Source organism: Saccoglossus kowalevskii, chromosome 10 (assembly GCF_978046115.1).
Source record: "Saccoglossus kowalevskii chromosome 10, keSacKowa6.1, whole genome shotgun sequence".
Taxonomy (NCBI): domain Eukaryota; kingdom Metazoa; phylum Hemichordata; class Enteropneusta; family Harrimaniidae; genus Saccoglossus; species Saccoglossus kowalevskii.
Genome location: NC_140650.1, coordinates 5,176,637 through 5,320,815, shown reverse-complemented (window position 1 = coordinate 5,320,815; position 144,179 = coordinate 5,176,637).

Genomic DNA, 144,179 nt, shown 5'->3' with positions numbered 1-144,179 from the left:
TTCACTGTATCACCACATCAATCACCCATGTCATTCACTGTATCACCACATCAATCACCAATATCATTCACTTTATCACCACATCAATCACCCATGACTCTCACTTTATGACCACATCAACCACCCATGTCATTCACTGTATCACCACATCAACCGCCCATGTAATTCACTGTATCACCACATCAATCACCCATGACATTCACTGTATCACCACATCAACCACCCATGACATTCACTGTATCACCACATCAACCACCCATGTCATTCACTGTATCACCACATCAATCACCCATGTCATTCACTTTATCACCACATCAATCACCCATGACTCTCACTGTATGACCACATCAACCACCCATGTCATTCACTGTATCACCACATCAACCACCCATGTAATTCACTGTATCACCACATCAACCACCCATCTCATTTACTGTATCACCACATCAATCACCCATGACATTCACTGTATCACCACATCAACCACCCATGCACATCAACCACACATGACATTCATTGTATCACCACATAAATCATCCATGTCATTCACTGTAATACCACTTGTACTACCCATGTCATTCACTATATCACCACATCAATCACCCATGTCATTCACTGTATCGCCACATCAACCACCCATGTCATTCACAGTATCACCACATCAACCACCCATGTCATTCACTTTATCACCACATCAACCGCCCATGTCATTCACTGTATCACCACATCAATCACCCATGTCATTCACTTTATCACCACATCAATCACCCATGACGCTCACTGTATGACCACATCAACCACCCATGTCATTCACTGTATCACCACATCAACCACCCATGTAATTCACTGTATCACCACATCAATCACCCATGACATTCACTGTATCACCACATCAACCACCCATGTCATTCACTGTATCACCACATCAATCACCCATGACATTCACTGTATCACCACATCAACCACCCATGCACATCAACCACCTATGACATTCACTGTATCACCACATCAATCACCCATGTCATTTACTGTAATACCACATCTACTACCCATGTCATTCACTATGTCACCACATCAATCACCCATGTCATTCACTGTATCGCCACATCAACCACCCATGTCATTCACTGTATCACCACATCAACCACCCATGTCATTCACTTTATCACCACATCAACCGCCCATGTCATTCACTGTATCACCACATCAATCACCCATGTCATTCACTGTATCACCACATCAATCACCAATGACATTCACTATATCACCACATCAATCACATATGTCATTCACGCTAGCGCCACATCAACTATCCATGTCATTCACTGTATCACGACATCAACCACCCATGTCATTCAATTTATCACCACATCAATCACCCATGTCATTCACTGTATCGCCACATCAACCACCCATGTAATTTACTGTATCACCACATCAACCACCCATGCACAGCAACCACCCATGACATTCACTGTATCACCACATCAATCACTCATGACATTCACTGTATCACCACATCAACCACCCATGTCATTCACTGTATGACCACATCAATCACCCGTGACATTCACTTTATCACCACATCAATCACCCATGTCATTCACTTTATCACCACATCAATCACCCATGACTCTCACTGTATGACCACATCAACCACCCATGTCATTCACTGTATCACCACATCAACCACCCATGTAATTCACTGTATCACCACATCAATCACCCATGACATTCACTGTATCACCACATCAACCACCCATGTCATTCACTGTATCACCACATCAATCACCCATGACATTCACTGTATCACCACATCAACCACCCATGCACATCAACCACCCATGACATTCACTGTATCACCACATCAATCACCCATGTCATTCACTGTAATACCACATCCACTACCCATGTCTTTCACTATATCACCACATCAATCACCCATGTCATTCACTGTATCGCCACATCAACCACCCATGTCATTCACTGTATCACCACATCAACCACCCATGTCATTCACTTTATCACCACATCAACCGCCCATGTCATTCACTGTATCACCACATCAATCACCCATGTCATTCACTGTATCACCACATCAATCACCAATGACATTCACTATATCACCACATCAATCACATATGTCATTCACGGTATCGCCACATCAACTATCCATGTCATTCACTGTATCACGACATCAACCACCCATGTCATTCAATTTATCACCACATCAACCACCCATGTCATTCACTGTTTCACAACATCAATCACTCATGACATTCACTTTACACCACATCAACCACCCATGACATTCTCTGTACCACCACATCAATCACCCATTTCATTCACTGTATCGCCACATCAACCACCCATGTAATTTACTGTATCACCACATCAACCACCCATGCACAGCAACCACCCATGACATTCACTGTATCACCACATCAATCACTCATGACATTCACTGTATCACCACATCAACCACCCATGTCATTCACTGTATCACCACATCAATCACCCGTGACATTCACTGTATCACCTCATCAACCACCCATGCCATTCACTGTATCACCACATCAATCACCCATGACATTCTCTGTATCACCACATAAATCACTCATGTCATTCTCTGTATCGCCACATCAACCTCCCATGTAATTTACTGTATCGCCACATCAATCACTGATGTCATTCACTGTATCACCACATCAATCACCCATGTTATTCACTCTATCACCACATCAATCACTCATGACATTCACTGTATCACCACATCAACCACCCATGTCATTCACTGTATCACCACATCAATCACCCGTGACATTCACTGTATCACCTCATCAACCACCCATGCCATTCACTGTATCACCACATCAACCACCCATGTCATTCACTGTTTCACAACATCAATCACTCATGACATTCACTGTACACCACATCAACCACCCATGACATTCTCTGTACCACCACATCAATCACCCATTTCATTCACTGTATCGCCACATCAACCACCCATGTAATTTACTGTATCACCACATCAACCACCCATGCACAGCAACCACCCATGACATTCACTGTATCACCACATCAATCACTCATGACATTCACTGTATCACCACATCAACCACCCATGTCATTCACTGTATCACCACATCAATCACCCGTGACATTCACTGTATCACCTCATCAACCACCCATGCCATTCACTGTATCACCACATCAATCACCCATGACATTCTCTGTATCACCACATAAATCACTCATGTCATTCTCTGTATCGCCACATCAACCTCCCATGTAATTTACTGTATCGCCACATCAATCACTGATGTCATTCACTGTATCACCACATCAATCACCCATGTTATTCACTCTATCACCACATCAATCACCCATGACATTCACTGTATCACCACATCAACCACCCATGTCATTCACTGTATCACCACATCAATCACCCATGACATTCACTGTATCACCACATCAACCACCCATGCACATCAACCACCCATGACATTCACTGTATCACCACATCAATCACCCATGTCATTCACTGTAATACCACATCCACTACCCATGTCTTTCACTATATCACCACATCAATCACCCATGTCATTCACTGTATCGCCACATCAACCACCCATGTCATTCACTGTATCACCACATCAACCACCCATGTCATTCACTTTATCACCACATCAACCGCCCATGTCATTCACTGTATCACCACATCAATCACCCATGTCATTCACTGTATCACCACATCAATCACCAATGACATTCACTATATCACCACATCAATCACATATGTCATTCACGGTATCGCCACATCAACTATCCATGTCATTCACTGTATCACGACATCAACCACCCATGTCATTCAATTTATCACCACATCAACCACCCATGTCATTCACTGTTTCACAACATCAATCACTCATGACATTCACTGTACACCACATCAACCACCCATGACATTCTCTGTACCACCACATCAATCACCCATTTCATTCACTGTATCGCCACATCAACCACCCATGTAATTTACTGTATCACCACATCAACCACCCATGCACAGCAACCACCCATGACATTCACTGTATCACCACATCAATCACTCATGACATTCACTGTATCACCACATCAACCACCCATGTCATTCACTGTATCACCACATCAATCACCCGTGACATTCACTGTATCACCTCATCAACCACCCATGCCATTCACTGTATCACCACATCAATCACCCATGACATTCTCTGTATCACCACATAAATCACTCATGTCATTCTCTGTATCGCCACATCAACCTCCCATGTAATTTACTGTATCGCCACATCAATCACTGATGTCATTCACTGTATCACCACATCAATCACCCATGTTATTCACTCTATCACCACATCAATCACCCATGACATTCACTATATCACCACATCAACCACCCATTCTTTCACTGTATCGCCACATCAATCACCCATTTCATTCCCTGTATCACCACATCAATCACCCATGCTATTCACTCTATCACCACATCAATCACCCATGACTTTCACTGTATGACCACATCAACCATCAATGTCATTCACTGTATCACCACATCAACCACCCATGTCATTCACTGTATCACCACATCAATCACCCTTGACATTCACTGTATCACCACATCAACCACCCATGTCATTCACTGTATCACCACATCAATCACCCATGACATTCACTGCATCACCACATCAACCACCCATGCACATCAACCACCCATGACATTCACTGTATCACCACATCAATCACCCATGTCATTCACTGTAATACCACATCTACTACCCATGTCATTCACTATATCACCACATCAATCACCCATGTCATTCACTGTATCGCCACATCAACCACCCATGTAATTTACTGCATCGCCACATCAAGCACCCATGTCATTCACTGTATCATCACATCAATCACCCATGTCATTCACTGTATCACCACATCAACCACCCATGTCATTCACTTTATCACCACATCAACCGCCCATGTCATTCACTGTATCACCACATCAATCACCCATGACATTCACTGCATCACCACATCAACCACCCCTGTCATTCACTGTATCACCACATCAATCACCCATGACATTCACTGTATCACATTATCAATCACCCATAACATTCACTGTATCACCACATCAACCACCCATGACATCACTGTATCACCACATCACCACCCATGTCAATCATTGTATCACCACATCAATCACCCATGACATTCACTTTATCACCACATCAACCACCCATGTCATTCACTGTATCACCACATCAAGAACCATGACATTCACTGTATCACCAAATCAATCACCCATGACATTCACTGTATCACCACATCAACCACCCATGTCATTCACTGTATCACCACATCAACCACCCATGCACATCAACCACCCATTACATTCACTGTATCACCTCACCAATCACCCATGTCATTCACTGTAATACCACATCTACTACGCATGTCATTCACTATATCACCACATCAATCACCCATGTCATTCACTGTATCGCCACATCAACCACCCATGCACATCAACCACCCATGACATTTACTGTATCACCACATCAACCACCCATGTCATTCACTGTATCACCACATCAATCACCCATGACATTCACTGTATCACCACATCAATCACCAATGACATTCACTGTATCACCACATCAATCACCCATGACATTCACTGTATCACCACATCAAACACCCATGTCATTTACTGTATCGCCACATCAACCACCCTTGACATTCACTGTATCACCACATAAACCAATCATGTCATTCACTGTATCACCACATCAATCACCCATGGCATTCACTGCATCACCACATCAACCACCCCTGTCATTGACTGTATCACCACATCAATCACCCATGACATTCACTGTATCACATTATCAATCACCCATGACATTCACTGTATCACCACATCAACCACCCATGACATTCACTGTATCACCACATCAACCACCCATGACATTTACTGTATCACCACATCAACCTCCCATGTCATTCACTGTATCACCACATCAATCACCCATGACATTCACTGTATCACCACATCAACCGCTCATATCATTCACTGTATCACCACATCAATCACACATGACATTCACTGCATCACCACATCAATCACCCATGTCATTCACTTTATCACCACATCAACCACCCATGACATTCACTGTATCACCACAACAACCACTCAGACATTCACTGTATCACCACATCAATCACCCATATCATTCACTGTATCACCACATCAACCACCCATGTCATTCACTGTATCACCACATCAATCACCCATGTCATTCACTGTAATACCACATCTACTACCCATGTCATTCACTATATCACCACATCAATCACCCATGTCATTCACTGTATCGCCACATCAACCACCCATGTAATTTACTGCATCGCCACATCAAGCACCCATGTCATTCACTGTATCATCACATCAATCACCCATGTCATTCACTGTATCACCACATCAATCACCCATGTCTTTCACTGTATCACCACATCAACCACCCATGTCATTCACTGTATCACCACATCATTCACCCATGTCATTCACTGTATCACCACATCAACCACCCATGTCATTCACTGTATCACCATATCAATCACCCAAGTCATTCACTGTATCACCATATCAACCACCCATGACGTTCACCGTAGCACCACATCAACCAACCATGACATTCACAGTATCACCACATCAATCACCATGACATTCACTGTATCACCACATCAATCACCCATGACATTCACTGTATCACCACATCAATCACCAATGACATTTACTGTATCACCACATCAATCACCCATTACATTCACTGTATCACCACATCAAACACCCATGTCATTTACTGTATCGCCACATCTACCACCCATGACATTCACTGTATCACCACATAAACCAATCATGTCATTCACTGTATCACCACATCAATCACCCATGACATTCACTGTATCACCACATCAACCACCCATGGCATTCACTGTATCACCACATCAACCACCCATGACATTCACTGTATCACCACACCAACCAACCATGACATTTACTGTATCACCACATCAACCACCCATGTCATTCACTGTATCACCACATCAATCACCCATGACATTCACTGTATCACCACATCAACCGCTCATATCATTCACTGTATCACCACATCAATCACACATGACATTCACTGCATCACCACATCAATCACCCATGTCATTCACTTTATCACCACATCAACCACCCATGACATTCACTGTATCACCACAACAACCACTCAGACATTCACTGTATCACCACATCAATCTCCCATGTCATTCACTGTATCACCACATCAATCACCCATGTCATTCACTGTAATACCACATCTACTACCCATGTCATTCACTATATCACCACATCAATCACCCATGTAATTCACTGTATCGCCACATCACCCACCCATGTAATTTACTGCATCGCCACATCAAGCACCCATGTCATTCACTGTATCATCACATCAATCACCCATGTCATTCACAGTATCACCACATCAACCACCCATGTCATTCACTTTATCACCACATCAACCGCCCATGTCATTCACTGTATCACCACATCAATCACCCATGTCATTCACTGTATCACCACATCAATCACCAATGTCATTCACTTTATCACCACATCAATCACCCATGACTCTCACTGTATGACCACATCAACCACCCATGTCATTCACTGTATCACCACATCAACCACCCATGTAATTCACTGTATCACCACATCAATCACCCATGACATTCACTGTATCACCACATCAACCACCCATGCACATCAACCACCCATTACATTCACTGTATCACCACACCAATCACCCATGTCATTCACTGTATCACCCCATCAACCACCCATGTCATTCACTGTATCACCACATCAATCACCCAAGTCATTCACTGTATCACCATATCAACCACCCATGACGTTCACCGTAGCACCACATCAACCAACCATGACATTCACAGTATCACCACATCAATCACCATGACATTCACTGTATCACCACATCAATCACCCATGACATTCACTGTATCACCACATCAATCACCAATGACATTTACTGTATCACCACATCAATCACCCATGACATTCACTGTATCACCACATCAAACACCCATGTCATTTACTGTATCGCCACATCAACCACCCATGACATTCACTGTATCACCACATAAACCAATCATGTCATTCACTGTATCACCACATCAATCACCCATGACATTCACTGTATCACCACATCAACCACCCATGGCATTCACTGTATCACCACATCAACCACCCATGACATTCACTGTATCACCACATCAACCACCCATGACATTTACTGTATCACCACATCAACCAGCCATGTCATTCACTGTATCACCACATCAATCACCCATGACATTCACTGTATCACCACATCAACCACCCATGGCATTCACTGTATCACCACATCAACCACCCATGACATTCACTGTATCAACACATCAACCACCCATGACATTTACTGTATCACCACATCAACCACCCATGTCATTCACTGTATCACCACATCAACCACCCATGTCATTCACTGTATCACCACATCAATCACCCATGTCATTCACTGTAATACCACATCTACTACCCATGTCATTCACTATATCACCACATCAATCACCCATGTAATTCACTGTATCGCCACATCACCCACCCATGTAATTTACTGCATCGCCACATCAAGCACCCATGTCATTCACTGTATCATCACATCAATCACCCATGTCATTCACTGTATCACCACATCAATCACCAATGTCATTCACTTTATCACCACATCAATCACCCATGACTCTCACTGTATGACCATATCAACCACCCATGTCATTCACTGTATCACCACATCAACCACCCATGTAATTCACTGTATCACCACATCAATCACCCATGACATTCACTATATCACCACATCAACCACCCATGCACATCAACCACCCATTACATTCACTGTATCACCACACCAATCACCCATGTCATTCACTGTAATACCACATCTACTACGCATGTCATTCACTATATCACCACATCAATCACCCATGTCATTCACTGTATCGCCACATCAACCACCCATGCACATCAACCACCCATGACATTTACTGTATCACCACATCAACCACCCATGTCATTCACTGTATCACCACATCAATCACCCATGACATTCACTGTATCACCACATCAATCACCAATGACATTCACTGTATCACCACATCAATCACCCATGACATTCACTGTATCACCACATCAAACACCCATGTCATTTACTGTATCGCCACATCAACCACCCTTGACATTCACTGTATCACCACATAAACCAATCATGTCATTCACTGTATCACCACATCAATCACCCATGACATTCACTGTATCACCACATCAACCACCCATGGCATTCACTGTATCACCACATCAACCACCCATGACATTCACTGTATCACCACATCAACCACCCATGACATTTACTGTATCACCACATCAACCACCCATGTCATTCACTGTATCACCACATCAATCACCCATGACATTCACTGTATCACCACATCAACCGCTCATATCATTCACTGTATCACCACATCAATCACACATGACATTCACTGCATCACCACATCAATCACCCATGTCATTCACTTTATCACCACATCAACCACCAATGACATTCACTGTATCACCACAACAACCACTCAGACATTCACTGTATCACCACATCAATCACCCATATCATTCACTGTATCACCACATCAACCACCCATGTCATTCACTGTATCACCACATCAATCACCCATGTCATTCACTGTAATACCACATCTACTACCCATGTCATTCACTATATCACCACATCAATCACCCATGTCATTCACTGTATCGCCACATCAACCACCCATGTAATTTACTGCATCGCCACATCAAGCACCCATGTCATTCACTGTATCATCACATCAATCACCCATGTCATTCACTGTATCACCACATCAATCACCCATGTCTTTCACTGTATCACCACATCAACCACCCATGTCATTCACTGTATCACCACATCAATCTCCCATGTCATTCACTGTATCACCACATCAACCACCCATGTCATTCACTGTATCACCACATCAATCACCCAAGTCATTCACTGTATCACCATATCAACCACCCATGACGTTCACCGTAGCACCACATCAACCAACCATGACATTCACAGTATCACCACATCAATCACCATGACATTCACTGTATCACCACATCAATCACCCATGACATTCACTGTATCACCTCATCAATCACCAATGACATTTACTGTATCACCACATCAATCACCCATGACATTCACTGTATCACCACATCAAACACCCATGTCATTTACTGTATCGCCACATCAACCACCCATGACATTCACTGTATCACCACATAAACCAATCATGTCATTCACTGTATCACCACATCAATCACCCATGACATTCACTGTATCACCACATCAACCACCCATGGCATTCACTGTATCACCACATCAACCACCCATGACATTCACTGTATCACCACATCAACCACCCATGACATTTACTGTATCACCACATCAACCACCCATGTCATTCACTGTATCACCACATCAATCACCCATGACATTCACTGTATCACCACATCAACCGCTCATATCATTCACTGTATCACCACATCAATCACACATGACATTCACTGCATCACCACATCAATCACCCATGTCATTCACTTTATCACCACATCAACCACCCATGACATTCACTGTATCACCACAACAACCACTCAGACATTCACTGTATCACCACATCAATCACCCATGTCATTCACTGTATCACCACATCAACCACCCATATCATTCACTGTATCACCACATCAATCACCCATGTCATTCACTGTAATACCACATCTACTACCCATGTCATTCACTATATCACCACATCAATCACCCATGTAATTCACTGTATCGCCACATCACCCACCCATGTAATTTACTGCATCGCCACATCAAGCACCCATGTCATTCACTGTATCATCACATCAATCACCCATGTCATTCACTGTATCACCACATCAATCACCCATGTCTTTCACTGTACCACCACATCAACCACCCATGTCATTCACTGTATCACCACATCAATCACCCATGTCATTCACTGTATCACCACATCAACCACCCATGTCATTCACTGTATCACAACATCAATCACCCAAGTCATTCACTGTATCACCATATCAACCACCCATGACGTTCACCGTAGCACCACATCAACCAACCATGACATTCACAGTATCACCACATCAATCACCATGACATTCACTGTATCACCACATCAATCACCCATGACATTCACTGTATCACCACATCAATCACCAATGACATTTACTGTATCACCACATCAATCACCCATGACATTCACTGTATCACCAGATCAAACACCCATGTCATTTACTGTATCGCCACATCAACCACACATGACATTCACTGTATCACCACATAAACCAATCATGTCATTCACTGTATCACCACATCAATCACCCATGACATTCCCTGTATCACCACATCAACCACCCATGGCATTCACTGTATCACCACATCAACCACCCATGACATTCACTGTATCACCACATCAACCACCCATGACATTTACTGTATCACCACATCAACCACCCATGTCATTCACTGTATCACCACATCAATCACCCATGACATTCACTGTATCACCACATCAACCGCTCATATCATTCACTGTATCACCACATCAATCACACATGACATTCACTGCATCACCACATCAATCACCCATGTCATTCACTTTATCACCACATCAACCACCCATGACATTCACTGTATCACCACAACAACCACTCAGACATTCACTGTATCACCACATCAATCACCCATGTCATTCACTGTATCACCACATCAACCACCCATGTCATTCACTGTATCACCACATCAATCACCCTTGTCATTCACTGTAATACCACATCTACTACCCATGTCATTCACTATATCACCACATCAATCACCCATGTAATTCACTGTATCGCCACATCACCCACCCATGTAATTTACTGCATCGCCACATCAAGCACCCATGTCATTCACTGTATCATCACATCAATCACCCATGTCATTCACTGTATCACCACATCAACCACTCATGTCATTCACTTTATCACCACATCAACCGCCCATGTCATTCACTGTATCACCACATCAATCACCCATGTCATTCACTGTATCACCACATCAATCACCAATGTCATTCACTTTATCACCACATCAATCACCCATGACTCTCACCGTATGACCACATCAACCACCCATGTCATTCACTGTATCACCACATCAACCACCCATGTAATTCACTGTATCACCACATCAATCACCCATGACATTCACTGTATCACCACATCAACCACCCATGACATTCACTGTATCACCACATCAATCACCCATGTCATTCACTGTATCACCACATCAATCACCCTTGTCATTCACTTTATCACCACATCAATCACCCATGACTCTCACTGTATGACCACATCAACCACCCATGTCATTCACTGTATCACCACATCAACCACCCATGTAATTCACTGTATCACCACATCAATCACCCATGACATTCACTGTATCACCACATCAACCACCCATCTCATTTACTGTATCACCACATCAATCACCCATGACATTCACTGTATCACCACATCAACCACCCATGCACATCAACCACCCATGACATTCACTGTATCACCACATCAACCACCCATGCACATCAACCACACATGACATTCATTGTATCACCACATAAATCACCCATGTCATTCACTGTAATACCACATCTACTACCCATGTCATTCACTATATCACCACATCAATCACCCATGACATTCACTGTATCACCACATCAATCACCAATGACATTCACTGTATCACCACATCAATCACCCATGACATTCACTGTATCACCACATCAAACACCTATGTCATTTACTGTATCGCCACATCAACCACCCATGACATTCACTGTATCACCACATAAACCAATCATGTCATTCACTGTATCACCACATCAATCACCCATGACATTCACTGTATCACCACATCAACCACCCATGGCATTCACTGTATCACCACATCAACCACCCATGACATTCACTGTATCACCACATCAACCACCCATGACATTTACTGTATCACCACATCAACCACCCATGTCATTCACTGTATCACCACATCAATCACCCATGACATTCACTGTATCACCACATCAACCGCTCATATCATTCACTGTAACACCACATCCATCACACATGACATTCACTGCATCACCACATCAATCACCCATGTCATTCACTTTATCACCACATCAACCACCCATGACATTCACTGTATCACCACAACAACCACTCAGACATTCACTGTATCACCACATCAATCACCCATGTCATTCACTGTATCACCACATCAACCACCCATGTCATTCACTGTATCACCACATCAACCACCCATGTCATTCACTGTATCACCACATCAATCACCCATGTCATTCACTGTAATACCACATCTACTACCCATGTCATTCACTATATCACCACATCAATCACCCATGTAATTCACTGTATCGCCACATCACCGACCCATGTAATTTACTGCATCGCCACATAAAGTACCCATGTCATTCACTGTATCATCACATCAATCACCCATGTCATTCACTGTATCACCACATCAACCACCCATGTCATTCACTTCATCACCACATCAACCGCCCATGTCATTCACTGTATCACCACATCAATCACCCATGTCATTCACTGTATCACCACATCAATCACCAATGTCATTCACTTTATCACCACATCAATCACCCATGACTCTCACTGTATGACCACATCAACCACCCATGTCATTCACTGTATCACCACATCAACCACCCATGTCATTCACTGTATCACCACATCAATCACCCTTGACATTCACTGTATCACCACATCAACCACCCATGTCATTCACTGTATCACCACATCAATCACCCATGACATTCACTTTATCACCACATCAACCACCCATGCACATCAACCACCCATGACATTCACTGTATCACCACATCAATCACCCATGTCATTTACTGTAATACCACATCTACTACCCATGTCATTCACTATATCACCACATCAATCACCCATGACATTCACTGTATCACCACATCAACCACCCACACACATCAACCACCCATTACATTCACTGTATCACCACACCAATCACCCATGTCATTCAATGTAATACCACATCTACTACCCATGTCATTCACTATATCACCACATCAATCACCCATGTCATTCACTGTATCGCCACATCAACCACCCATGCACAACAACCACCCATGACATTTACTGTATCACCACATCAACCACCCATGTCATTCACTATATCACCACATCAATCACCCATGACATTCACTGTATCACCACATCAAACACCCATGTCATTTACTGTATCGCCACATCAACCACCCATGACATTCACTGTATCACCACATAAAGCAATCATGTCATTCACTGTATCACCACATCAATCACCATGACATTCACTGTATCACCACATCAACCACCCATGGCATTCACTGTATCACCACATCAACCACCCATGACATTCACTGTATCACCACATCAACCACCCATGACATTTACTGTATCACCACATCAACCACCCATGTCATTCACTGTATCACCACATCAATCACCCATGACATTCACTGTATCACCACATCAACCGCTCATATCATTCACTGTATCACCACATCAATCACACATGACATTCACTGCATCACCACATCAATCACCCATGTCATTCACTTTATCACCACATCAACCACCCATGACATTCACTGTATCACCACAACAACCACTCAGACATTCACTGTATCACCACATCAATCACCCATGTCATTCACTGTATCACCACATCAACCACCCATGTCATTCACTGTATCACCACATCAATCACCCATGTCATTCACTGTAATACCACATCTGCTACCCATGTCATTCACTATATCACCACATCAATCACCCATGTCATTCACTGTATCGCCACATCAACCACCCATGTAATTTACTGCATCGCCACATCAAGCACCCATGTCATTCACTGTATCATCACATCAATCACCCATGTCATTCACTGTATCACCACATCAATCACCCATGTCTTTCACTGTATCACCACATCAACCACCCATGTCATTCACTGTATCACCACATCAATCACCCATGTCATTCACTGTATCACCACATCAACCACCCATGTCATTCACTGTATCACCACATCAATCACCCATGACATTCACTGTATCACCACATCAAACACCCATGTCATTTACTGTATCGCCACATCAACCACCCATGACATTCACTGTATCACCACATAAACCAATCATGTCATTCACTGTATCACCACATCAATCACCCATGACATTCACTGTATCACCACATCAACCACCCATGGCATTCACTGTATCACCACATCAACCACCCATGACATTCACTGTATCACCACATCAACCACCCATGACATTTACTGTATCACCACATCAACCGCTCATATCATTCACTGTATCACCACATCAATCACACATGACATTCACTGCATCACCACATCAATCACCCATGTCATTCACTTTATCACCACATCAACCACCCATGACATTCACTGTATCACCACAACAACCACTCAGACATTCACTGTATCACCACATCAATCACCCATGTCATTCACTGTATCACCACATCAACCACCCATGTCATTCACTGTATCACCACATCAATCACCCATGACATTCACTGTATCACCACATCAACCACCCATGCACATCAACCACCCATGACATTCACTGTATCACCACATCAATCACCCATGTCATTCACTGTAATACCACATCTACTACCCATGTCATTCACTATATCACCACATCAATCACCCATGACATTCACTGTATCACCACATCAACCACCCATACACATCAACCACCCATTACATTCACTGTATCACCACACCAATCACCCATGTCATTCAATGTAATACCACATCTACTACCCATGTCATTCACTATATCACCACATCAATCACCCATGTCATTCACTGTATCGCCACATCAACCACCCATGCACATCAACCACCCATGACATTCACTGTATCACCACATCAACCACCCATGTCATTCACTGTATCACCACATCAATCACCCATGACATTCACTGTATCGCCACATCAACCACCCATGACATTCACTGTATCACCACATAAACCAATCATGTCATTCACTGTATCACCACATCAATCACCATGACATTCACTGTATCACCACATCAGCCACCCATGGCATTCACTGTATCACCACATCAACCACCCATGACATTCACTGTATCACCACATCAACCACCCATGACATTTACTGTATCACCACATCAACCACCCATGTCATTCACTGTATCACCACATCAATCACCCATGACATTCACTGTATCACCACATCAACCGCTCATATCATTCACTGTATCACCACATCAATCACACATGACATTCACTGCATCACCACATCAATCACCCATGTCATTCACTTTATCACCACATCAACCACCCATGACATTCACTGTATCACCACAACAACCACTCAGACATTCACTGTATCACCACATCAATCACCCATGTCATTCACTGTATCACCACATCAACCACCCATGTCAGTCACTGTATCACCACATCAATCACCCATGTCATTCACTGTAATACCACATATACTACCCATGTCATTCACTATATCACCACATCAATCACCCATGTCATTCACTGTATCGCCACATCAACCACCCATGTAATTTACTGCATCGCCACATCAAGCACCCATGTCATTCACTGTATCATCACATCAATCACCCATGTCATTCACTGTATCACCACATCAATCACCCATGTCTTTCACTGTATCACCACATCAACCACCCATGTCATTCACTGTATCACCACATCAATCACCCATGTCATTCACTGTATCACCACATCAACCACCCATGTCATTCACTGTATCACCACATCAATCACCCAAGTCATTCACTGTATCACCATATCAACCACCCATGACGTTCACCGTAGCACCACATCAACCAACCATGACATTCACAGTATCACCACATCAATCACCATGACATTCACTGTATCACCACATCAATCACCCATGTCATACACTGTATCTCCACATCAATCACCCATGACATTCACTGTATCACCACATCAATCACCCATGACATTCACTGTATCACCACATCAATCACCAATGACATTCACTGTATCACCACATCAATCACCCATGACATTCACTGTATCACCACATCAAACACCCATGTCATTTACTGTATCGCCACATCAACCACCCATGACATTCACTGTATCACCACATAAACCAATCATGTCATTCACTGTATCACCACATAAACCAATCATGTCATTCACTGTATCACCACATCAATCACCCATGACATTCACTGTATCACCACATCAACCACCCATGGCATTCACTGTATCACCACATCAACCACCCATGACATTCACTGTATCACCACATCAACCACCCATGACATTTACTGTATCACCACATCAACCGCTCATATCATTCACTGTATCACCACATCAATCACACATGACATTCACTGCATCACCACATCAATCACCCATGTCATGCACTTTATCACCAGATCAACCACCCATGACATTCACTGTATCACCACAACAACCACTCAGACATTCACTGTATCACCACATCAATCACCCATGTCATTCACTGTATCACCACATCAACCACCCATGTCATTCACTGTATCACCACATCAATCACCCATGTCATTCACTGTAATACCACGTCTACTACCCATGTCATTCACTATATCACCACATCAATCACCCATGTCATTCACTGTGTCGCCACATCAACCACCCATGTAATTTACTGCATCGCCACATCAAGCACCCATGTCATTCACTGTATCATCACATCAATCACCCATGTCATTCACTGTATCACCACATCAACCACCCATGTCATTCACTTTATCACCACATCAACCGCCCATGTCATTCACTGTATCACCACATCAATCACCCATGTCATTCACTGTATCACCACATCAATCACCAATGTCATTCACTTTATCACCACATCAATCACCCATGACTCTCACTGTATGACCACATCAACCACCCTTGTCATTCACTGTATCACCACATCAACCACCCATGTAATTCACTGTATCACCACATCAATCACCCATGACATTCACTGTATCACCACATCAACCACCCATGACATTCACTGTATCACCACATCAACCACCCATGTTATTCACTGTATCACCACATCAATCACCCATGTCATTCACTTTATCACCACATCAATCACCCATGACTCTCACTGTATGACCACATCAACCACCCATGTCATTCACTGTATCACCACATCAACCACCCAAGTAATTCACTGTATCACCACATCAATCACCCATGACATTCACTGTATCACCACATCAACCACCCATCTCATTTACTGTATCACCACATCAATCACCCATGACATTCACTGTATCACCACATCAACCACCCATGCACATCAACCACACATGACATTCATTGTATCACCACATAAATCACCCATGTCATTCACTGTAATACCACATCTACTACCCATGTCATTCACTATATCACCACATCAATCACCCATGTCATTCACTGTATCGCCACATCAACCACCCATGTCATTCACTGTATCACCACATCAACCACCCATGTCATTCACTTTATCACCACATCAACCGCCCATGTCATTCACTGTATCACCACATCAATCACCCATGACATTCACTGTATCACCACATCAATCACCAATGACATTCACTGTATCACCACATCAATCACCCATGACATTCACTGTATCACCACATCAAACACCCATGTCATTTACTGTGTCGCCACATCAACCACCCATGACATTCACTGTGTCACCACATAAACCAATCATGTCATTCACTGTATCACCACATCAATCACCCATGACATTCACTGTATCACCACATCAACCACCCATGGCATTCACTGTATCACCACATCAACCACCCTTGACATTCACTGTATCACCACATCAACCACCCATGACATTTACTGTATCACCACATCAACCGCTTATATCATTCACTGTATCACCACATCAATCACACATGACATTCACTGCATCACCACATCAATCACCCATGTCATTCACTTTATCACCACATCAACCACCCATGACATTCACTGTATCACCACAACAACCACTCAGACATTCACTGTATCACCACATCAATCACCCATGTCATTCACTGTATCACCACATCAACCACCCATGTCATTCACTGTATCACCACATCAATCACCCATGTCATTCACTGTATCGCCACATCAACCACCCATGTAATTTGATGCATCGCCACATCAAGCACCCATGTCATTCACTGTATCATCACATCAATCACCCATGTCATTCACTGTATCACCACATCAACCACCCATGTCATTCACTTTATCACCACATCAACCGCCCATGTCATTCACTGTATCACCACATCAATCACGCATGTCATTCACTGTATCACCACATCAATCACCAATGTCATTCACTTTATCACCACATCAATCACCCATGACTCTCACTGTATGACCACATCAACCACCCATGTCATTCACTGTATCACCACATCAACCACCCATGTAATTCACTGTATCACCACATCAATCACCCAAGACATTCACTGTATCACCACATCAACCACCCATGACATTCGCTGTATCACCACATCAACCACCCATGTCATTCACTGTATCACCACATCAATCACCCATGTCATTCACTTTATCACCACATCAATCACCAATGACTCTCACTGTATGACCACATCAACCACCCATGTCATTCACTGTATCACCACATCAACCACCCATGTAATTCACTGTATCACCACATCAAACACCCATGTCATTTACTGTATCGCCACATCAACCACCCATGACATTCACTGTATCACCACATAAACCAATCATGTCATTCACTGTATCACCACATCAATCACCCATGACATTCACTGTATCACCACATCAACCACCCATGGCATTCACTGTATCACCACATCAACCACCCATGACATTCACTGTATCACCACATCAACCACCCATGACATTTACTGTATCTCCACATCAACCGCTCATATCATTCACTGTATCACCACATCAATCACACATGACATTCACTGCATCACCACATCAATCACCCATGTCATTTACTTTATCACCACATCAACCACCCATGACATTCACTGTATCACCACAACAACCACTCAGACATTCACTGTATCACCACATCAATCACCCATGTCATTCACTGTATCACCACATCAACCACCCATGTCATTCACTGTATCACCACATCAATCACCCATGTCATTCACTGTAATACCACATCTACTACCCATGTCATTCACTATATCACCACATCAATCACCCATGTCATTCACTGTATCGCCACATCAACCACCCATGTAATTTACTGCATCGCCACATCAAGCACCCATGTCATTCACTGTATCATCACATCAATCACCCATGTCATTCACTGTATCACCACATCAACCACCCATGTCATTCACTTTATCACCACATCAACCGCACATGTTATTCACTGTATCACCACATCAATCACCCATGTCATTCACTGTATCACCACATCAATCACCAATGTCATTCACTTTATCACCACATCAATCACCCATGACTCTCACTGTATGACCACATCAACCACCCATGTCATTCACTGTATCACCACATCAACCACCCATGTAATTCACTGTATCACCACATCAATCACCCATGACATTCACTGTATCACCACATCAACCACCCATGACATTCACTGTATCACCACATCAACCACCCATGTTATTCACTGTATCACCACATCAATCACCCATGTCATTCACTTTATCACCACATCAATCACCCATGACTCTCACTGTATGACCACATCAACCACCCATGTCATTCACTGTATCACCACATCAACCACCCATGTAATTCACTGTATCACCACATCAATCACCCATGACATTCACTGTATCACCACATTAACCACCCATCTCATTTACTGTATCACCACATCAATCACCCATGACATTCACTGTATCACCACATCAACCACCCATGCACATCAACCACACATGACATTCATTGTATCACCACATAAATCACCCATGTCATTCACTGTAATACCACATCTACTACCCATGTCATTCACTATATCACCACATCAATCACCCATGTCATTCACTGTATCGCCACATCAACCACCCATGTCATTCACTGTATCACCACATCAACCACCCATGTCATTCACTTTATCACCACATCAACCGCCCATGTCATTCACTGTATCACCACATCAATCACCCATGACATTCACTGTATCACCACATCAATCACCAATGACATTCACTGTATCACCACATCAATCACCCATGACATTCCCTGTATCACCACATCAAACACCCATGTCATTTACTGTATCGCCACATCAACCACCCATGACATTCACTGTATCACCACATAAACCAATCATGTCATTCACTGTATCACCACATCAATCACCCATGACATTCACTGTATCACCACATCAACCACCCATGGCATTCACTGTATCACCACATCAACCACCCATTACATTCACTGTATCACCACATCAACCACCCATGACATTTACTGTATCACCACATCAACCGCTCATATCATTCACTGTATCACCACATCAATCACACATGACATTCACTGCATCACCACATCAACCACCCATGTAATTTACTGCATCGCCACATCAAGCACCCATGTCATTCACTGTATCATCACATCAATCACCCATGTCATTCACTGTATCACCACATCAATCACCCATGTCTTTCACTGTATCACCACATCAACCACCCATGTCATTCACTGTATCACCACATCAATCACCCATGTCATTCACTGTATCACCACATCAACCACCCATGTCATTCACTGTATCACCACATCAATCACCCAAGTCATTCACTGTATCACCATATCAACCACCCATGACGTTCACCGTAGCACCACATCAACCAACCATGACATTCACAGTATCACCACATCAATCACCATGACATTCACTGTATCACCACATCAATCACCCATGTCATACACTGTATCTCCACATCAATCACCCATGACATTCACTGTATCACCACATCAATCACCCATGACATTCACTGTATCACCACATCAATCACCAATGACATTCACTGTATCACCACATCAATCACCCATGACATTCACTGTATCACCACATCAAACACCCATGTCATTTACTGTATCGCCACATCAACCACCCATGACATTCACTGTATCACCACATAAACCAATCATGTCATTCACTGTATCACCACATAAACCAATCATGTCATTCACTGTATCACCACATCAATCACCCATGACATTCACTGTATCACCACATCAACCACCCATGGCATTCACTGTATCACCACATCAACCACCCATGACATTCACTGTATCACCACATCAACCACCCATGACATTTACTGTATCACCACATCAACCGCTCATATCATTCACTGTATCACCACATCAATCACACATGACATTCACTGCATCACCACATCAATCACCCATGTCATGCACTTTATCACCAGATCAACCACCCATGACATTCACTGTATCACCACAACAACCACTCAGACATTCACTGTATCACCACATCAATCACCCATGTCATTCACTGTATCACCACATCAACCACCCATGTCATTCACTGTATCACCACATCAATCACCCATGTCATTCACTGTAATACCACGTCTACTACCCATGTCATTCACTATATCACCACATCAATCACCCATGTCATTCACTGTGTCGCCACATCAACCACCCATGTAATTTACTGCATCGCCACATCAAGCACCCATGTCATTCACTGTATCATCACATCAATCACCCATGTCATTCACTGTATCACCACATCAACCACCCATGTCATTCACTTTATCACCACATCAACCGCCCATGTCATTCACTGTATCACCACATCAATCACCCATGTCATTCACTGTATCACCACATCAATCACCAATGTCATTCACTGTATCACCACATCAACCACCCATGACATTCACTGTATCACCACATCAACCACCCATGACATTTACTGTATCACCACATCAACCGCTCATATCATTCACTGTATCACCACATCAATCACACATGACATTCACTGCATCACCACATCAATCACCCATGTCATGCACTTTATCACCAGATCAACCACCCATGACATTCACTGTATCACCACAACAACCACTCAGACATTCACTGTATCACCACATCAATCACCCATGTCATTCACTGTATCACCACATCAACCACCCATGTCATTCACTGTATCACCACATCAATCACCCATGTCATTCACTGTAATACCACGTCTACTACCCATGTCATTCACTATATCACCACATCAATCACCCATGTCATTCACTGTGTCGCCACATCAACCACCCATGTAATTTACTGCATCGCCACATCAAGCACCCATGTCATTCACTGTATCATCACATCAATCACCCATGTCATTCACTGTATCACCACATCAACCACCCATGTCATTCACTTTATCACCACATCAACCGCCCATGTCATTCACTGTATCACCACATCAATCACCCATGTCATTCACTGTATCACCACATCAATCACCAATGTCATTCACTGTATCACCACATCAACCACCCATGACATTCACTGTATCACCACATCAACCACCCATGTTATTCACTGTATCACCACATCAATCACCCATGTCATTCACTTTATCACCACATCAATCACCCATGACTCTCACTGTATGACCACATCAACCACCCATGTCATTCACTGTATCACCACATCAACCACCCAAGTAATTCACTGTATCACCACATCAATCACCCATGACATTCACTGTATCACCACATCAACCACCCATCTCATTTACTGTATCACCACATCAATCACCCATGACATTCACTGTATCACCACATCAACCACCCATGCACATCAACCACACATGACATTCATTGTATCACCACATAAATCACCCATGTCATTCACTGTAATACCACATATACTACCCATGTCATTCACTATATCACCACATCAATCACCCATGTCATTCACTGTATCGCCACATCAACCACCCATGTCATTCACTGTATCACCACATCAACCACCCATGTCATTCACTTTATCACCACATCAACCGCCCATGTCATTCACTGTATCACCACATCAATCACCCATGACATTCACTGTATCACCACATCAATCACCAATGACATTCACTGTATCACCACATCAATCACCCATGACATTCACTGTATCACCACATCAAACACCCATGTCATTTACTGTGTCGCCACATCAACCACCCATGACATTCACTGTGTCACCACATAAACCAATCATGTCATTCACTGTATCACCACATCAATCACCCATGACATTCACTGTATCACCACATCAACCACCCATGGCATTCACTGTATCACCACATCAACCACCCTTGACATTCACTGTATCACCACATCAACCACCCATGACATTTACTGTATCACCACATCAACCGCTTATATCATTCACTGTATCACCACATCAATCACACATGACATTCACTGCATCACCACATCAATCACCCATGTCATTCACTTTATCACCACATCAACCACCCATGACATTCACTGTATCACCACAACAACCACTCAGACATTCACTGTATCACCACATCAATCACCCATGTCATTCACTGTATCACCACATCAACCACCCATGTCATTCACTGTATCACCACATCAATCACCCATGTCATTCACTGTATCGCCACATCAACCACCCATGTAATTTGATGCATCGCCACATCAAGCACCCATGTCATTCACTGTATCATCACATCAATCACCCATGTCATTCACTGTATCACCACATCAACCACCCATGTCATTCACTTTATCACCACATCAACCGCCCATGTCATTCACTGTATCACCACATCAATCACGCATGTCATTCACTGTATCACCACATCAATCACCAATGTCATTCACTTTATCACCACATCAATCACCCATGACTCTCACTGTATGACCACATCAACCACCCATGTCATTCACTGTATCACCACATCAACCACCCATGTAATTCACTGTATCACCACATCAATCACCCAAGACATTCACTGTATCACCACATCAACCACCCATGACATTCGCTGTATCACCACATCAACCACCCATGTCATTCACTGTATCACCACATCAATCACCCATGTCATTCACTTTATCACCACATCAATCACCCATGACTCTCACTGTATGACCACATCAACCACCCATGTCATTCACTGTATCACCACATCAACCACCCATGTAATTCACTGTATCACCACATCAAACACCCATGTCATTTACTGTATCGCCACATCAAACACCCAAGACATTCACTGTATCACCACATAAACCAATCATGTCATTCACTGTATCACCACATCAATCACCCATGACATTCACTGTATCACCACATCAACCACCCATGGCATTCACTGTATCACCACATCAACCACCCATGACATTCACTGTATCACCACATCAACCACCCATGACATTTACTGTATCTCCACATCAACCGCTCATATCATTCACTGTATCACCACATCAATCACACATGACATTCACTGCATCACCACATCAATCACCCATGTCATTTACTTTATCACCACATCAACCACCCATGACATTCACTGTATCACCACAACAACCACTCAGACATTCACTGTATCACCACATCAATCACCCATGTCATTCACTGTATCACCACATCAACCACCCATGTCATTCACTGTATCACCACATCAATCACCCATGTCATTCACTGTAATACCACATCTACTACCCATGTCATTCACTATATCACCACATCAATCACCCATGTCATTCACTGTATCGCCACATCAACCACCCATGTAATTTACTGCATCGCCACATCAAGCACCCATGTCATTCACTGTATCATCACATCAATCACCCATGTCATTCACTGTATCACCACATCAACCACCCATGTCATTCACTTTATCACCACATCAACCGCACATGTTATTCACTGTATCACCACATCAATCACCCATGTCATTCACTGTATCACCACATCAATCACCAATGTCATTCACTTTATCACCACATCAATCACCCATGACTCTCACTGTATGACCACATCAACCACCCATGTCATTCACTGTATCACCACATCAACCACCCATGTAATTCACTGTATCACCACATCAATCACCCATGACATTCACTGTATCACCACATCAACCACCCATGACATTCACTGTATCACCACATCAACCACCCATGTTATTCACTGTATCACCACATCAATCACCCATGTCATTCACTTTATCACCACATCAATCACCCATGACTCTCACTGTATGACCACATCAACCACCCATGTCATTCACTGTATCACCACATCAACCACCCATGTAATTCACTGTATCACCACATCAATCACCCATGACATTCACTGTATCACCACATTAACCACCCATCTCATTTACTGTATCACCACATCAATCACCCATGACATTCACTGTATCACCACATCAACCACCCATGCACATCAACCACACATGACATTCATTGTATCACCACATAAATCACCCATGTCATTCACTGTAATACCACATCTACTACCCATGTCATTCACTATATCACCACATCAATCACCCATGTCATTCACTGTATCGCCACATCAACCACCCATGTCATTCACTGTATCACCACATCAACCACCCATGTCATTCACTTTATCACCACATCAACCGCCCATGTCATTCACTGTATCACCACATCAATCACCCATGACATTCACTGTATCACCACATCAATCACCAATGACATTCACTGTATCACCACATCAATCACCCATGACATTCCCTGTATCACCACATCAAACACCCATGTCATTTACTGTATCGCCACATCAACCACCCATGACATTCACTGTATCACCACATAAACCAATCATGTCATTCACTGTATCACCACATCAATCACCCATGACATTCACTGTATCACCACATCAACCACCCATGGCATTCACTGTATCACCACATCAACCACCCATTACATTCACTGTATCACCACATCAACCACCCATGACATTTACTGTATCACCACATCAACCGCTCATATCATTCACTGTATCACCACATCAATCACACATGACATTCACTGCATCACCACATCAATAACCCATGTCATTCACTTTATCACCACATCAACCACCCATGACATTCACTGTATCACCACAACAACCACTCAGACATTCACTGTATCACCACATCAATCACCCATGTCAGTCACTGTATCACCACATCAACCACCCATGTCATTCACTGTATCACCACATCAATCACCCATGTCATTCACTGTATCGCCACATCAACCACCCATGTAATTTACTGCATCGCCACATCAAGCACCCATATCATTCACTGTATCATCACATCAATCACCCATGTCATTCACTGTATCACCACATCAACCACCCATGTCATTCACTTTATCACCACATCAACCGCCCATGTCATTCACTGTATCACCACATCAATCACCCATGTCATTCACTGTATCACCACATCAATCACCAATGTCATTCACTTTATCACCACATCAATCACCCATGACTGTCACTGTATGACCACATCAACCACCCATGTCATTCACTGTATCACCACATCAACCACACATGTAATTCACTGTATCACCACATCAATCACCCATGACATTCACTGTATCACCACATCAACCACCCATGACATTCACTGTATCACCACATCAACCACCCATGTCATTCACTGTATCACCACATCAATCACCCATGTCATTCACTTTATCACCACATCAATCACCCATGACTCTCACTGTATGACCACATCAACCACCCATGTCATTCACTGTATCACCACATCAACCACCCATGTAATTCACTGTATCACCACATCAATCACCATGACATTCACTGTATCACCACATCAACCACCCATCTCATTTACTGTATCACCACATCAATCACCCATGACATTCACTGTATCACCACATCAACCACCCATGCACATCAACCACACATGACATTCATTGTATCACCACATAAATCACCCATGTCATTCACTGTAATACCACATCTACTACCCATGTCATTCACTATATCACCACATCAATCACCCATGTCATTCACTGTATCGCCACATCAACCACCCATGTCATTCACTGTATCACCACATCAACCACCCATGTAATTCACTGTATCACCACATCAATCACCCATGACATTCACTGTATCACCACATCAACCACCCATGACATTCACTGTATCACCACATCAACCACCCATGTCATTCACTGTATCACCACATCAATCACCCATGTCATTCACTTTATCACCACATAAATCACCCATGACTCTCACTGTATGACCACATCAACCACCCATGTCACTCACTGTATCACCACATCAACCACCCATGTAATTCACTGTATCACCACATCAATCACCCATGACATTCACTGTATCACCACATCAACCACCCATCTCATTTACTGTATCACCACATCAATCACCAATGACATTCACTGTATCACCACATCAACCACCCATGCACATCAACCACACATGACATTCATTGTATCACCACATAAATCACATATGTCATTCACTGTATGGCCACATCAACTATCCATGTCATTCACTGTATCACGACATCAACCACCCATGTCATTCACTGTATCACAACATCAATCACTCGTGACATTCACTGTACACCACATCAACCACCCATGACATTCTCTGTACCAACACATCAATCACCCATGTCATTCACTGTATCGCCACATCAACCACCCATGTAATTTACTGTATCACCACATCAACCACCCATGCACAGCAACCGCCCATGTCATTCACTGTATCACCACATCAATCACCCATGTCATTCACTGTATCACCACATCAATCACCAATGACATTCACTATATCACCACATCAATCACATATGTCATTCACTGTATCGCCACATCAACTATCCATGTCATTCACTGTATCACGACATCAACCACCCATGTCATTCAATTTATCACCACATCAACCACCCATGTCATTCACTGTATCACAACATCAATCACTCGTGACATTCACTGTACACCACATCAACCACCCATGACATTCTCTGTACCAACACATCAATCACCCATGTCATTCACTGTATCGCCACATCAACCACCCATGTAATTTACTGTATCGCCACATCAACCACCCATGTAATTTACTGTATCGCCACATCAACCACCCATGTAATTTACTGTATCACCACATCAACCACCCATGCACAGCAACCACCCATGACATTCACTGTATCACCACATCAATCACTCATGACATTCACTGTATCACCACATCAACCACCCACGTCATTCACTGTATCACCACATCAACCACCCATGTCATTCACTGTATCACCACATCAATCACCATGTCATTCACTCTATCACCACATCAATCACCCATGACATTGACTATATCACCACATCAACCACCCATGTCATTCACTGTATCACCACATCAATCACCCAAGTCATTCACTGTATCACCATATCAACCACCCATGTAATTTACTGCATCGCCACATCAACCACCCATGTAATTTACTGCATCGCCACATCAAGCACCCATGTCATTCACTGTATCATCACATCAATCACCCATGTCATTCACTGTATCACCACATCAACCACCCATGTCATTCACTTTATCACCACATCAACCGCCCATGTCATTCACTGTATCACCACATCAATCACCCATGTCATTCACTGTATCACCACATCAATCACCAATGTCATTCACTTTATCACCACATCAATCACCCATGACTGTCACTGTATGACCACATCAACCACCCATGTCATTCACTGTATCACCACATCAACCACCCATGTAATTCACTGTATCACCACATCAATCACCCATGACATTCACTGTATCACCACATCAACCACCCATGACATTCACTGTATCACCACATCAACCACCCATGTCATTCACTGTATCACCCCATCAATCACCCATGTCATTCACTTTATCACCACATCAATCACCCATGACTCTCACTGTATGACCACATCAACCACCCATGTCATTCACTGTATCACCACATCAACCACCCATGTAATTCACTGTATCACCACATCAATCACCCATGACATTCACTGTATCACCACATCAACCACCCATCTCATTTACTGTATCACCACATCAATCACCCATGACATTCACTGTATCACCACATCAACCACCCATGCACATCAACCACACATGACATTCATTGTATCACCACATAAATCACCCATGTCATTCACTGTAATACCACATCTACTACCCATGTCATTCACTATATCACCACATCAATCACCCATGTCATTCACTGTATCGCCACATCAACCACCCATGTCATTCACTGTATCACCACATCAACCACCCATGTAATTCACTGTATCAACACATCAATCACCCATGACATTCACTGTATCACCTCATCAACCACCCATGACATTCACTGTATCACCACATCAACCACCCATGTCATTCACTGTATCACCACATCAATCACCCATGTCATTCACTTTATCACCACATCAATCACCCATGACTCTCACTGTATGACCACATCAACCACCCATGTCACTCACTGTATCACCACATCAACCACCCATGTAATTCACTGTATCACCACATCAATCACCCATGACATTCACTGTATCACCACATCAACCACCCATCTCATTTACTGTATCACCACATCAATCACCCATGACATTCACTGTATCACCACATCAACCACCCATGCACATCAACCACACATGACATTCATTGTATCACCACATAAATCACATATGTCATTCACTGTATCGCCACATCAACTATCCATGTCATTCACTGTATCACGACATCAACCACCCATGTCATTCACTGTATCACAACATCAATCACTCGTGACATTCACTGTACACCACATCAACCACCCATGACATTCTCTGTACCAACACATCAATCACCCATGTCATTCACTGTATCGCCACATCAACCACCCATGTAATTTACTGTATCACCACATCAACCACCCATGCACAGCAACCGCCCATGTCATTCACTGTATCACCACATCAATCACCCATGTCATTCACTGTATCACCACATCAATCACCAATGACATTCACTATATCACCACATCAATCACATATGTCATTCACTGTATCGCCACATCAACTATCCATGTCATTCACTGTATCACGACATCAACCACCCATGTCATTCAATTTATCACCACATCAACCACCCATGTCATTCACTGTATCACAACATCAATCACTCGTGACATTCACTGTACACCACATCAACCACCCATGACATTCTCTGTACCAACACATCAATCACCCATGTCATTCACTGTATCGCCACATCAACCACCCATGTAATTTACTGTATCGCCACATCAACCACCCATGTAATTTACTGTATCGCCACATCAACCACCCATGTAATTTACTGTATCACCACATCAACCACCCATGCACAGCAACCACCCATGACATTCACTGTATCACCACATCAATCACTCATGACATTCACTGTATCACCACATCAACCACCCACGTCATTCACTGTATCACCACATCAACCACCCATGTCATTCACTGTATCACCACATCAATCACCATGTCATTCACTCTATCACCACATCAATCACCCATGACATTCACTATATCACCACATCAACCACCCATGTCATTCACTGTATCACCACATCAATCACCCAAGTCATTCACTGTATCACCATATCAACCACCCATGTAATTTACTGCATCGCCACATCAACCACCCATGTAATTTACTGCATCGCCACATCAAGCACCCATGTCATTCACTGTATCATCACATCAATCACCCATGTCATTCACTGTATCACCACATCAACCACCCATGTCATTCACTTTATCACCACATCAACCGCCCATGTCATTCACTGTATCACCACATCAATCACCCATGTCATTCACTGTATCACCACATCAATCACCAATGTCATTCACTTTATCACCACATCAATCACCCATGACTGTCACTGTATGACCACATCAACCACCCATGTCATTCACTGTATCACCACATCAACCACCCATGTAATTCACTGTATCACCACATCAATCACCCATGACATTCACTGTATCACCACATCAACCACCCATGACATTCACTGTCTCACCACATCAACCACCCATGTCATTCACTGTATCACCACATCAATCACCCATGTCATTCACTTTATCACCACATCAATCACCCATGACTCTCACTGTATGACCACATCAACCACCCATGTCATTCACTGTATCACCACATCAACCACCCATGTAATTCACTGTATCACCACATCAATCACCCATGACATTCACTGTATCACCACATCAACCACCCATCTCATTTACTGTATCACCACATCAATCACCCATGACATTCACTGTATCACCACATCAACCACCCATGCACATCAACCACACATGACATTCATTGTATCACCACATAAATCACCCATGTCATTCACTGTAATACCACATCTACTACCCATGTCATTCACTATATCACCACATCAATCACCCATGTCATTCACTGTATCGCCACATCAACCACCCATGTCATTCACTGTATCACCACATCAACCACCCATGTAATTCACTGTATCACCACATCAATCACCCATGACATTCACTGTATCACCACATCAACCACCCATGACATTCACTGTATCACCACATCAACCACCCATGTCATTCACTGTATCACCACATCAATCACCCATGTCATTCACTTTATCACCACATCAATCACCCATGACTCTCACTGTATGACCACATCAACCACCCATGTCACTCACTGTATCACCACATCAACCACCCATGTAATTCACTGTATCACCACATCAATCACCCATGACATTCACTGTATCACCACATCAACCACCCATCTCATTTACTGTATCACCACATCAATCACCCATGACATTCACTGTATCACCACATCAACCACCCATGCACATCAACCACACATGACATTCATTGTATCACCACATAAATCACATATGTCATTCACTGTATCGCCACATCAACTATCCATGTCATTCACTGTATCACGACATCAACCACCCATGTCATTCACTGTATCACAACATCAATCACCCATGTCATTCACTGTATCGCCACATCAACCACCCATGTAATTTACTGTATCACCACATCAATCACCCATGCACCGCAACCGCCCATGTCATTCACTGTATCACCACATCAATCACCCATGTCATTCACTGTATCACCACATCAATCACCAATGACATTCACTATATCACCACATCAATCACATATGTCATTCACTGTATCGCCACATCAACTATCCATGTCATTCACTGTATCACGACATCAACCACCCATGTCATTCAATTTATCACAACATCAACCACCCATGTCATTCACTGTATCACAACATCAATCACTCGTGACATTCACTGTACACCACATCAACCACCCATGACATTCTCTGTACCAACACATCAATCACCCATGTCATTCACTGTATCGCCACATCAACCACCCATGTAATTTACTGTATCGCCACATCAACCACCCATGTAATTTACTGTATCGCCACATCAACCACCCATGTAATTTACTGTATCACCACATCAACCACCCATGCACAGCAACCACCCATGACATTCACTGTATCACAACATCAATCACTCATGACATTCACTGTATCACCACATCAACCACCCACGTCATTCACTGTATCACCACATCAACCACCCATGTCATTCACTGTATCACCACATCAATCACCATGTCATTCACTCTATCACCACATCAATCACCCATGACATTCACTATATCACCACATCAACCACCCATGTCATTCACTGTATCACCACATCAATCACCCAAGTCATTCACTGTATCACCATATCAACCACTCATGACATTCACTGTATCACCACATTAATCACCCATGTCATTCACTGTATCACCACATCAATCACCCATGTCATTCACTTTATCACCACATCAAACACCCATGACTCTCACTGTATGACCACAGCAACCACCCATGTCATTCACTGTATCACCACATCAACCACCCATGTAATTCACTGTATCACCACATCAATCACCCATGACATTCACTGTATCACCACATCAACCACCCATGCACATCAACCACCCATGACATTCACTGTATCACCACATCAATCACCCATGTCATTCACTGTATTACCACATCTACTACCCATGTCATTCACTATATCACCACATCAATCACCCATGTCATTCACTGTATCGCCACATCAACCACCCATGTCATTCACTGTATCACCACATCAACCACCCATGTCATTCACTTTATCACCACATCAACCGCCCATGTCATTCACTGTATCACCACATCAATCACCCATGTCATTCACTGTATCACCACATCAATCACCAATGACATTCACTATATCACCACATCAATCACATATGTCATTCACGGTATCGCCACATCAACTATCCATGTCATTCACTGTATCACGACATCAACCACCCATGTCATTCAATTTATCACCACATCAACCACCCATGTCATTCGCTGTTTCACAACATCAATCACTCATGACATTCACTGTACACCACATCAACCACCCATGACATTCTCTGTACCACCACATCAATCACCCATGTCATTCACTGTATCGCCACATCAACCACCCATGTAATTTACTCTATCACCACATCAACCACCCATGCACAGCAACCACCCATGACATTCACTGTATCACCACATCAATCACTCATGACATTCACTGTATCACCACATCAACCACCCATGTCATTCACTGTATCACCACATCAATCACCCGTGACATTCACTGTATCACCACATCAATCACCCATGACATTCACTGTATCACCACATCAACCACCCATGCCATTCACTGTATCACCACATCAATCACCCATGACATTCTCTGTATCACCACATCAATCACTCATGTCATTCTCTGTATCGCCACATCAACCACCCATGTAATTTACTTTATTGCCACATCAATCACCGATGTCATTCACTGTATCACCACATCAATCACCCATGTTATTCACTCTATCACCACATCAATCACCTATGACATTCACTATATCACCACATCAACCACCCATTCTTTCACTGTATCGCCACATCAATCACCCATGTCATTCCCTGTATCACCACATCAATCACCCATGCTATTCACTCTATCACCACATCAATCACCCATGACTTTCACTGTATGACCACATCAACCATCAATGTCATTCACTGTATCACCACATCAACCACCCATGTCATTCACTGTATCACCACATCAATCACCCTTGACATTCACTGTATCACCACATCAACCACCCATGTCATTCACTGTATCACCACATCAATCACCCATGACATTCACTGTATCACCACATCAACCACCCATGCACATCAACCACCCATGACATTCACTGTATCACCACATCAATCACCCATGTCATTCACTGTAATACCACATCTACTACCCATGTCATTCACTATATCACCACATCAATCACCCATGTCATTCACTGTACCGCCACATCAACCACCCATGTAATTTACTGCATCGCCACATCAAGCACCCATGTCATTCACTGTATCATCACATCAATCACCCATGTCATTCACTGTATCACCACATCAACCACCCATGACATTCACTGTATCACCACATCAACCACCCCTGTCATTCACTGTATCACCACATCAATCACCCATGACATTCACTGTATCACATTATCAATCACCCATGACATTCACTGTACCACCACATCAACCATCCATGACATCACTGTATCACCACATCAATCACCCATGACATTCACTGTATCACCACATCACCACCCATGTCAATCATTGTATCACCACATCAATCACCCATGACATTCACTTTATCACCACATCAACCACCCATGTCATTCACTGTATCACCACATCAATAACCCATGACATTCACTGTATCACCAAATCAATCACCCATGACATTCACTGTATCACCACATCAACCACCCATGTCATTCACTGTATCACCACATCAATCACCCATGACATTCACTGTATCACCACATCAACCACCCATGCACATCAACCACCCATTACATTCACTCTATCACCACACCAATCACCCATGTCATTCACTGTAATACCACATCTACTACCCATGTCATTCACTATATCACCACATCAATCACCCATGTCATTCACTGTATCGCCACATCAACCACCGATGCACATCAACCACCCATGACATTCACTGTATCACCACATCAATCACCCATGTCATTCACTGTAATACCACATCTACTAACCATGTAATTCACTATATCACCACATCAATCACCCATGTCATTCACTGTATCGCCACATCAACCACCCATGTAATTTACTGCATCGCCACATCAAGCACCCATGTCATTCACTGTATCATCACATCAATCACCCATGTCATTCACTGTATCACCACATCAACCACCCATGTCATTCACTTTATCACCACATCAACCGCCCATGTCATTCACTGTATCACCACATCAATCACCATTGACATTCACTGTATCACCACATCAACCACCCCTGACATTCACTGTATCACCACATCAATCACCGATGTCATTCACTCTATCACCACATCAATCACCCATGACATTCACTATATCACCACATCAACCACCCATGTCTTTCACTGTATCACCACATCAACCACCCATGTCATTCACTGTATCACCACATCAACCACCCATGTCATTCACTGTATCACCACATCAATCACCCAAGTCATTCACTGTATCACCATATCAACCACCCATGACATTCACTGTATCACCACATCAATCACCCATGTCATTCACTGTATCACCACATCAATCACCCATGTCATTCACTTTATCACCACATCAATCACCCATGACACTCACTGTATGACCACATCAACCACACATGTCATTCACTGTATCACTACATCAATCACCCATGACATTCACTGTATCACCACATCAACCACACATGTCATTCACTGTATCACTACATCAATCACCCATGACATTCACTGTATCACCACATCAACCACCCATGACATTCACTGTATCACCACATCAATCACCCATGACATTCACTGTATCACCACATCTACTACCCATGTCATTCACTATATCACCACATCAATCACCCATGTCATTCACTGTATCGCCACATCAACCACCCATGTCATTCACTGTATCACTTACATCAACCACCCATGTCATTCACTTTATCACCATATCAACCGCCCATGTCATTCACTGTATCACCACATCAATCACCCATGTCATTCACTGTATCACCACATCAATCACCAATGACATTCACTATATCACTACATCAATCACATATGTCATTCACTGTATCGCCACATCAACTATCCATGTCATTCACTGTATCACGACATCAACCACCCATGTCATTCAATTTATCACCACATCAACCACCCATGTCATTCACTGTATCACAACATCAATCACTCATGACATTCACTGTACACCACATCAACCACCCATGACATTCTTTGTACCACCACATCAATCACCCATGTCATTCACTGTATCGCCACATCAACCACCCATGTAATTTACTGTATCACCACATCAACCACCCATGCACAGCAACCACCCATGACATTCACTGTATCACCACATCAATCACTCATGACATTCACTGTATCACCACATCAACCACCCATGTCATTCACTGTATCACCTCACCAATCACCCGTGACATTCACTCTATCACCACATCAATCCCCCATGACATTCACTGTATCACAACATCAACCACCCATGCCATTCACTGTATCACCACATCAATCACCCATGACATTCTCTGTATCACCACATCAGTCACTCATGTCATTCACTGTATCGCCACATCAACCACCCATGAAATTTACTGTATCGCCACATCAATCACCGATGTCATTCACTGTATCACCACATCAATCACCATGTTATTCACTCTATCACCACATCAATCACCCATGACATTCACTACATCACCACATCAACCACCCATTCTTCCACTGTATCGCCACATCAATCACCCATGTCATTCCCTGTATCACCACATCAATCACCCATGCTATTCACTCTATCACCACATCAATCACCCATGACATTCACTGTATCACATTATCAATCACCCATGACATTCACTGTATCACCACATCAACCACCCATGACATTCTCTGTATCACCACATCAACCACCCATGTCATTCACCGTATCACCACATCAATCACCCATATCATTCACTGTATCACCACATCAACCACCCATGTCATTCACGGTATCACCACATCAATCACCCAAGTCATTCACTGTATCACCACATCAACCACCCATGACATTCACTGTATCACCACATCAATCACCCATGTCATTCACTGTATCACCACATCAATCACCCATGTCATTCACTTTATCACCACATCAATCACCCATGACTCTCACTGTATGACCACATCAACCACCCATGACATTCTCTGTATCACCACATCAACCACCCATGTCATTCACCGTATCACCACATCAATCACCCATGTCATTCACTGTATCACCACATCAACCACCCATGTCATTCACGGTATTACCACATCAATCACCCAAGTCATTCACTGTATCACCACATCAACCACCCATGACATTCACTGTATCACCACATCAATCACCCATGTCATTCACTGTATCACCACATCAATCACCCATGTCATTCACTTTATCACCACATCAATCACCCATGACTCTCACTGTATGACCACATCAACCACCCATGTCATTCACTGTATCACCACATCAATCACCCATGACATTCACTGTATCACCACATCAACCACCCATGCACATCAACCACCCATGACATTCACTGTATCACCACATCAATCACCCATGTCATTCACTGTAATACCACATCTACTACCCATGTCATTCACTATATCACCACATCAATCACCCATGTCATGCACTGTATCGCCACATCAACCACCCATGTCATTCACTGTATCACCGCATCAACCACCCATGTCATTCACTTTATCACCACATCAACCGCCCATGTCATTCACTGTATCACCACATCAATCACCCATGTCATTCACTGTATCACCACATCAATCACCAATGACATTCACTATATCACCACATCAATCACATATGTCATTCACTGTATCGCCACATCAACTATCCATGTCATTCACTGTATCACGACATCAACCACCCATGTCATTCAATTTATCACCACATCAACCACCCATGTCATTCACTGTATCACAACTTCAATCACTCATGACATTCACTGTACACCACATCAACCACCCATGACATTCTCTGTACCACCACATCAATCACCCATGTCATTCACTGTATCGCCACATCAACCACCCATGTAATTTACTGTATCACCACATCAACCACCCATGCACAGCAACCACCCCTGTCATTCACTGTATCACCACATCAATCACTCATGACATTCACTGTATCACCACATCAACCACCCATGTCATTCACTGTATCACCACATCAATCACCCGTGACATTCACTGTATCATCACATCAATCACCCATGACATTCACTGTATCACCACATAAACCACGCATGCCATTCACTGTATCACCACATCAATCACTCATGTCATTCACTGTATCGCCACATCAACCACCCATGTAATTTACTGTATCGCCACATCAATCACCGATGTCATTCACTGTATCACCACATCAATCACCCATGTTATTCACTCTATCACCACATCAATCACCCATGAAATTCACTATATCACCACATCAACCACCCATTCTTTCACTGTATCGCCACATCAATCACCCATGTCATTCCCTGTATCGCCACATCAACCACCCATGTCATTCACTGTATCACCGCATCAACCACCCATGTCATTCACTTTATCACCACATCAACCACCCATGTAATTTACTGTATCGCCACATCAATCACCGATGTCATTCACTGTATCACCACATCAATCACCCATGTTATTCACTCTATCACCACATCAATCACCCATGAAATTCACTATATCACCACATCAACCACCCATTCTTTCACTCTATCACCACATCAATCACCCATGACTTTCACTGTATGACCACATCAACCATCAATGTCATTCACTGTATCACCACATCAATCACCCATGTCATTCACTGTATCACCACATCAACCACCCATGCACATCAACCACCCATGACATTCACTGTATCACCACATCAACCACCCATGACATTCACTGTATCACCACATCAATCACCCATGTCATTCACTGTAATACCACATCTACTACCCATGTCATTCACTATATCACCACATCAATCACCCATGTCATTCACTGTATCGCCACATCAACCACCCATGTCATTCACTGTATCACCGCATCAACCACCCATGTCATTCACTTTATCACCACATCAACCGCCCATGTCATTCACTGTATCACCACATCAATCACCCATGTCATTCACTGTATCACCACATCAATCACCAATGACATTCACTATATCACCACATCAATCACATATGTCCTTCACTGTATCGCCACATCAACTATCCATGTCATTCACTGTATCACGACATCAACCACCCATGTCATTCAATTTATCACCACATCAACCACCCATGTCATTCACTGTATCACAACATCAATCACTCATGACATTCACTGTACACCACATCAACCACCCATGACATTCTCTGTACCACCACATCAATCACCCATGTCATTCACTGTATCGCCACATCAACCACCCATGTAATTTACTGTATCACCACATCAACCACCCATGCACAGCAACCACCCATGACATTCACTGTATCACCACATCAATCACTCATGACATTCACTGTATCACCACATCAACCACCCATGTCATTCACTGTATCACCACATCAATCACCCGTGACATTCACTGTATCATCACATCAATCACCCATGACATTCACTGTATCACCACATAAACCACGCATGCCATTCACTGTATCACCACATCAATCACACATGACATTCTCTGTATCACCACATCAATCACTCATGTCATTCACTGTATCGCCACATCAACCACCCATGTAATTTACTGTATCGCCACATCAATCACCGATGTCATTCACTGTATCACCACATCAATCACCCATGTTATTCACTCTATCACCACATCAATCACCCATGAAATTCACTATATCACCACATCAACCACCCATTCTTTCACTGTATCGCCACATCAATCACCCATGTCATTCCCTGTATCACCACATCAATCACCCATGCTATTCACTCTATCACCACATCAATCACCCATGACTTTCACTGTATCACCACATCAACCATCAATGTCATTCACTGTATCACCACATCAATCACCCATGTCATTCACTGTATCACCACATCAACCACCCATGCACATCAACCACCCATGACATTCACTGTATCACCACATCAATCACCCATGTCATTCCCTGTATCACCACATCAATCACCCATGTTATTCACTCTATCACCACATCAATCACCCATGACATTCACTGTATCACATTATCAATCACCCATGACATTCACTGTATCACCACATCAACCACCCATGACATTCACTGTATCACCACATCAATCACCCATGACATTCACTGTATCACCACATCAACCACCCATGTCATTCATTGTATCACCACATCAACCACCCATGTCATTCACTGTATCACCACATCAATCACCCATGACATTCACTGTATCACCACATCAACCACCCATGCACATCAACCACCCATGACATTCACTGTATCACCACATCAATCACCCATGTCATTCACTGTAATACCACATCTACTACCCATGTCATTCACTATATCACCACATCAATCACCCATGTCATTCACTGTATCGCCACATCAACCACCCATGTAATTTACTGCATCGCCACATCAAGCACCCATGTCATTCACTGTATCATCACATCAATCACCCATGTCATTCACTGTATCACCACATCAACCACCCATGTCATTCACTGTATCACAACATCAATCACTCATGACATTCACTGTACACCACATCAACCACCCATGACATTCTCTGTACCACCACATCAATCACCCATGTCATTCACTGTATCGCCACATCAACCACCCATGTAATTTACTGTATCACCACATCAACCACCCATGCACAGCAACCACCCATGACATTCACTGTATCACCACATCAATCACTCATGACATTCACTGTATCACCACATCAACCACCCATGTCATTCACTGTATCACCACATCAATCACCCGTGACATTCACTGTATCACCACATCAATCACCCATGACATTCACTGTATCACCACATAAACCACCCATGCCATTCACTGTATCACCACATCAATCGCTCATGACATTCTCTGTATCACCACATCAATCACTCATGTCATTCACTGTATCGCCACATCAAACACCCATGTAATTTACTGTATCGCCACATCAATCACCGATGTCATTCACTGTATCACCACATCAATCACCCATGTTATTCACTCTATCACCACATCAATCACCCATGACATTCACTATATCACCACATCAACCACCCATTCTTTCACTGTATCGCCACATCAATCACCCATGTCATTCCCTGTATCACCACATCAATCACCCATGACTTTCACTGTATGACCACATCAACCATCAATGTCATTCACTGTATCACCACATCAACCACCCATGTCATTCACTGTATCACCACATCAACCACCCATACACATCAACCACCCATTACATTCACTGTATCACCACATCAATCACCCATGTCATTCCCTGTATCACCACATCAATCACCCATGTTATTCACTCTATCACCACATCAATCACCCATGACATTCACTGTATCACATTATCAATCACCCATGACATTCACTGTATCACCACATCAACCACCCATGCACATCAACCACCCATGATATTCACTGTATCACCACATCAATCACCCATGACATTCACTGTATCACCACATCAACCACCCATGCACATCAACCACCCATGACATTCACTGTATCACCACATCAATCACCCATGTCATTCACTGTAATACCACATCTACTACCCATGTCATTCACTATATCACCACATCAATCACCCATGTCATTCACTGTATCACCACATCAACCATCCATGTCATTCATTGTATCACCACATCAATCACCCATGACATTCACTTCATCACCACATCAATCACCCATGTCATTCGCTGTATCACCACATCAACCACCCATGTCATTCACTTTATCACCACATCAACCGCCCATGTCATTCACTGTATCACCACATCAATCACTCATGACATTCACTGTACCACTACATCAACCATCCCTGTCATTCACTGTATCACCACATCAATCACCCATGACATCCACTGTATCACATTGTCAATCGCCCATGACATTCACTGTATCACCACATCAATCACCCATGCTATTCACTCTATCACCACATCAATCACCCATGACTTTCACTGTATGACCACATCAACCATCAATGTCATTCACTGTATCACCACATCAACCACCCATGTCATTCACTGTATCACCACATCAACCACCCATACACATCAACCACCCATTACATTCACTGTATCACCACATCAATCACCCATGTCATTCCCTGTATCACCACATCAATCACCCATGTTATTCACTCTATCACCACATCAATCACCCATGACATTCACTGTATCACATTATCAATCACCCATGACATTCACTGTATCACCACATCAACCACCCATGCACATCAACCACCCATGATATTCACTGTATCACCACATCAATCACCCATGACATTCACTGTATCACCACATCAACCACCCATGCACATCAACCACCCATGACATTCACTGTATCACCACATCAATCACCCATGTCATTCACTGTAATACCACATCTACTACCCATGTCATTCACTATATCACCACATCAATCACCCATGTCATTCACTGTATCACCACATCAACCATCCATGTCATTCATTGTATCACCACATCAATCACCCATGACATTCACTTCATCACCACATCAATCACCCATGTCATTCGCTGTATCACCACATCAACCACCCATGTCATTCACTTTATCACCACATCAACCGCCCATGTCATTCACTGTATCACCACATCAATCACTCATGACATTCACTGTACCACTACATCAACCATCCCTGTCATTCACTGTATCACCACATCAATCACCCATGACATCCACTGTATCACATTGTCAATCGCCCATGACATTCACTGTATCACCACATCAACCACCCATGACATTCACTGTATCACCACATCAACCATCCATGTCATTCATTGTATCACCACATCAATCACCCATGACATTCACTTTATCACCACATCAACCACCCATGTCATTCACTGTATCACCACATCAATGACCATGACATTCACTGTATCACCACATCAATCACCCATGACATTCACTGTATCACCACATCAACCACCCATGTCATTCACTGTATCACCACATCAACCACCCATGTCATTCATTGTATCACAACATCAATCACCCATGACATTCACTATATCACCACATCAATCACCCATGACATTCACTATATCACCACATCAATCACATATGTCATTCACTGTATCACCACATCAATCACCCATGTTATTCACTCTATCACCACATCAATCACCCATGACATTCACTGTATCACATTATCAATCACCCATGACATTCACTGTATCACCACATCAACCACCCATGCACATCAACCACCCATGATATTCACTGTATCACCACATCAATCACCCATGACATTCACTGTATCACCACATCAACCACCCATGCACATCAACCACCCATGACATTCACTGTATCACCACATCAATCACCCATGTCATTCACTGTAATACCACATCTACTACCCATGTCATTCACTATATCACCACATCAATCACCCATGTCATTCACTGTATCACCACATCAACCATCCATGTCATTCATTGTATCACCACATCAATCACCCATGACATTCACTTCATCACCACATCAATCACCCATGTCATTCGCTGTATCACCACATCAACCACCCATGTCATTCACTTTATCACCACATCAACCGCCCATGTCATTCACTGTATCACCACATCAATCACTCATGACATTCACTGTACCACTACATCAACCATCCCTGTCATTCACTGTATCACCACATCAATCACCCATGACATCCACTGTATCACATTGTCAATCGCCCATGACATTCACTGTATCACCACATCAACCACCCATGACATTCACTGTATCACCACATCAATCACCCATGTCATTCACTGTATCACCACATCAACCACCCATGTCATTCACTGTATCACAACATCAATCACTCATGACATTCACTGTACACCACATCAACCACCCATGACATTCTCTGTACCACCACATCAATCACCCGTGTCATTCACTGTATCGCCACATCAACCACCCATGTAATTTACTGTATCACCACATCAACCACCCATGCACAGCAACCACCCATGACATTCACTGTATCACCACATCAATCACTCATGACATTCACTGTATCACCACATCAACCACCCATGTCATTCACTGTATCACCACATCAATCGCTCATGACATTCTCTGTATCACCACATCAATCACTCATGTCATTCACTGTATCGCCACATCAAACACCCATGTAATTTACTGTATCGCCACATCAATCACCGATGTCATTCACTGTATCACCACATCAATCACCCATGTTATTCACTCTATCACCACATCAATCACCCATGACATTCACTATATCACCACATCAACCACCCATTCTTTCACTGTATCGCCACATCAATCACCCATGTCATTCCCTGTATCACCACATCAATCACCCATGCTATTCACTCTATCACCACATCAATCACCCATGACTTTCACTGTATGACCACATCAACCATCAATGTCATTCACTGTATCACCACATCAACCACCCATGTCATTCACTGTATCACCACATCAACCACCCATACACATCAACCACCCATTACATTCACTGTATCACCACATCAATCACCCATGTCATTCCCTGTATCACCACATCAATCACCCATGTTATTCACTCTATCACCACATCAATCACCCATGACATTCACTGTATCACATTATCAATCACCCATGACATTCACTGTATCACCACATCAACCACCCATGCACATCAACCACCCATGATATTCACTGTATCACCACATCAATCACCCATGACATTCACTGTATCACCACATCAACCACCCATGCACATCAACCACCCATGACATTCACTGTATCACCACATCAATCACCCATGTCATTCACTGTAATACCACATCTACTACCCATGTCATTCACTATATCACCACATCAATCACCCATGTCATTCACTGTATCACCACATCAACCATCCATGTCATTCATTGTATCACCACATCAATCACCCATGACATTCACTTCATCACCACATCAATCACCCATGTCATTCGCTGTATCACCACATCAACCACCCATGTCATTCACTTTATCACCACATCAACCGCCCATGTCATTCACTGTATCACCACATCAATCACTCATGACATTCACTGTACCACTACATCAACCATCCCTGTCATTCACTGTATCACCACATCAATCACCCATGACATCCACTGTATCACATTGTCAATCGCCCATGACATTCACTGTATCACCACATCAACCACCCATGACATTCACTGTATCACCACATCAACCATCCATGTCATTCATTGTATCACCACATCAATCACCCATGACATTCACTTTATCACCACATCAACCACCCATGTCATTCACTGTATCACCACATCAATGACCATGACATTCACTGTATCACCACATCAATCACCCATGACATTCACTGTATCACCACATCAACCACCCATGTCATTCACTGTATCACCACATCAACCACCCATGTCATTCATTGTATCACAACATCAATCACCCATGACATTCACTATATCACCACATCAATCACCCATGACATTCACTATATCACCACATCAATCACATATGTCATTCACTGTATCACCACATCAATCACCCATGACATTCACTATATCACCACATCAATCACATATGTCATTCACTGTATCACAACATCAATCACCCATGACATTCACTGTACACCACATCAACCACCCATGACATTCTCTGTACCACCACATCAATCACCCATGTCATTCACTGTATCGCCACATCAACCACCCATGTAATTTACTGTATCACCACATCAACCACCCATGCATAGCAACCACCCATGACATTCACTGTATCACCACATCAATCACTCATGACATTCACTGTATCACCACATCAACCACCCATGCACATCAACCACCCATGACATTCACTGTATCACCACATCAATCACCCATGTCATTCACTGTAATACCACATCTACTACCCATGTCATTCACTATATCACCACATCAATCACCCATGTCATTCACTGTATCGCCACATCAACCACCCATGCACATCAACCACCATGACATTCACTGTATCACCACATCAATCACCCATGTCATTCACTGTAATACCACATCTACTACCCATGTCATTCACTATATCACCACATCAATCACCCATGTCATTCACTGTATCGCCACATCAACCACCCATGTAATTTACTGCATCGCCACATCAAGCACCCATGTCATTCACTGTATCACCACATCAATCACTCATGACATTCACTGTACCACTACATCAACCATCCCTGTCATTCACTGTATCACCACATCAATCACCCATGACATCCACTGTATCACATTGTCAATCGCCCATGACATTCACTGTATCACCACATCAACCACCCATGACATTCACTGTATCACCACATCAACCATCCATGTCATTCATTGTATCACCACATCAATCACCCATGACATTCACTTTATCACCACATCAACCACCCATGTCATTCACTGTATCACCACATCAATGACCATGACATTCACTGTATCACCACATCAATCACCCATGACATTCACTGTATCACCACATCAACCACCCATGTCATTCACTGTATCACCACATCAACCACCCATGTCATTCATTGTATCACAACATCAATCACCCATGACATTCACTATATCACCACATCAATCACCCATGACATTCACTATATCACCACATCAATCACATATGTCATTCACTGTATCACCACATCAATCACCCATGTTATTCACTCTATCACCACATCAATCACCCATGACATTCACTGTATCACATTATCAATCACCCATGACATTCACTGTATCACCACATCAACCACCCATGCACATCAACCACCCATGATATTCACTGTATCACCACATCAATCACCCATGACATTCACTGTATCACCACATCAACCACCCATGCACATCAACCACCCATGACATTCACTGTATCACCACATCAATCACCCATGTCATTCACTGTAATACCACATCTACTACCCATGTCATTCACTATATCACCACATCAATCACCCATGTCATTCACTGTATCACCACATCAACCATCCATGTCATTCATTGTATCACCACATCAATCACCCATGACATTCACTTCATCACCACATCAATCACCCATGTCATTCGCTGTATCACCACATCAACCACCCATGTCATTCACTTTATCACCACATCAACCGCCCATGTCATTCACTGTATCACCACATCAATCACTCATGACATTCACTGTACCACTACATCAACCATCCCTGTCATTCACTGTATCACCACATCAATCACCCATGACATCCACTGTATCACATTGTCAATCGCCCATGACATTCACTGTATCACCACATCAACCACCCATGACATTCACTGTATCACCACATCAATCACCCATGTCATTCACTGTATCACCACATCAACCACCCATGTCATTCACTGTATCACAACATCAATCACTCATGACATTCACTGTACACCACATCAACCACCCATGACATTCTCTGTACCACCACATCAATCACCCGTGTCATTCACTGTATCGCCACATCAACCACCCATGTAATTTACTGTATCACCACATCAACCACCCATGCACAGCAACCACCCATGACATTCACTGTATCACCACATCAATCACTCATGACATTCACTGTATCACCACATCAACCACCCATGTCATTCACTGTATCACCACATCAATCGCTCATGACATTCTCTGTATCACCACATCAATCACTCATGTCATTCACTGTATCGCCACATCAAACACCCATGTAATTTACTGTATCGCCACATCAATCACCGATGTCATTCACTGTATCACCACATCAATCACCCATGTTATTCACTCTATCACCACATCAATCACCCATGACATTCACTATATCACCACATCAACCACCCATTCTTTCACTGTATCGCCACATCAATCACCCATGTCATTCCCTGTATCACCACATCAATCACCCATGCTATTCACTCTATCACCACATCAATCACCCATGACTTTCACTGTATGACCACATCAACCATCAATGTCATTCACTGTATCACCACATCAACCACCCATGTCATTCACTGTATCACCACATCAACCACCCATACACATCAACCACCCATTACATTCACTGTATCACCACATCAATCACCCATGTCATTCCCTGTATCACCACATCAATCACCCATGTTATTCACTCTATCACCACATCAATCACCCATGACATTCACTGTATCACATTATCAATCACCCATGACATTCACTGTATCACCACATCAACCACCCATGCACATCAACCACCCATGATATTCACTGTATCACCACATCAATCACCCATGACATTCACTGTATCACCACATCAACCACCCATGCACATCAACCACCCATGACATTCACTGTATCACCACATCAATCACCCATGTCATTCACTGTAATACCACATCTACTACCCATGTCATTCACTATATCACCACATCAATCACCCATGTCATTCACTGTATCACCACATCAACCATCCATGTCATTCATTGTATCACCACATCAATCACCCATGACATTCACTTCATCACCACATCAATCACCCATGTCATTCGCTGTATCACCACATCAACCACCCATGTCATTCACTTTATCACCACATCAACCGCCCATGTCATTCACTGTATCACCACATCAATCACTCATGACATTCACTGTACCACTACATCAACCATCCCTGTCATTCACTGTATCACCACATCAATCACCCATGACATCCACTGTATCACATTGTCAATCGCCCATGACATTCACTGTATCACCACATCAACCACCCATGACATTCACTTTATCACCACATCAACCACCCATGTCATTCACTGTATCACCACATCAATGACCATGACATTCACTGTATCACCACATCAATCACCCATGACATTCACTGTATCACCACATCAACCACCCATGTCATTCACTGTATCACCACATCAACCACCCATGTCATTCATTGTATCACAACATCAATCACCCATGACATTCACTATATCACCACATCAATCACCCATGACATTCACTATATCACCACATCAATCACATATGTCATTCACTGTATCACCACATCAATCACCCATGACATTCACTATATCACCACATCAATCACATATGTCATTCACTGTATCACAACATCAATCACCCATGACATTCACTGTACACCACATCAACCACCCATGACATTCTCTGTACCACCACATCAATCACCCATGTCATTCACTGTATCGCCACATCAACCACCCATGTAATTTACTGTATCACCACATCAACCACCCATGCATAGCAACCACCCATGACATTCACTGTATCACCACATCAATCACTCATGACATTCACTGTATCACCACATCAACCACCCATGCACATCAACCACCCATGACATTCACTGTATCGCCACATCAACCACCCATGCACATCAACCACCATGACATTCACTGTATCACCACATCAATCACCCATGTCATTCACTGTAATACCACATCTACTACCCATGTCATTCACTATATCACCACATCAATCACCCATGTCATTCACTGTATCGCCACATCAACCACCCATGTAATTTACTGCATCGCCACATCAAGCACCCATGTCATTCACTGTATCATCACATCAATCACCCATGTCATTCACTGTATCACCACATCAACCACCCATGTCATTCACTTTATCACCACATCAACCGCCCATGTCATTCACTGTATCACCACATCAATCACCCATGACATTCACTGTATCACCACATCGACCACCCCTGTCATTCACTGTATCACCACATCAATCACCCATGACATTCACTGTATCACATTATCAATCACCCATGACATTCACTGTATCACCACATCAACCACCCATGACATTCACTGTATCACCACATCAATCACCCATGACATTCACTGTATCACCACATCAAACACCCATATCATTCACTGTATCACCACATCAATCACCCATGACATTCACTGTATCACCACATCAACCACCCATGCACATCAACCACCCATGACATTCACTGTATCACCACATCAATCACCCATGTCATTCACTGTAATACCACATCTACTACCCATGTCATTCACTATATCACCACATCAATCACCTATGTCATTCACTGTATCGCCACATCAACCACCCATGTAATTTACTGCATCGCCACATCAACCACCCATGTCATTCACTGTATCACCACATCAATCACCCATGTCATTCACTGTATCACCACATCAACCACCCATGTCATTCACTTTATCTCCACATCAACCGCCCATGTCATTCACTGTATCACCACATCAATCACCCATGACATTCACTGTATCACCACATCAACCACCCCTGTCATTCACTGTATCACCACATCAATCACCCATGACATTCACTGTATCACATTATCAATCACCCATGACATTCACTGTATCACCACATCAACCACCCATGACATTCACTGTATCACCACATCAATCACCCATGACATTCACTGCATCACCACATCAACCACCCATGTCATTCATTGTATCACCACATCAATCACCCATGACATTCACTTTATCACCACATCAATGGCCCATGACATTCACTGTATCACCACATCAATCACCCATGACATTCACTGTATCACCACATCAACCACCCATGTCATTCACTGTATCACCACATCAATCACCCATGACATTCACTGTATCACCACATCAATCACCCATGACATTCACTGTATCACCACATCAACCACCCATGTCATTCACTGTATCACCACACCAATCACCCATGACATTCACTGCATCACCACATCAACCATCCATGTCATTCATTGTATCACCACATCAATCACCCATGACATTCACTTTATCACCACATCAACCACCCATGTCATTCACTGTATCACCACATCAATGACCATGACATTCACTGTATCGCCACATCAACCACCCATGACATTCACTGTATCACCCCATCAACCACCCATGTCATTCACTGTATCACCACATCAACCACCCATGTCATTCACTGTATCACCACATCAACCACCCATGTCATTCACTTTATCACCACATCAACCGCCCATGTCATTCACTGTATCACCACATCAATCACTCATGACATTCACTGTACCACCACATCAACCATCCCTGTCATTCACTGTATCACCACATCAATCACCCATGACATCCACTGTATCACATTGTCAATCACCCATGACATTCACTGTATCACCACATCAACCACCCATGACATTCACTGTATCACCACATCAACCATCCATGTCATTCATTGTATCACCACATCAATCACCCATGACATTCACTTGATCACCACATCAACCACCCATGTCATTCACTGTATCACCACATCAATGACCATGACATTCACTGTATCACCACATCAATCACCCATGACATTCACTGTATCACCACATCAACCACCCATGTCATTCACTGTATCACCACATCAACCACCCATGTCATTCACTGTATCACAACATCAATCACCCATGACATTCACTATATCACCACATCAATCACCCATGACATTCACTATATCACCACATCAATCACATATGTCATTCACTGTATCACCACATCAATCACCCATGACATTCACTATATCACCACCTCAATCACATATGTCATTCACTGTATCACAACATCAGTCACCCATGACATTCACTGTATCACCACATCAACCACTCCCTGTCATTCACTGTATCACCACATCAATCACCCATGACATCCACTGTATCACATTGTCAATCACCCATGACATTCACTGTATCACCACATCAACCACCCATGACATTCACTGTATCACCACATCAACCATCCATGTCATTCATTGTATCACCACATCAATCACCCATGACATTCACTTGATCACCACATCAACCACCCATGTCATTCACTGTATCACCACATCAATGACCATGACATTCACTGTATCACCACATCAATCACCCATGACATTCACTGTATCACCACATCAACCACCCATGTCATTCACTGTATCACCACATCAACCACCCATGTCATTCACTGTATCACAACATCAATCACCCATGACATTCACTATATCACCACATCAATCACCCATGACATTCACTATATCACCACATCAATCACATATGTCATTCACTGTATCACCACATCAATCACCCATGACATTCACTATATCACCACCTCAATCACATATGTCATTCACTGTATCACAACATCAGTCACCCATGACATTCACTGTATCACCACATCAACCACCCATGCACATCAACCACCCATGACATTCACTGTATCACCACATCAATCACCCATGTCATTCACTGTAATACCACATCTACTACCCATGTCATTCACTATATCACCACATCAATCACCCATGTCATTCACTGTATCGCCACATCAACCACCCATGCACATCAACCACCATGACATTCACTGTATCACCACATCAATCACCCATGTCATTCACTGTAATACCACATCTACTACCCATGTCATTCACTATATCACCACATCAATCGCCCATGTCATTCACTGTATCGCCACATCAACCACCCATGTCATTCACTGTATCACCACATCAATCACTCATGACATTCACTGTACCACCACATCAACCATCCCTGTCATTCACTGTATCACCACATCAATCACCCATGACATCCACTGTATCACATTGTCAATCACCCATGACATTCACTGTATCACCACATCAACCACCCATGACATTCACTGTATCACCACATCAACCATCCATGTCATTCATTGTATCACCACATCAATCACCCATGACATTCACTTGATCACCACATCAACCACCCATGTCATTCACTGTATCACCACATCAATGACCATGACATTCACTGTATCACCACATCAATCACCCATGACATTCACTGTATCACCACATCAACCACCCATGTCATTCACTGTATCACCACATCAACCACCCATGTCATTCACTGTATCACAACATCAATCACCCATGACATTCACTATATCACCACATCAATCACCCATGACATTCACTATATCACCACATCAATCACATATGTCATTCACTGTATCACCACATCAATCACCCATGACATTCACTATATCACCACCTCAATCACATATGTCATTCACTGTATCACAACATCAGTCACCCATGACATTCACTGTATCACCACATCAACCACCCATGCACATCAACCACCCATGACATTCACTGTATCACCACATCAATCACCCATGTCATTCACTGTAATACCACATCTACTACCCATGTCATTCACTATATCACCACATCAATCACCCATGTCATTCACTGTATCGCCACATCAACCACCCATGCACATCAACCACCATGACATTCACTGTATCACCACATCAATCACCCATGTCATTCACTGTAATACCACATCTACTACCCATGTCATTCACTATATCACCACATCAATCGCCCATGTCATTCACTGTATCGCCACATCAACCACCCATGTCATTCACTTTATCACCACATCAACCGCCCATGTCATTCACTGTATCACCACATCAATCACCCATGACATTCACTGTATCACCACATCAACCACCCCTGTCATTCACTGTATCACCACATCAATCACCCATGACATTCACTGTATCACATTATCAATCACCCATGACATTCACTGTATCACCACATCAACCACCCATGACATTCACTCTATCACCACATCAATCATCCATGACATTCACTGTATCACCACATCAACCACCCATGTCATTCATTGTATCACCACATCAATCACCCATGACATTCACTTTATCACCACATCAATGGCCCATGACATTCACTGTATCACCACATCAATCACCCATGACATTCACTGTATCACCACATCAAACACCCATATCAATCACTGTATCACCACATCAATCACCCATGACATTCACTGTATCACCACATCAACCACCCATGCACATCAACCACCCATGACATTCACTGTTACACCACATCAATCACCCATGTCATTCACTGTAATACCACATCTACTACCCATGTCATTCACTATATCACCACATCAATCAACTATGTCATTCACTGTATCGCCACATCAACCACCCATGTAATTTACTGCATCGCCACATCAACCACCCATGTCATTCTCTGTATCACCACATCAATCACCCATGTCATTCACTGTATCACCACATCAACCACCCATGTCATTCACTTTATCTCCACATCAACCGCCCATGACATTCACTGTATCGCCACATCAACCACCCATGACATTCACTGTATCACCACATCAACCACCCATGTCATTCACTGTATCACCACATCAACCACCCATGTCATTCACTGTATCACCACATCAACCACCCATGTCATTCACTTTATCACCACATCAACCGCCCATGTCATTCACTGTATCACCACATCAATCACTCATGACATTCACTGTACCACCACATCAACCATCCCTGTCATTCACTGTATCACCACATCAATCACCCATGACATCCACTGTATCACATTGTCAATCACCCATGACATTCACTGTATCACCACATCAACCACCCATGACATTCACTGTATCACCACATCAACCATCCATGTCATTCATTGTATCACCACATCAATCACCCATGACATTCACTTGATCACCACATCAACCACCCATGTCATTCACTGTATCACCACATCAATGACCATGACATTCACTGTATCACCACATCAATCACCCATGACATTCAGTGTATCACCACATCAACCACCCATGTCATTCACTGTATCACCACATCAACCACCCATGTCATTCACTGTATCACAACATCAATCACCCATGACATTCACTATATCACCACATCAATCACCCATGACATTCACTATATCACCACATCAATCACATATGTCATTCACTGTATCACCACATCAATCACCCATGACATTCACTATATCACCACCTCAATCACATATGTCATTCACTGTATCACAACATCAGTCACCCATGACATTCACTGTATCACCATATCAACCACCCATGCACATCAACCACCCATGACATTCACTGTATCACCACATCAATCACCCATGTCATTCACTGTAATACCACATCTACTACCCATGTCATTCACTATATCACCACATCAATCACCCATGTCATTCACTGTATCGCCACATCAACCACCTATGCACATCAACCACCATGACATTCACTGTATCACCACATCAATCACCCATGTCATTCACTGTAATACCACATCTACTACCCATGTCATTCACTATATCACCACATCAATCGCCCATGTCATTCACTGTATCGCCACATCAACCACCCATGTCATTCACTTTATCACCACATCAACCGCCCATGTCATTCACTTTATCACCACATCAATCACCCATGACATTCACTGTATCACCACATCAACCACCCCTGTCATTCACTGTATCACCACATCAATCACCCATGACATTCACTGTATCACATTATCAATCACCCATGACATTCACTGTATCACCACATCAACCACCCATGACATTCACTGTATCACCACATCAATCATCCATGACATTCACTGTATCACCACATCAACCACCCATGTCATTCATTGTATCACCACATCAATCACCCATGACATTCACTTTATCACCACATCAATGGCCCATGACATTCACTGTATCACCACATCAATCACCCATGACATTCACTGTATCACCACATCAAACACCCATATCAATCACTGTATCACCACATCAATCACCCATGACATTCACTGTATCACCACATCAACCACCCATGCACATCAACCACCCATGACATTCACTGTTACACCACATCAATCACCCATGTCATTCACTGTAATACCACATCTACTACCCATGTCATTCACTATATCACCACATCAATCAACTATGTCATTCACTGTATCGCCACATCAACCACCCATGTAATTTACTGCATCGCCACATCAACCACCCATGTCATTCACTGTATCACCACATCAATCACCCATGTCATTCACTGTATCACCACATCAACCACCCATGTCATTCACTTTATCTCCACATCAACCGCCCATGTCATTCACTGTATCACCACATCAATCACCCATGACATTCACTGTATCACCACATCAACCACCCCTGTCATTCACTGTATCACCACATCAATCACCCATGACATTCACTGTATCACATTATCAATCACCCATGACATTCACTGTATCACCACATCAACCACCCATGACATTCACTGTATCACCACATCAATCACCCATGACATTCACTGCATCACCACATCAACCACCCATGTCATTCATTGTATCACCACATCAATCACCCATGACATTCACTTTATCACCACATCAATGGCCCATGACATTCACTGTATCACCACATCAATCACCCATGACATTCACTGTATCACCACATCAACCACCTATGTCATTCACTGTATCACCACATCAACCACCCATGTCATTCACTGTATCACCACATCAACCACCCATGCACATTAACCACCCATGACATTCACTGTAATACCACATCTACTACCCATGTCATTCACTATATCACCACATCAATCACCCATGTCATTCACTGTATCGCCACATCAACCACCCATGTAATTTACTGCATCGCCACATCAACCACCCATGTCATTCACTGTATCACCACATCAATCACCCATGTCATTCACTGTATCACCACATCAACCACCCATGTCATTCACTTTATCACCACATCAACCGCCCATGTCATTCACTGTATCACCACATCAATCACTCATGACATTCACTGTAATACCACATCTACTACCCATGTCATTCACTATATCACCACGTCAATCACCCATGCCATTCACTGTATCGCCACATCATCCACCCATGTAATTTACTGCATCGCCACATCAAGCACCCATGTCATTCACTGTATCATCACATCAACCACCCATGTCATTCACTTTATCACCACATCAACCGCCTATGTCATTCACTGTATCACCACATCAATCACCCATGACATTCACTGTATCACCACATCAACCACCCCTGTCATTCACTGTATCACAACATCAATCACCCATGACATTCACTGTATCACATTATCAATCACCCATGACATTCACTGTATCACCACATCAACCACCCATGACATTCACTGTATCACCACATCAATCACCCATGACATTCACTGTATCACCACATCAACCACCCATGTCATTCATTGTATCACCACATCAATCACCCATGACATTCACTTTATCACCACATCAATGGCCCATGACATTCACTGTATCACCACATCAATCACCCATGACATTCACTGTATCACCATATCAAACACCCATATCAATCACTGTATCACCACATCAATCACCCATGACATTCACTGTATCACCACATCAACCACCCATGCACATCAACCACCCATGACATTCACTGTATCACCACATCAATCACCCATGTCATTCACTGTAATACCACATCTACTACCCATGTCATTCACTATATCACCACATCAATCACCTATGTCATTCACTGTATCGCCACATCAACCACCCATGTAATTTACTGCATCGCCACATCAACCACCCATGTCATTCACTGTATCACCACATCAATCACCCATGTCATTCACTGTATCACCACATCAACCACCCATGTCATTCACTTTATCCCCACATCAACCGCCCATGTCATTCACTGTATCACCACATCAATCACCCATGACATTCACTGTATCACGACATCAACCACCCCTGTCATTCACTGTATCACCACATCAATCACCATGACATTCACTGTATCACATTATCAATCACCCATGACATTCACTGTATCACCACATCAACCACCCATGACATTCACTGTATCACCACATCAATCACCCACGACATTCACTGCATCACCACATCAACCACCCATGTCATTCATTGTATCACCACATCAATCACCCATGACATTCACTTATCACCACATCAATGGCCCATGACATTCACTGTATCACCACATCAATCACCCATGACATTCACTGTATCACCACATCAACCACCCATGTCATTCACTGTATCACCACATCAATCACCCATGACATTCACTGTATCACCACATCAACCACCCATGCACATCAACCACCCATGACATTCACTGTAATACCACATCTACTACCCATGTCATTCACTATATCACCACATCAATCACCCATGTCATTCACTGTATCGCCACATCAACCACCCATGTAATTTACTGCATCGCCACATCAACCACCCATGTCATTCACTGTATCACCAAATCAATCACCCATGTCATTCACTGTATCACCACATCAACCACCCATGTCATTCACTTTATCACCACATCAACCGCCCATGTCATTCACTGTATCACCACATCAATCACTCATGACATTCACTGTACCACCACATCAACCATCCCTGTCATTCACTGTATCACCACATCAATCACCCATGACATCCACTGTATCACATTGTCAATCACCCATGACATTCACTGTATCACCACATCAACCACCCATGACATTCACTGTATCACCACATCAACCATCCATGTCATTCATTGTATCACCACATCAATCACCCATGACATTCACTTTATCACCACATCAACCACCCATGTCATTCACTGTATCACCACATCAATGACCATGACATTCACTGTATCACCACATCAATCACCCATGACATTCACTGTATCAGCACATCAACCACCCATGTCATTCACTGTATCACCACATCAACCACCCATGTCATTCACTGTATCACAACATCAATCACCCATGACATTCACTATATCACCACATCAATCACCCATGACATTCACTATATCACCACATCAATCACATATGTCATTCACTGTATCACCACATCAATCACCCATGACATTCACTATATCACCACATCAATCACATATGTCATTCACTGTATCACAACATCAATCACCCATGACATTCACTGTACACCACATCAACCACCCATGACATTCTCTGTACCACCACATCAATCACCCATGTCATTCACTGTATCGCCACATCAACCACCCATGTAATTTACTGTATCACCACACCAACCACCCATGCACAGTAACCACCCATGACATTCACTGTATCACCACATCAATCACTCATCACATTCACTGTATCACCACATCAACCACCCATGTCATTCACTGTATCACCACATCAATCACCCATGACATTCACTGTATCACCACATCAACCACCCATGCACATCAACCACCCATGCACATCAACCTCCCATGACATTCACTGTATCACCACATCAATCACCCATGTCATTCACTGTAATACCACATCTACTACCCACGTCATTCACTATATCACCACATCAATCACCCATGTCATTCACTGTATCGCCACATCAACCACCCATGCACATCAACCACCATGACATTCACTGTATCACCACATCAATCACCCATGTCATTCACTGTAATACCACATCTACTACCCATGTCATTCACTATATCACCACATCAATCACCCATGTCATTCACTGTATCGCCACATCAAGCACCCATGTAATTTACTGCATCGCCACATCAAGCACCCATGTCATTCACTGTATCATCACATCAATCACCCATGTCATTCACTGTATCACCACATCAAGCACCCATGTAATTTACTGCATCGCAACATCAAGCACCCATGTCATTCACTGTATCATCACATCAATCACCCATGTCATTCACTGTATCACCACATCAACCACCCATGTCATTCACTTTATCACCACATCAACCGCCCATGTCATTCACTGTATCACCACATCAATCACCCATGACATTCACTGTATCACATTATCAATCACCCATGACATTCACTGTATCACCACATCAACCACCCATGACATTCACTGTATCACCACATCAATCACCCATGACATTCACTGTATCACCACATCAACCACCCATGTCATTCATTGTATCACCACATCAATCACCCATGACATTCACTTTATCACCACATCAATGGCCTATGACATTCACTGTATCACCACATCAATCACCCATGACATTCACTGTATCACCACATCAACCACCCATATCATTCACTGTATCACCACATCAATCACCCATGACATTCACTGTATCACCACATCAACCACCCATGCACATCAACCACCCATGACATTCACTGTATCACCACATCAATCACCCATGTCATTCACTGTAATACCATATCTACTACCCATGTCATTCACTATATCACCACATCAATCACCCATGTAATTTACTGCATCGCCACATCAACCACCCATGTCATTCACTGTATCACCACATCAATCACCCATGTCATTCACTGTATCACCACATCAACCACCCATGTCATTCACTTTATCACCACATCAACCACCCATGTCATTCATTGTATCACCACATCAATCACCCATGACATTCACTGTACCACCACATCAACCACCCCTGTCATTCACTGTATCACCACATCAATCACCCATGTCATTCACTGTATCACCACATCAACCATCCATGTCATTCACTGTATCACAACATCAATCACCCATGACATTCACTATATCACCACATCAATCACCCATGACATTCACTATATCACCACATCAATCACAAATGTCATTCACTGTATCACAACATCAATCACCCATGACATTCACTGTACACCACATCAACCACCCATGACATTCTCTGTACCACCACATCAATCACCCATGTCATTCACTGTATCGCCACATCAACCACCCATGTAATTTAATGTATCACCACATCAACCACCCATGCACAGCAACCACCCATGACATTCACTGTATCACCACATCAACCACCCATGTCATTCACTGTATCACTACATCAATCACCCATGACATTCACTGTATCACCACATCAACCACCCATGCACATCAACCACCCATGACATTCACTGTATCACCACATCAATCACCCATGTCATTCACTGTAATACCACATCTACTACCCATGTCATTCACTATATCACCACATCAATCACCCATGTCATTCACTGTATCGCCACATCAACCACCCATGCACATCAACCACCCATGACATTCACTGTATCACCACATCAATCACCCATGTCATTCACTGAAATACCACATCTACTACCCATGTCATTCACTATATCACCACATCAATCACCCATGTCATTCACTGTATCGCCACATCAACCACCCATGTAATTTACTGCATCGCCACATCAAGCACCCATGTCATTCACTGTATCATCACATCAATCACCCATGTCATTCACTGTATCACCACATCAACCACCCATGTCATTCACTTTATCTCCACATCAACCGCCCATGTCATTCACTGTATCACAACATCAATCACCCATGACATTCACTGTACACCACATCAACCACCCATGACATTCTCTGTATCGCCACATCAACCACCCATGTAATTTATTGTATCACCACATCAACCACCCATGCACAGCAACCACCCATGACATTCACTGTATCACCACATCAACCACCCATGTCATTCACTGTATCACCACATCAATCACCCATGACATTCACTGTATCACCACATCAACCACCCATGCACATCAACCACCCATGACATTCACTGTATCACCACATCAATCACCCATGTCATTCACTGTAATACCACATCTACTACCCATGTCATTCACTATATCACCACATCAATCACCCATGTCATTCACTGTATCGCCACATCAACCACCCATGTAATTTACTGCATCGCCACATCAAGCACCCATGTCATTCACTATATCATCACATCAATCACCCATGTCATTCATTGTATCACCACATCAACCACCCATGTCATTCACTTTATCACCACATCAACCGCCCATGTCATTCACTGTATCACCACATCAATCACCCATGACATTCACTGTATCACCACATCAACCACCCCTGTCATTCACTGTATCACCACATCAATCACCCATGACATTCACTGTATCACATTATCAATCACCCATGACATTCACTGTATCACCACATCAACCAGCCATGACATTCACTGTATCACCACATCAATCACCCATGACATTCACTGTATCACCACATCAACCACCCATGTCATTCATTGTATCACCACATCAATCACCCATGACATTCACTTTATCACCACATCAATGGCCCATGACATTCACTGTATCACCACATCAATCACCCATGACATTCACTGTATCACCACATCAACCACCCATGTCATTCACTGTATCACCACACCAATCACCCATGACATTCACTGTATCACCACATCAACCACCCATGCACATCAACCACCCATGACATTCACTGTATCACCACATCAATCACCCATGTCATTCACTGTAATACCACATCTACCACCCATGTCATTCACTATATCACCACATCAATCACCCATGTCATTCACTGTATCGCCACATCAATCACCCATGTAATTTACTGCATCGCCACATCAACCGCCCATGTCATTCATTGTATCACCACATCAATCACCCATGACATTCACTGTATCACCACATCAATCACCCATGACATTCACTGTATAACATTGTCAATCACCCATGACATTCACTGTATCACCACATCAACCACCCATGTCATTCACTGTATCACCACATCAATCACCCATGACATTCACTGTATCACCACATCAACCACCCATGCACATCAACCACCCATGACATTCACTGTATCACCACATCAATCACCCATGACATTCACTGTATCACCACGTCAACCACCCCTGTCATTCACTGTATCACCACATCAATCACCCATGACATTCAATGTATCACATTATCAATCACCCATGACATTCACTGTATCACCACATCAACCACCCATGACATTCACTGTATCACCACATCAATCACCCATGACATTCACTGCATCACCACATCAACCACCCATGTCATTCATTGTATCACCACATCAATCACCCATGACATTCACTTTATCACCACATCAATGGCCCATGACATTCACTGTATCACCACATCAATCACCCATGACATTCACTGTATCACCACATCAACCACCTATGTCATTCACTGTATCACCACATCAACCACCCATGTCATTCACTGTATCACCACATCAACCACCCATGCACATCAACCACCCATGACATTCACTGTAATACCACATCTACTACCCATGTCATTCACTATATCACCACATCAATCACCCATGTCATTCACTGTATCGCCACATCAACCACCCATGTAATTTACTGCATCGCCACATCAACCACCCATGTCATTCACTGTATCACCACATCAATCACCCATGTCATTCACTGTATCACCACATCAACCACCCATGTCATTCACTTTATCACCACATCAACCGCCCATGTCATTCACTGTATCACCACATCAATCACTCATGACATTCACTGTAATACCACATCTACTACCCATGTCATTCACTATATCACCACATCAATCACCCATGTCATTCACTGTATCGCCACATCATCCACCCATGTAATTTACTGCATCGCCACATCAAGCACCCATGTCATTCACTGTATCATCACATCAACCACCCATGTCATTCACTTTATCACCACATCAACCGCCCATGTCATTCACTGTATCACCACATCAATCACCCATGACATTCACTGTATCACCACATCAACCACCCCTGTCATTCACTGTATCACCACATCAATCACCCATGACATTCACTGTATCACATTATCAATCACCCATGACATTCACTGTATCACCACATCAACCACCCATGACATTCACTGTATCACCACATCAATCACCCATGACATTCACTGTATCACCACATCAACCACCCATGTCATTCATTGTATCACCACATCAATCACCCATGACATTCACTTTATCACCACATCAATGGCCCATGACATTCACTGTATCACCACATCAATCACCCATGATATTCACTGTATCACCATATCAAACACCCATATCAATCACTGTATCACCACATCAATCACCCATGACATTCACTGTATCACCACATCAACCACCCATGCACATCAACCACCCATGACATTCACTGTATCACCACATCAATCACCCATGTCATTCACTGTAATACCACATCTACTACCCATGTCATTCACTATATCACCACATCAATCACCTATGTCATTCACTGTATCGCCACATCAACCACCCATGTAATTTACTGCATCGCCACATCAACCACCCATGTCATTCACTGTATCACCACATCAATCACCCATGACATTCACTGTATCACATTGTCAATCACCCATGACATTCACTGTATCACCACATCAACCACCCATGTCATTCACTGTATCACCACATCAATCACCCATGACATTCACTGTATCACCACATCAACCACCCATGCACATCAACCACCCATGACATTCACTGTATCACCACATCAATCACCCATGACATTCACTGTATCACCACGTCAACCACCCCTGTCATTCACTGTATCACCACATCAATCACCCATGACATTCAATGTATCACATTATCAATCACCCATGACATTCACTGTATCACCACATCAACCACCCATGACATTCACTGTATCACCACATCAATCACCCATGACATTCACTGCATCACCACATCAACCACCCATGTCATTCATTGTATCACCACATCAATCACCCATGACATTCACTTTATCACCACATCAATGGCCCATGACATTCACTGTATCACCACATCAATCACCCATGACATTCACTGTATCACCACATCAACCACCTATGTCATTCACTGTATCACCACATCAACCACCCATGTCATTCACTGTATCACCACATCAACCACCCATGCACATCAACCACCCATGACATTCACTGTAATACCACATCTACTACCCATGTCATTCACTATATCACCACATCAATCACCCATGTCATTCACTGTATCGCCACATCAACCACCCATGTAATTTACTGCATCGCCACATCAACCACCCATGTCATTCACTGTATCACCACATCAATCACCCATGTCATTCACTGTATCACCACATCAACCACCCATGTCATTCACTTTATCACCACATCAACCGCCCATGTCATTCACTGTATCACCACATCAATCACTCATGACATTCACTGTAATACCACATCTACTACCCATGTCATTCACTATATCACCACATCAATCACCCATGTCATTCACTGTATCGCCACATCATCCACCCATGTAATTTACTGCATCGCCACATCAAGCACCCATGTCATTCACTGTATCATCACATCAACCACCCATGTCATTCACTTTATCACCACATCAACCGCCCATGTCATTCACTGTATCACCACATCAATCACCCATGACATTCACTGTATCACCACATCAACCACCCCTGTCATTCACTGTATCACCACATCAATCACCCATGACATTCACTGTATCACATTATCAATCACCCATGACATTCACTGTATCACCACATCAACCACCCATGACATTCACTGTATCACCACATCAATCACCCATGACATTCACTGTATCACCACATCAACCACCCATGCACATCAACCACCCATGACATTCACTGTATCACCACATCAATCACCCATGTCATTCACTGTAATACCACATCTACTACCCATGTCATTCACTATATCACCACATCAATCACCTATGTCATTCACTGTATCGCCACATCAACCACCCATGTAATTTACTGCATCGCCACATCAACCACCCATGTCATTCACTGTATCACCACATCAATCACCCATGTCATTCACTGTATCACCACATCAACCACCCATGTCATTCACTTTATCTCCACATCAACCGCCCATGTCATTCACTGTATCACCACATCAATCACCCATGACATTCACTGTATCACGACATCAACCACCCCTGTCATTCACTGTATCACCACATCAATCACCCATGACATTCACTGTATCACATTATCAATCACCCATGACATTCACTGTATCACCACATCAACCACCCATGACATTCACTGTATCACCACATCAATCACCCATGACATTCACTGCATCACCACATCAACCACCCATGTCATTCATTGTATCACTACATCAATCACCCATGACATTCACTTATCACCACATCAATGGCCCATGACATTCACTGTATCACCACATCAATCACCCATGACATTCACTGTATCACCACATCAACCACCCATGTCATTCACTGTATCACCACATCAATCACCCATGACATTCACTGTATCACCACATCAACCACCCATGCACATCAACCACCCATGACATTCACTGTAATACCACATCTACTACCCATGTCATTCACTATATCACCACATCAATCACCCATGTCATTCACTGTATCGCCACATCAACCACCCATGTAATTTACTGCATCGCCACATCAACCACCCATGTCATTCACTGTATCACCACATCAACCACCCATGTCATTCACTTTATCACCACATCAACCGCCCATGTCATTCAATGTATCACCACATCAATCACTCATGACATTCACTGTACCACCACATCAACCATCCCTGTCATTCACTGTATCACCACATCAATCACCCATGACATCCACTGTATCACATTGTCAATCACCCATGACATTCACTGTATCACCACATCAACCACCCATGACATTCACTGTATCACCACATCAACCATCCATGTCATTCATTGTATCACCACATCAATCACCCATGACATTCACTTTATCACCACATCAACCACCCATGTCATTCACTGTATCACCACATCAATGACCATGACATTCACTGTATCACCACATCAATCACCCATGACATTCACTATATCAGCACATCAACCACCCATGTCATTCACTGTATCACCACATCAACCACCCATGTCATTCACTGTATCACAACATCAATCACCCATGACATTCACTATATCACCACATCAATCACCCATGACATTCACTATATCACCACATCAATCACATATGTCATTCACTGTATCACCACATCAATCACCCATGACATTCACTATATCACCACATCAATCACATATGTCATTCACTGTATCACAACATCAATCACCCATGACATTCACTGTACACCACATCAACCACCCATGACATTCTCTGTACCACCACATCAATCACCCATGTCATTCACTGTATCGCCACATCAACCACCCATGTAATTTACTGTATCACCACATCAACCACCCATGCACAGCAACCACCCATGACATTCACTGTATCACCACATCAATCACTCATGACATTCACTGTATCACCACATCAACCACCCATGTCATTCACTGTATCACCACATCAATCACCATGACATTCACTGTATCACCACATCAACCACCCATGCACATCAACCACCCATGCACATCAACCTCCCATGACATTCACTGTATCACCACATCAATCACCCATGTCATTCACTGTAATACCACATCTACTACCCACGTCATTCACTATATCACCACATCAATCACCCATGTCATTCACTGTATCGCCACATCAACCACCCATGCACATCAACCACCATGACATTCACTGTATCACCACATCAATCACCCATGTCATTCACTGTAATACCACATCTACTACCCATGTCATTCACTATATCACCACATCAATCACCCATGTCATTCACTGTATCGCCACATCAAGCACCCATGTAATTTACTGCATCGCCACATCAAGCACCCATGTCATTCACTGTATCATCACAACAATCACCCATGTCATTCACTGTATCACCACATCAACCACCCATGCCATTCACTTTATCACCACATCAACCGCCCATGTCATTCACTGTATCACCACATCAATCACCCATGACATTCACTGTATCACCACATCAACCACCCCTGTCATTCACTGTATCACCACATCAATCACCCATGACATTCACTGTATCACATTATCAATCACCCATGACATTCACTGTATCACCACATCAACCACCCATGACATTCACTGTATCACCACATCAATCACCCATGACATTCACTGTATCACCACATCAACCACCCATGTCATTCATTGTATCACCACATCAATCACCCATGACATTCACTTTATCACCACATCAATGGCCTATGACATTCACTGTATCACCACATCAATCACCCATGACATTCACTGTATCACCACATCAACCACCCATATCATTCACTGTATCACCACATCAATCACCCATGACATTCACTGTATCACCACATCAACCACCCATGCACATCAACCACCCATGACATTCACTGTATCACCTCATCAATCACCCATGTCATTCACTGTAATACCATATCTACTACCCATGTCATTCACTATATCACCACATCAATCACCCATGTAATTTACTGCATCGCCACATCAACCACCCATGTCATTCACTGTATCACCACATCAATCACCCATGTCATTCACTGTATCACCACATCAACCACCCATGTCATTCACTGTATCACCACATCAATCACCCATGACATTCACTGTATCACCACATCAACCACCCATGCACAGCAACCACCCATGACATTCACTGTATCACCACATCAATCACTCATGACATTCACTGTATCACCACATCAACCACCCATGTCATTCACTGTATCACCACATCAATCACCCATGACATTCACTGTATCACCACATCAACCACCCATGCACATCAACCACCCATGCACATCAACCTCCCATGACATTCACTGTATCACCACATCAATCACCCATGTCATTCACTGTAATACCACATCTACTACCCACGTCATTCACTATATCACCACATCAATCACCCATGTCATTCACTGTATCGCCACATCAACCACCCATGCACATCAACCACCATGACATTCACTGTATCACCACATCAATCACCCATGTCATTCACTGTAATACCACATCTACTACCCATGTCATTCACTATATCACCACATCAATCACCCATGTCATTCACTGTATCGCCACATCAAGCACCCATGTAATTTACTGCATCGCCACATCAAGCACCCATGTCATTCACTGTATCATCACAACAATCACCCATGTCATTCACTGTATCACCACATCAACCACCCATGCCATTCACTTTATCACCACATCAACCGCCCATGTCATTCACTGTATCACCACATCAATCACCCATGACATTCACTGTATCACCACATCAACCACCCCTGTCATTCACTGTATCACCACATCAATCACCCATGACATTCACTGTATCACATTATCAATCACCCATGACATTCACTGTATCACCACATCAACCACCCATGACATTCACTGTATCACCACATCAATCACCCATGACATTCACTGTATCACCACATCAACCACCCATGTCATTCATTGTATCACCACATCAATCACCCATGACATTCACTTTATCACCACATCAATGGCCTATGACATTCACTGTATCACCACATCAATCACCCATGACATTCACTGTATCACCACATCAACCACCCATATCATTCACTGTATCACCACATCAATCACCCATGACATTCACTGTATCACCACATCAACCACCCATGCACATCAACCACCCATGACATTCACTGTATCACCTCATCAATCACCCATGTCATTCACTGTAATACCATATCTACTACCCATGTCATTCACTATATCACCACATCAATCACCCATGTAATTTACTGCATCGCCACATCAACCACCCATGTCATTCACTGTATCACCACATCAATCACCCATGTCATTCACTGTATCACCACATCAACCACCCATGTCATTCACTTTATCACCACATCAACCACCCATGTCATTCATTGTATCACCACATCAATCACCCATGACATTCACTGTACCACCACATCAACCACCCCTGTCATTCACTGTATCACCACATCAATCACCCATGTCATTCACTGTATCACCACATCAACCACCCATGTCATTCACTGTATCACAACATCAATCACCCATGACATTCACTATATCACCACATCAATCACCCATGACATTCACTATATCACCACATCAATCACATATGTCATTCACAGTATCACCACATCAATCACCCATGACATTCACTATATCACCACATCAATCACAAATGTCATTCACTGTATCACAACATCAATCACCCATGACATTCACTGTACACCACATCAACCACCCATGACATTCTCTGTACCACCACATCAATCACCCATGTCATTCACTGTATCGCCACATCAACCACCCATGTAATTTATTGTATCACCACATCAACCACCCATGCACAGCAACCACCCATGACATTCACTGTATCACCACATCAACCACCCATGTCATTCACTGTATCACTACATCAATCACCCATGACATTCACTGTATCACCACATCAACCACCCATGCACATCAACCACCCATGACATTCACTGTATCCCCACATCAATCACCCATGTCATTCACTGTAATACCACACCTACTACCCATGTCATTCACTATATCACCACATCAATCACCCATGTCATTCACTGTATCGCCACATCAACCACCCATGCACATCAACCACCCATGACATTCACTGTATCACCACATCAATCACCCATGTCATTCACTGAAATACCACATCTACTACCCATGTCATTCACTATATCACCACATCAATCACCCATGTCATTCACTGTATCGCCACATCAACCACCCATGTAATTTACTGCATCGCCACATCAACCACCCATGTCATTCACTTTATCACCACATCAACCGCCCATGTCATTCACTGTATCACAACATCAATCACCCATGACATTCACTGTACACCACATCAACCACCCATGACATTCTCTGTATCGCCACATCAACCACCCATGTAATTTATTGTATCACCACATCAACCACCCATGCACAGCAACCACCCATGACATTCACTGTATCACCACATCAACCACCCATGTCATTCACTGTATCACCACATCAATCACCCACGACATTCACTGTATCACCACATCAACCACCCATGCACATCAACCACCCATGACATTCACTGTATCACCACATCAATCACCCATGTCATTCACTGTATTACCACATCTACTACCCATGTCATTCACTATATCACCACATCAATCACCCATGTCATTCACTGTATCGCCACATCAACCACCCATGCACATCAACCACCCATGACATTCACTGTATCACCACATCAATCACCCATGTCATTCACTGTAATACCACATCTACTACCCATGTCATTCACTATATCACCACATCAATCACCCATGTCATTCACTGTATCGCCACATCAACCACCCATGTAATTTACTGCATCGCCACATCAAGCACCCATGTCATTCACTATATCATCACATCAATCACCCATGTCATTCACTGTATCACCACATCAACCACCCATGTCATTCACTTTATCACCACATCAACCGCCCATGTCATTCACTGTATCACCACATCAATCACCCATGACATTCACTGTATCACCACATCAACCATCCCTGTCATTCACTGTATCACCACATCAATCACCCATGACATTCACTGTATCACATTATCAATCACCCATGACATTCACTGTATCACCACATCAACCACCCATGACATTCACTGTATCACCACATCAATCACCCATGACATTCACTGTATCGCCACATCAACCACCCATGTCATTCATTGTATCACCACATCAATCACCCATGACATTCACTTTATCACCACATCAATGGCCCATGACATTCACTGTATCACCACATCAATCACCCATGACATTCACTGTATCACCACATCAACCACCCATGTCATTCACTGTATCACCACACCAATCACCCATGACATTCACTGTATCACCACATCAACCACCCATGCACATCAACCACCCATGACATTCACTGTATCACCACATCAATCACCCATGTCATTCACTGTAATACCACATCTACTACCCATGTCATTCACTATATCACCACATCAATCACCCATGTCATTCACTGTATCGCCACATCAACCACCCATGTAATTTACTGCATCGCCACATCAACCGCCCATGTCATTCATTGTATCACCACATCAATCACCCATGACATTCACTGTATCACCACATCAACCACCCATGACATTCACTGTATCACATTGTCAATCACCCATGACATTCACTGTATCACCACATCAACCACCCATGTCATTCACTGTATCACCACATCAACCACCCATGCACATCAACCACCCATGACATTCACTGTATCACCACATCAATCACCCATGACATTCACTGTATCACCACGTCAACCACCCCTGTCATTCACTGTATCACCACATCAATCACCCATGACATTCAATGTATCACATTATCAATCACCCATGACATTCACTGTATCACCACATCAACCACCCATGACATTCACTGTATTACCACATCAATCACCCATGACATTCACTGTATCACCACATCAACCACCCATGTCATTCATTGTATCACCACATCAATCACCCATGACATTCACTTTATCACCACACCAATGGCCCATGACATTCACTGTATCACCACATCAATCACCCATGACATTCACTGTACCACCACATCAACCACCCATATCATTCACTGTATCACCACATCAATCACCCATGACATTCACTATATCACCACATCAAACACATATGTCATTCACTGTATCACCACATCAATCACCCATGATATTCACTGTTTCACATTATCAATCACCCATGACATTCACTGTATCACCACATCAACCACCCATGACATTCACTGTATCACCACATCAATCACCCATGACATTCACTGTATCACCACATCAACCACCCATGTCATTCATTGTATCACCACATCAATCACCCATGACATTCATATTATCACCACATCAATGGCCCATGTCATTCACTGTATCACCACATCAATCACCCATGACATTCACTGTATCACCACATCAACCACCCATGTCATTCACTGTATCACCACACCAATCACCCATGACATTCACTGTTTCACCACATCAACCACCCATGCATATCAACCACCCATGACATTCACTGTATCACCACATCAATCACCCATGTCATTCACTGTAATACCACATCTACTACCCATGTCATTCACTATATCACCACATCAATCACCCATGTCATTCACTGTATCGCCACATCAACCACCCATGTAATTTACTGCATCGCCACATCAAACGCCCATGTCATTCATTGTATCACCACATCAATCACCCATGACATTCACTGTATCACCACATCAATCACCCATGACATTCACTGTATCACATTGTCAATCACCCATGACATTCACTGTATCACCACATCAACCACCCATGTCATTCACTGTATCACCACATCAATCACCCATGACATTCACTGTATCACCACATCAACCACCCATGCACATCAACCACCCATGACATTCACTGTATCACCACATCAATCACCCATGTCATTCACTGTAATACCACATCTACTACCCATGTCATTCACTATATCACCACATCAATCACAAATGTCATTCACTGTATCACAACATCAATCACCCATGACATTCACTGTACACCACATCAACCACCCATGACATTCTCTGTACCACCACATCAATCACCCATGTCATTCACTGTATCGCCACATCAACCACCCATGTAATTTATTGTATCACCACATCAACCACCCATGCACATCAATCACCCATGACATTCACTGTATCACCACGTCAACCACCCCTGTCATTCACTGTATCACCACATCAATCACCCATGACATTCAATGTATCACATTATCAATCACCCATGACATTCACTGTATCACCACATCAACCACCCATGACATTCACTGTATTACCACATCAATCACCCATGACATTCACTGTATCACCACATCAACCACCCATGTCATTCATTGTATCACCACATCAATCACCCATGACATTCACTTTATCACCACACCAATGGCCCATGACATTCACTGTATCACCACATCAATCACCCATGACATTCACTGTACCACCACATCAACCACCCATATCATTCACTGTATCACCACATCAATCACCCATGACATTCACTATATCACCACATCAAACACATATGTCATTCACTGTATCACCACATCAATCACCCATGATATTCACTGTTTCACATTATCAATCACCCATGACATTCACTGTATCACCACATCAACCACCCATGACATTCACTGTATCACCACATCAATCACCCATGACATTCACTGTATCACCACATCAACCACCCATGTCATTCATTGTATCACCACATCAATCACCCATGACATTCATATTATCACCACATCAATGGCCCATGTCATTCACTGTATCACCACATCAATCACCCATGACATTCACTGTATCACCACATCAACCACCCATGTCATTCACTGTATCACCACACCAATCACCCATGACATTCACTGTTTCACCACATCAACCACCCATGCATATCAACCACCCATGACATTCACTGTATCACCACATCAATCACCCATGTCATTCACTGTAATACCACATCTACTACCCATGTCATTCACTATATCACCACATCAATCACCCATGTCATTCACTGTATCGCCACATCAACCACCCATGTAATTTACTGCATCGCCACATCAAACGCCCATGTCATTCATTGTATCACCACATCAATCACCCATGACATTCACTGTATCACCACATCAATCACCCATGACATTCACTGTATCACATTGTCAATCACCCATGACATTCACTGTATCACCACATCAACCACCCATGTCATTCACTGTATCACCACATCAATCACCCATGACATTCACTGTATCACCACATCAACCACCCATGCACATCAACCACCCATGACATTCACTGTATCACCACATCAATCACCCATGTCATTCACTGTAATACCACATCTACTACCCATGTCATTCACTATATCACCACATCAATCACAAATGTCATTCACTGTATCACAACATCAATCACCCATGACATTCACTGTACACCACATCAACCACCCATGACATTCTCTGTACCACCACATCAATCACCCATGTCATTCACTGTATCGCCACATCAACCACCCATGTAATTTATTGTATCACCACATCAACCACCCATGCACATCAACCACCCATGACATTCACTGTATCACCACATCAATCACCCATGTCATTCACTGAAATACCACATCTACTACCCATGTCATTCACTATATCACCACATCAATCACCCATGTCATTCACTGTATCGCCACATCAACCACCCATGTAATTTACTGCATCGCCACATCAAGCACCCATGTCATTCACTGTATCATCACATCAATCACCCATGTCATTCACTGTATCACCACATCAACCACCCATGTCATTCACTTTATCACCACATCAACCGCCCATGTCATTCACTGTATCACAACATCAATCACCCATGACATTCACTGTACACCACATCAACCACCCATGACATTCTCTGTACCACCACATCAATCACCCATGTCATTCACTGTATCGCCACATCAACCACCCATGTAATTTATTGTATCACCACATCAACCACCCATGCACAGCAACCACCCATGACATTCACTGTATCACCACATCAACCACCCATGTCATTCACTGTATCACCACATCAATAACCCATGACATTCACTGTATCACCACATCAACCACCCATGCACATCAACCACCCATGACATTCACTGTATCACCACATCAATCACCCATGTCATTCACTGTAATACCACATCTACTACCCATGTCATTCACTATATCACCACATCAATCACCCATGTCATTCACTGTATCGCCACATCAACCACCCATGCACATCAACCACCCATGACATTCACTGTATCACCACATCAATCACCCATGTCATTCACTGTAATACCACATCTACTACCCATGTCATTCACTATATCACCACATCAATCACCCATGTCATTCACTGTATCGCCACATCAACCACCCATGTAATTTACTGCATCGCCACATCAAGCACCCATGTCATTCACTATATCATCACATCAATAACCCATGTCATTCACTGTATCACCACATCAACCACCCATGTCATTCACTTTATCACCACATCAACCGCCCATGTCATTCACTGTATCACCACATCAATCACCCATGACATTCACTGTATCACCACATCAACCACCCCTGTCATTCACTGTATCACCACATCAATCACCCATGACATTCACTGTATCACATTATCAATCACCCATGACATTCACTGTATCACCACATCAACCACCCATGACATTCACTGTATCACCACATCAATCACCCATGACATTCACTGTATCACCACATCAACCACCCATGTCATTCATTGTATCACCACATCAATCACCCATGACATTCACTTTATCACCACATCAATGGCCCATGACATTCACTGTATCACCACATCAATCACCCATGACATTCACTGTATCACCACATCAACCACCCATGTTATTCACTGTATCACCACACCAATCACCCATGACATTCACTGTATCACCACATCAACCACCCATGCACATCAACCACCCATGACATTCACTGTATCACCACATCAATCACCCATGTCATTCACTGTAATACCACATCTACTACCCATGTCATTCACTATATCACCACATCAATCACCCATGTCATTCACTGTATCGCCACATCAACCACCCATGTAATTTACTGCATCGCCACATCAACCGCCCATGTCATTCATTGTATCACCACATCAATCACCCATGACATTCACTGTATCACCACATCGATCACCCATGACATTCACTGTATCACATTGTCAATCACCCATGACATTCACTGTATCACCACATCAACAACCCATGTCATTCACTGTATCACCACATCAATCACCCATGACATTCACTGTATCACCACATCAACCACCCATGCACATCAACCACCCATGACATTCACTGTATCACCACATCAATCACCCATGTCATTCACTGTAATACCACATCTACTACCCATGTCATTCACTATATCACCACATCAATCACCCATGCTATTCACTGTATCGCCACAACAACCACCCATGTAATTTACTCCATCGCCACATCAATCACCCATGACATTCACTATATCACCACATCAATCACCCATGACATTCACTATATCACCACATCAATCCCATATGTCATTCACTGTATCACCACATCAATCACCCATGTCATTCACTATATCACCACATCAATCACATATGTCATTCACTGTATCGCCACATCAACCACCCATGTAATTTACTGTATCACCACATCAACCACCCATGCACAGCAACCACCCATGACATTCACTGTATCACCACATCAATCACTCATGACATTCACTGTATCACCACATCAACCACCCATGTCATTCACTGTATCACCACATCAATCACCCATGACATTCACTATATCACCACATCAATCACCCATGTCATTCACTGTATTGCCACATCAACCACCCATGCACATCAACCACCATGGCATTCACTGTATCACCACATCAATCACCCATGTCATTCACTGTAATACCACATCTACTACCCATGTCATTCACTATATCACCACATCAACCGCCCATGTCATTCACTGTATCACCACATCAATCACCCATGACATTCACTGTATCACCACGTCAACCACCCCTGTCATTCACTGTATCACCACATCAATCACCCATGACATTCACTGTATCACATTATCAATCACCCATGACATTCACTGTATCACCACATCAACCACCCATGACATTCACTGTATTACCACATCAATCACCCATGACATTCACTGTATCACCACATCAACCACCCATGTCATTCATTGTATCACCACATCAATCACCCATGACATTCACTTTATCACCACATCAATGGCCCATGACATTCACTGTATCACCACATCAATCACCCATGACATTCACTGTATCACCACATCAACCACCCATATCATTCACTGTATCACCACATCAATCACCCATGACATTCACTATATCACCACATCAAACACATATGTCATTCACTGTATCACCACATCAATCACCCATGATATTCACTGTTTCACATTATCAATCACCCATGACATTCACTGTATCACCACATCAACCACCCATGACATTCACTGTATCACCACATCAATCACCCATGACATTCACTGTATCACCACATCAACCACCCATGTCATTCATTGTATCACCACATCAATCACCCATGACATTCACATTATCACCACATCAATGGCCCATGACATTCACTGTATCACCACATCAATCACCCATGACATTCACTGTATCACCACATCAACCACCCATGTCATTCACTGTATCACAACACCAATCACCCATGACATTCACTGTTTCACCACATCAACCACCCATGCATATCAACCACCCATGACATTCACTGTATCACCACATCAATCACCCATGTCATTCACTGTAATACCACATCTACTACCCATGTCATTCACTATATCACCACAACAATCACCCATGTCATTCACTGTATCGCCACATCAACCACCCATGTAATTTACTGCATCGCCACATCAAACGCCCATGTCATTCATTGTATCACCACATCAATCACCCATGACATTCACTGTATCACCACATCAATCACCCATGACATTCACTGTATCACATTGTCAATCACCCATGACATTCACTGTATCACCACATCAACCACCCATGTCATTCACTGTATCACCACATCAATCACCCATGACATTCACTGTATCACCACATCAACCACCCATGCACATCAACCACCCATGACATTCACTGTATCACCACATCAATCACCCATGTCATTCACTGTAATACCACATCTACTACCCATGTCATTCACTGTAATACCACATCTACTACCCATGTCATTCACTATATCACCACATCAATCACCCATGTCATTCACTGTATCGCCACATCAACCACCCATGTAATTTACTGCATCGCCACATCAATCACCCATGACATTCACTATATCACCACATCAATCACATATATCATTCACTGTATCACCACATCAATCACCCATGACATTCACTATATCACCACATCAATCACATATGTCATTCACTGTATCACAGCATCAATCACCCATGACATTCACTGTACACCACATCAACCACCCATGACATTCTCTGTACCACCACATCAATCACCCATGTCATTCACTGTATCGCCACATCAACCACCCATGTAATTTACTGTATCACCACATCAACCACCCATGCACAGCAACCACCCAGGACATTCACTGTATCACCACATCAATCACTCATGACATTCACTGTATCACCACAACACCCACCCATGTCATTCACTGTATCACCACATCAATCACCCATGACATTCACTGTATCACCACATCAACCACCCATGCACATCAACCACCCATGACATTCACTGTATCACCACATCAATCACACATATCATTCACTGTAATACCACATCTACTACCCATGTCATTCACTATATCACCACATCAATCACCCATGTCATTCACTGTATCGCCACATCAACCACCCATGCACATCAACCACCCATGACATTCACTGTATCACCACATCAATCACCCATGTCATTCACTGTAATACCACATCTACTACCCATGTCATTCACTATATCACCACATCAATCACCCATGTCATTCACTGTATCGCCACATCAACCACCCATGTAATTTACTGCATTGCCACATCAAGCACCCATGTCAATCACTGTATCATCACATCAATCACCCATGTCATTCACTGTATCACCACATCAACCACCCATGTCATTCACTTGATCACCACATCAACCGCCCACGTCATTCACTGTATCACCACATCAATCACCCATGACATTCACTGTATCACCACATCAACCACCCCTGTCATTCACTGTATTGCCACATCAACCACCCATGCACATCAACCACCATGACATTCACTGTATCACCACATCAATCACCCATGTCATTCACTGTAATACCACATCTACTACCCATGTCATTCACTATATCACCACATCAACCGCCCATGTCATTCACTGTATCACCACATCAATCACCCATGACATTCACTGTATCACCACGTCAACCACCCCTGTTATTCACTGTATCACCACATCAACCACCCCTGTTATTCACTGTATCACCACATCAATCACCCATGACATTCACTGTATCACCACATCAACCACCCATGACATTCACTGTATTACCACATCAATCACCCATGACATTCACTGTATCACCACATCAACCACCCATGTCATTCACTTTATCACCACATCAATGGCCCATGACATTCACTGTATCACCACATCAATCACCCATGACATTCACTGTATCACCACATCAACCACCCATATCATTCACTGTATCACCACATCAATCACCCATGACATTCACTATATCACCACATCAAACACATATGTCATTCACTGTATCACCACATCAATCCCCCATGATATTCACTGTTTCACATTATCAATCACCCATGACATTCACTGTATCACCACATCAAGCACCCATGACATTCACTGTATCACCACATCAATCACCCATGACATTCACTGTATCACCACATCAATCACCCATGACATTCACTGTATCACCACATCAACCACCCATGTCATTCACTGTATCACCACATCAATCACCCATGACATTCACTGTATCACCACATCAACCACCCATGCACATCAACCACCCATGACATTCACTGTATCACCACATCAATCACCCATGTCATTCACTGTAATACCACATCTACTACCCATGTCATTCACTATATCACCACATCAATCACCCATGTCATTCACTGTATCGCCACATCAACCACCCATGTAATTTACTGCATCGCCACATCAATCACCCATGACATTCACTATATCACCACATCAATCACCCATGACATTCACTATATCACCACATCAATCACATATATCATTCACTGTATCACCACATCAATCACCCATGACATTCACTATATCACCACATCAATCACATATGTCATTAACTGTATCACAGCATCAATCACCCATGACATTCACTGTACACCACATCAACCACCCATGACATTCTCTGTACCACCACATCAATCACCCATGTCATTCACTGTATCGCCACATCAACCACCCATGTAATTTACTGTATCACCACATCAACCACCCATGCACAGCAACCACCCAGGACATTCACTGTATCACCACATCAATCACTCATGACATTAACTGTATCACCACAACACCCACCCATGTCATTCACTGTATCACCACATCAATCACCCATGACATTCACTGTATCACCACATCAACCACCCATGCACATCAACCACCCATGACATTCACTGTATCACCACATCAATCACACATATCATTCACTGTAATACCACATCTACTACCCATGTCATTCACTATATCACCACATCAATCACCCATGTCATTCACTGTATCGCCACATCAACCACCCATGCACATCAACCACCCATGACATTCACTGTATCACCACATCAATCACCCATGTCATTCACTGTAATACCACATCTACTACCCATGTCATTCACTATATCACCACATCAATCACCCATGTCATTCACTGTATCGCCACATCAACCACCCATGTAATTTACTGCATTGCCACATCAAGCACCCATGTCAATCACTGTATCATCACATCAATCACCCATGTCATTCACTGTATCACCACATCAACCACCCATGTCATTCACTTTATCACCACATCAACCGCCCACGTCATTCACTGTATCACCACATCAATCACCCATGACATTCACTGTATCACCACATCAACCACCCCTGTCATTCACTGTATTGCCACATCAACCACCCATGCACATCAACCACCATGACATTCACTGTATCACCACATCAATCACCCATGTCATTCACTGTAATACCACATCTACTACCCATGTCATTCACTATATCACCACATCAACCGCCCATGTCATTCACTGTATCACCACATCAATCACCCATGACATTCACTGTATCACCACGTCAACCACCCCTGTCATTCACTGTATCACCACATCAATCACCCATGACATTCACTGTATCACATTATCAATCACCCATGACATTCACTGTATCACCACATCAACCACCCATGACATTCACTGTATTACCACATCAATCACCCATGACATTCACTGTATCACCACATCAACCACCCATGTCATTCATTGTATCACCACATCAATCACCCATGACATTCACTTTATCACCACATCAATGGCCCATGACATTCACTGTATCACCACATCAATCACCCATGACATTCACTGTATCACCACATCAACCACCCATATCATTCACTGTATCACCACATCAATCACCCATGACATTCACTATATCACCACATCAAACACATATGTCATTCACTGTATCACCACATCAATCCCCCATGATATTCACTGTTTCACATTATCAATCACCCATGACATTCACTGTATCACCACATCAAGCACCCATGACATTCACTGTATCACCACATCAATCACCCATGACATTCACTGTATCACCACATCAACCACCCATGTCATTCATTGTATCACCACATCAATCACCCATGACATTCACTTTATCACCACACCAATGGCCCATGACATTCACTGTATCACCACATCAATCACCCATGACATTCACTGTACCACCACATCAACCACCCATATCATTCACTGTATCACCACATCAATCACCCATGACATTCACTATATCACCACATCAAACACATATGTCATTCACTGTATCACCACATCAATCACCCATGATATTCACTGTTTCACATTATCAATCACCCATGACATTCACTGTATCACCACATCAACCACCCATGACATTCACTGTATCACCACATCAATCACCCATGACATTCACTGTATCACCACATCAACCACCCATGTCATTCATTGTATCACCACATCAATCACCCATGACATTCACATTATCACCACATCAATGGCCCATGACATTCACTGTATCACCACATCAATCACCCATGACATTCACTGTATCACCACATCAACCACCCATGTCATTCAATGTATCACAACACCAATCACCCATGACATTCACTGTTTCACCACATCAACCACCCATGCATATCAACCACCCATGACATTCACTGTATCACCACATCAATCACCCATGTCATTCACTGTAATACCACATCTACTACCCATGTCATTCACTATATCACCACATCAATCACCCATGTCATTCACTGTATCGCCACATCAACCACCCATGTAATTTACTGCATCGCCACATCAAACGCCCATGTCATTCATTGTATCACCACATCAATCACATATATCATTCACTGTATCACCACATCAATCACCCATGACATTCACTATATCACCACATCAATCACATATGTCATTCACTGTATCACAGCATCAATCACCCATGACATTCACTGTACACCACATCAACCACCCATGACATTCTCTGTACCACCACATCAATCACCCATGTCATTCACTGTACACCACATCAACCACCCATGACATTCTCTGTACCACCACATCAATCACCCATGTCATTCACTGTATCGCCACATCAACCACCCATGTAATTTACTGTATCACCACATCAACCACCCATGCACAGCAACCACCCAGGACATTCACTGTATCACCACATCAATCACTCATGACATTCACTGTATCACCACAACACCCACCCATGTCATTCACTGTAATACCACATCTACTACCCATGTCATTCACTATATCACCACATCAATCACCCATGTCATTCACTGTATCGCCACATCAACCACCCATGCACATCAACCACCCATGTCATTCACTATATCACCACATCAATCACCCATGTCATTCACTGTATCGCCACATCAACCACCCATGTAATTTACTGCATCGCCACATCAAGCACCCATGTCAATCACTGTATCATCACATCAATCACCCATGTCATTCACTGTATCACCACATCAACCACCCATGTCATTCACTTTATCACCACATCAACCGCCCACGTCATTCACTGTATCACCACATCAATCACCCATGACATTCACTGTATCACCACATCAACCACCCATGACATTCACTGTATCACCACATCAACCACACATGACTTTCACTGTATCACCACATCAATCACCCATGACATTCACTGTATCACCACATCAACCACCCATGTCATTCATTGTATCACCACATCAATCACCCATGACATTCACTTTATCACCACATCAATGGCCCATGACATTTACTGTATCATCACATCAATCACCCATGTCATTCACTGTATCACCACATCAACCACCCATGTCATTCACTTTATCACCACATCAACCGCCCACGTCATTCACTGTATCACCACATCAATCACCCATGACATTCACTGTATCACCACATCAACCACCCCTGTCATTCACTGTATCACCACATCAATCACCCATGACATTCACTGTATCACATTATCAATCACCCATGACATTCACTGTATCACCACATCAAACACACATGACTTTCACTGTATCACCACATCAATCACCCATGACATTCACTGTATCACCACATCAACCACCCATGTCATTCATTGTATCACCACATCAATCACCCATGACATTCACTTTATCACCACATCAATGGCCCATGACATTTACTGTATCACCACATCAAACACCCATGACATTCACTGTATCACCACATCAACCACCCATGTCATTCACTGTATCACCACATCAATCACCCATGACATTCACGGTATCACCACTTCAACCACCCATGCACATCAACCACCCATGACATTCACTGTATCACCACATCAATCACCCATGTCATTCACTGTAATACCACATCTACTACCCATGTCATTCACTATATCACCACATCAATCACCCATGTCATTCACTGTATCGCCACATCAACCACCCATGTAATTTACTGCATCGCCACATTAACCACCCATGTCATTCACTGTATCACCACATCAACCATCCATGTCATTCACTTCATCACCACATCAACCGCCCATGTCATTCATTGTATCACCACATCAACCACCCCTGTCATTCACTGTATCACCACATCAATCACCCATGACATTCACTGTATCACATTGTCAATCACCCATGACATTCACTGTATCACCACATCAACCACCCATGTAATTCACTGTATCACCACATCAATCACCCATGACATTCACTTTATCACCACATCAACCACCCATGCACATCAACCACCCATGACATTCACTGTATCACCACATCAATCACCCATGTCATTCACTGTAATACCACATCTACTACCCATGTCATTCACTATATCACCACATCAATCACCCATGTCATTCACTGTATCGCCACATCAACCACCCATGTAATTTACTGCATCGCCACATCAAGCACCCATGTCATTCACTGTATCATCACATCAATCACCCATGTCATTCACTGTATCACCACATCAACCAACCATGTCATTCACTTTATCACCACATCAACCGACCATGTCATTCACTGTATCACCACATCAATCACCCATGACATTCACTGTATCACCACATCAACCACCCATGTCATTCACTGTATCACCACATCAATCACCCATGACATTCACTGTATCACCACATCAACCACCCATGCACATCAACCACCCATGACATTCACTGTATCACCACATCAATCACCCATGTCATTCACTGTAATACCACATCTACTACCCATGTCATTCACTATATCACCACATCAATCACCCATGTCATTCACTGTATCGCCACATCAACCACCCATTTAATTTACTGCATCGCCACATCAAGCACCCATGTCATTCACTGTATCACCACATCAATCACCCATGTCATTCACTGTATCACCACATCAACCACCCATGTCATTCACTTTATCACCACATCAACCGCCAATGTCATTCACTGTATCACCACATCAATCACCTATGACATTCACTGTACCACCACATCAACCACCCCTGTCATTCACTGTATCACCACATCAATCACCCATGACATTCACTGTATCACATTGTCAATCACCCATGACATTCACTGTATCACCACATCAACCATCCATGTCATTCATTGTATCACCACATCAATCACCCATGACATTCACTTCATCACCACATCAACCACCCATGTCATTCACTGTATCACCACATCAATGACCATGACATTCACTGTATCACCACATCAATCACCCATGACATTCACTGTATCACCACATCAACCACCCATGTCATTCACTGTGTCACCACATCAACCACCCATGTCATTCACTGTATCACAACATCAATCACCCATGACATTCACTATATCACCACATCAATCACCCATGACATTCACTATATCACCACATCAATCACACATGTCATTCACTGTATCACCACATCAATCACCCATGACATTCACTATATCACCACATCAATCACATATGTCATTCACTGTATCGCCGCATCAACTATCCATGTCATTCACTGTATCACGACATCAAGCACCCATGTCATTCAATTTATCACCACATCAACCACCCATGTCATTCACTGTATCACAACATCAATCACCCATGACATTCACTGTACACCACATCAACCACCCATGACATTCTCTGCACCACCACATCAATCACCCATGTCATTCACTGTATCGCCACATCAACCACCCATGTAATTCACTGTATCACCACATCAACCACCCATGACATTCACTGTATCACCACATCAATCACTCATGACATTCACTGTATCACCACATCAACCACCCATGTCATTCACTGTATCACCACATCAATCACCCGTGACATTCACTGTATCACCACATCAATCACCCATGACATTCACTGTATCACCACATCAACCACCCATGCCATTCACTGTATCACCACATCAATCACCCATGTCATTCACTCTATCACCACATCAATCACCCATGACATTCACTATATCACCACATCAACCACCCATTCTTTCACTGTATCGCCACATCAGTCACCCATGTCATTCCCTGTATCACCACATCAATCACCCATGTTATTCACTCTATCACCACATCAATCACCCATGACTTTCACTGTATGACCACATCAACCAACAATGTCATTCACTGTATCACCACATCAACCACCCATGTCATTCACTGTATCACCACATCAATCACCCATGACATTCACTGTATCACCACATCAGCCACCTATGTCATTCACTGTATCACCACATCAATCACCCATGACATTCACTGTATCACCACATCAATCACCCATGTCATTCACTGTAATACCACATCTACTACCCATGTCATTCACTGTATCGCTACATCAACCACCCATGTAATTTACTGCATCGCCACATCAAGCACCCATGTCATTCACTGTATCATCACATCAATCACCCATGCCATTCACTGTATCACCACATCAACCACCCATGTCATTCACTTTATCACCACATCATCCGCCCATGTCATTCACTGTATCACCACATCAATCACCCATGACATTCACTGTATCACCACATCAACCACCCCAGTCATTCACTGTATCATCACATCAATCACCCATGTCATTCACTGTAATACCACATCTACTACACATGTCATTCACTATATCACCACATCAATCACCCATGTCATTCACTGTATCGCCACATCAACCACCCATGTAATTTACTGCATCACCAAATCAACCACCCATGTCATTCACTGTATCACCACATCAATCACCCATGTCATTCACTGTATCACCACATCAACCACCCATGTCATTCACTTTATCACCACATCAACCGCCCATGACATTCACTGTATCACAATATCAATCACCCATGACATTCACTGTATCACCACATCAATCACCCATGACATTCACTGTATCACCACATCAATCACCCATGACATTCACTGTATCACCACATCAACCACCCATGTCATTCACTATATCACAACATCAATCACCCATGACATTCACTATATCACCACATCAATTACCCATGACATTCACAATATCACCACACATCAATCACACATGTCATTCACTGTATCACCACATCAACCACCCATGTAATTTACTGTATCACCACATCAACCACCCATGCACATCAACCACCCATGACATTCACTGTATCACCACATCAACCACCCATGTCATTCACTGTATCACAACATCAACCACCCATGCCATTCACTGTATCACCACATCAATCACCCATGTCATTCACTTTATCACCACATCAATCACCCATGACATTCTCTGTATCACCACATCAATCACTCATGTCATTCACTGTATCGCCACATCAACCACCCATGTCATTCACTGTATCACCACATCAACCACCCATGTCATTCACTGTATCACCACATCAATCACCCATGTCATTCACTGTATCACCATATCAACCACCCATGACATTCACTGTATCACCACATCAATCACCCATGTCATTCACTGTATCACCACATCAATCACCCATGTCATTCACTTTATCACCACATCAATCACCCATGACATTCACTGTATGACCACATCAACCAACCATGTCATTCACTGCATCACCACATCAACCACCCATGTCATTCACTGTATCACCACATCAATCACCCATGACATTCACTGTATCACCACATCAACCACCCATGTCATTCACTGTATCACCACATCAATAACCCATGACATTCACTGTATCACCACATCAATCACCCATGACATTCACTATATCACCACATCAATTACCCATGACATTCACTATATCACCACATCAATCACACATGTCATTCACGGTATCACCACATCAACCACCCATGTAATTTACTGTATCACCACATCAACCACCCATGCACATCAACCACCCATGACATTCACTGTATCACCACATCAACCACCCATGTCATTCACTGTATCACAACATCAACCACCCATGCCATTCACTGTATCACCACATCAATCACCCATGTCGTTCACTTTATCACCACATCAATCACCCATGACATTCTCTGTATCACCACATCAATCACTCATGTCATTCACTGTATCACCACATCAATCACCCATTCTTTCACTGTATCGTCACATCAATCACCCATGTCATTCCCTGTATCACCACATCAATCACACATGTTATTCACTCTATCACCACATCAATCACCCATGACATTCACTGTATCACCACATCAACCACCCATGTATTTCACTGTATCACCACATCAACCACCCATGTCATTCACTGTATCACAACATCAATCACCCATGTCATTCACTGTATCACCACATCAACCACCCATGTCATTCACACTATCACCACATCAATCACCCACGTCATTCACTGTATCACCATATCAACCACCCATGACATTCACTGTATCAACACATCAATCACCCATGTCATTCACTGTATCACCACATCAATCACCCATGTCATTCACTTTATCACCACATCAATCACCCATGACTTTCACTGTATGACCACATCAACCAACCATGTCATTCACTGTATCACCACATCAACCACCCATGTCATTCACTGTATCACCACATCAATCACCCATGACATTCACTGTATCACCACATCAACCACCCATGTCATTCACTGTATCACCACATCAATCACCCATGACATTCACTGTATCACCACATCAACCACCCATGCACATCAACCACCCATGACATTCACTGTATCACCACATCAATCACCCATGTCATTCACTGTAATACCACATCTACTACCCATGTCATTCACTATATCACCACATCAATCACCCATGCCATTCAGTGTATCGCTACATCAACCACCCATGTAATTTACTGCATCACCACATCAATCACCCATGTCATTCACTGTATCACCACATCAACCACCCATGTCATTCACTTTATCACCACATCAGCCGCCCATGTCATTCACTGTATCACCACATCAATCACCCATGACATTCACTGTATCACCACATCAACCACCGCTGTCATTCACTGTATCACCACATCAACCACCCATGTCATTCATTGTATCACCACATCAATCACCCATGTCATTCACTCTATCACCACATCAATCACCCATGTCATTCACTGTATCACCACATCAATCACCCATGACATTCACTGAATCACCACATAAATCACACATGACATTCACTGTATCACCACATCAACCACCCATGCCATTCGCTGTATCACCACACCAACCACCCATGTCATTCACTGTATCACAACATCAATCACCCATGACATTCACTATATCACCACATCAATCACCCATGACATTCACTATATCACCACATCAATCACACATGTCATTCACTGTATCACCACATCAACCACCCATGTAATTTACTGTATCACCACATCAACCACCCATGCATATCAACCACCCATGACATTCACTGTATCACCACATCAACCACCCATGTCATTCACTGTAACACAACATCAATCACCCATGACATTCACTACATCACCACATCAATCACCCATGACATTCACTATATCGCCACATAAATCACCCATGTCATTCACTGTATCGCGACATCAACCACCCATGTAATTTACTGTATCACCACATCAACCACCCATGCACATCAACAACCCATGACATTCACTGTATCATCACATCAATCACCCATGTCATTCAATGTAATAGCACATCTACTAACCATGTCATTCACTATATCACCACATCAATCACCCATGTCATTCACTGTATCGCCACATGAATCACCCATGTCATTATCGATATCACCACATCAATCACCAATGTTATTCACTGTATCACCACATCAACCGCCCATGACATTCACTATATCACCACATCAATCACCAATGTCATTCACTCTATCACCACATCAATCACCCATGACATTCACTATATCACCACATCAATCACCCATGTCATTCACTGCATCGCCACATCAACCAGCCATGTCATTCACTGTATCACCACATCAACCACCCATGTCATTCAATTTATCATCACATCAACCACCCATGTCATTCACTGTATCACAACATCAATCACCCATGACATTCACTGTATCACCACATCAACCACCCATGACTTTCACTGTATCACCACATCAATCACCATGACATTCACTTTATCACCACATCAATCACCCATGTCATTCAATGTATCGCCACATGAATCACCCATGTAATTCACGATATCACCGCATCAATAACCCATGTTATTCACTGTATCGCTACATAAACCACCCATGTCATTCACTATATCACCACATCAATCACCCATGTCATTCACTGTATCGCCACATCAACCACCCGTGACATTCTCTGTATCACCACATCAACCACCCATGACATTCACTGTATCACCACATCAACCACCACGCACATCAACCGCCCATGACATTCACTGTATCACCACATCAATCACTCATGTCATTCACTGTAATACCACATCTACTACCTATGTCATTCACTATATCACCACATCAATCACCCATGTCCTTCACAGTATCGCCACATCAACCACCCATGTAATTTACTGCATCGCCACTTCAATCACCCATGTCATTCACTGTATCACCACATCAATCTCCAATGTCATTCACTGTATCACCACATCAATCACCCGTGACATTCACTGTATCACCACATCAATCACCCATGACATTCACTGTATCACCACATCAACCTCAATGTCATTCACTGTATCACCACATCAATCACCCATGACATTCACTTTATCACCACATCAACCACCCATGACATTCACTGTATCACCACATCAACCACCCGTGACATTCACTCTATCACCACATCAATCACCCATGTTATTCACTGTATCACCACATCAATCACCCATGACATTCACTGTATCACACATCAATCACCCATGTTATTCACTGTATCACCACATCAACCGCCCATGACATTCACTATATCACCACATCAATCACCAATGTCATTCACTCTATCACCACATCAATCACCCATGACATTCACTATATCACCACATCAATCACCCATGTCATTCACTATATCACCACATCAATCACCCATGTCATTCACTGCATCGCCACATCAACCAGCCATGTCATTCACTGTATCACCACATCAACCACCCATGTCATTCAATTTATCACCACATCAACCACCCATGTCATTCACTGTATCACCACATCAACCACCCATGCACATCAACAACCCATGACATTCACTGTATCATCACATCAATCACCCATGTCATTCAATGTAATAGCACATCTACTAACCATGTCATTCACTATATCACCACATCAATCACCCATGTCATTCACTGTATCGCCACATGAATCACCCATGTCATTATCGATATCACCACATCAATCACCCATGTTATTCACTGTATCACCACATCAACCGCCCATGACATTCACTATATCACCACATCAATCACCAATGTCATTCACTCTATCACCACATCAATCACCCATGACATTCACTATATCACCACATCAATCACCCATGTCATTCACTGTATCACCACATCAACCACCCATGTCATTCAATTTATCACCACATCAACCACCCATGTCATTCACTGTATCACAACATCAATCACCCATGACATTCACTGTATCACCACATCAACCACCCATGACTTTCACTGTATCACCACATCAATCACCATGACATTCACTTTATCACCACATCAACCACCCATGACATTCACTGTATCACCACATCAATCTCCCATGTCATTCACTGTAATACCACATCTACTACCCATGTCATTCACTATATAACCGCATCAATCACCCATGTCATTCAATGTATCGCCACATGAATCACCCATGTAATTCACGATATCACCGCATCAATAACCCATGTTATTCACTGTATCGCTACATAAACCACCCATGTCATTCACTATATCACCACATCAATCACCCATGTCATTCACTGTATCGCCACATCAACCACCCGTGACATTCTCTGTATCACCACATCAACCACCCATGACATTCACTGTATCACCACATCAACCACCACGCACATCAACCGCCCATGACATTCACTGTATCACCACATCAATCACTCATGTCATTCACTGTAATACCACATCTACTACCTATGTCATTCACTATATCACCACATCAATCACCCATGTCCTTCACTGTATCGCCACATCAACCACCCATGTAATTTACTGCATCGCCACTTCAATCACCCATGTCATTCACTGTATCACCACATCAATCTCCAATGTCATTCACTGTATCACCACATCAATCACCCGTGACATTCACTGTATCACCACATCAATCACCCATGACATTCACTGTATCACCACATCAACCTCAATGTCATTCACTGTAACACCACATCAATCACCCATGACATTCACTTTATCACCACATCAACCACCCATGACATTCACTGTATCACCACATAAACCACCCATGACATTCACTCTATCACCACATCAATCACCCATGTCATTCACTGTATCACCACATCAATCACCCATGACATTCACTGTATCACACATCAATCACCCATGTTATTCACTGTATCACCACATCAACCGCCCATGACATTCACTATATCACCACATCAATCACCAATGTCATTCACTCTATCACCACATCAATCACCCATGACATTCACTATATCACCACATCAATCACCCATGTCATTCACTATATCACCACATCAATCACCCATGTCATTCACTGCATCGCCACATCAACCAGCCATGTCATTCACTGTATCACCACATCAACCACCCATGTCATTCAATTTATCACCACATCAACCACCCATGTCATTCACTGTATCACAACATCAATCACCCATGACATTCACTGTATCACCACATCAACCACCCATGACATTCACTGTATCACCACATCAATCACCATGACATTCACTTTATCACCACATCAACCACCCATGACATTCACTGTATCACCACATCAATCTCCCATGTCATTCACTGTAATACCACATCTACTACCCATGTCATTCACTATATCACCGCATCAATCACCCATGTCATTCAATGTATCGCCACATGAATCACCCATGTAATTCACGATATCACCGCATCAATAACCCATGTTATTCACTGTATCGCTACATAAACCACCCATGTCATTCACTATATCACCACATCAATCACCCATGTCATTCACTGTATCGCCACATCAACCACCCGTGACATTCTCTGTATCACCACATCAACCACCCATGACATTCACTGTATCACCACATCAACCACCACGCACATCAACCGCCCATGACATTCACTGTATCACCACATCAATCACTCATGTCATTCACTGTAATACCACATCTACTACCTATGTCATTCACTATATCACCACATCAATCACCCATGTCCTTCACTGTATCGCCACATCAACCACCCATGTAATTTACTGCATCGCCACTTCAATCACCCATGTCATTCACTGTATCACCACATCAATCTCCAATGTCATACACTGTATCACCACATCAATCACCCGTGACATTCACTGTATCACCACATCAATCACCCATGACATTCACTGTATCACCACATCAACCACAATGTCATTCACTGTATCACCACATCAATCACCCATGACATTCACTTTATCACCACATCAACCACCCATGACATTCACTGTATCACCACATCAACCACCCATGACATTCGCTCTATCACCACATCAATCACCCATGTCATTCACTGTATCACCACATCAATCACCCATGACATTCACTGTATCACACATCAATCACCCATGGCATTCACTGTATCACCACATCAACCACCCATGTCATTCACTGTATCACACATCAATCACCCATATCATTCACTGTATCTCCACATCAACCACCCATGATATTTACTGCATCGCCACATCAACCACCCATGTCATTCACTGTATCACAACATCAATCACCCATGACATTCACTATATCACCACATCAATCACACATGTCATTCACTGTATCACCACATCAACCACCCATGTAATTTACTGTATTACCACATCAACCACCCATGCACATCAACAACCCATGACATTCACTGTATCACCACATCAACCACCCATGTCATTCACTGTATCACAACATCAACCACCCATGCCATTCACTGTATCACCACATCAATCACCCATGTCATTCACTTTATCACCAAATCAATCACCCATGACATTCTCTGTATCACCACATCAATCATTCATGTCATTCACTGTATCGCCACATCAACCACCCATGTAATTTACTGTATCGCCACATCAAGCACCGATGACATTCACTGTATCACCACATCAATCACCCATGTTATTCACTCTATCACCACGTCTTTCACCCATGACATTCACTATATCACAACATCAACCACCCATTCTTTCACTGTATCGCCACATCAATCACCCATGTCATTCCCTGTATCACCACATCAATCACCCATGTTATTCACTCTATCACCACATCAATCACCCATGACATTCACTGTATCACCACATCAACCACCCATGTCTTTCACAGTATCACCACATCAACCACCCATGTCATTCACTGTATCACCACATCAATCACCCATGTCATTCACTGTATCACCACACCAACCACCCATGTCATTCACAGTAACACCACATCAATCACCCACGTCATTCACTGTATCACCATATCAACCACCCATGACATTCACTGTATCGCCACATCAATCACCATGTCATTCACTGTATCACCACATCAATCACCCATGTCATTCACTGTATCACCACATCAATCACCCATGACATTCACTTTATCACCACATCAACCACCCATGACATTCACTGTATCACCACATCAACCACAATGTCATTCACTGTATCACCACATCAATCACCCATGACATTCACTTTATCACCACATCAACCACCCATGACATTCACTCTATCACCACATCAATCACCCATGTCATTCACTGTATCACCACATCAATCACCCATGACATTCACTGTATCACACATCAATCACCCATGGCATTCACTGTATCACCACATCAACCACCCATGTCATTCACTGTATCACCACATCAACCACCCATGTCATTTACAGTATCACAACATCAATCACCCATGACATTAACTATATCACCACATCAACCACCTATGACATTCTCTGTACCACCACATCAATCACCCATATCATTCACTGTATCTCCACATCAACCACCCATGTTATTTACTGCATCGCCACATCAACCACCCATGTCATTCACTGTATCACAACATCAATCACCCATGACATTCACTATATCACCACATCAATCACACATGTCATTCACTGTATCACCACATCAACCACCCATTTAATTTACTGTATCACCACATCAACCACCCATGCACATCAACCACCCATGACATTCACTGTATCACCACATCAACCACCCATGTCATTCACTGTATCACAACATCAACCACACATGCCATTCACTGTATCACCACATCAATCACCCATGTCATTCACTTTATCACCACATCAATCACCCATGACATTCTCTGTATCACCACATCAATCACTCATGTCATTCACTGTATCGCCACATCAACCACCCATGTAATTTACTGTATCGCCACATCAAGCACCGATGTCATTCACTGTATCACCACATCAACCACCCATGTCATTCACAGTATCACCACATCAATCACCCATGTCATTCACTGTATCACAACATCAATCACCCATGACATTCACTATATCACCACATCAATCACACATGTCATTCACTGTTTCACCACATCAACCACCCATTTAATTTACTGTATCACCACATCAACCACCCATGCACATCAACCACGCATGACATTCACTGTATCACCACATCAACCACCCATGTCATTCACTGTATCACAACATCAACCACCCATGCCATTCACTGTATCACCACATCAATCACCCATGTCATTCACTTTATCACCACATCAATCACCCATGACATTCTCTGTATCACCACATCAATCACTCATGTCATTAACTGTATCGCCACATCAACCACCCATGTAATTTACTGTATCGCCACATCAAGCACCGATGTCATTCACTGTATCACCACATCAATCACCCATGTTATTCACTCTATCACCACATCTTTCACCCATGACATTCACTATATCACAACATCAACCACCCATTCTTTCACTGTATCGCCACATCAATCACCCATGTCATTCCCTGTATCACCACATCAATCACCCATGTTATTCACTCTATCACCACATCAATCACCCGTGACATTCACTGTATCACCACATCAACCACCCATGTCTTTCACTGTATCACCACATCAACCACCCATGTCATTCACTGTATCACCACATCAATCACCCATGTCATTCACTGTATCACCACATCAACCACCCATGTCATTCACAGTATCACCACATCAATCACCCACGTCATTCACTGTATCACCATATCAACCACCCATGACATTCACTGTATCGCCACATCAATCACCCATGTCATTCACTGTATCACCACATATATCACCCATGTCATTCACTTTATCACCACATCAATCACCCATGACTTTCACTGTATGACCACATCAACCAACCATATCATTCACTGTATCACCACATCAACCACCCATGTCATTCACTGTATCACCACATCAATCACCCATGACATTCACTGTATCACAACATCAACCACCCATGTCATTCACTGTATCACCACATCAATCACCCATGACATTCACTGTATCACCACACCAACCAACCATGCACATCAACCACACATGACATTCACTGTATCACCACATCAATCACCCATGTCATTCACTGTAATACCACATCTACTACCCATGTCATTCACTATATCACCACATCAATCACCCATGCCATTCACTGTATCGCTACATCAACCACCCATGTAATTTACTGCATCACCACATCAATCACCATGTCATTCACTGTATCACCACATCAACCACCCATGTCATTCACTTTATCACCACATCAACCGCCCATGTCATTCACTGTATCACCACATCAATCACCCATGACATTCACTGTATCACCACATCAACCACCCCTGTCATTCACTGTATCACCACATCAACCACCCATGACATTCACTGTATCCCCACATCAACCACCACGCACATCAACCGCCCATGACATTCACTGTATCACCACATCAATCACCCATGTTATTCACTGTATCACCACATCAACCGCCCATGACATTCACTATATCACCACATCAATCACCCATGACATTCACTATATCACCACATCAATCATCCATGTCATTCACTATATCACCACATCAATCACCCATGTCATTCACTGTATCGCCACATCAACCAGCCATGTCATTCACTGTATCACCACATCAACCACCCATGTCATTCAATTCATCACCACATCAACCACCCATGTCATTCACTGTATCACAACATCAATCACCCATGACATTCACTGTATCACCACATCAACCACCCATGACATTCACTGTATCACCACATCAATCACCATGACATTCACTTTATCACCACATCAACCACCCATGACATTCACTGTATCACCACATCACTCTCCCATGTCATTCACTGTAATACCACATCTACTACCCATGTCATTCACTATATCACCGCATCAATCACCCATGTCATTCAATGTATCGCCACATGAATCACCCATGTAATTCACGATATCACCACATCAATAACCCATGTTATTCACTGTATCGCTACATAAACCACCCATGTCATTCACTATATCACCACAACAATCACCCATGTCATTCACTGTATCGCCACATCAACCACCCGTGACATTCTCTGTATCACCACATCAACCACCCATGACATTCACTGTATCACCACATCAACCACCACGCACATCAACCGCCCATGACATTCACTGTATCACCACATCAATCACTCATGTCATTCACTGTAATACCACATCTACTACCTATGTCATTCACTATATCACCACATCAATCACCCATGTCCTTCACTGTATCGCCACATCAACCACCCATGTATTTTACTGCATCGCCACATCAATCAACCATGTCATTCACTGTATCACCACATCAATCACCAATGTCATTCACTGTATCACCACATCAATCCCCCATGACATTCACTTTATCACCACATCAACCACCCACGACATTCACTGTATCACCACATCAACCACCCATGACATTCACTCTATCACCACATCAATCACCCATGTCATTCACTGTATCACCACATCAATCACCCATGACATTCACTGTATCACACATCAATCACCCATGGAATTCACTGTATCACCACATCAACCACCCATGTCATTCACTGTATCACCACATCAACCACCCATGTCATTCACTGTATCACAACATCAATCACCCATGACATTAACTATATCACCACATCAACCACCCATGACATTCTCTGTACCACCACATCAATCACCCATGTCATTCACTGTATCGCCACATGAATCACCCATGTCATTCACGATATCACCACATCAATCACCCATGTTATTCACTGTATCTCCACATCAAACGCCCATGACATTCACTATATCACCACACCAATCACCAATGTCATTCACTGTATCACCACATCAATCACCCATGACATTCACTATATCACCACATCAATCACCCATGTCATTCACTATATCACCACATCAATCACCCATGCACATCAACCACACATGACATTCACTGTATCACCACATCAATCACCCATGTCATTCACTGTAATACCACATCTACTACCCATGTCATTCACTATATCACCACATCAATCACCCATGCCATTCACTGTATCGCTACATCAACCAACCATGTCATTTACTGTATCGCCACATCAACCATCATGTCATTCACTATATCACTACATCAATCAACCATGTCATTCACTCTCACACCACATCAACCACCCATGTCATTCACTTTATCACCACATCAATCACCCATGTCATTCACTTTAGCACCATATCAATCACCCACGACTTTCACTGTATCACCACATCAACCACCCATGTCATTCACTGTATCACCACATCAATCACCCATGTCATTCACTGTATCACCATATCAACCACCCATGTCATTCAATTTATCACCACATCAATCACCCATGTCATTCACTGTATCGCCACATCAACCACCCATGACATTCACTGTATCACCACATCAATCACCCATGACATTCACTGTATCACCACATCAATCACCCATGACATTCACTGTATCACCACATCAATCACCCATGTCATTCACTGTATCGCCACATGAATCACCCATGTAATTCACGATATCACCACATCAATAACCCATGTTATTCACTGTATCGCTACATCAACCACCGATGTCATTCACTATATCACCACATCAATCACCCATGTCATTCACTGTATCGCCCCATCAACCACCCGTGACATTCTCTGTATCACCACATCAACCACCATTGTCATTCATTGTATCACCACATCAATCACCCATGTCATTCGCTGTATCACCACATCAATCACCCATGTCTTTCACTGTATCACCACATCAACCACCCATGTCTTTCACTGTATCAACACATCAACCACCCATGTCTTTCACTGTATCACCACATCAATCACCCATGTCATTCACTGTATCACCTCATCAACCACCCATGTCATTCACTGTAATACCACATAAACCAACCATGTCATTTACTGTATCGCCACATCAACCATCATGTCATTCACTATATCACTACATCAATCAACCATGTCATTCACTCTCACACCACATCAACCACCCATGTCATTCACTTTATCACCACATCAATCACCCATGTCATTCACTTTAGCACCATATCAATCACCCACGACTTTCACTGTATCACCACATCAACCACCCATGTCATTCACTGTATCACCACATCAATCACCCATGTCATTCACTGTATCACCATATCAACCACCCATGTCATTCAATTTATCACCACATCAATCACCCATGTCATTCACTGTATCGCCACATCAACCACCCATGTCATTCACTGTAACACCACATCAATCACCCATGACATTCACTGTATCACCACATCAACCACCCATGACATTCACTATAACACCACATCAACCACCCATGTCATTTACTGTATCACCACTTCAATCACCCATGACATTCACTGTATCACCACATCAATCACCCATGACATTCTCTGTATCACCACACCAATCACCCATGTCATTCACTTTATCACCACATCAATCACCCATGACATTCTCTGTATCACCACATCAATCACCCATGTTATTCACTTTATCACCACATCAATCACCCATGTCATTCACTGTATCGCCACATCAACCACCCATGTCATTCACTGTAACACCACATCAATCACCCATGACATTCACTGTATCACCACATCAATCACCCATGTCATTCACTGTATCGCTATATCAACCACCCATGTAATTTACTGTATCGTCACATCAGTCACCCATGTCATTCATTATATCACCACATCAATCGCCCATGTCATTCACCGTATCACCACATAAACCAACCATGTCATTCACTGTATCACCACATCAATCACCCATGACATTCACTGTATCACCACATCAACCACCCATGACATTCACTGTATCACCACATCAACCACCCATGACATTCACTGTATCACCACATCAATCACCCATGACATTCACTGTATCACCACATCAATCACCCATGACATTCACTATATCACCACATCAATCACCCATGTCATTCACTGTAATACCACATCTACTACCCATGTCATTCACTATATCACCGCATCAATCACCCATGTCATTCACTGTATCGCCACATGAATCACCCATGTTATTCACGATATCACCACATCAATAACCCATGTTATTCACTGTATCGCTACATTAACCACCCATGTCATTCACTATATCACCACATCAATCACCCATGTCATTCACTGTATCGCCACATCAACCACCCGTGACATTCTCTGTATCACCACATCAACCACCATTGTCATTCATTGTCTCACCACATCAATCACCATGTCATTCGCTGTATCACCACATCAACCTCCCATGTCATTCACTTTATCACCATAGCAACCACCCATGTCGATCACTGTATCACCACATCAGTCACCCATGACATTCACTATATCACCACATCAATCACCTATGACATTCACTATATCACCACATCAATCACCAATGTCATTCACTGTATGGCCACATCAACCACCCGTGACATTCACTGTATGACCACATCAACCACCCTTGTCATTCACTGTATCACCACATCAATCACACATGTCTTTCAGTGTATCACCACATCAACCACCCATGTCTTTCACTGTATCACCACATCAACCACCCATGTCTTTCACTGTATCACCACATCAATCACCCATGACATTCACTGTATCGCCACATCAACCACCCATGTCATTCACTCTATCACCACATCAATCACCCATGTCATTCACTGTATCACCACATCAATCACCCATGACATTCACTGTATCACACATCAATCACCCATGGCATTCACTGTATCACCACATCAACCACCCATGTCATTCACTGTATCACCACATCAACCACCCATGTCATTCACTGTATCACAACATCAATCACCCATGACATTAACTATATCACCACATCAACCACCCATGACATTCTCTGTACCACCACATCAATCACCCATGTCATTCACTGTATCACCACATCAACCACCCATGTCATTCACTGTATCACCACATCAACCACCCATGACATTCACTGTATCACCACATCAACCACCACGCACATCAACCGCCCATGACATTCACTGTATCACCACATCAATCACTCATGTCATTCACTGTAATACCACATCTACTACCTATGTCATTCACTATATCACCACATCAATCACCCATGTCCTTCACTGTATCGCCACATCAACCACCCATGTATTTTACTGCATCGCCACATCAATCAACCATGTCATTCACTGTATCACCACATCAATCACCAATGTCATTCACTGTATCACCACATCAATCCCCCATGACATTCACTTTATCACCACATCAACCACCCACGACATTCACTGTATCACCACATCAACCACCCATGACATTCACTCTATCACCACATCAATCACCCATGTCATTCACTGTATCACCACATCAATCACCCATGACATTCACTGTATCACACATCAATCACCCATGGCATTCACTGTATCACCACATCAACCACCCATGTCATTCACTGTATCACCACATCAACCACCCATGTCATTCACTGTATCACAACATCAATCACCCATGACATTAACTATATCACCACATCAACCACCCATGACATTCTCTGTACCACCACATCAATCACCCATGTCATTCACTGTATCGCCACATGAATCACCCATGTCATTCACGATATCACCACATCAATCACCCATGTTATTCACTGTATCTCCACATCAAACGCCCATGACATTCACTATATCACCACACCAATCACCAATGTCATTCACTGTATCACCACATCAATCACCCATGACATTCACTATATCACCACATCAATCACCCATGTCATTCACTATATCACCACATCAATCACCCATGCACATCAACCACACATGACATTCACTGTATCACCACATCAATCACCCATGTCATTCACTGTAATACCACATCTACTACCCATGTCATTCACTATATCACCACATCAATCACCCATGCCATTCACTGTATCGCTACATCAACCAACCATGTCATTCACTGTATCACCACATCAACCACCCATGTCATTCAATTTATCACCACATCAACCACCCATGTCATTCACTGTATCACCACATCAACCACCCATGACATTCACTGTATCACCACATCAATCACCCATGACATTCACTGTATCACCACATCAATCACCCATGACATTCACTGTATCACCACATCAATCACCCATGTCATTCACTGTATCGCCACATGAATCACCCATGTAATTCACGATATCACCACATCAATAACCCATGTTATTCACTGTATCGCTACATCAACCACCGATGTCATTCACTATATCACCACATCAATCACCCATGTCATTCACTGTATCGCCCCATCAACCACCCGTGACATTCTCTGTATCACCACATCAACCACCATTGTCATTCATTGTATCACCACATCAATCACCCATGTCATTCGCTGTATCACCACATCAATCACCCATGTCTTTCACTGTATCACCACATCAACCACCCATGTCTTTCACTGTATCAACACATCAACCACCCATGTCTTTCACTGTATCACCACATCAATCACCCATGTCATTCACTGTATCACCTCATCAACCACCCATGTCATTCACTGTAATACCACATAAACCAACCATGTCATTTACTGTATCGCCACATCAACCATCATGTCATTCACTATATCACTACATCAATCACCCATGTCATTCACTCTCACACCACATCAACCACCCATGTCATTCACTTTATCACCACATCAATCACCCATGTCATTCACTTTAGCACCATATCAATCACCCACGACTTTCACTGTATCACCACATCAACCACCCATGTCATTCACTGTATCACCACATCAATCACCCATGTCATTCACTGTATCACCATATCAACCACCCATGTCATTCAATTTATCACCACATCAATCACCCATGTCATTCACTGTATCGCCACATCAACCACCCATGTCATTCACTGTAACACCACATCAATCACCCATGACATTCACTGTATCACCACATCAACCACCCATGACATTCACTATAACACCACATCAACCACCCATGTCATTTACTGTATCACCACTTCAATCACCCATGACATTCACTGTATCACCACATCAATCACCCATGACATTCTCTGTATCACCACACCAATCACCCATGTCATTCACTTTATCACCACATCAATCACCCATGACATTCTCTGTATCACCACATCAATCACCCATGTTATTCACTTTATCACCACATCAATCACCCATGTCATTCACTGTATCGCCACATCAACCACCCATGTCATTCACTGTAACACCACATCAATCACCCATGACATTCACTGTATCACCACATCAATCACCCATGTCATTCACTGTATCGCTACATCAACCACCCATGTAATTTACTGTATCGTCACATCAGTCACCCATGTCATTCATTATATCACCACATCAATCGCCCATGTCATTCACCGTATCACCACATAAACCAACCATGTCATTCACTGTATCACCACATCAATCACCCATGACATTCACTGTATCACCACATCAACCACCCATGACATTCACTGTATCACCACATCAACCACCCATGACATTCACTGTATCACCACATCAATCACCCATGACATTCACTGTATCACCACATCAATCACCCATGACATTCACTATATCACCACATCAATCACCCATGTCATTCACTGTAATACCACATCTACTACCCATGTCATTCACTATATCACCGCATCAATCACCCATGTCATTCACTGTATCGCCACATGAATCACCCATGTTATTCACGATATCACCACATCAATAACCCATGTTATTCACTGTATCGCTACATTAACCACCCATGTCATTCACTATATCACCACATCAATCACCCATGTCATTCACTGTATCGCCACATCAACCACCCGTGACATTCTCTGTATCACCACATCAACCACCATTGTCATTCATTGTCTCACCACATCAATCACCATGTCATTCGCTGTATCACCACATCAACCTCCCATGTCATTCACTTTATCACCATAGCAACCACCCATGTCGATCACTGTATCACCACATCAGTCACCCATGACATTCACTATATCACCACATCAATCACCTATGACATTCACTATATCACCACATCAATCACCAATGTCATTCACTGTATGGCCACATCAACCACCCGTGACATTCACTGTATGACCACATCAACCACCCTTGTCATTCACTGTATCACCACATCAATCACACATGTCTTTCAGTGTATCACCACATCAACCACCCATGTCTTTCACTGTATCACCACATCAACCACCCATGTCTTTCACTGTATCACCACATCAATCACCCATGACATTCACTGTATCGCCACATCAACCACCCATGTCATTCACTATATCATTACATCAATCACCCATGTCATTCACTCTCACACCACATCAACCGCCCATGTCATTTATTTTATCACCACATCAACGACCCATGTCATTCACTTTATCACCACATCAATCACCCATGTCGGGCTAATCTGCACTGGTTCGGAAGGTTGTAAATGATTAGCTAGTTTGAATTTGCATAACAATACTGACAATGAAAGTGCATTCAACGCCACAAGTTTTTTTGTTTTTTTAGCCAATCAGAATTCATCTTCCGAGCCAGTGCAGATCAGCCGCCCATGGCATTCACTTTAGCACCATATCAATCACCGATGACTTTCACTGTATCACCACATCAACCACCCATGTCATTCACTGTATCACCACATCAATCACCCATGTCATTCACTGTATCACCACATCAATCACCCATGACATTCACTGTATCACCACATCAATCACCCATGACATTCACTATATCACCACATCAATCACCCATGTCATTCACTGTAATACCACATCTACTACCCATGTCATTCACTATATCACCGCATCAATCACCCATGTCATTCACTGTATCGCCACATGAATCACCCATGTTATTCACGATATCACCACATCAATAACCCATGTTATTCACTGTATCGCTACATTAACCACCCATGTCATTCACTATATCACCACATCAATCACCCATGTCATTCACTGTATCGCCACATCAACCACCCGTGACATTCTCTGTATCACCACATCAACCACCATTGTCATTCATTGTCTCACCACATCAATCACCATGTCATTCGCTGTATCACCACATCAACCTCCCATGTCATTCACTTTATCACCATAGCAACCACCCATGTCGATCACTGTATCACCACATCAGTCACCCATGACATTCACTATATCACCACATCAATCACCTATGACATTCACTATATCACCACATCAATCACCAATGTCATTCACTGTATGGCCACATCAACCACCCGTGACATTCACTGTATGACCACATCAACCACCCTTGTCATTCACTGTATCACCACATCAATCACACATGTCTTTCAGTGTATCACCACATCAACCACCCATGTCTTTCACTGTATCACCACATCAACCACCCATGTCTTTCACTGTATCACCACATCAATCACCCATGACATTCACTGTATCGCCACATCAACCACCCATGTCATTCACTATATCATTACATCAATCACCCATGTCATTCACTCTCACACCACATCAACCGCCCATGTCATTTATTTTATCACCACATCAACGACCCATGTCATTCACTTTATCACCACATCAATCACCCATGTCGGGCTAATCTGCACTGGTTCGGAAGGTTGTAAATGATTAGCTAGTTTGAATTTGCATAACAATACTGACAATGAAAGTGCATTCAACGCCACAAGTTTTTTTGTTTTTTTAGCCAATCAGAATTCATCTTCCGAGCCAGTGCAGATCAGCCGCCCATGGCATTCACTTTAGCACCATATCAATCACCGATGACTTTCACTGTATCACCACATCAACCACCCATGTCATTCACTGTATCACCACATCAATCACCCATGTCATTCACTATACCACCACATCAATCACCCATGTCATTCACTGTAACACCACATCAATCACCCATGACATTCACTGTATCACCACATCAACCACCCATGTCATTTACTGTATCGCCACATCAACCACCCATGTCATTCACTATATCACCACATCAATCACCCATGACATTCACTATATCACCACATCAATCACCCATGTCATTCACAGTATCGCCACATCAACCACCCATGTCATTCACTATACCACCACATCAATCACCCATGACATTCACTGTATCACCACATCAACCACCCATGTCTTTCACTGTATCACCACATCAACCACCCATGTCTTTCACTGTATCACCACATCAATCACCCATGACATTCACTGTATCGCCACATCAATCACCCATGTCATTCACTGTATCACCACATCAACCACCCATGTCATTCACTGTAATACCACATCAACCACCCCTGTCATTCACTGTATCACCATATCAACCACCCATGTCATTCAATTTATCACCACATCAATCACCCATGTCATTCACTCTCACACCACATCAACCACCCATGTCATTCACTTTATCACCACATCAACCACCCATGTCTTTCACTGTATCACCACATCAATCACCCATGACATTCACTGTATCGCCACATCAATCACCCATGTCATTCACTGTATCACCACATCAACCACCCATGTCATTCACTGTAATACCACATCAATCACCCATGTCATTCACTGTAACACCACATCAATCACCCATGTCATTCACTGTATCACCACATCAATCACCCATGTCATTCACTGTATCGCCACATCAACCACCCATGTAATTGACTGTATCGTCACATCAATCACCCATGTCATTCACTGTATCACCACATCAATCACCCATGTCATTCACCGTATCACCACATAAACCAACCATGTCATTCACTTTATCACCACATCAACAACCCATGTCATTCACGATATCGCCACATCAATCACCCATGTCATTCACTGTATCACCACATAAATCACCCATGTCATTCACGACATCGCCACATCAATCACCCATGTTATTCACTGTATCGCCACATCAACCTCCCATGACATTCACTATATCACCACATCAATCACCAATGTCATTCACTATATCACCACATCAATCACCCGTGTCATTCACTATATCACCACATCACTCACCCATGTCATTCACTGCATCGCCACATCAACCACCCATGTCATTCACTGTATCACCACATCAATCACCCATGTCATTCACTGTATCACCACATCAATCACCCATGATATTCACTGTATCACCACACCAACCACCCATGTCATTCACTGTATCACCACATCAATCACAAATGACATTCACTGTGTCACCACATCAACCACCCACGTCATTCGCTGTATCACCACATTTAATCGCCCATGACATTCACTGTATCACCACATCTACCACCCATGTTATTCACTGTATCACCACATCAATCACCCATGACATTCACTGTATCACAACATCAACCACCCATGACATTCACTGTATCAACACATCAACCACCCATGACATTCACTGTATCACCACATCAATCACCCATGTCATTCACTGTATCACCACATCAATCACCCATGTCATTGTCTGTATCACCACATCAATCACCCATGTCATTCACTGTAACACCACATCAATCACCCATGACATTCACTGTATCACCACATCAATCACCCATGTCATTCACTGTATCGCCACATCAACCACCCATGTAATTGACTGTATCGTCACATCAATCACGCATGTCATTCACTATATCACCACATCAATCACCCATGTCATTCACCGTATCACCACATAAACCAACCATGTCATTCACTTTATCACCACATCAACCACCCATGTTATTCACTGTATCACCACATAAACCAACCATGTCATTCACTGTATCACCACATCAATCACCCATGTCATTCACGATATCACCACATCAATCACCCATGTCATTCACTGTATCACCACATCAATCACCCATGTCATTCACGACATCGCCACATCAATCACCCATGTTATTCACTGTATCGCCACATCAACCGCCCATGACATTCACTATATCACCACATCAATCACCAATGTCATTCACTATATCACCACATCAATCACCCATGTTATTCACTATATCACCACATCAATCACCCATGTCATTCACTATATCACCACATCAATCACCCATGTCATTCACTATATCACCACATCAATCACCCATGTCATTCACTGCATCGCCACATCAACCACCCATGTCATTCACTGTATCACCACATCAATCACCCATGTCATTCACTGTATCACCACATCAATCACCCATGATATTCACTGTATCACCACATCAACCACCCATGTCATTCACTCTCACACCACATCAATCACAAATGACATTTACTGTGTCACCACATCAACCACCCATGTCATTCGCTGTATCACCACATCAATCACCCATGACATTCACTGTATCACCACATCTACCACCCATGTTATTCACTGTATCACCACATCAATCACCCATGACATTCACTATATCACCACATCAATCACCCATGTCATTCACTGTATCACCACATCAATCACCCATGATATTCACTGTATCACCACATCAACCACCCATGTCATTCACTGTATCACCACATCAATCACAAATGACATTCACAGTGTCACCACATCAACCACCCATGTCATTCGCTGTATCACCACATCAATCACCCATGACATTCACTGTATCACCACATCTACCACCCATGTTATTCACTGTATCACCACATCAACCACCCATGACATTCACTGTATCACCACATCAACCACCCATGTCATTTACTGTATCGCCACATCAACCACCCATGTCATTCACTATATCACCACATCAATCACCCATGTATTCACTTTATCACCACATCAACCACCCATGTCATTCACTATATCACCACATCAATCACCCATGTCATTCACTGTATCGCCACATCAACCACCCATGTCATTCACTATATCACCACATCAATCACCAATGTCATTCACTGTATTACCACATCAATCACCCATGTCATTCATTTTATCACCACATCATCCACCCATGTCATTTACTGTATCGCCACATCAACCACCCATGTCATTCACTATATCACCACATCAATCACCCATGTCATTCACTGTATCGCCACATCAACCACCCATGTCATTTACTGTATCACCACATCAACCACCCATGTCATTCACTGTATCACCACATCAATCACCCATGTCATTCACTGTATCACCACATCAATCACCCATGACTTTCACTGTATCAACACATCAATCACCCAAGTCATTCACAATATCACCACATCAATCACCCATGTCATTCACTGTAACACCACATCAATCACCCATGACATTCACTGTATCACCACATCAACCACCCATGTCATTTACTGTATCGCCACATCAACCACCCATGTCATTCACTATATCACTACATCTATCACCCATGTCATTCACTCTCACACCACATCAACCACCCATGTTATTTATTATATCACCACATCATCCACCCATGTCATTCAATTTATCACCACATCAACCACCCATGTCATTCACTGTATCAGCACAACAATCACCCATGACATTCACTGTATCACTACATCAACCACCCATGACATTCACTGTATCACCACATCAATCACCCATGACATTCACTGTATCACCACATCAACCACCCATGACATTCACTATATCACCACATCAATCACCCATGTCATTCACTGTAATACCACATCTACTACCCATATCATTCACTATATCACCACATCAATCACCCATGTCATTCACTGTATCGCCACATCAATCACCCATGTAATTCACTGTAATACCACATCAATCACCCATGACATTCACTATATCACCACAGCAATCACCCATTACATTCACTATATCACCACATCAATCACCCATGTCATTCACTGTATCGCCACATCAACCACCCATGTCATTCACTATACCACCACATCAATCACCCATGACATTCACTGTATCACCACATCAACCACCCATGTCTTTCACTGTATCACCACATCAACCACCCATGTCTTTCACTGCATCACCACATCAATCACCCATGACATTCACTGTATCGCCACATCAATCACCCATGTCATTCACTGTATCACCACATCAATCACCCATGTCATTCACTATATCACCACATCAATCACCCATGTCATTCACTATATCACCACATCAGTCACCCATGTCATTCACTATATCACCACATCAATCACCCATGTCATTCACTGCATCGCCACATCAACCACCCATGTCATTCACTGTATCACCACATCAATCACCCATGTCATTCACTGTATCACCACATCAATCACCCATGATATTCACTGTATCACCACATCAACCACCCATGACATTCACTATATCACCACATCAATCACCCATGTCATTCACTGCATCGCCACATCAACCACCCATGCCATTCACTGTATCACCACATCAATCACAAATGACATTTACTGTGTCACCACATCAACCACCCATGTCATTCGCTGTATCACCACATCAATCACCCATGACATTCACTGTATCACCACATCTACCACCCATGTTATTCACTGTATCACCACATCAATCACCCATGACATTCACTATATCACCACATCAATCACCCATGTCATTCACTGCATCGCCACATCAACCACCCATGCCATTCACTGTATCACCACATCAATCACCCATGTCATTCACTGTATCACCACATCAATCACCCATGATATTCACTGTATCACCACATCAACCACCCATGTCATTGACTGTATCACCACATCAATCACAAATGACATTCACTGTGTCACCACATCAACCACCCATGTCATTCGCTGTATCACCACATCAATCACCCATGACATTCACTGTATCACCACATCTACCACCCATGTTATTCACTGTATCACCACATCAACCACCCATGACATTCACTGTATCACCACATCAACCACCCATGTCATTTACTGTATCGCCACATCAACCACCCATGTCATTCACTATATCACCACATCAATCACCCATGTATTCACTTTATCACCACATCAACCACCCATGTCATTCACTATATCACCACATCAATCACCCATGTCATTCACTGTATCGCCACATCAACCACCCATGTCATTCACTATATCACCACATCAATCACCAATGTCATTCACTGTATTACCACATCAATCACCCATGTCATTCATTTTATCACCACATCATCCACCCATGTCATTTACTGTATCGCCACATCAACCACCCATGTCATTCACTATATCACCACATCAATCACCCATGTCATTCACTGTATCGCCACATCAACCACCCATGTCATTTACTGTATCACCACATCAACCACCCATGTCATTCACTGTATCACCACATCAATCACCCATGTCATTCACTGTATCACCACATCAATCACCCATGACTTTCACTGTATCAACACATCAATCACCCAAGTCATTCACTATATCACCACATCAATCACCCATGTCATTCACTGTAACACCACATCAATCACCCATGACATTCACTGTATCACCACATCAACCACCCATGTCATTTACTGTATCGCCACATCAACCACCCATGTCATTCACTATATCACTACATCTATCACCCATGTCATTCACTCTCACACCACATCAACCACCCATGTTATTTATTATATCACCACATCAACCACCCATGTCATTCAATTTATCACCACATCAACCACCCATGTCATTCACTGTATCAGCACAACAATCACCCATGACATTCACTGTATCACTACATCAACCACCCATGACATTCACTGTATCACCACATCAATCACCCATGACATTCACTGTATCACCACATCAACCACCCATGACATTCACTATATCACCACATCAATCACCCATGTCATTCACTGTAATACCACATCTACTACCCATATCATTCACTATATCACCACATCAATCACCCATGTCATTCACTGTATCGCCACATCAATCACCCATGTAATTCACTGTAATACCACATCAATCACCCATGTCATTCACTGTATCGCCACATGAATCACCCATGTAATTCACGATATCACCACATCAATAACCCATGTTATTCACTGTATCGCTACATCAACCACCGATGTCATTCACTATATCACCACATCAATCACCCATGTCATTCACTGTATCGCCCCATCAACCACCCGTGACATTCTCTGTATCACCACATCAACCACCATTGTCATTCATTGTATCACCACATCAATCACCCATGTCATTCGCTGTATCACCACATCAATCACCCATGTCTTTCACTGTATCACCACATCAACCACCCATGTCTTTCACTGTATCAACACATCAACCACCCATGTCTTTCACTGTATCACCACATCAATCACCCATGTCATTCACTGTATCACCTCATCAACCACCCATGTCATTCACTGTAATACCACATAAACCAACCATGTCATTTACTGTATCGCCACATCAACCATCATGTCATTCACTATATCACTACATCAATCACCCATGTCATTCACTCTCACACCACATCAACCACCCATGTCATTCACTTTATCACCACATCAATCACCCATGTCATTCACTTTAGCACCATATCAATCACCCACGACTTTCACTGTATCACCACATCAACCACCCATGTCATTCACTGTATCACCACATCAATCACCCATGTCATTCACTGTATCACCATATCAACCACCCATGTCATTCAATTTATCACCACATCAATCACCCATGTCATTCACTGTATCGCCACATCAACCACCCATGTCATTCACTGTAACACCACATCAATCACCCATGACATTCACTGTATCACCACATCAACCACCCATGACATTCACTATAACACCACATCAACCACCCATGTCATTTACTGTATCACCACTTCAATCACCCATGACATTCACTGTATCACCACATCAATCACCCATGACATTCTCTGTATCACCACACCAATCACCCATGTCATTCACTTTATCACCACATCAATCACCCATGACATTCTCTGTATCACCACATCAATCACCCATGTTATTCACTTTATCACCACATCAATCACCCATGTCATTCACTGTATCGCCACATCAACCACCCATGTCATTCACTGTAACACCACATCAATCACCCATGACATTCACTGTATCACCACATCAATCACCCATGTCATTCACTGTATCGCTACATCAACCACCCATGTAATTTACTGTATCGTCACATCAGTCACCCATGTCATTCATTATATCACCACATCAATCGCCCATGTCATTCACCGTATCACCACATAAACCAACCATGTCATTCACTGTATCACCACATCAATCACCCATGACATTCACTGTATCACCACATCAACCACCCATGACATTCACTGTATCACCACATCAACCACCCATGACATTCACTGTATCACCACATCAATCACCCATGACATTCACTGTATCACCACATCAATCACCCATGACATTCACTATATCACCACATCAATCACCCATGTCATTCACTGTAATACCACATCTACTACCCATGTCATTCACTATATCACCGCATCAATCACCCATGTCATTCACTGTATCGCCACATGAATCACCCATGTTATTCACGATATCACCACATCAATAACCCATGTTATTCACTGTATCGCTACATTAACCACCCATGTCATTCACTATATCACCACATCAATCACCCATGTCATTCACTGTATCGCCACATCAACCACCCGTGACATTCTCTGTATCACCACATCAACCACCATTGTCATTCATTGTCTCACCACATCAATCACCATGTCATTCGCTGTATCACCACATCAACCTCCCATGTCATTCACTTTATCACCATAGCAACCACCCATGTCGATCACTGTATCACCACATCAGTCACCCATGACATTCACTATATCACCACATCAATCACCTATGACATTCACTATATCACCACATCAATCACCAATGTCATTCACTGTATGGCCACATCAACCACCCGTGACATTCACTGTATGACCACATCAACCACCCTTGTCATTCACTGTATCACCACATCAATCACACATGTCTTTCAGTGTATCACCACATCAACCACCCATGTCTTTCACTGTATCACCACATCAACCACCCATGTCTTTCACTGTATCACCACATCAATCACCCATGACATTCACTGTATCGCCACATCAACCACCCATGTCATTCACTATATCATTACATCAATCACCCATGTCATTCACTCTCACACCACATCAACCGCCCATGTCATTTATTTTATCACCACATCAACGACCCATGTCATTCACTTTATCACCACATCAATCACCCATGTCGGGCTAATCTGCACTGGTTCGGAAGGTTGTAAATGATTAGCTAGTTTGAATTTGCATAACAATACTGACAATGAAAGTGCATTCAACGCCACAAGTTTTTTTGTTTTTTTAGCCAATCAGAATTCATCTTCCGAGCCAGTGCAGATCAGCCGCCCATGGCATTCACTTTAGCACCATATCAATCACCGATGACTTTCACTGTATCACCACATCAACCACCCATGTCATTCACTGTATCACCACATCAATCACCCATGTCATTCACTGTATCACCACATCAATCACCCATGACATTCACTGTATCACCACATCAATCACCCATGACATTCACTATATCACCACATCAATCACCCATGTCATTCACTGTAATACCACATCTACTACCCATGTCATTCACTATATCACCGCATCAATCACCCATGTCATTCACTGTATCGCCACATGAATCACCCATGTTATTCACGATATCACCACATCAATAACCCATGTTATTCACTGTATCGCTACATTAACCACCCATGTCATTCACTATATCACCACATCAATCACCCATGTCATTCACTGTATCGCCACATCAACCACCCGTGACATTCTCTGTATCACCACATCAACCACCATTGTCATTCATTGTCTCACCACATCAATCACCATGTCATTCGCTGTATCACCACATCAACCTCCCATGTCATTCACTTTATCACCATAGCAACCACCCATGTCGATCACTGTATCACCACATCAGTCACCCATGACATTCACTATATCACCACATCAATCACCTATGACATTCACTATATCACCACATCAATCACCAATGTCATTCACTGTATGGCCACATCAACCACCCGTGACATTCACTGTATGACCACATCAACCACCCTTGTCATTCACTGTATCACCACATCAATCACACATGTCTTTCAGTGTATCACCACATCAACCACCCATGTCTTTCACTGTATCACCACATCAACCACCCATGTCTTTCACTGTATCACCACATCAATCACCCATGACATTCACTGTATCGCCACATCAACCACCCATGTCATTCACTATATCATTACATCAATCACCCATGTCATTCACTCTCACACCACATCAACCGCCCATGTCATTTATTTTATCACCACATCAACGACCCATGTCATTCACTTTATCACCACATCAATCACCCATGTCGGGCTAATCTGCACTGGTTCGGAAGGTTGTAAATGATTAGCTAGTTTGAATTTGCATAACAATACTGACAATGAAAGTGCATTCAACGCCACAAGTTTTTTTGTTTTTTTAGCCAATCAGAATTCATCTTCCGAGCCAGTGCAGATCAGCCGCCCATGGCATTCACTTTAGCACCATATCAATCACCGATGACTTTCACTGTATCACCACATCAACCACCCATGTCATTCACTGTATCACCACATCAATCACCCATGTCATTCACTATACCACCACATCAATCACCCATGTCATTCACTGTAACACCACATCAATCACCCATGACATTCACTGTATCACCACATCAACCACCCATGTCATTTACTGTATCGCCACATCAACCACCCATGTCATTCACTATATCACCACATCAATCACCCATGACATTCACTATATCACCACATCAATCACCCATGTCATTCACAGTATCGCCACATCAACCACCCATGTCATTCACTATACCACCACATCAATCACCCATGACATTCACTGTATCACCACATCAACCACCCATGTCTTTCACTGTATCACCACATCAACCACCCATGTCTTTCACTGTATCACCACATCAATCACCCATGACATTCACTGTATCGCCACATCAATCACCCATGTCATTCACTGTATCACCACATCAACCACCCATGTCATTCACTGTAATACCACATCAACCACCCCTGTCATTCACTGTATCACCATATCAACCACCCATGTCATTCAATTTATCACCACATCAATCACCCATGTCATTCACTCTCACACCACATCAACCACCCATGTCATTCACTTTATCACCACATCAACCACCCATGTCTTTCACTGTATCACCACATCAATCACCCATGACATTCACTGTATCGCCACATCAATCACCCATGTCATTCACTGTATCACCACATCAACCACCCATGTCATTCACTGTAATACCACATCAATCACCCATGTCATTCACTGTAACACCACATCAATCACCCATGTCATTCACTGTATCACCACATCAATCACCCATGTCATTCACTGTATCGCCACATCAACCACCCATGTAATTGACTGTATCGTCACATCAATCACCCATGTCATTCACTGTATCACCACATCAATCACCCATGTCATTCACCGTATCACCACATAAACCAACCATGTCATTCACTTTATCACCACATCAACAACCCATGTCATTCACGATATCGCCACATCAATCACCCATGTCATTCACTGTATCACCACATAAATCACCCATGTCATTCACGACATCGCCACATCAATCACCCATGTTATTCACTGTATCGCCACATCAACCTCCCATGACATTCACTATATCACCACATCAATCACCAATGTCATTCACTATATCACCACATCAATCACCCGTGTCATTCACTATATCACCACATCACTCACCCATGTCATTCACTGCATCGCCACATCAACCACCCATGTCATTCACTGTATCACCACATCAATCACCCATGTCATTCACTGTATCACCACATCAATCACCCATGATATTCACTGTATCACCACACCAACCACCCATGTCATTCACTGTATCACCACATCAATCACAAATGACATTCACTGTGTCACCACATCAACCACCCACGTCATTCGCTGTATCACCACATTTAATCGCCCATGACATTCACTGTATCACCACATCTACCACCCATGTTATTCACTGTATCACCACATCAATCACCCATGACATTCACTGTATCACAACATCAACCACCCATGACATTCACTGTATCAACACATCAACCACCCATGACATTCACTGTATCACCACATCAATCACCCATGTCATTCACTGTATCACCACATCAATCACCCATGTCATTGTCTGTATCACCACATCAATCACCCATGTCATTCACTGTAACACCACATCAATCACCCATGACATTCACTGTATCACCACATCAATCACCCATGTCATTCACTGTATCGCCACATCAACCACCCATGTAATTGACTGTATCGTCACATCAATCACGCATGTCATTCACTATATCACCACATCAATCACCCATGTCATTCACCGTATCACCACATAAACCAACCATGTCATTCACTTTATCACCACATCAACCACCCATGTTATTCACTGTATCACCACATAAACCAACCATGTCATTCACTGTATCACCACATCAATCACCCATGTCATTCACGATATCACCACATCAATCACCCATGTCATTCACTGTATCACCACATCAATCACCCATGTCATTCACGACATCGCCACATCAATCACCCATGTTATTCACTGTATCGCCACATCAACCGCCCATGACATTCACTATATCACCACATCAATCACCAATGTCATTCACTATATCACCACATCAATCACCCATGTTATTCACTATATCACCACATCAATCACCCATGTCATTCACTATATCACCACATCAATCACCCATGTCATTCACTATATCACCACATCAATCACCCATGTCATTCACTGCATCGCCACATCAACCACCCATGTCATTCACTGTATCACCACATCAATCACCCATGTCATTCACTGTATCACCACATCAATCACCCATGATATTCACTGTATCACCACATCAACCACCCATGTCATTCACTCTCACACCACATCAATCACAAATGACATTTACTGTGTCACCACATCAACCACCCATGTCATTCGCTGTATCACCACATCAATCACCCATGACATTCACTGTATCACCACATCTACCACCCATGTTATTCACTGTATCACCACATCAATCACCCATGACATTCACTATATCACCACATCAATCACCCATGTCATTCACTGTATCACCACATCAATCACCCATGATATTCACTGTATCACCACATCAACCACCCATGTCATTCACTGTATCACCACATCAATCACAAATGACATTCACAGTGTCACCACATCAACCACCCATGTCATTCGCTGTATCACCACATCAATCACCCATGACATTCACTGTATCACCACATCTACCACCCATGTTATTCACTGTATCACCACATCAACCACCCATGACATTCACTGTATCACCACATCAACCACCCATGTCATTTACTGTATCGCCACATCAACCACCCATGTCATTCACTATATCACCACATCAATCACCCATGTATTCACTTTATCACCACATCAACCACCCATGTCATTCACTATATCACCACATCAATCACCCATGTCATTCACTGTATCGCCACATCAACCACCCATGTCATTCACTATATCACCACATCAATCACCAATGTCATTCACTGTATTACCACATCAATCACCCATGTCATTCATTTTATCACCACATCATCCACCCATGTCATTTACTGTATCGCCACATCAACCACCCATGTCATTCACTATATCACCACATCAATCACCCATGTCATTCACTGTATCGCCACATCAACCACCCATGTCATTTACTGTATCACCACATCAACCACCCATGTCATTCACTGTATCACCACATCAATCACCCATGTCATTCACTGTATCACCACATCAATCACCCATGACTTTCACTGTATCAACACATCAATCACCCAAGTCATTCACAATATCACCACATCAATCACCCATGTCATTCACTGTAACACCACATCAATCACCCATGACATTCACTGTATCACCACATCAACCACCCATGTCATTTACTGTATCGCCACATCAACCACCCATGTCATTCACTATATCACTACATCTATCACCCATGTCATTCACTCTCACACCACATCAACCACCCATGTTATTTATTATATCACCACATCATCCACCCATGTCATTCAATTTATCACCACATCAACCACCCATGTCATTCACTGTATCAGCACAACAATCACCCATGACATTCACTGTATCACTACATCAACCACCCATGACATTCACTGTATCACCACATCAATCACCCATGACATTCACTGTATCACCACATCAACCACCCATGACATTCACTATATCACCACATCAATCACCCATGTCATTCACTGTAATACCACATCTACTACCCATATCATTCACTATATCACCACATCAATCACCCATGTCATTCACTGTATCGCCACATCAATCACCCATGTAATTCACTGTAATACCACATCAATCACCCATGACATTCACTATATCACCACAGCAATCACCCATTACATTCACTATATCACCACATCAATCACCCATGTCATTCACTGTATCGCCACATCAACCACCCATGTCATTCACTATACCACCACATCAATCACCCATGACATTCACTGTATCACCACATCAACCACCCATGTCTTTCACTGTATCACCACATCAACCACCCATGTCTTTCACTGCATCACCACATCAATCACCCATGACATTCACTGTATCGCCACATCAATCACCCATGTCATTCACTGTATCACCACATCAATCACCCATGTCATTCACTATATCACCACATCAATCACCCATGTCATTCACTATATCACCACATCAGTCACCCATGTCATTCACTATATCACCACATCAATCACCCATGTCATTCACTGCATCGCCACATCAACCACCCATGTCATTCACTGTATCACCACATCAATCACCCATGTCATTCACTGTATCACCACATCAATCACCCATGATATTCACTGTATCACCACATCAACCACCGATGTCATTCACTGTATCACCACATCAATCACAAATGACATTTACTGTGTCACCACATCAACCACCCATGTCATTCGCTGTATCACCACATCAATCACCCATGACATTCACTGTATCACCACATCTACCACCCATGTTATTCACTGTATCACCACATCAATCACCCATGACATTCACTATATCACCACATCAATCACCCATGTCATTCACTGCATCGCCACATCAACCACCCATGCCATTCACTGTATCACCACATCAATCACCCATGTCATTCACTGTATCACCACATCAATCACCCATGATATTCACTGTATCACCACATCAACCACCCATGTCATTGACTGTATCACCACATCAATCACAAATGACATTCACTGTGTCACCACATCAACCACCCATGTCATTCGCTGTATCACCACATCAATCACCCATGACATTCACTGTATCACCACATCTACCACCCATGTTATTCACTGTATCACCACATCAACCACCCATGACATTCACTGTATCACCACATCAACCACCCATGTCATTTACTGTATCGCCACATCAACCACCCATGTCATTCACTATATCACCACATCAATCACCCATGTATTCACTTTATCACCACATCAACCACCCATGTCATTCACTATATCACCACATCAATCACCCATGTCATTCACTGTATCGCCACATCAACCACCCATGTCATTCACTATATCACCACATCAATCACCAATGTCATTCACTGTATTACCACATCAATCACCCATGTCATTCATTTTATCACCACATCATCCACCCATGTCATTTACTGTATCGCCACATCAACCACCCATGTCATTCACTATATCACCACATCAATCACCCATGTCATTCACTGTATCGCCACATCAACCACCCATGTCATTTACTGTATCACCACATCAACCACCCATGTCATTCACTGTATCACCACATCAATCACCCATGTCATTCACTGTATCACCACATCAATCACCCATGACTTTCACTGTATCAACACATCAATCACCCAAGTCATTCACTATATCACCACATCAATCACCCATGTCATTCACTGTAACACCACATCAATCACCCATGACATTCACTGTATCACCACATCAACCACCCATGTCATTTACTGTATCGCCACATCAACCACCCATGTCATTCACTATATCACTACATCTATCACCCATGTCATTCACTCTCACACCACATCAACCACCCATGTTATTTATTATATCACCACATCAACCACCCATGTCATTCAATTTATCACCACATCAACCACCCATGTCATTCACTGTATCAGCACAACAATCACCCATGACATTCACTGTATCACTACATCAACCACCCATGACATTCACTGTATCACCACATCAATCACCCATGACATTCACTGTATCACCACATCAACCACCCATGACATTCACTATATCACCACATCAATCACCCATGTCATTCACTGTAATACCACATCTACTACCCATATCATTCACTATATCACCACATCAATCACCCATGTCATTCACTGTATCGCCACATCAATCACCCATGTAATTCACTGTAATACCACATCAATCACCCATGACATTCACTATATCACCACAGCAATCACCCATTACATTCACTATATCACCACATCAATCACCCATGTCATTCACTGTATCGCCACATCAACCACCCATGTAATTCACTATACCACCACATCAATCACCCATGACATTCACTGTATCACCACATCAACCACCCATGTCTTTCACTGTATCACCACATCAACCACCCATGTCTTTCACTGCATCACCACATCAATCACCCATGACATTCACTGTATCGCCACATCAATCACCCATGTCATTCACTGTATCACCACATCAACCACCCATGTCATTCACTGTAATACCACATCAACCACCCATGTCATTCACTGTATCACTACATCAAACACCCATGTCATTCACTCTCACACCACATCAACCACCCATGTCATTTATTTTATCACCACATCAACGACCCATGTCATTCACTTTATCACCACATCAATCACCCATGTCATTCACTTTAGCACGATATCAATCACCCATGACTTTCACTGTATCACCACATCAACCACCCATGTCATTCACTGTATCACCACATCAATCACCCCTGTCATTCACTGTATCACCATATCAACCACCCATGTCATTCAATTTATCACCACATCAATCACCCATGTCATTCACTGTATCAGCACAACAATCACCCATGACATTCACTGTATCACTACATCAACCACCCATGACATTCACTGTATCACCACATCAATCACCCATGACATTCACTGTATCACCACATCAACCACCCATGACATTCACTATATCACCACATCAATCACCCATGTCATTCACTGTAATACCACATCTACTACCCATATCATTCACTATATCACCACATCAATCACCCATGTCATTCACTGTATCGCCACATCAATCACCCATGTAATTCACTGTAATACCACATCAATCACCCATGACATTCACTATATCACCACAGCAATCACCCATTACATTCACTATATCACCACATCAATCACCCATGTCATTCACTGTATCGCCACATCAACCACCCATGTCATTCACTATACCACCACATCAATCACCCATGACATTCACTGTATCACCACATCAACCACCCATGTCTTTCACTGTATCACCACATCAACCACCCATGTCTTTCACTGCATCACCACATCAATCACCCATGACATTCACTGTATCGCCACATCAATCACCCATGTCATTCACTGTATCACCACATCAACCACCCATGTCATTCACTGTAATACCACATCAACCACCCATGCCATTCACTGTATCACTACATCAAACACCCATGTCATTCACTCTCACACCACATCAACCACCCATGTCATTTATTTTATCACCACATCAACGACCCATGTCATTCACTTTATCACCACATCAATCACCCATGTCATTCACTTTAGCACGATATCAATCACCCATGACTTTCACTGTATCACCACATCAACCACCCATGTCATTCACTGTATCACCACATCAATCACCCCTGTCATTCACTGTATCACCATATCAACCACCCATGTCATTCAATTTATCACCACATCAATCACCCATGTCATTCACTGTATCGCCACATCAACCACCCATATCATTCACTATATCACCACATCAATCACCCATGACATTCACTGTATCACCACATCAATCACCCATGACATTCACTGTATCACCACATCAATCACCCATGACATTCTCTGTATCACCACATCAATCTCCCATGTCATTCACTGTAACACCACATCAATCACCCATGACATTCACTGTATCACCACATCAATCACCAATGTCATTCACTATATCACCACATCAATCACCCGTGTCATTCACTATATCACCACATCAATCACCCATGTCATTCACTGCATCGCCACATCAACCACCCATGTCATTCACTGTATCACCACATCAATCACCCATGTCATTCACTGTATCACAACATCAACCACCCATGACATTCACTGTATCACCACATCAACCACCCATGACATTCACTGTATCACCACATCAATCACCCATGTCATTCACTGTATCACCACATCAATCACCCATGTCATTCTCTGTATCACCACATAAATCACCCATGTCATTCACTGTAACACCACATCAATCACCCATGACATTCACTGTATCACCACATCAATCACCCATGTCATTCACTGTATCGCCACATCAACCACCCATGTAATTGTCTGTATCGTCACATCAATCACCCATGTCATTCTCTATATCACCACATCAATCACCCATGTCATTCACCGTATCACCACATAAACCAACCATGTCATTCACTTTATCACCACATCAACCACCCATGTTATTCACTGTATCACCACATAAACCAACCATGTCATTCACTGTATCACCACATCAATCACCCATGTCATTCACGATATCGCCACATCAATCACCCATGTCATTCACTGTATCATCACATCAATCACCCATGTCATTCACGACATCGCCACATCAATCACCCATGTTATTCACTGTATCGCCACATCAACCGCCCATGACATTCACTATATCACCACATTAATCACCAATGTCATTCACTATATCACCACATCAATCACCCATGTCATTCACTATATCACCACATCAATCACCCATGTCATTCACTATATCACCACATCAATCACCCATGTCATTCACTATATCACCACATCAATCACCCATGTCATTCACTGCATCGCCACATCAACCACCCATGTCATTCACTGTATCACCACATCAATCACCCATGTCATTCACTGTATCACCACATCAATCACACATGATATTCACTGTATCACCACATCAACCACCCATGTCATTCACTGTATCACCACATCAATCACAAATGACATTCACTGTGTCACCACATCAACCACCCATGTCATTCGCTGTATCACCACATCAATCACCCATGACATTCACTGTATCACCACATCTACCACCCATGTTATTCACTGTATCACCACATCAATCACCCATGACATTCACTATATCACCACATCAATCACCCATGTCATTCACTGCCTCGCCACATCAACCACCCATGTCATTCACTGTATCACCACATCAATCACCAATGTCATTCACTGTATCACCACATCAATCACCCATGACATTCACTGTATCACCACATCTACCACTCATGTTATTCACTGTATCACCACATCAATCACCCATGACATTCACTGTATCACAACATCAACCTCCCATGACATTCACTGTATCACCACATCAACCACCCATGACATTCACTGTATCACCACATCAATCACCCATGTCATTCACTGTATCACCACATCAATCACCCATGTCATTCACTGTATCACCACATCAATCACCCATGTCATTCACTGTATCGCCACATCAACCACCATGTCATTCACTGTAATACCACATCAACCACCCATGTCATTTACTGTATCGCCACATCAACCACCCATGTCCTTCACTATATCACCACATCAATCACCCATGTATTCACTTTATCACCACATCAACCACCCATGTTATTCACTGTATCACCACATAAACCAACCATGTCATTCACTGTATCACCACATCAATCACCCATGTCATTCACGATATCGCCACATCAATCACCCATGTCATTCACTGTATCATCACATCAATCACCCATGTCATTCACGACATCGCCACATCAATCACCCATGTTATTCACTGTATCGCCACATCAACCGCCCATGACATTCACTATATCACCACATCAATCACCAATGTCATTCACTATATCACCACATCAATCACCCGTGTCATTCACTATATCACCACATCAATCATCCATGTCATTCACTATATCACCACATCAATCACCCATGTCATTCACTATATCACCACATCAATCACCCATGTCATTCACTGCATCGCCACATCAACCACCCATGTCATTCACTGTATCACCACATCAATCACCCATGTCATTCACTGTATCACCACATCAATCACACATGATATTCACTGTATCACCACATCAACCACCCATGTCATTCACTGTATCACCACATCAATCACAAATGACATTCACTGTGTCACCACATCAACCACCCATGTCATTCGCTGTATCACCACATCAATCACCCATGACATTCACTGTATCACCACATCTACCACCCATGTTATTCACTGTATCACCACATCAATCACCCATGACATTCACTATATCACCACATCAATCACCCATGTCATTCACTGCCTCGCCACATCAACCACCCATGTCATTCACTGTATCACCACATCAATCACCCATGTCATTCACTGTATCACCACATCAATCACCCATGATATTCACTGTATCACCACATCAACCACCCATGTCATTCACTGTATCACCACATCAATCACAAATGACATTCACTGTGTCACCACATCAACCACCCATGTCATTCGCTGTATCACCACATCAATCACCCATGACATTCACTGTATCGCCACATCAACCACCCATGTCATTCACTATATCACCACATCAATCACCCATGTCATTCACTGTATCGCCACATCAACCACCCATGTCATTTACTGTATCACAACATCAACCACCCATGTCATTCACTGTATCGCCACATCAATCACCCATGTCATTCACTGTATCACCACATCAATCACCCATGTCATTCACTGTATCACCACATCAATCACCCATGTCATTCACTGTATCGCCACATCAACCTCCCATGTCATTCACTGTATCGCCACATCAACCACCCATGTCATTCACTGTAATACCACATCAACCACCCATGTCATTTACTGTATCGCCACATCAACCACCCATGTCATTCACTATATCACCACATCAAACACCCATGTATTCACTTTATCACCACATCAACCACCCATCTCATTCAGTATATCACCACATCAATCACCAATGTCATTCACTGTATTACCACATCATTCACCCATGTCATTCATTTTATCACCACATCATCCACCCATGTCATTTACTGTATCGCCACATCAACCACCCATGTCATTCACTATATCACCACATCAATCACCCATGTCATTCACTGTATCGCCACATCAACCACCCATGTCATTTACTGTATCACCACATCAACCACCCATGTCATTCACTGTATCGCCACATCAACCACCCATGTCATTTACTGTATCACCACATCAACCACCCATGTCATTTACTGTATCGCCACATCAACCACCCTTGTCATTCACTGTATCACCACATCAACCACCCATGTCATTCACTGTATCGCCACATCAACCACCCATGTCATTTACTGTATCACCACATCAACCACCCATGTCATTCACTGTATCGCCACATCAACCACCCATGTCATTTACTGTATCACCACATCAACCACCCATGTCATTTACTCTTTCGCCACATCAACCACCAGCATTGTCATTCATTTTGACACCACCCATGTCAGTTTCTGCAACACTACATCAACCACCCATGTCATGTATGTAAACTAATACGCTCTTGTAACTGTGTTTTAGTAAATTATTTCATATTTGTCCAACAATCTTATATAACTCAAATATGATGTGCTATTTGGGCATATGTGATAGGTAGCGTGCTTTCGATCACCGCGATATCTCGTTTATTGTCGTGAAAATCTCCCACTCTCTCATTAGATTGCTTTTGTCGCGTGTTGAATTCATCCAACATTCGCAATCTCGTCGTTGCGGGCTCCACGAAATGTACACGTCAACCTTCTTGAAGCCAATATTTTGCCTGTTTTTGCTTTGTAATTATATTGTTTCATAATTTTATATAAAATCTACATGCCAAAAGTCGTTCAGTAATCACATGTTTAACCAAATATTTAACAGACACCAAATTAAAACAAATCCACCCATAGTCATTTGCATATTAGTTAGTGTAGCAAAAAAATGAAACTGTGGTCTACCTGTCTCGCCGAGAGCATCTCCGATTGAGTTGTAGGGAACACGCAGGTACGTGGCTGGCAGGTATCTTCTCGTTTTGCAATCATCGGACAAAACAACGGGAGATTAACTTAAATCTAGTGGTTCTCAAAAGAACAGACAACCATTAAAAATTAAATTTCATTCCTTGTATTACCAGATTATTCCGTTGTACTCTTTGAAGATGAGTTTGCCGGCGATCGAATTTCAGTATTAAAGGAGTTAATAATAAAGAAGGGTTTACAACGCGAATATTAGACAGTCAGTCACGGTTCATGTTTCTGTCTTGTTTCCACAACTTAACATGTGACAGTCATGAATTAGACAGGCAATTTCTATCTGTAAGGCATGATGTAGAGATCAATCATTAATTTGCCTCAGCCGATTTAATTTTTGCCCAGTGATCAAGTCTTGCAACTACAATTTAAAAAGCGCGCGCCAACACAGCTGATGAAGATGCTTATTAGATCTGAGGCATACTTTGTTTTAGTGACGTAGTGAGGTCATCGCAATAACAGATTGATGACCACTATATGTGGTCTACTTGTCGGGGACACGCGGCGCAATACCTCTGATTATAGACGAAAAGCATTAAGAGTAATACGGTACATCAATATTTAATTGGTAAAACAGTTCCCTTCAATTATGGATAGGGCAGGAGCCGAGGATCAAATCAACATAAACATTTTACATTTTCTTCTTTCAATAGCAGCAATAAAGTCTAATAGACTGTCTAACTAGTTGAACTATTGAAAAAATCACGATAAGAGATGAATACATATCATCAGTGACTGATACAGAGACTGAAAATAAAGTGTGCAATATTTTATGAGAAATCCTCTTAAAGCGTATCTTGATTTATTTTTCATTACCCAGGATATAGATATGAACACAAGTCTTTTATGTCACTGACAACTCTAATACTTTTGTAATCTCGGTAATTTGCGTGTTTTTGATAATGATTTCCCCATGGAGCAATATGTGACATTTCAATCACTGTAAATTGACTTTTTCCATACACTGATTGTTCATATTTTATCTTCTTCTGCATGCTCGTTTGTTTATGATTTTGCCAAATTCACAATTAAAATAAAAAAAAACATTTAAAGGTTAAGAGATGTAATCTTTGGCACTATAATACGTTTTATCAATAGCGTGTTTTCAAATATTTACTGCCTCGTGTTGATATGGATACAACATCCCTTTATAAACAAGTAGAATATTTGAATATTCTCAAAAAATAACTCATAATAAATTATTTACAAATATTTCAATATAAAGAAACCATCGTGTTTGTGTCTGTACCGTGACCTCCATATAGAAGACTTTACATGCTGAAAAAAACAACGTGTTTTGTATTCTGATGAGTTGAAGTGTAAATGTGACATTTTGTTTCAAATGTTAATAGTTGACAGAGAGTGGCTTTTAAATGTTAATAGTTGAGATCGTAAGACGACTCAGCTTGACAAAGAGATCACTTAAGATGAGATCTATCGGACCATGACGACGGAAGAATATAGCGTTAATCTAAATACACTAACCCCTACTTACGGTATATAATTGATAAGCGATATATTCTTCTCATGAACGCGGGTAAAAAATCAATATGACAACTTACAAAACATATCATATATTGTATTAACTGCACTTTATTTTCTCAGTAAGCCATGGAAATTGTTTCATTTAAACTTGGTGGTCAGTCGGAATAAAATTCGATGTAGTTATTAGCTCCAATATTTATGTCTATTGTTCTGTTTGTTATGGCTACCTATTATCTACATCGAATTTTAATCAGAATACTATGTGATTGTTGGTGACGTTATGGCTCGGTCACGACTGGCATAATCGATTTTGGCATATTTCATATGCCTTTAGTAGCGCCCTCAGACACTGAGAGGTTTATGTTGGTTAAGCCACCACGATACAACGTGGAAATCACAGTGCTTGGCTGCTGACAGAGAAAAAAACAGGAAACAATTCACAAAAGAATTGATAACCACAATGAAAAATATCCTTAAACATTTAAATTAATTAAAAACAAAAACTAATTATAAAAATAATAATTGCAAAATAAATAAATAAATAAATAAATCAGTAAATCAGTAAATCAATAAATAAAAAAGGAGTGACCCGTAGTGCATGCTATTAAAATGGTTCTTTTTTTTTGATATGGAAACAAAACACTGTTCACGTGTGGACAAGGCTTTGCCAATATGAGCGTCTCTAACCAAGCATACATACAGGACGAATTTAATCACGAAATATACCTTTTGCGGTAATGAACATTGTAGACAAGAAATCTAAATTTCTTTTTAATGTCAACTGCTGTCGGCAAGGATTTTATTTTGCAAGAAATCAATCAGAAAAAGCAAGCGGGGGACACTGACGTGACGATATCTAGATAGTCTCAATACGATCGTCGCACACTTCAATTAACACAACGTCTTAAATTGATTGCACAAAATTGAGACTGAACATCACTGGCGGCATTTCATTAAGTTGAAACGTTACATGTATACCTGCCAGTAAAAATATAAATCTTAACAATAGCGGACAGTGGAAAAGGCAAACGATAGTAGAAAAGGCACTATAAGCGATGAGTAGTAACACGATGAATGGATCTATACAAACACAGACAAGACGGTACCAAGTTAGTAATTACAAAAAAAGAACGATATCGGCAAACTGTAATCTCGGAAATGTACAATATGGGATTATGGATAAATTGAACGTATGATTTTAAATATAACTATGTGAACTGCATTTCTATGCTGAACTGAGACAGTGAGAAAAATGAAGCTAATGACGTGAAATGTTCATTCAAAGTCCGATCGTGCCAGACACTAGAGTTTGTTTAACACCTCTCATTACCTTGCAGGTTTTTATGCGACTTCATGCGTAAGATACAACTTTATTTAAAATACTCTACAAAAGGAAACAGATTAAAAAAAAGACGCGTGTTGTTAATATATGGGTAGGCATATCTACATGGAACTGCACTTGTCAACAATTATACCACTGAGTCTTCCTGGCGGCTTGTTTCAAAGCAGATGTCACTTTTGGATTTCTCTTTTTAGACTCGAAGTGGTTGTTACATTGCCGCGACTCGTCTGTGCCCTGTGTATTGGTTAAATTATGATGAATCGATCTGGTAATCTGCCTCACCACTGTTTGGCAACGTCATGTCCGGTTCCTCGTGTACGTTAAGATGGCAGACAGTTGCTATCAGCTAAACTGATACATAATGCACTGATATATATTTTCCTATATACAAAGCATAGTTTCTATCTTATACGGGGTCAAAGGTCGCGTTGTAACACATTTTCAACGCCTACTTTAGTTTTAATACAATATATTTTTTCATATTTATAGCAGTATTATCGACATCGCGATCGTTATTATGAAAAAGAAAAAAACGTATTTTTTTCCGATTATAGATTGCGAGTGGCGCCTTGCCGTATCGCACTCTTAATCGAATATGACAATTCTCCGATGCCTGTCTTTATCGACGCATCTGTTCATTGCCGGAGATTTGCCAACAACTGGGGTTTATCGCCGTGTCAGTCCCGGGAGACTCGCAAAACGGTGTTTTGCAAATACTAAAATACACAAATTAACGGCCACATCCGTTTTTTTTATTTATTTTAATCGTGATGCCAAATTTATTTTCGGTAATACGTAATTGGTTGAGCATGTCTACCCACATAAAGCGAGTACGATTCGCCAGGCCTTTGAAATGTGCAACGCTTAGTGTGAAATCAGATAATAACGTCTGCCTTTCCTTGATTGCAATCATTAACACGTGATTACAATGAAGCGATGGAATACATTACATATTCCCATATTTCATCTGTTGATGGAAATGAACAACGGTGGGATGTGTATATACTGTGATCGCAAAGCGATAAAATACAGTGTGTACATTTCCGTGATTTTGATCAGCGATAATTTCGCAACAGTTCCACATTACCCGTCTTCTAACACAATATATCATTGGGAAGTCTGGAATAACTCTTGAGAGTAGAAGCCAATTTATGATACTCCGCCGATATAGCCTGTTTTACTCGCTATGTACATTGCAACGAACGCAGTTGATTACTCGTAACCGCATCTATACGTAGACACATTAATGGTTGTTAAAACGACAAGAAATGAACAGGTCATGTGATGTAATATTTCTGAAGCCAGTGAGCACATTTCAAATGAGCGAATTCATAGCAGCGTTTTCAATGCTGGAACAGTATACGCTAATTAATTATTTGAAAACATGTTGTTGTTGTTTTTATTATTTTGCCAATCCCCATAATATAGTATGACACACACACGGCGCGCTGCGACCATTTAGGCATTTCAAGACTACTTTGTAACATTTATTTATTAATATTTTTTTAGATTACGTTTAATGTGTTAAGAGACATAGAAAAAAATAACACATTTAAATATAAATCTAAGACCATATTAAAAAAACATTACGCATTGTGACATTCCAATTTTGTTCTATTTCAAATGAAGTCAAAAGAAAGTTCGCAATCATGTATATCTATAATGTATTGAGAATACAAAACAATACATACGTAATCTAAGTAGTTATTAAATTCAAAACTCAAAGAAAATGTACGATGAAGTAATCTGTTCAATTTGCTGCCCGTACTACCACATGGTGTTTTAAAAGTAATGATTTATATGCGTTGAGCTGTGATTAAGATATATTATAATAACGTATGCGCATAATACTATCACTGTAAAACGTTGAACAAAAAAAAAAAAACAAAAAAAACACAGAGTTAATCTAAACATGATGATTCGTGTATGGCGGCGACAAAAACGTGTATTTGACGTTGAAAAGATCACATAACGCATGTATTGAGAGAAAATTATATCGTATGCTAAATGTACTAAATATCAAAACTCGCAATTTGCACATAAAAAATGTCAGGAGAAAAAAAATAGTGTTAATTATAATAAAAAATAAAGAATTGTATTAATGTGTAGGTTGGTAGATGTAAATATACCCCCCCTCCCAGTACCACACACATTATAAAAAATGGGACATTTTCACTGCGGGTAAAATTGAGGGAAATTATATAAGAACGCATCATTAAGTTTAAAGACGAAAAACATTTCCGTTTAGTGCTAGCTCATTTGAACACGACAGATTGTGTTCATTTTATTTTAAATGAACACCACATCTTTCATCGACACGTTAAATATGAACAAATATTTGAATATGATAATCGTAAAAATAGTTAAAAATACAGTTATTTACATTAAATCAACGCCGGTAATTACATGTATCCATGCATATGTACATAAAGCTCAACGAAATATACCGCAGTTTACTCATCGATTTACCGATTCAGCCATTTGCCAACTTGAAACTAAACGGCTTGGAACCCTCTGTGAAAATAGTCGCAGCCTAATTACGTCACAGTTTGATGGACATATATGGGCAATGACGTAGCTATTTAGTCTCACGTATGCCATTGAAGAGTGCATTTTATAGAAGCTTATCTTGTATTATTGACATTTAATAGAACCATAAGTACTGTTTAATTCCCAATCACAGAAGGTTTTAGGCAGCTTTAGCGTATATATTCAAACAAAATGCCAAAAGATCGAGCATATTTTCACAAAATTACAATCAAATGTGCACAATTTTCTGTTATTAACACTGTATTCTGGAGTTAAGAGCGAGGCAAATCAGAGCACCCCAAGGAGAGATTGCTGGATAGCATGGATCAGATTACAAAAATGAAATGGCGAATTACAGTGTAAAAGAAAATAGTGAAAAACGGTAACAAAAAGCGAAGTACATACTGTGTGTTTGAGGCTCGGAAAGACTGATTGAATAGCATTTAGAGGTAATTCAACAGAATGCTAAAAGCTAATATATTAGAACACAGTGGGCCAACTCTTGTGGCTTTATGGAGTTTTTAGAAATGAAGACGTCAACAGTAAAATGTAATTTCCCCGCTACATGACATGATGCATTGAATACATTGATGAATTGTCAACCAAATCACCATGGTGAGGAAGTACTGAAGGCTCATCTTTTTCATCAACTCGTTTTCTTCTTCTCACAGCGTCGAGAAAGGTGTTACCCCACACCGCTCCGATTATTACTACTCGTCCTCATATCGTAGGTTATGGTGGGCTAAGATGCAGCAGAGTAAGACAATCTCAAAACCATTTCCTGCAATGATGAACACGGAGTAAGGATTTCAATTTTCTCTTTGGACGCAGAGATAATGTCACAGTATGACTCTAAACTATATTATTAATATAGTATATAGTGCCTAATCAAGTCACCATCGGCACTATCTTACCGCAAACAAAATGTTTATGCACTTTCTTAACAATAATACAATATTAATCAATTCGAATTGTAAAAAACTATTTTTAACCCATTAAGCAAATATAAAAAGATCTCGTACAATATACGAGTTTGCGTACCTAACAAAGTGAAATGATTCGAATAGAGCTGTGTTCAATCTTAAATAACTTCTACAGCTTCAAGTACTTAATGAAGTCGTTTAATATTACCCTTTATGTGAAATAACATATAATATAATCGCATGTGTCATTCCAAGACAAATTACGTTATTTTCTTGATTGCGTTGCTGTTCTAATGTGTTTAAAGAGGATGTGCGTTGCCTTTCTTGGCGATATTCGGTTAATACTGTAGAACAAATTGTCTCAGTTTTCGATAATCACTCTTTCCGTGCGACACAGAATAAAATCAACTGTTTCTTCGAGTAAGACTGTCGTAAGCCAATTATTAGTTTCTAACAGACTCGCTAATCATTCAAATGAATATAGACGAGTAATTCGAATGCGACTAAATCACACTTTATGCTTGAAAACTGCAATACATACGAAACCACGGTTTTAGTAACCGTGTCGAAACTGATCTTCCGTACATGGCATAACTAGTATCTCAATACGTGCGATAAACAGTGTTAAACGCACAAACCACGGCGATTATATTACTTAAAAACTTAATTTGATACGTGCCAGTCTCATTGCATGATCCAAACTGTGACATCCTTCCAGCTACCTTCACGGTGACACTGAGAAGCCAGTGTCGGTTATTTCCAGACAACTCAGATACAGGGCTCTCCCGGTTCGAAACATTTGTGTATTTTTTCGAATATTTTACTTCAGAGACTATCACAGCAAATACTCATATGAGTATAAGGCAGAATGATGACGTTACAAGGCACGTGTTACACATGAAATATGAACCCAGCGCTATATTCCCGACCAACACATAACAATAATGAATCAAATGTCTATTCCAATCTTGAAATACTTCGCAGAGACTGAATATTTTCTCGTCACCACGATCACTAGCTGCGAATAGTGACGACAGTGCATCCACCAGGGAAGAAGGGCCCAGTTCCTTCAAATTATCTGGAATGATTAAAACTCCGGGGAAATTGATTTGTTGTGGTTATATTTCCAAGATAGCCACTCACCAGTTCAAGTGACTTCTTGTTCTCAGTATGAATTAGTATTTTCCTCAAATTAACGTGTCGTTAAGTTAATAACGTTGGAGATGTTTCTGTTTTGTTTTGTTTTGCTTTGTTTGTTTTTTCAAAAGTACGTTACATAATAGTTGCTAAAACCCGCAAATACACGTAAAAATAACGACTTCCAAATGTCGGGGCTGATGCATACTTAAAAAGAGCATGTTTTACAGAAAATATGAATTATGTGACTGAAAAGGGACAAAACGGGATTATCATATTTTCTTTTTTTGAAACATTAATTTCTAATTCATGATTTGTGCCTAGGAGCGTTTCCGATATGTATAACTTGTCGTGCCTTGTTCTGTTCTGTGTTCAGAATATGGGCCTGAAGGTGTATATAATTATTATCCTTCTGGAGGCTATAGTTCTTAACTTTAATTATTGCAATATCTGTTTTATTTTTGCTTGGTAGCGTCATCCAATGTGCGCCCTCTATCAACACACTTCTTCGAGAGTTCACGGCCACCATTAAAGTATACAGCAGTGTATACGAGGCTGGAGAGACAGTGTGCAAAAAGGTAGAAAAAAATAAAAATTAAGAACTCAGTTTTAGTAGGGACTCTTTTTTGAAAATCACTTTTCATTCACTAACGTCCAACTAACTTAAAGATTCTTCTTAAAAAATTGGATTAGGTTTCATCGATTCGTCAAAAGGGGGCGCTGTGCAGTGGTGAAGTGAATAAGTGTAAGTGTGGGGGGGGGGGGGGGGGGGGTCAGTAGCCACCTTATTTTTGATGATGCGCACGCCGACAAGATATATAACGTTTTAAAGCTATATTTAGGGGACTTCCGACACTGGTTCGCTTATACGGAAATTATAAAGGGACATCGTCGCTAGTTGTACTGGGAAGCTTTGCCATTCAATCTATTAATTGGCCATATTTGTAATAGTAGTTTTAATTCTTATCGCATTATTAGGTTCGCTGTTAATGAGTTAAACAAATATACAGGTAGTCATTGACACTTACTTTGAAACTTACTTGATTCAGAAGGAGTGAGTGAAATAAAACAATACAGTCAGCTGAATCACCGGTGAAGGCGGACTTTGCGTTCAATTATTTCGTTCAACAAGATCGATTATAGGACATCACAATAAGATTGTAGCTTGAGTACAAATACACGTGCGTTAGATTGACGGCTTTTTGGTTCGGTATTTTCTATACTTCGACAAATTATGGAAAATGTCGTACATCAATTCTCACAAAATCACAATCATGGCTGCAACAGGCATGAACAAATTCGGTTTAGCAGTTGACAACTTAAAAGGCGGCAGTCTTCGCGCTGCGCATGTGCGACACTTGTGTTGATAAAGCTTGGTAACGTCTCATTTTGTACTTTTTGCACAACAGTCAAAGTCGCGATCCTTGTGTATATGAGACCCATATATCTCGCGCATGCGTGGTGCGACGACTTTAAATATAGCGAATGATGATCTTGAAGTATTCTGTTCTGTTCATCTACATCCCGATTGGTAATTATTGATAAACTGCCTCCTTTAGGCACTTTTTGATTGATGATCTCTATTGTTACTAGGATGTGATAATTTGAACATTCTGTGTACCAGGTTGAAAATACCCCCTCAATTAGTGTAGTGCAAGCAAGGGGATTAACAAACGTGTTTGATCAGTGATACATTCTGCTTTGAAAAAAATATGGCATAAGGTAAATGTAAGTGTATCAGTTGCCCGCCCAGGTCTCCACGGGTAAGGAGCAATTAGTAAAATAATAATTAATAGAATAATATACGTAATAAATATACTGCGCCATTATATCTATATTCAATTTGTCGCATACGACTTGTTCACCACTTCCGTGTGACTGAGAATGTTCTAGAACCGTACTGTGTCTGGGTGGAAATTTTAGAAGTTGGTTGAATAGGTAATAGGACACTGTAGAAAGCAATAGAAGGTAAAGGAACATTCTAGAAATGTGTAGTAAGTTCCAGACTCATTATGTATGCTGATGTAATGGTCTATTTATAGACAGTGTGGGTATATATAGGGGAGTTGTTCAGCACTGAGATCAGATCGGAGATCTCGTTGAATTGTATTGGAGTTTAAGTATCTAGTTATTGGAGTAGTGGAGTTTTACCGCGTTATTGTACTTGATGTTTGCAGAGTATAATAATACCAGTACCAGTTGAAACCTCATCTGTTGGCTCCGTGTTCGTATGTTATCATCGCCGCCAGGGAAGTCTTTTTGTTACTGTTGCAATTTTGGTATTTGAACCATTACACCTGTACTATACCAATTACGGTAATATTACGTTGCGTGTGACATCTGGGGGCTCATCCGGGAACAGTGAAGACATATAGAAGACAACATGGCCAGCGAGATAAAAGATATGTCGAAACAAGAGTTGATGGAATGGGCGGATGAACTGGGAATGACTGGAGAAGACAAAAGGAAATTTATTTTGGAGCAATTGAGTTCTCAGCGGGCTGACAGACAAGCGGCGAGGGAAGAGAGAAAGGCAAAAATGGAAATAGAAGTAGAGGTGAGGAAAATGGAGATTGGACAAAAATTGGAAGGAAAAGTTACGTCTGGAAGCGGAAGCAAAACAGCGAGAAAAAGAAAGGGAGATTGAGGAAAGAAAGGAAAAGTTACGGCTGGAAGCGGAAGCAGGCGAAAGAGAAAAATTGCGAATGGAAGCAGAACAGCGAGAAAAGGAAAGGGAAGCAGAGGTAAGGAAAATGGAGATTGAGGAAAGAAAGGAAAAGTTACGACTGGAAGCAGAAGCAGAACAGCGAGAAAAGGAAAGGGAGATTGAGGAAAGAAGGGAAAAGTTACGATTGGAAGCGGAAGAAAAGAAAAGAGAATTTGAGTTGAGGAAATTAGAGCTGCAAGCAGCAATGCCGGGGTTTCAACAGGCTGATTTTGGTGGTCAACGAAATGTGGTCAGTAATGCACAGTCACCAAAGTTGCCTGCATTTGTTGATGGTAAGGACGAACCTGATAGTTATTTATTGCGGTTTGAGAGGTTTGCAACGAATGCGAGTTGGCATAGAGATGGATGGGCCACAAAATTGAGTGCGCTGTTGACTGGTAGAGCACTGGAAGTATATTCCAGGATGTCCGACACTGATGCAGTTGACTATGATCGTGTGAAGGTGACGCTGTTGACAAGATACGATTTCACAGAGGATGGGTACAGGAAGCGATTCCGTGAAATTAAACCTGAAAGTTCCGAGAGTCCTGACCAGTTAATTGTGCAGCTTAAGAATTATTTTGCTAAATGGGTTGAGTTGTCAGGCACTGCAGCAACATATGATGGTGTTACCGACTTGATGGTAAAGGAGCAGTTTATTGGTGCCTGTACAAAAGATCTTGCAGTTTATCTTAAAGAAAGAGCACCCAAAGATGTAGATGAGTTGGCAGTAATAGCAAAGCAGTACCTAGTGGCACATGGTCGACAGTTATCCACAAAGGACCAGGCGTTACTGATGTCAACCATGACAAAGGTGGACAGTGCCTTCAGTGTAGTGCTATAGGACATGTGGCTAAGTTCTGCTGTAGTGGACAACACAGGGGTCAAGAAAGAAAGAGTGTCAAACCCAGCACTACTACTGGTGCAGCTGCAGTGGTTAAAGAGGAGTCTAATATCAGTGCTAGCTGTGCTGTTCAAATTGACAGTGATGTGCCTAAAATGACTGAGAAGGACCATTTGTTGTTAGCATCGGGGAGCAGTTAAAGGTTGTGAATGGTGCATGTATGAAACGGAGTGGCGTTGTGGAGGACAGGACTTTGCCTGTGGGTCAAGGGAAGGTTGGTGACACGGTTGTGACCATGTTGAGAGATACTGGGTGTAATGGCATTATAGTCAAGAAGAGCTTGGTACCAGATGACCAGTATACAAAAAAGATGGGTCATATATTGATGGTTGATCGTACTGTAAGAAGGGTTCCAGTCGCCATGGTGGAAATTGATACGCCATATTTGAGAGGCACGGTTGAAGCATTATGTGTGCAGGACCCAATCTATGAGTTAATTGTTGGAAATGTGCCCGGAGCAACCCCACCAGATGACCCGGATTCAGTGTGGAATGTGAGTGGAGCAGTAACAACCAGAGCGCAAGCGAAGAAATATGGTAAGGTGAAGCCGCTCAAAGTGTGTGATGTAAAGACTGGAGCACATGTAACAAATGACAATTTAATCGAGATGCAGCAAGCAGACACATCGTTGAAGAAATATTATAATAAGAGAGAACCAGAAGTGAGAGGGCACCATACAACCGAGTTCCAGGTATATGGAGGCTTGCTATATCGTGTGTATTGGGATCGTTCAGTTCCAGGAGGCAAGACGGTACGTCAAGTGGTTGTGCCGAAACTGTTGAGGACTCGTGTTATGGAGATTGCCCATGATTCAATATTTGGTGGACACATGGGGATAAAGAAGACAGAAGACCGGATTGTGACTAGCTTTTATTGGCCTGGGCTACATCAAGATGTTACCATTTTTTGTAGGTCGTGTGATGTGTGCCAGAATACTGTTTCAATGGGATCAGTTGTGAAGGCCCCATTAGGTAAGATGCCTTTAATTGATATGTCATTCAAGCGTGTGGCTATAGATTTGGTTGGACCAATTACACCAGCCAATGACGGGGGTCATCGATACATCTTAACTATGGTGGACTATGCTACACGGTATCCAGAGGCCGTTCCGCTTAAAAATATAGATACGGAGACTGTAGCCGAGGCGTTGATTGACTTTTATAGCCGATTGGGGATTCCAGAAGAAGTACTAAGTGACATGGGGACTCAGTTTGTGTCAGAATGCATGCAAGAAGTATCAAGATTGCTCAGCATTAAGAGACTGACGTCTACGCCCTATCACCCCATCTGTAATGGACTGGTGGAAAAGTTTAATGGTACTTTGAAGAAGATGTTAAAGTGGTTGTGCCATGAACAACCAAGGCAATGGCATCGGTATATTAGTGCTTTACTCTTCACATATAGAGAGGTACCACAGGAGTCAACTGGTTTTTCCCCATTTGAGCTGTTATATGGTCGAGCAGTTAGAGGCCCAATGAAGATCCTTAAAGAGTTATGGACCAAAGAAAGCGATACTCCTGGGATAGTTAATAGTTATCAGTATGTGTTTGAGTTGAGAGATCGGCTAGAACAGACTTTAGAGATTGCTCGAGAGGAATTACAAAAGGCACAGAACCGATACAAGTGTTACTATGATCGTAAAACGAAGAAACGAGTGCTTAAGGAAGGAGATAAGGTGTTAATTTTGCTGCCAACTGACAACAACAAGCTATTGAT